The 144,179-nt window shown below is 42.1% G+C and overlaps 1 protein-coding gene across 2 annotated transcripts; it reads left to right on the top strand.

Moving 5' to 3' along the window:
• Positions 1-26,505: 26,505 nt before the first annotated feature.
• Positions 26,506-85,525, top strand: LOC148029476 (uncharacterized). 2 transcript variants are annotated; one of them, XM_087688317.1, is made up of 5 exons: positions 26,506-26,643; positions 55,651-55,763; positions 55,851-55,952; positions 84,643-84,803; positions 85,129-85,525. In XM_087688317.1, the coding sequence occupies exons 2-5, from the start codon at positions 55,667-55,669 to the stop codon at positions 85,231-85,233; spliced, it is 465 nt and encodes a 154-aa protein (XP_087544443.1). In that variant the 5' UTR covers positions 26,506-26,643; positions 55,651-55,666; the 3' UTR covers positions 85,234-85,525. The 2 variants fall into 2 exon arrangements, with proteins under 2 accessions (XP_087544443.1, XP_087544441.1); XM_087688315.1 differs by having other exon boundaries at positions 26,625-26,761.
• The last annotated feature ends 58,654 nt before the right edge of the window (positions 85,526-144,179 follow it).

Genomic DNA, 144,179 nt, shown 5'->3' with positions numbered 1-144,179 from the left:
CTGATTGCAAGCCTATGGATACACCTTTGGAGCAGAATGTCAAGCTGCAGATTGATGTTGGGACAGAGATTGAGAATATTACTATGTACAGACAGATGGTAGGCAGCTTGATCTATCTCACAATCACTAGACCTGACTTGAGTTATGCTGTGGGGCTGATTAGTCAGTTCATGCAGAAGCCTCGCAAACCACACTTGGATGCAGTCAGGAGAATTCTGAGATATGTAAAGAGTACCACAGATCATGGGCTGTTTTATGCATATGGGAAACCCCTTGACTTGATGGGGTACACTGATGTTGGCTGGGCTGGTTGCACGTATGATAGGAGGTCAACTAGTGGCTATGCATTTGGATTGGGTAGTAACATGATCAGTTGGCAGAGTGAGAAGCAGCCTACAGTTGCATTGTCTAGTACGAAAGCAGAGTATCGTGGTGCGGCCTTAGCTGCATGTGAAGCTAAGTGGTTACAGAAGTTACTGAATGACTTGGGAGTACACTTGGACAGCAAAGTCAAGCTATACTGTGACAATTTGAGCAATGTTATGTTAGCAAGCAATCCTGTTTATCATGCCAGATCAAAACATATTGAGGTTCACTACCATTTCATCAGGGAAATGGTTTTAGCATATCAGATTGACTTGGAGCATGTGAAGACTGAAGACCAGGTAGCAGACATATTTACCAAATCACTTGGTAAAGATAAGTTCATTCACTTTAGACAGCTACTTGGAGTGATGCAAATGATTTGAGTTTTGTTTTGAGCTTGAGGGGGAGTGTTAGAAATCAAGCTCACCGTCAGTGTGTCTTTATCTATGACCGACATCTATGACAGCTAGAGTGTGCAGCTGTCTACATGTGACTACATTAAATAAGTCGGGTTAGTAGTCAGTTAGTGACCTGACTAGAGTTAGTCTGTCTAGTCTACACTTACACTAGATCACTTTATATTTGTATTGTGTGTGCTTTTCAGTTTAGAGCGTGGAACATGAAGGAATGACCTTGAGAGCCTGAAGGCTCAAGAAAATGGAGTTTTGTTGTCTCTCTCTTTCTCAACTTTGAACAAGACACACTCTCACAAACCACTCCATTAAGATTTCTCCCATTCTGGCACTTAGACATTGAAACAGTATTAACATGTGACTCGATAATCACATGATTAAGACCATTGCAACCACCCACCGATGGCAAAGCATTCATCAAATCCACACCAATTTGTCGTCGAACTTGAAGTCCCCTAATGGTTCTATCCACTAATGGCAAAACATTAAGCAAGTCTATACCGAACTGTGGTTGGCATAGTTCATGATGACCATTTAGAATCTCTCGATGAAGAGGCAAGTTTTCAATATCCCTAGGAATGGGTCTACCATGATCTAAAATCCCTTTCCGAGGCCTGAGCCTAGTAAGTTGCCGTCGCTCATACCTTGTGGATGTAAGCACATCCCTATGAACATGCAACACATAGTCTCTGCCAGTTGCTCAATGCGAACACCCCATATTGATTGGATGGCCACAAAATCTGTTATCAACTAATTCCATCAAAAACATTGACTAGTATATACGTACAGACACATTTATTATTCAAATATTTAAATGTTTAAATATTAAGGTTAAATATCAAGACACAATACCAAGACAATTTGTTTGAGTCAATGCCAACAACCCTGTCAATGTATCTGTCTACAAAGACGTTGCACCCGCCCATGAGAGAGAGAGAGAGAGAGAGAGAGAGAGAGAGAGAGAGAGAGAGAGAGAGAGAGAGAGAGAGAGCCTTGTTGCTAAGATAGAGAATTTAGATATAAACACATGCATAATTGATCCATTTCAATTAACTAATAAAATAAAGTAAACATGCAACCACAGAAACGTTATCAGCACACTTTATCAAATACATGATTTGATTTCAAAACTAAATGTATTGCGTACATTCGATGTATGCAATACATCGAATGTAAATCTAAACTAACCATCATTGGACTACCAAAACTGCTCCAGGTAAACCTCAAGAAAGAGACATCATGTTATACACACTCAATACATTTTACTCAAATACGCTTTGTTATATTAAAAGTGTTACACATCTTAGCACATTCCGCATAGGCCTTACAAAAAGGAAGCATATATTATCATAAAAAGTGCTAGCCCAAGCACTTTAAAATATGCAAGACAATCCGAACCTATAGGTCCCATCTCAAGCATTTTTTTCTCCTTAGATGCGACTATTCATCTGACGGCTCAATTGTTGTAGCAAAGCATTAAACCTACTAACATTCATTTGAAACTGCAAGAACGACAACTGACAACCCCTCTAGCAAATCATAGTTTCGTGGTCATCTCCAAGCCCCTAGGCTGAAGCCCACATATCATTCACCAGTAGATTCATTAATCTACTTGTCTCAGAAATAATTGTTGAAAGTGCCCTTACTTCACCACCCAGATCATTCAACACTTGCTAGAGAACACCTTGTGTGTGCTTTGTCTCACACACAACACCATACAGACCTTTAGCTTGTTCATGTAACTCCATTGAGTACATAACACGCGCACATAAACTCATCTGCATTTCCATCAACTCATTCATCCTGACCTCAAGTTTTTGAAAGTCCAAAGCACTTGAAGTAGCCCTCATGTTTCTCTGAATCTTTGTAGCTCTTATACATTTAGCAACATGCGTCTCTTGTCCCCTTGCCACCTCTTTCATTTTTTGCACATTCGTTCTATTAGAGCCCATGCGTTGGCTGCAATGAAATATATAAACAATCATCTCCAAAAATATATATAGTAGCACTTTGATACAAGCATAATTAAAGCAATTATCTTCCATACCTATGCAAATGGCTCCAAGTTGGCAAGCGTCGAAGAGATGATGTTGTTGCCATTTTGTTTAATTCAATTGAATCCACTACATTCAATGGAATTGAAAGCACTACATCGGGAATATCTCTCATGGCTTCTCTTTGTTCCATGGCTACACCAAACTTTAAAGAGAACATAAGAGTCCACACAACAAATAAATCTCAAAGCTATTCCAGACATAACCTACTAACTAACTAACCTAACCTAACTAAGCTACTAATACACACACTCACTCACTCACTCTCCCAAAACACACACACACAAACACACACACACACACACACACACACACACACACACTCTCTCTCTCTCTCTCTCTCTCTCTCTCTCTCTCTCTCTCTCTCTCTCTCTCTCTCTCTCTCTCTCTCTCTCTCTCTCTCTCTCTCTCTCTCTCGGGACAGAGGTACATCACTCTCCCGTGCTCTCTCACCCCCTCCTCCTCCTCCAAATGAGGCAGTCAATGGTGGCACAAAGGTACAATGCTCTCTAGATGAGGGGCGTCGGCCTCGATTCCTCCCTCTCACGCACTTTCTTAGCCACCAGTCCATCGCCTTGCTCGACTAGGGATCGCTCCCAGCTAGTCCACCAGCCTATCCTTGGCCGTCGAGCAGGGCCCCGTACTAACTCTCACATGCACACACACACACACTCTCTCTCTCTCTCACTCTCCCTGCAAGGCCCCCACGAACTATGACAAAGAGATAGACAGAGAGAGACTGCTTGATGGAGGACAAACCACCGACCTCCTCGCGGGACACTCTACCACATGGCACACATATAGACACACACACACTCTCTCTCTCTCTCTCTCCCTTTGCGATAATGCCGCTGGAGACTTCTACGATGCCTTGCCATTGATCACGGTCACCTATGCCACCTGAGAGTCACCTGTGCCATTGCGAGAGACTGCCAACAAGGCTTCAATTGGGGAGAGAGAGAGAGAGAGAGAGAGAGACTGCGTGAGAGAGTGTGTGTGTGTCGATCTGTGAGAGATAGAAAGGACTAAACAAAAATACGTTGGAGGGGAGCTACGGAGCTCTACCCTGAGCCCTACGGACGGCTTATTCATCAAGTGTTTCAAGCCGAGCGGCCATGGCTACCTCTCACATAGCTGACGCGCAATGCCTACCTTACGGGTGTAGTGAGCTATCCTCCGTGCCGATCGAGTTACCTCCTCTCCCACACACTCCAATAGCTCCATGATCCAAGTGCAAGCTTCAAGCAAGCTCCATCCTCAGGCTCCGCACTCCAAGCTCCATCGCCGCGAGGAAGACAAGAGAAGAGAAGAGAAGAGAAGAAGACAGGAGAAGATGGAGAGCTTCTCCTCCTTGGTCCCTCACCCTTACACACTCACTCCCTCACACTCTCACACTCCCTCTCTCAAGCACAAGCTCAAGCAAGCAAGCAAGAAGAAGAAGAAGAAGAAGAAGAAGGGAGGAGGAGGAGACCCACTCTCACACTCCCTCTATCAAGCACAAGCTCAAGCAAGCAAGCAAGAAGAAGAAGAAGAAGAAGAAGAAGAGGAGACCCACTTTTGGCCACAGACAAGAATGAGCTTCTCATTCACTTTTGAACTTTATATACATGTCCTACTTTTTGGGCAGTCATCCCCACTTTTTACATGGCTTGCCATTAGCCTAGGCCCTCTTTTCCTATTTCCCGTTGTTCTAACTTATCCCATTCTCACTAATGCATACAATTTGCACAAGAGTGAGCCCGGTGCTCTTTTTACAAGGATTCGGGAGCGTCTTCATATTTAATGGCACGCTTTTACTCTTTTCTTTTCTTGAGGCGACACTGAAGCCTTCTGGAGAGGTCGTCATTCAAATTTTCAGGGTCTGACCTCCATCCGGGGTGCATTTTCCTTCCTTTGTCCTACACCTTTTTGGCTATCTCCTTCTTTCATTTTTCTTGCACTTCTGCTCCGTTTTCCGATCCTCTGTGCTACGATAAACATTACCCCCCTCCTAGCGGAGTGCCAGTCCCATGGCACTGGGGTGGGGAGCACCAGGGTATTTGCGGTTGCTGCTAAGTGGAATTGGTGGTAGATGACCACAATAAAAAATGTGCTGCTATGAATGAGAGATGATGGAGTGTTGATTCCTGATGATTGGGAGAGATTTCGTCGTGCTTTGATCTTCATGAAGATGCTCGGCATTTGTCACATAGTTGTAATTTCCCTTCTGCGACGACTGTTAAAACCGGGGCTCTATAATCAGTTGAAGAACACATGGTTCCAAGATCTATGCAAAGGGTGGGTCCATCACTGAGTTACGATCATAGCCTGCAAGAGAAAGTTGTGCACTCCCTAAGGGTGTGTCTGTCTCACAGTGTGGTGTAAGTGCATGTGCAGTGGAACTAGGAGATGGGTCTAACCTTGGGTAGGCCCTCGGTAATGTCCCACACTTGAGAACCCAGTTCATGTGTTGTTGGAGGTGCACTGTAGAACTTAGGGTGACATGTCTAGAAGTCCTACCCTTGATGTGCCCTAAGCATGAAGTGGGGGGAGGGGCTAGGGGTGAACCCTAGGTGTAGTGAGCAAAGTGAGCCCTCGTGTCCCCTTCTTTTTTTTTTTTTGAGAATTGCATACAAAGAAGGCGTTCTAGCTAATGCCTATCACCTTCAGCCGAAGCACGGGGTGGTCACACAGGCATTGAGAAAGAAATGCACGGCTTTGTAGGTATTCTTTAATAGCAGCCCGGGACCTTCAGAGGTGTGGATGACAAGAAGGGATGATTACACCTCATGAAGTGGGTATCATTCATATTCTCTAAGATTTTTAGGCAAAAGAAGGGAAGCAGGGTTGCCCTCATCATTAATCTAGTCATAGCCCTACTATCTATCCCTAGGTTGATGTCAAAAAAGAGGGGGGAAGGTAGGCTTCCTCGGCTATAGGCCTCTGCATTAATAGGAATTTGATAAGCCTAAGATAATTACAGGTGGTTAGGAAGGCTAGATTCGGGCAAGAAGAAAAATCCACGAGGAAGCGGTTGATGGATGGAAGGAGATCCTCTACTCTAAAAACTAGGCATTCCTCGGGATTTCAGGCATTTACATTATATATTCTAGGAAAGTCAAAATCCCCATGAATAGTGTGGTCATAATCAACTCCATGCCTACGAGGGTAGGGCATGTAGATGGGGTCGTTACGTTCTTCAAGAAGTGAGCTGCTAAAGGTGGTCCATGTGTCAAAATTGGTATCTCAAATCCTCCTCCGCCACTTCGGTTGTGCCTCGTAGCCTTGGAAGGTTTTGGGAACCCTGTTCACCTTGTCCTGCTAGTAATTTGCAGGTTCTTGCCTCCACCTAGTTATTATACAGCTCCTCTCTTCGATCCATCTGTTCGCCAGATCATTGGCCAGGTCCTTGATCTTGGATAGAACGCCTAGAGGCAACGCACGGTCTAGCGAGCGAGGATAGTCAAATGAAAGCTCAAATGGTCTCGTCTGGAACTCCTGATCACACCATATGATCAATTCCTGAGGCCAATCGATAGGGTTGGGATCCCCTCGTAGTGGCATCGACTCTTCGGGGAATTGCTTGGGTAGTGACCATGCTCTGCATTGTGCTTCCTCTACTAGTTCATGCCTTCTTCTTTTGGCTGCCACAATGCGCTCAAGCATGTGGGCATCTTCGAGCTCTTCAGGCGGGAGGTCTGGTAGAGGCAGATTGGGCATTCTTTGTTGTTCTTCTTCATCATCTTGCTCCAAGTCCGGACCCTCTTTGGTATTTTGCTTGGCCACTGCTGGGGCCACTTGTGGTAGTGGTGTCAGCTGCTCCTGTTCTTTGAACCCTAGTTCCTTAAGCTCAATAGTGGAGAGGCCGGCACGGCGCAGGTAGTGGAATTGCCGCTTTTTCGTGATTCCTGTGCTGGTGGGAAGCTCCCATTCTTGAAGGCCATATCTTAGTGCTTGGGTAGTCAACTCTAGCTTCCTTCTTACCCTCTCCACTAAATCATTGCCCTCTACTTGGGTGACATGTAGCACTGTGCTGAGAAAGGCTTGCCTTTGTGCATTGGCACATACATCGGCTGCTTCTGCCCTGGATTTGGCAAGCACTCTCTCGCACTCAGCTATACCACCAAGCGTTCCTCTAACTCTTTCAAAGTTGTTCTTTTCCCACTCGTTGGCTCTTTCGTCCATCTTCCTCCTTCCCTCTTCTAGCTCACTTACCAATGTGGTTACCAATTGCTGTTGTTCATTTGTCAAGACCTAGAGTTGATGCCACTCCCTGGATTTCCTAGCCAGCTGTTCTTCAGCAATTTCTTTCGCTTTGATTTGCAATGTTGCACCTCTGTTCTGCCTCAACGATTATTTCTGACTTTTCTTGCGCTAGTTGCTCATGGCTCTGGATCTCCGCAAGGTGCAATCTTCGTTGGGTGAAGGCCATGGCCATGAGGGCCTCTGTGTCTTCCTTGGCAACCTCCAACGCACCTTGGAGTCGTTGTGCCTCCTGTTGCCACCCTTGTGCTTCTGCTACAAGGGTTGCCGGTCTTTCCCATGCTAGGAACTCTATCTCTCTCTCCAGCATGTCTTGTTCCTCGAGTTCATACCATAGCTTTGCTATGGTATCCTCCTGCCGCTTGCTCGGCTCGCCTTCTTGAGTTGCCAACTGTCCATACCCTTCTAGTCTAGCTATTCTCTGTTCCAGGTCAGCATATTGCTGCACTAGCAACTTTAAGTTTCACTACTCTGCCACCAGGTTTTGCTCTTCGTCCTCCAGCCTTTATCTTAGGCGGCTCTCATTGTCCTGGGCTTCTTTCATTTTTGCCTCTAGTTGATCTTGCAGCACTTTCACCTCCCTTTTCCGGTTGGCTCCTTGCCTTGAAACTTCGAGCCTCAAGGCAACCGAAGTTTCCCTTTCGTTCTCCAGCTCCACCAGGGCCACCTTCTTTTCTTCCTTTGCTTTATCCAACTGTGCCAGGAGTTCAGCCATGTAAGCATCATAGTCCGCACCAGGTGGCATGGGAGTAGGGGCTATGGTGGTTGATGCCTCTGGCTTTTGCCATTTCAGATCTTTCCTGGACTCAACATTTGCAATGGCGGGTCTTTTCATTCTGGTCTCTGGTACAATCTCAGCCACTTTATTGACAAGCATCTGCATCATGCTCATCAGCTAGGCCATGTCTAGAGAGGGCATGGGTTGAGGGGCGGTTGTGGTGTTGGTTGGCACCGGCACGAAGGAGGAAGGCACGGGGTGCAACAATGACTTGCCCTTGCCGACAGTCACTGGGCCTGCTTCCGCGCTGCCACTTGCTTCGGCCTCATGGTGGGGACTCAAGGGGCTGATCTCTCCTCTTCCATGGGTTTCCTCAACAGATCTGCAAGTAGCCTCTACCAACTCAGCCAATTCTTTCATCCTTAGCTCATTGGCTTCCTCCTTTGCCCTTCTTTGCCTCTCCTCTTCTACCCTTTTTGACTCTTCTCTAACTCTTTTGAGTTCTTCCTCTTCCTTCTTCCTTCGTTGCTCCTCCACCCTCCTTGACTCTCTTTGAGCCCTCTTCACCTCTGCCTGCTCCTCTTTGCTCAGTCTCTTCTCCTTCTTTATCTGGCTCTTGTCGGTCTTTATTTGCTTTTGTGGCTTGGCCGTTTGAGTGGATGGTATTTCCGACTCTCCTTCATCGCTTGCCGTCTTTTCGCTCGAGCCTTCTTTCTCGTGGTGAGGTGAGCTTTGGTGCCTAGCTTGCTCTTCCTCCACACTGGCATCCTTGATAGCCTCGTCAATGATTGCTGTGAGGACACCTCCATATCTGATTGTAGAGGCTTTTGTGGCAGGTTTTTTTCTTGTGGATCATGCGGTAGAGGCTGGAGATTCCCCACCAGCCGGTGCTGCGGCTAGAGCCAAAAGGGCGGCTGATCTCCTGATAGTTTTTTGGGCAAAGCTGTTCCAATCCACCTCCTCTAGAACTCTTGCTGCAATGCTTTCCAACAGTGGCACACTGATTCTATTCATTAGTGCATTGTACTTGTGGCCCGAGAAAAGAGCGTGGATCATCTTAGCTTGCATCCTCGTTGTAGGGTCTGGAATGCCAGCCAGACTGATTCCATCGACCGTGTGCACATCCTCTTTTCTGACTCCCATCATGGCATACACATCTCTTTTTGGGCACCTCTCTTTCTTGGGCACAAGCCCCAAGGCTCTCTCGACTATGTCTGCATTAAGGGGCACTTGCACCCTTCTTTCCTGGTCACCCGCCCGCACTATGACAGTGCCACAGCTCCTTCCTTCATTGAAGCTCCTTAAGAAATCCGCGCACATGCTGTAGCCTACAGCATGTCCAACCTTCTCCACATACTTTTGGAGGTTACATTTGGTCCACTAGCTCCCTCACAGCGACTCTTCCAGGATGGCTTCATCTAGATTCATGGTATGCTTGAACGTGAATTGGCTAAATCCACACGTCTCGACGCTAATTCCATACCTTGTCAACTCTGCTTTCATGAATGGGAGTTTACCCTATCCTGCCATGGTAGATGCCTGTCATCACACCAAGTCAACATTAGCATTATAACTTGATTCATTACTAGCAAAACCCAAGAAAGAATGCATATGACAGTTTTCCATGCTAATTTAGAGGAATAAAACTTAGAAACAATTCACAACCAAAATCTATTTCCTCCTTGCATTCTTTCCTATTTGAATTCGGCTAATCATTTTCATCCTCACTTGGTTCGTCACTTGCCTCTCATCACTTGGCTCTCAGTTGCTCCCCCCCCCCCCTTTTCCTCAAATGTTAAGGAAATCCTTCCTAGGATTAGCAAGGGGAGGAGGAAGGCTCACATGGGCTATGTGGGGCGAGTTACTTGGCCAACAACCAAGTATAAAGGTTAGGGTTGTATTCAAGCTGGGCATGACGATCAAGTTCGCATGGTCGTATGGAAGCTTGAGTGATGTAGGTCAAGACATCATGAAAGATGTCCCCAGATTTGAGGCGACTAGCAACGTCCAACTCCTCTTCCATGAGGAACTGGTCAATGTAAGGGTGGGCCAATACCTGATCATCTAAGTGTATGTTGTGTGTAATGGCCAAAACTCTAAAGGAAAGAGGTGCCACATAAGTAGGGTCGTGTTCACTTATTTTGATTGCTCTCCTTTGCTCAGCATTGGTCATGATAGACAGACCGTTCTCTAGCACTTGAACTACATCATCGGCCCAATATGGCATCAAATCAGCCTTAAACAAGTCTCCTTCACTAGACAGGCCAAAGAGATGAGCGTCCGGTAAGTCGCTAGGTATGCTTTGTTCAGCAGCTTCTCCTGTGGGTATGCGGGACATGTGATCCACCATGTAGTGCTGCTTTCCCTTACGTACAACCACAGAGAAATCAAACTCCAACAAGAGAAGTAACCATCTCGCTATGCAACCTGTAGCGCAGGGCTTGTTCACAAGATACAACAAGGCTTGATGGTCAATGAAAAAGACGAAGGGTGCGGCCAATAGATAATGCCTAAATTTCTTTATAGCAAACACCATGGCTAACCCTTCCCTTTTTGTAATGGAATAGTTCATCTCCGTTTCGGTGAGCTGCGTGCTGGCAAAGCTCACAGGGTAATCAAGGTTATATTCACTAGGCTGGCATAGAACAGCTCCAATAGCAAACTTAGAGGCATCTGTGTGTGCGTGGAATGTTATACTCCAGTCTGGGGCTTGTAAGATTGGTGCAGTGGTGAGAGCCTTCTTCAATTGTTCATACGCACACTGGCATTGCTCAATCCACTCGAATACGATCAGCAGCTTGTACAATGGTCTAGCAATCAACACGTAGTTCAGTACAAAGCGTCGGTAGTATCCCGTATGGCCTAAGAAACACTGAACGCCCCTGTAGTTAATGGGTGGTGGTAGGTCAACAATGACCCTGACTTTTGAGAAGTCGGTGGCAATGCCATTCCTTGACACTACGTGCCCTAGGATGCATCCGTGCTTCACCCAGAATTGGCACTTCAAGGGATTCAACGAGAGGTTGTATAACCGACACTATTCAAAGACAGCTCTCAACCTTTCTAAGTGTTCGGCCCAACTAGAGTGTATGCATAAGTCATCTACGAATACCTCTAACTTGTGTCTCAGCATATCCTTGAAGATGGTGCACATTAATCGCTGGAAGATTGCAGGCGCATTCATTAGCCCAAAGGGCATAATGATGTAGGTAAATACACCCCACTCTGTGGTGAAGGCAGTCTTGTGCCTGCCGTCAGGGTGCACTTGCACTTGATTATAGCCAGAGAAACCATCCAAGTGAAAGGTGAGAAGGATCGAAGCTTGCACGCGAGCTATGGCGAGAGAGCAAGAGCAAGAAAGAGAGAGACAAGAAATGGGAACTCCAACAGTCACAATGTGTGACCGGGCCTTCCTTTATTCAAACTGTCACTAAAAGAATAAAGAATAAAGTGACGTGACGGGCGCCCGCCACCTGTAGTGTGCAGTGGCGGGTACTGTCAGTGTAGTAATACACGGGGCGGCACGGCGGAGGCGCCTTTACCCCCAACAACCTCCCACTTAAAGGCGAATCTGCCCTAGTGAGAGAGAAAAGAAAAAAAGAAAAGACAATACAAATGTACATAGGTACAAGGGATGAGGAAAGGCAACATCTCATCCAATGCCCATCAATCTCCTGAGGAAAGCAAAGCGCTCAGTAATGAGGCTTTTCGTGAGCAGATCTGCAGGATTCTCGTCATGGAGATCTTGACAAGGTCAACAGACTTGTCCTCCACAACACCACGTATGAAGTGATACCTCACCTCAATGTGTTTTGTCTTCGCATGGAAGACCGGATTCTTAGCCAACTGAATGGCACTCATAGAATCCGAATGCAGTGTAGGTATAGCATCAATCCCAAGGTCAGCAACTAGACGGCCTAGCCATATGGCCTCCTTGTAAGCCTCAGTGGCTGCAACATACTCGGCCTCAGTGGTAGACAAAGATGTACACTTCTGAACCCTGGACATCCAAGAGACAGCCCCTCCAGCATAAGTGAATACATAGCCAGAAGTGGACTTCCTACTATCTGCATGTCCTGCATAATCGGAGTCAGTGTACCCCACGACCCCTGTATCCTGGCTGCCATAGCAAATACACATATCTGCCGTGCCCTTCACGTACCTCATGATACCCTTCACGGCATCCCAATGTCTGCTGCCAGGTGTAGCCATATAGCGTGCCACAACACCAACTGCATGCGCAATATCTGGACGAGTGGCTATCATGGCATACATCAAACTGCCCACGACTGAAGCATAAGGGATCTTGGCCATCTCGGCCCTTTGCTCATCTGTCTGCGGACAATCGGCCTGTGATACCTTCACATAAGAAGGTAATGGACAGCCAATAGGCTTTACGTCCTGCATGTGGAAGCGCTCAAGGACTTTATGAATATACTCCCGCTGTGAGAGATACAAAAGCCCCTGATGCCTATCGCACTTAATGCGCATCCCAAGTATATGTGAGGCCTGTCCCAAATCCTTCATCTCAAAGCTCTTCTTCAGCTGAGATTTAAGAGCATCTAGCTCATCATGAGCTTTCCCTGCTATCAGCATGTCATCAACATAGAGTACCAAGATAAGCAAACTGCCATCACGGGCTTTCTTCGGGTAAAGACACGGATCCATAGCACTCCTGCTGTAGCCCTGTGACTGCATAAAGGCATCAAACTTATGATACCATTTCCTAGGTGCCTGCTTCAAGCCATACAAGCTCTTCTTCAACTTGCACACTAGGTGCTCCCTGCCAGGTTCTGCAAAGCCCTTAGGCTGATCCATATAGATCTCATCATGCAAGTCCCCATGTAGAAAAGCCGTCTTGACATCCATCTAATATAGATCTAAGTCAAGCTGTGCAACCAAAGCCAAGACTAAGCGCAGGGTGGTCATCTTAACCACAGGAGAGAAGACCTCATCAAAGTCCACACCATGTTCCTGCTTAAAACCCTTTGCTACCAATCTAGCCTTGTATGCTGGCTTGGGGTGTCCAGGGGTACTTTTCAGCTTGTACACGCACTTGCATGGCAAAGCCTTCTTGCCCTTAGGCAAGGCAACCAAATCCCAAGTCTCATTCTTATACAGGGAGTCTATCTCAGACTGCATAGCCCTCTCCCAGGAGTGACTGTCACCCCTGGGCATTGCCTCATCATAAGTGAAAGGCACTCCTGCATCTGTAACCAAAACATAATGCATAGAGGGCTGAAATCTGTCAGATGGACGTCTGTCTCTAGGAGACCATCTCACCGCAGGCTCTGCTGCCTGTCTAACTGCCTGTCCAACACCCTAGCCCTGTGGAGGAACTGCTGCAGGCTGTACTACTGGCTGTGCTAGAGCTCTAGGCTCCTCCTGAAAGATCACTCTGCGGATCTCAACCACCTTCTCAGGCTGCCTATGCATCTTGTCTTCATGGAAGACGACATCATGGCTACGTACTATTTTCCGCGCCTGCGGATCCCATAGGCGATAGCCCATCTCTCCTGACTCACCATAGCCAAGGAATATGCATTTAATGCTCTTTGGATCCAATTTACTCCTCTTGTCCTTGGGCACATGGCAGAATGCCTCACATCCAAAGACACGGAGATGCGCATAAGAGGGTGGCTTACCAGCCCAAACTTCCTCTGCAACCTGGAAATCCAATCCACTGGAAGGCGATCGGTTTATGACATGCACTACCGTACTAATTGCCTCAGCCCAAAAACTCTGGGGTAGGCCTGCATGGCTAAGCATAGAGAGCACACACTCCTGAATAGTCCTGTTGATACGCTCAGCCAAACCATTCTGGGGTGGGGTGTAAGGGGCGATCAACTGACGCTTAATACCCCGGTCATCACAAAACTGCTCAAAAGCACGTGAGACATATTCTCCCCCATTGTCAGTCCTAAGGCATTTCAGCCTATACCCAGTCTGGTTCTCAACAAGAGCAAGCCAACGCTGAAAGACTGCCAAGACATCGGACTTTTGCTTTATGGGATAAGCCCACACTTTCCTAGAAAAAATCATCAATGAAGGTAACAAAGTACTTCGCGCCACCCATAGACATGCAAGGCATCGGCCCACAAACATCGGAATGCACCAATGCCAAGGGCTCACTCATGCATGGCCTACCCGCTTTCTTATGCGTAGACCTATTCTGCTTACCATAAAGACAATGATCACATGAGTCAAAACATGCATAATCCAAAGGCGGAAGATACTGCAAACCAGATAACATTTTCATTCCCTTCAAAGACATGTGCCCTAAACGAGCATGCTAAAGTGATACATGTGGGATAGAACCCACTGCCAAAACATGGTAAACTGAGGACCCAAATACAACAAGAGGATAGAGGCTGCCAGCCTTGGCGCCTCTAGCAAGCACAAGTCTGCCATGAGTAATCTTCCAGGCAGAATCCCCAAAACATACATGAAATCCTGCATCATCTAGCTGTCCTGCAGACATAAGACTGCGCGTAAGCGCAAGTACATGACGTACATCCCTAAGCAAAAATGAACTGCCAGTGGAAAACTGCAACTGAATATCACCCATGCCCACAATGTCAAGAGACCTGTCGTCTCCAAGTCTGACTGAACCAGACATAGTGCAGTAAGAGTGGAACCACTCACGGTAAGGCGTCACATGGAAGGATGCTCCGGAATCCAATAACCAGCATTGTGCATACATACTAGATGTCTCAGTCAAGTGTGAAGCATCAGAAGAACTAGCTGCAAGTATAAACTCATCACCACCATCGGATTCCTCAGTCTGCGTGACATTAATTTCCTCAATCTTGACGCTGGACTTCGCAGGTACTATGCTGCGATTAGAGGACTTCTCCTACACTTTATCTTTCCCCTTATCCTTGCGCTTCTCATTGCGCAACTCATGACACTGTGGTCTAATATGGCCCTTTTTCCCACAATGATGACAAGTGACATTTGCATTGCGCCCACGCGACTTGCCACGAGATTTAGACTGACCCTTCTGCGAGTCACGGCCACGGTTATTACCATGATCATTCCTGTCATTCCTGCCTCTAACTGTCAAAGCATGACTACCACGAGAGACATCCAAGTTTTTGTGATTCACCTCTTCCTGAAGAAGAGCACTCTCAACATCTGCCAATTTTAGAGTAGCACTAGAGGCACAAAGAGCAGTGTGGAATACATCCCATGACTCATTCAGAGTCCCAAGCAAGAAAAGAGGAGTTACTTCCTCTCCAAAGGTGATATCCTGCGAAGTCAGGTTCTTCAGTATAGCATGGAATTGGCTCAAGTGAGCAGAAATAGTCGCATTATCCTTCATGCGCAGATCCATAAGTTGCTTCAACCAGTACATCTGACTCGCCGGACTTTTCTTATCATAAAGATTCTTGATCTTATTACATAGATCCCATGCACTCTGTGCTTTCTCAAATACATTATAATTACATGTTCAGTGAGAGACAATACAATCGTGGACTTGCATAGCTCATCAAGTTCAAGCCAGTCGTCATTGTCCATAGTTTCAGGCTGCTCCCCACTCAATCGAAGTGGCTTAATCTGAGATTTCTACACCAAGACCTGCCAAATTTGACTCTTCCAATAAGAGTAGTTGGTACCATCCAACTTTGTAATGTTAAATATGGCACTATCATGCAAAGATGACGCCATTATGCAGGCTAGAAATGCCCAAACAGTCCAAAACTGCTTGTTGTTTAACTGCAGAAACTGCCCAAAAATGACCAAAACGGGGTCCAAAGGGGGAGCAAAGTGTGCCAAAAGTTGTTGCCCACTTAGTATTAGGTGCGGTACACCAAATCAGGATATTTCAACATGAAAAGTACACCTCAGTCCACCAATAACTGCTTACTGTAATAAATTGCAGGTATGCAGTCTAGAGAGCAAACTGTCCCAAAATAGGATCCAATGTCAAGCAAACAATGCTAGGTCCAAAGCCGGCATGATACGGACATAAGCAAGGCCAATGACAGTGAAAAGAACATGAGCTCAACACCGAAGCATGTCAAAATAACATCTGCCAGTGAAAGGCACACCCCCAGACACTCTAGGCAAAGTGTTCCTGTAACTGCCAAAACCTGACACAAATAGGTATCTGCTCAAAGAGAAAGATCCAAATATGAGACTCAGCTCATAAGCATCATGTGAACCAAGAGTACATCAATGCATATCCATAAAGATCGGAGTATGATCCCAAAGTCTCAATGCGTATGTAGCTACTCAAGACATAAATTGCTCCAAATACATGTAAGTGCTCCAATAGCATGCAACTGTCAAAGGTCAAGCAAGCATGTAAAATGCTCCCACTAGCACAAAAGGCTTACAAAGCCAGCTCAGAAGCTCAAAAAACCCAAGAGAAAGCACCAGTGATAAGTGACCCTGTCAATGCATCAAGCGCATCCAAGAGAGCATGACATACATGAAGCACCAGTCGTATTAACTATGAAGCAATACATAAGCCCAAATAAGCTCTCGATCAACTCAATGACATCCAAATAGCAACCAAGATCAGTGATCAAGTAAGCCGGGAATGCTCAAATACATCCAAATCCAAGCTCCAAATGTCGGTATGGCATACACGAACTAAATAGCATATGTCACGAACCAAAGCATGTAATGCAAAAGCCTAACTGTCAAGCAGAGACATGAGGCATAGGCGGTCCACGAGCATGCCAAGTCGGTCCAAATGCCAGTGAAGACGGAGCTAATGCGAAGCTCAAAAGCATCTCATAATCTCATACATATGCTCCAAGTCGTTCCCAAATGTCAGAGACATCATGCCAAAGCTCAAAGCATACATCCGGTATCGGTAGGTAAGTGACAAAGCACGTAAAGTACCTTCAGCCCACTGTTATTCCAGCATGTATTTACTGTTCTAAATAGTAGATTTCAGCCCCGTATTCAAGCCAAAATCGCTCCAAGTCGTCCCTAAATGTCAGAGACATCATGCCAAAGCTCAAAGCATACATCCGGTATCGGTAGGTAAGTGCCAAAGCATGTAAAGTACCTTCAGCCCACTGTTATTCCAGCATGTATTTACTGTTCTAAACAGTAGATTTCAGCCCCGAATTCAAGCCAAAATCATGGTCAAACCAAATGCATACATCCCCAATACATCCGGGTAGGAAGTAGACCGCATACGGGCATCAAATAGCTCCAATGGAATGAGGCATAAGCAACAAATGTCAGTGTCAGGGGTGCTGCCCTATTTCCAGCACTGTTATATAGTGAATGACAGTTTCAAAACTGAGAATGATCAGCTCCCAACCTCAATGTCAAGCCAAAGCATCAAAATGACATCCAAAAATGGCTCAAATGCCCTCCAAATAGGCCAATGATGAGTGCTCCATGAGCAACAAAGCATTCAGCTGTAAAACATGGAGGTCAAAGTCTGAAAATGGGCACCATATTCAGCGTGTTGAGGCGTGGAGTGCTGCTACCAATCACGTGGAGTTAGGATGGTTGGGGGGGGCTCAATGATGGCCCAAGGTAGGCAATTACCAAGCCATGAAAGCCCAATGCAAAGGGGAGGGAAGATATGAGCTATGGAGCTCAAGAAGAGTGGCTGCCTTTGTTCCTGCCCTGTTTCAAACTGAGAATACACTCAAATGCCTGCAAATGCTGAAGCAATACCTCAAGGGCAAGGCCCTGATGAAGCTCAAGAAGGCCGGGATGGAGCTCGGGAAGCCGGGGAGAGTCGGGAGCTCGAGAGGTCGGCTATGGCTGCCGGGATGGAGACCTAATGCGTAAAGTGAGTCGATGCGAAGGTCGGGAAGCACCGAGTCGAGCTCGAGCAAGAGAATACCAAGCTCTGGTACCAGTTGAAAGGTGAGAAGGATCGAAGCTTGCACGCGAGCTATGGCGAGAGAGCAAGAGCAAGAAAGAGAGAGACAAGAAATGGGAACTCCAACAGTCACAATGTGTGACCGGGCCTTCCTTTATTCAAACTGTCACTAAAAGAATAAAGAATAAAGTGACATGACGGGCGCCCGTCACTTGCAGTGTGCAGTGGCGGGTACTGTCAGTGTAGTAATACACGGGGCGGCACGGCGAAGGCGCCTTTACCCCCAACACCAAGAAGCTGTAAGCTTCTTTGCATGCCACCCTCTCCAGCATGTGCTCGGTATACGGTAAGGGGTAGTTATCCCTCTTCATAGCAGCATTAACTTTCTTGTAATTCACGTACACCTGAATTTTACCATTCTTTTTCATAACGATCACTATGGGCGATACCCAATCCATGTGCTCAATCTCATATATAAATCCCGCCTTCATGAGCTTATCGATTTCTTCCTTCACTGCATGGGCGTGTTTGGGATTCATAGGGTAAGGTCGCTGCTTTGTTGGCACCGCACCTAGAACCATTGGAATATTATGGGTCACAACCCTAGGATCGACTCCTCTAAGTTCCTCCAAGGACCAGGCAAACACATCAACATACTCTCGTAGGAAAGCAACAAGTCTAGCCTCCTCATCCTTGGTTAGGTCGTCAACAATGAACATAGGTCGAGGCTTCTCACCTTCCCCTGCCAGGTCGACTTCCTTGACCCTGGCGGGTCCCTCAATTGGTTCACTAGCTTGCCCTTGTCTCTTTGCTCCTAGCAAAATCACCACTCTATCACCCTTCTTAAACTCTGCGGCTTCTTTTGCCTCTCTGCTTCTGAGTCTTTAGTTTGCTTCCTGGCCTCCTCCCTTAACCATCTGTGCCTTAGGTGGACTGGTAAGTCCCCTTTGGTGCATCTGACATTAGAGGGTTGGGGTATTTCAGGATTACTCTCTGTACTAACTTCAGACTCCAAGTTAAACTCACATCCCTCGCTTGAGGAAGGAGTTTCACCAGGGGGCCGTAATTCAGTAGGTGAATCCGTCTTTAGTACTAGAGCTACCAGTGGTTGTGCCACCCCTACCTGCTCGTAATCCATGGCTCCCATGTGCTCCAACCAGGACCTATCGCACTCTATCGGCATGACTCCTTTTTCATTCCAGCCTGCCCTCTCCCTTCTAGGCCTAGAGTCTGCCTTGATCTGTTTGATTGCTCTCCCTTCAGTGTCATATTCTATCGTGTCTAACTCTTCTTCACTCTCGTCCCCCACAAAGCGACAATCCTCACACCCCACAACATCGGAATCTTGCCCCTCTGACTGCTCGTCATCCCCCAGGTTCTACTCTCCAATCTCCTCTTCTTTAGTGACTAAAGCCTAATTGTATAACAGGTTAAGATCGTGAATTTTGGTCCATTTCCACTCAGGCCTAGCCAGGAGACCACTTAGGGGTTTTAGATTAGCAGCCATGTTGCCCTTCAGTTTATCGGTCAGGCACTCTAGGATTTCTGAAAGCTCGAGCTTGTTGGTGGGGATATGGAACGAGACTGGTTTCCTTGGGTCACATGAGCTTCTTGCCATCATGTAGAGTGGTACGATGGGCTCCTTTGCTAGCATGCTTGGTGATTTAGCGGCTTGCCTATACAACTCTTCCTCATCTGAGAACGGTAGGTCAACGGTTGCCAAGACATGCATCCAATCCTGCTCGTCCTCAGGGCAAGGGATATACTAGTCAATGACCCATAGGGTTTGCTTGCCTGTGCATCACCTTTTAGTATGGTTGAGATAGCATCGAGGTCGGTTGGCGTAGTCTTCCAAGTGTCCATCTCAACCCTCGCCACTTCAGTTCTATTCCCCAATAAGATGAGATTGCTTCCCCAATCCTCAATAACTTGTGCGTTCCTCATCCAGGGTCGGCCTAGTAGTATGTCGTAGTCCACTCCCTTCATGACAATGAAGTTCACAAAAAACTGCACTCCTGTGACCTTCACTGGCCAGCTCTTTAGGATCGTGAATGGTCTGACCTTCATTCCGTTGGCCAATGTAACATTGAACCTAGCCACTTCCACAGGTGGGTTTTCCCAGGCCTGTAGAACTGTGTGGCTTAAGACACTGACCCCGATGCCTGTGTCTACGATTCCTTTTCGTGTTGCGTCCCCCAAGGCTAATATAGGTAGCACTGCATGCATCTCCATGCCTTCCCAGAAAGCGTTGACATGCAGTGACCTTGGAGCCGAGTGTAGCGTTAGGCTTGGAATTTGCGTAACTGCGTCTTGCTCTTGCAAGTCAGCGGCAATATGCTTCCCTTTTCCCTTCACCCAGTGCCTTAATTCTTGACATAAGGGAGGGTGCTGCCGAAGCAAATCTCCCGGGCTTACAGTTATTGGCGTGGTTACTAAAGTGGTGAGGAGGTTGATGGGTGGTTGGCTTCCTCCTTGGTCAACATTCTTTGGCCATATGTCCCGGTTAGCTTGTTGACAAGCCTCTCCTTGGTCTTGCCTCTGTGGCATCTCTCGTGGTGTGGGCGCATTCCCCGATTGAGGTCGCAATGGTGAAATGGGTGTACTCACACTAGAGAGGTCTTCCATTCGGTCTTCCAGTATGGATTTTACATCTTTAAGGTGTTCCTTGGCATCCTTGACCCACTCCTTAACTTTGGCTATAGCCTCGAATTGCCGTTTGGGATGGGGGTACTCCCCTACCTTGGCACTCCCTAGTTCTGCTGTCTTAGGAGCTAAGGTCTCTGCCTCTGCATCAGTGACCCCCTTTCCTGCCACTAGAGTTGTAGCTTCCTCAGTCTTAAGGGTAATCTTTGCATCTGTTCTCTTTCTCCTTCTCCTTTGGCTTTTCTTTCCCAACAAGGCTACATCCAGGTTACTTGGCCCAGGCAATGAGAAGCATGTTTGTTTTGTCTGCGCTCGCGTCATGACATGCAGTGGGATGGGTGTATCCTCACTACCAAAGGTATCCACACCGAATAGCCCCAAGGGTACAGAGGGTACATTGGCAGAACTAGCTGATGGCTTCCGTCTAGGACAATCAGGGAATAGGTGTGTGATTCCACACTTGGTGCATCGAAGGTCAGCCTTGTCCTTGCTTGCATGTTTGCTTTCCGGGCAGCGTGATGAAATATGGCCTGGATGATCACAAGTCCAGCATGAGATTGGATCTTGACTTGGCCCTCCAAAGCCTCTGCCTCTTCCTCTGCCCAGCGCCATTACTCGTACTGGTCGATAGTCCATCAGGACTAGATTGCCTTCCTCGTCATTGGAGATGTATGGGTTCACATAGGTTTCCTCTTCACTAGGTTCTTCCACATAGTGAATAGGAGCGTCACTCGGTGGTTGGGTTACATAGGGCCCTGGTGGTCTGGGTATGCCTGTTGGGTTCATCTCTAGCCTAGGAATGGCCAGTCTTGCATCATTTGGTGCTAGAAGCGCCAACTGGGCTCCCCTTCCAAAGAGGTTAGGTGGCCTGTTGCCTAAGTATGGAGGGTTGTATTGCTGCGAATATGGGAATCTCCTTGGCAATCTGCAATGCAATGCATCATGACCGAACCTACTACAATTTGAGCACGGCCTGGATCTAGGATCTTGACACTCGATTAGGAGGTGCTTTCCGCCACAGTGTATACACTGCACATGCGACCGCATAGGCTTCCTCATCTGTTCTTGCAACCGTGCAAGCTCCATTTTCACTTCAGCCAGCTCCTGGCCTTGGTCAACACCTTTTCCCTTATCCCATATGCTAGAGTTCTCCCTCTCTCTCCCAAAGCTATCATCCACTCTGGAGCTCTTTGGCTTGTACTGTCCCGGCTGGCGTTCCTCATGCTTCGCTCCCTAAGTTGATCGTCCACCCTTATTGCCTCTTCAAAAACTCTAGCTAACACGTCTCTGTGTAGAGTGGAGTTACTAGCCAAGGCCTTGTAGAGCTTCTTGCTTTGAATTCCATTTATAAACACGGTAGACACAGCCTTCTCGTTATAGGTCGCTCATTGGCCGGGATCCTCTTGAAGAGGCTACGCACATGAGTGATGTAGTCTCTTACGTCTTCCTTTTCCCTCTGACTGACATTCATCAACCGGACGATGAGATTGTCAGAGTACCCTGCCTCAGAGAATCTCTTGATAAAATGGTCTTTAAGACGGGCAAAGTTCGTACGCTCAGCTGCATCTAGACAAGTGTACCAAATTCTCCTCTTATCACCTAAACATAGCCTGAAAGCTTGGGAGCGTTGTGCAAGGTCCGTGAGACCGTTTGCTTCGCAAACTTGTTTGAATTGCTCCACAAAGCTATATGGGTCATTGCTAGGTTCATACTTGTCTAGCTGCTTTGCTACAACAGGGATCCTAGATTGCCCCTTTGCCCCTTGTTTGACCCCTAATCCCAAGAGTAATGTTGTGACTAAGGTTGTTGCGCTCTGCTCAGCAGACGTGTTGTCCATGAGCCACCTGGCTACAAGTTCACTCAATGATAAGTTAGTCTCTATTGCCCGCTCTCTCTTTGCGTTTGGTCCTGCTTTGGTTGCACCAGCCAGGGCTAGCATGGGCCTTGTACATGTCTACATCTTGTTGGAGTTTCCTAGCCTTTTGCTCATGGTTATAGGCAATTATGCTCTCTAGCGCCTTTCTGGTCGCCTTTCTTTTCTCTTCTAGGTTTGCTACCACTTCCTCTACTGGCTTGCCCTGAACTACTATCCTAGTCAACAATTCATACTCATTGACTAACTCTTGCACTATGACTAGGAATTCTCCCAAGTCCAGTCGGTCCTCTCCTTGTCCGCCTTGTGATCCTGACATTGCTCCGACTTCCAGCTCCACAAAGATTGTCAATCAATTTGAGAATCTCCGACAGCATCCGATCCTCTATGTTGTCGCCTTCCGAATCTTCCTGTCCTCTTAGGGTCCTACTGATGGGGCTCTCAGGTAGCCAACTATTCTTTGGGATCTTCTCCTAGTAGTGGGTTCCTTGATGTTATTATGTCTCCTGATGAGCTCCTTGTTATTAGAAGTAGTCGTCAATCTTATTCACAAGTTGTGCTTTGTGCTTTCTAGTGCTTAGTGCGAAAACATGCTTTTCCTTTTCTTGTAGTGCACCTTAGGTGATGAAATCAAAAGGTGAGGTGCAGATGCATGAAATGCTCAATGCATACTCCACTCTACCCCTCACGTTCGTAGCCTGATGTGGCTCTAAGCGCAGGTTCTGGCTGATCTAAAGTTTTACTAAAAGACCCTGCTATATTCTCTATTCTGCTTCAAGGTTGGTTGGTTGGCTAGTCGCTGAACGTCAAATCAAATTCTAAATTTGATCTGCTCAGTGTCTAGCTGTTCGAGGTGAATCCTCGGTCATCCTGTCTGGCCTTTGGCTTCTAAGACTAAACTGGGTTCCCTGGGGGATCAGAGATGTGACCAAGGTGGCCAGGATTGTGGGACAAGTTTAAAAACCTTCTATTAAAGTTCTGGTGAATTGGTCCAATTCTGGGAATCAGATGGGCTGGTCCAAGTTTCACACTAGGAATGGTGGTCAAATTCTACTTTGGTCCGATTTCCCTAGTCGGATAGGGGAGGTCCGACTACTACAATGGGTCAAGTGGTCCAAGTCCGGAACTAGGATACATGGTCCGACTTTGACATCGGATCCGATTATAACAATCGAACGGCTGGTCCAACTTTAAAGATCGGATCGGATAAGTGGTCTGATTTTCGGGCTAGTCCAACTCTGGAGATCTTATCGGATAAGTGGTCCGATTTTCGAAGTCAGGCGGTCCGACTCCAGAAATCGGAGAGTCCTATTCTAGGACTCAAACAAACTGGTCCGACGGTGCGGACCACGGTCCGCGGGTTGCGCGCGATGCCTCAGGGTCAACGCCTACTCCACGGAATCTTGCCGTGCCCTCCAAATAAGTGCAAAGCAATAAAGGAAACTGCCTGGCATACCTTGAAGCGATGTGGCGCTTGAATCGATCAGCACTTCACGATCTCCCCCTGGCTCTCGAGCTCACTCTCTTCTCAAAAGGCAGAATGTCAAATGTGTTGTTCTTGGTTCCCTGGCCTCTTATTGCCCCATCCCAGCCTGCTGTAAACTCAGAAATTAATCCCGCACACTCTTCCAGCCAGAAGTCTGAATCTGTGCCCCTATTTTCCTATCTCCAACAGCAGCAAACCCTTTTGTTTTCCTTCTTTTTCCTATCCTAAACTTAACCTAATGCAACAAAAATAAAAACAGAGATGGAGATGGATGGTCCTACTCTAATATTCAACAACAAATCAAAATACTTACTTGCTCCAAGGATCAAAACCTCCTAAATCTCCTAACTATCTCAAGCACCAGTTCGGGCTGCAAACCCTACTTCTATGCTCGATTCGATGCGCGCGGCGCTCAAGGCTCGATTCCTCGGTCTCGGCAACAACGGAACCAAAATGGAGGGGGGCTACGGAGCTCTACCCCGAGACCTACGGACCGCTTATTGGTCAAGCGTTTCAAGCTGAGTGACCATGGCTACCTCTCACATAGCCGACGCACAATGCCTACCTTACGGGTGTAATGAGCTATCCTCCGTGCCGATCGAGTTACCTCCTCTCCCGCGCACTCCGGTAGCTCCACGATCCAAGTGCAAGCTTCAAGCAATCTCCATCCTCAAGCTCCACGCTCCAAGCTCCATCTCCGCGAGCAAGACAAGAGAAGAGAAGAGAAGAAGAGAGGAGAAGATGGAGAGCTTCTCCTCCTTGGTCCCTCACCCTCACACACTCACTCCCTCACACTCTCACACCCCCTCTCTCAAGCACAAGCTCAAGCAAGAAGAAGAAGAAGAAGAAGAAAAGGAGACCCACTTTTGGCCACACATAAGAATGAGCTTCTCATTCACTTTTGAACTTTATATACGTGCCCTACTTTTTGGGCGGTCATCCCCACTTTTTACATGGGTGGCCATTAGCCTAGGCCCTCTTTTCCTATTTTCCACCGTTCTAACTTATCCCATTCTCACTAATGCATACAATTTGCATAGGAGTGAGCTCGGCGCTCTTTTTACAAGGATTTGGGAGCGCCTTCATATTTAATGGCACGCTTTTACTCTTTTCTTTTCTTGAGGTGACACTGAAGCCTTATGAAGAGGTTGTCATTCAAATTTTCAGGGTCTAATCTCCATCCGGGGCGCTTTTTCCTTCCTTTGTCCTGTACCTTTTTGGTTATCTCCTTCTTCCATTTTTCCCATACTTCTGCTCAAATTTTCGATCCTTTGTGCTACGGTAAACATACATCTTGAGAGAGAGAGAGAGAGAGAGAGAGAGAGAGAGAGAGAGAGAGAGAGAGAGAGAGAGAGAGAGAGAGAGGATTACCTGATTGACCCTCTGCACGCTGCTGATATTCATGCTACCTGCTCTTGTTTGATGCTCATGAGTGAGAGTGAGAGGAGGAGGTGGTGGAAAGAGACCACGTTTCTCCCTGCCACCAATCATGCACGTTTTACAATTACCTAAACTAACCTAACCTAACCACTAACCTAACCTACCTAACCACTAACTAACTAAGCTAACTAAACTAACCTAACCTACCTAACCACTAACCTACTAAGCTACTAACAACTAAGTAATTAAAAATTAACCTAACCTAACTAAGCTATTAACTAAGCTAACTAACTAGCCTAACCTAACTAAGATATTAACTAAGCTAACTAACTAACCTAACCTAACTAATATATTAACTAAGCTAACTAACTAACCTAACCTAACTAAGATACCAACTAAGCTAACTAACTAACCTAACCTAACTAAGCTACTAACTAACTAATCTAACCTACCTAAGCTACTATAACAACTAACTAACTAACTAACCTAACCTAACCTAACTTAGCTAACTAACTAACCTAACCTAACTAATCTACACACACACACACACACACACACACACACACACACACACACACACACTCTCTCTCTCTCTCTCTCTCTACGCGCGGGAACAGTCTCTCTCTCTCTCTCTGCCCGCGGGAACAGGCTCTCTCTCTCTCTCTCTCTCTCTCTCCCGCAAGACAGAGGTACCGCGCTCTCTCATCCCCTCCTCGTCCTCTAGATGAGGCAGCTGATGGCGACACAGAGGTACAACACTCTCCAAATGAGGGGCATTGGCCTCGATTCCTCTCTCTTGCGCGCCCGCTCAGCTGCCAGTCCATTGCCTTGCTCGGCTAGGGATCGTTGCTAGCCAGTCCACCAGCCAATCCTGCACTTGATCGTCCAGTAGGGCCCCGTACTAACTCACTCACTCACTCTCTCTCTCTCTCCCCGCAGGGCCCCCATGAACTATGAGAGAGAGAGAGAGAGAGAGAGAGAGAGAGAGAGAGAGATTGCTTGATGGAGGACAGACCATCGACCTCCCCGCGAGACAGTTCACCACATGGCACACACACTCTCTCTCCCTTCGCGATGATGTCGTTGGAGACCTTTGCGATGCCTTGTCGTTGATCACGGTCACCTGTGCCACCTGAGAGTCACTTGTGCCACTGCCAGAGATTGCTAGAGAGGCTTCGATTGGGGAGAGAGAGAGACTGCGTGAGAGAGAGTGTGTGTCGACCCGTGAGAGATAGAAAGGACTAAACAAAAATACGTTGTGAGTGAGAGAGAGAGAGGATTGACCTGCTTGACCCTCTGCATGCTGCTGATAGTCCTACTACCTACTTCTGTTTGATGCTCATGAGTGAGAGTGAGAGTGAGAGGAGGAGGTGGTGGAAAGAGACCACGTTTCTCCCTACCATCAATCATGTGAGAGATTAACCCAATAATGTGAGAGATTAATGACTACGTTCTCTACCCCTAATCATGATGTGAGCAATTAATGGCACCTTGGTTTCGTTTGGGCGCTAGGTTCGAGAACTCCGTGGTGCTTTGACACCCCCCCAACCTGGAGCTCAAATAATAATGTAGTAGTATAGAAATATATAGATAAAGCCACGAAGTCATCGACTCTGCGGCACGTTTTTCTTGCTTTGACGGGGCTTTTCTGTCGTTCTCTTCTAAGGTGTATGATACGACTTCCCTGATATCTTTGATTGTTTCCCTCTGCAATGCCTTTTGCAGGTTTTCTGTTCCGAAAATCTCAGTTTTTAGATTGTGGACAGAGCAATCTGAGATAAATAGTAGGTTACCATTTGATCAATGTAATTTAGTTTGTTCTTTCTGTTAGTCTCAATTTTCAGCTCGTGGACGCTGCAATCTAGATATATGCAACAAGGTTGCCTGTTGATTAATGCTATGATTTCTGGTGATGGTGTGATCTCTATGGCTATGATAACAAACAGACCAACCGGCCCGAAATTGTGTGTTGGTCAGCCCTTGGAGGGGCTTAACAAACCAGTGATTTCCTTGGATTTCTTGTCTCGCTCCAGAAATTCGTATGGTTTGGTCTTCAGAGAATCGTCATCATATCGAGGGAGGGACGAAACACGGTCAACATGAATGCTTTACACGATTCATAGTTCTGTAGTTGTTGACCTCGGTTGTTATTACACGAGTATGATTCACTATTGATATGTGAGAGAGACCTGTTTGAGTAGGAGTTCTGCAGCCCTTGCCAGATTATGCATCCTATTCTGTAGCTTTCCCAGTTTTCAGTGGCTGCTCAAGCTGCTAGTGCTCAAGAGGGCTGCCTTAAACATTAAGGACAAGGTTGAAAAAAGTAATTACACATTTCTGTCTGTTAGGCTTCTCAATTCTTTTCTTTTTTGTATTTGCGAATTGTAGTTTCTAAGTAGTGTTATGTAGGCAGTAAAGTTTCTCAACTCTTTTCTTTTTGGTATTTATGAATTCTAGTTTCTAAGTAGCTTTATATAGGCAGCAAAGTAAGCCTGCCAAAATCTTACCTACATCATTATGCATGTTTAGTTTGGGCTACTTTATTTTGGCCATGGCCTGTTGTGAAGATATGCTAGGGTTTGCACTAAGAAAACATAGAATGTGTGGACACAATTAAAAGAAATGCCATGAATATGGTGGATCCAGAGTCGACCACTCCAAAAGATCGAAAATGGATAAATGCGCACAGATGTATGTGTAGATGAATATAATGCCAATGCATGGGGTAATGCAAAGGGTGATGCAAGGTGTCATGCCCACACAAGATACAATGCAATGGTGCCACGCTATTTCTTTGCCCTTAGAGGGGGTATCTACTTCTTCTTCGACTTCAGCGGGGGCCCCTCCACCTCCCATCTCAGAGGGGCAACCTACTCCACATGTTCTTCACCCATCCTCTACTTTCTTGGGGTGGTTGTCTTCGACTAGTCATCTCTTCTACTGATACCCAGGATCTTCAAGTACCACCTAGATCGGGATCTCGGAGGTTCAGCAGCGACTTGGTGACGAGGTCTTCGTATTCCTTCCAACATGGATGCACGGAGCTAGTGGCTTTTTTCTCAAGGTTGAGTTTGGGTTCTCTAATTTACTATGTCTATTGGTCTTTACTGCAGGTTTCCTTTCCGGTGGAAATCTTGGATCTTAGGGATCCTCTATATCTTCTTCCTCCTCTTCTTTTTTTGCCTTGGTCACTTGGCTAGCATGGAGCCACCTCCCGACATTGAGTACGGGCATATCCTTATGGTTCTCGGCACCACACAAAGTCGGACATTCCTCCTATGCATTGCATGTTTTCATTATCTTTGTACTAGGGCGCTTGGGCAAGTGAACAATTTCTCCACGAGGGACACCGTCCAAGTGGCATCTGCTACATGAGCATTCTTCAGCATGTAGCATTGCATCTCCACCTCACTTTTCTCTTGTTCCCCTTTTTGGGCCTGAGAGGGGGTGTTGAGAAATCCTTCACTCTTCACCCGCAGTTTGCGTTTTTGCGTTTTGCGTTTAGGGTTTGTAGCCCCAAAAAGGGGCGCCATCCTAGATTGACTGTGCCTATTTATAGGCCACTCTCTCATTCATTCCTTACGGTTGATTCATTCAGTATGTCACCTTTTCTCTCTAGCCTCTCCACTACCCTCACATCCCTTCAGGAGGACATTGCGGTTCGTGGTTCGTGGCTGTCTTCATCATCTTTCTTGTACTATGACACCCTTGTTCCCTTGTATTATATTCACTCCATGATTCAGGTCTTTATCATTCCATTCATTAGAGTTTCTTCTCTCTTCTCTTCTTTTTTCCATGTTTGCCAAGTTCACTTTGTGTTCCTCCCCGCCAATCCTACTGTCTCGCTGATACGTCATCTTTTGACAGCCTCCGGATGTCGAACACTAGCAAACGTAGCAGTGAGAAGCTGGATCTGATGCAAACAGCAGTGAGGAAAGAGAAAGACAAAAAACGCAGGCAGGACACCTTGCAAGAGAGAGAGTAAAAATATAGGCAAGACAGCCTGCAAGTACCAAATGTAGGTTGGACAGCTTAGCCACAGTCTGTAGAAGGTGGGCAACAGCTGGAGGAGAGAGAAACTGCCAAATGCAGGCTGTAGATGATGTGGCAGGCAGTACGGTAGCAGGTTTGTGCAGGAACAATGGTCGCCTGGCTGGGATCAGCTCCAAACTACGAGAATAGGGCTGGAAATCAAGCGCCAACTGATGTAAACGGCAATGGACAGCTTCAATTGAGATGTCCTCCGCGAACGGGGTGTGGGCAGCAAGTTGTAACACTTGAAATCTGCAAAAACGAGATTGTGGAGTGAATGGAGGGAAACATACATATTTATAGAAAGTTTAGGTTCTTCCAAGTGGGTTTGTACTTATGGGACATAGAAACCCACTAGGATCATGTTTCTTTTAAATAAACAAGACTTCTTCATTAATTAAGCAAGTTTTGGGATTGTTTAAGTAAAGCTAATGCATTTTTAGCTCAACACTCGCATATACCTTGAGGTGTTTCACCTCAAAGAAACCAGGGCATTAGTCAATGGGTGCATGTTGATTGTCCAAGAATCTACCAAGACTTTAGATGTGATAGCTATCTTACCTTGCGAGTCCAAAGAGCCACCCTAGAGAGGCCAAGACATTGGATAAACGGTGCTTATATACATACTTTTTCACTTGCTCATGAAGAGAAATTGGATGATAAGAAGTTAGTGATAGCAAGGCATCCCAAAACTTCTTATGTAAAAATCCTTGATTTCCTTAAGTAGCCCATATACATACTTTTTTCAATTGCTTATGAAGAGGAACTAGATGATAAAAAGTTATTGGCAGTAAGATATCTCAAAACTTCTTATTATACTATTTCAAGTTTTTGCATTGCATTGTATCAAGCTTGTTTTAAGTTGTCATGGTGTCCACCTCAAATATACTAGTCAACCAATTCAATGCAAACATTTGCTTGAATTGTATTCATCTTGATGTGGTCTATGTTGGATTAAAAGTATGGATCACCACTACAATGCGTTTTTCTTCCAAAAAGTGATTATCTTTTGAATCTTAAGAGGGTTTGGTGAAGTTTCTCTTTGAAAGGTTGCATCAAATTGTTGAGTAAAAGTTGGCGCTTGCCAAGAAAGTAGGAAAAATGATATATATAACTGCCAGGTGGAAAATGGCTATAAATAGCCAAATATTTCAAAAATTGGCCGACTTGGAATCAAGGGTGAAAAATATGACCGATCAACATTTAATGCTAGTAGAAATGTCAAAAATGCTAAAAAAGAATCTCAAAAAACATGTTTGGTAGATAAGGTAGGTTGAAGAATGCATAAATTGGCTTGGGAAATACACACAAAATCCCGACGAGAGGAGAAAATACACTAAAATGCAATTAATTGAGTGCTTTAGAATGAGCTACCTTCTTCGTTGTAACAAGTGATAGATAGGTCAAAGCTCTTAAAGTCCTCGTATGACTCAGAGTGAAGCTCACACAGGAAGTAGATGACAAGGCATAATAAACACGATTACTAATAGTTGTTATGCTAATATTCAATGCTAGTATTTCTTTTAATCTTAGCATTAAAATTAAATGCTAGGTTAACACTGATTCTAAATGTTGGGCATTGGGGAGAGATAAAGACTATGATTGTATAGAAAGAAAACAATTTTTAGTTGTGGAGTGAGAAGAATTTTGTGATTGTGGAGAGAATGATTGGAAAATAGTTGTGGAGAGAGAAAGAAAAGAGAATTTTTTGTTGGGTAGAATCATTCTTTGCAATCGATTAGAGAGAGAGAGAGAGAGAGAGAGAGAGAGAGAGAGAGAGAGATCATTGCTTGGCGGAGGGGGGCCATTAGTTGTGGATAGAGGACCATGGTAATTGGGTCAGTCAAACGGATTATGATGGTGTCGGATAGATTGTCCATGAGTCTGTGTATATGCGTGGCAATTTCGGTCTTTTCTGATCGTTTGATGTGGTAGCTTTTAGGTTAACGTGGTGCTTGGGGAGGGGGTTGGTCGAACCTTTCCATTGATAGGCTAGTGTGACACGTGGAGTGTTCGATATCCTCTTTAATTCTTTTAATTATTGTTTGAACTTGCCCACTAAAACGTTGTCCTTTGATGATTTTTTTTGTGAAAGGTCTCAAACTTGCTTCCTTGCCTCCTTAAAAAAAAAAGGGATCTAGTTTTGCCCCTCCAAAATCTTCTTAACGATATATCTTGGCGCAAAGTATCTTCCTTTGATGCACTTGCTTTTACTAAACTTCAACACATGAAGGATGCTTGTTTGGGTTCTCCTGAAACCAAACATATATATAAGTAGTATTTTGAAGCCTCTTGTTCTTTCAAATCCGAAGGAGATTCCTCCATTGTAGTGATCTTCTAGGCTCAAGCAAAAGAAATGTAGCATTAGTTAGCCGAGTTGTACACTCCCCATTTTCTGTTTGTGTTTGTAGCCATGAGGATGTTACCTCTTCAAATTCAACTTGATTCTTTTAAAGGGGAGAAAAAGGAATGTGATGAGACGAACATCGATTCATAGTTGGCCAAATAGATGGCCTATTTTAATTTGTATTAGTTCGATGGCGCCCAACGTATCGAGTGGATACAAATCATGTTATAGGGGAAGGCGTACACTTGGTGAATAGGGTTATGCCCTAAGCTAGTGATTGATTTTCATTTTGTTTTTCGGAAACATTTTGTGACCAATGATGGGATTGAAAATTTTTAATAATGATTTAACCTTTATATGGGGAAGAATAGCTTGGATGTATACTTGTAGGAATTTAAAGATTTATTGGATAAAACAAAGGTATTGGATGATCCTTAAGCGTTGCGTTACATTTGATACCTTTTTGTATTACCGTCGGACTACCAGAATGAGATGCTTCGCAATCCTCTTCACTTGCTCAAGGATGCTTACAAGTATGTAAATTTTTTTGATAATACTTCGGCTACAAGTAAGGGTAGCCAGTTGACTGGGGTTCTCTATTGAGCTGCCTCAATCTTTAAGAAAGAAGTCTATCGCCGCAACAACTCGTCAACGGACTTTGGAGTTACATAAGAAAAAAGACGTCAAGTGTAAGGCCACTTGTAACAAGGATCGCTCAGAGGGTGGTTGTTTCGCTTGCCATCAGACGGTGGTCGAGTCATTTTCACAATGATTGTGAGTGTACCCAGAACAAAAATGCGAAGAATACTTTCAAGACTTAGATAAATACACGAGGCTCGTGGTATTGCTCTTGAAATTTTATTCGAAGAATGTTTAATTAATGCTAGTAATAGCAATAATAGTTTTCATGTGCTTTTTTTTTGAGCTTCATAATCGTTTTCATGTGATCAAGGGTTGTTTATCTGTCGAGATCATAGAAAAATTAAAATAATGTATACATGATTTCAACAATAAAGTTTACTCAATGTTTTTTCGATTCAACTATTACTATCTGTATTTGTTTTGTTGAAAAGTTCAATAATTTAATCATCAATGTAATATATTTAAAAAATAAATAAATAATCTTAATGTAATTAAAATATAAGATCTAATATTACATGAATATTCTGATGTCTTCTCGTTCAAGCTACTTCATAAACTTTCTTTGTCTTATGGAACCTTGGACCATAGGATTGAAACCTTGCCTAATAGCCATTCCATCTCTTGGCAACCTCATATGTTTAGACCGAAAGAGGAGGATGAGATAATTAGGCAACTTCAAGACTATTTGGCTAAGGGTTATATAAATGGAGTAAATTCCCATGGAGTGTGCTTGTCCTTCTCGCAAAAAAAAAAGATGACATGATGCGCTTGTGTCGATTACAAAGGTCTCAATAAGGTGACTATTAAGAATAAATATCTGTCATCGAGGTTGGATGACCTTATAGATCGGCTTTGTGATGTACACTATTTCACTAAAGTCGATTTAAGGTTCGGATACCACTAGATATGGATAGCTTTGTAGGATGTCTTGAAAATTGCATTTCGAATGCGATATAGATACTATCAAATTTTGATCCTACCTTTTGGATTGACCAATACTTCTGTAATTTTTCAATAGATAATAAATGATTTATTTCGTCCATGTTTGGAAAAGTGGATAGTTGTTTTTCTCGATGATATTTTTATTTATAGTAAGTCATTAGAGGAGCATGCCAAACACATATATATCATCTTATGTCTCTTAAGACGAGCAATTGTTTGCCAAACTATCCAAGTGTGAATTCTTTTGCATGAAATTATTATACCTTGGCCGTGTCATCTTGATTGATGTCATTTGGATTGATTCCGAAAAGATACGAGTAGTACTCGATTGGCCTTTTGTGGAGACTATAAGGCAAGTAAAATCTTTTCTAGGTTTTGTTGTTTTTTTTCGAAAAATCATTAATAATTGATTCTATTGTTGAACCCTTGACACATTTGCGTAAGGGTATCCAAAGCAAGAAGAAGTACGCTAGTCCACCCGTTGTTTGGATCAACAAGCTTAATCAATGTTTTCAAACATTGAAACAACTTGTTACCATTACACCGATGTTGTAGATTATTGATCCAAATAAACCGTTTGAGGTTTGTACGGATGCAAGTGATAATGTGGTGCTACCTTGTATCAGGATAGTTGACCTATTGCATTTGAGAGCTATAAATTCACCAATGCCCAAACACGTTGTACTACTCAAGAGAAGAAGTTATTGACAGTCATCCGTGCAAGTATGGCGTTATTATTTCTATGACACCCGATTTATTATTTGGACGGATCACCATTCATTGAAATACCTATGTGATAAGTTCGATCTCCGTGGCATAAAGCGAATTAGTTGGAGCTTATATAAGAGTTTGACTTTGAAATTTGCTATAGGAAGGATGTAACTAACTTGGTTGCCGATGCTCTTAGCAATTCCTAAAGTCAATACCTTGTGATTTTTCAAAATTTCGACTGATTTCTATCTTACTCTCAAAGGGCGTTTTGCCAAAATGATCTTCACTTTGGTAAGATTTGGCAACTAGTTTAAGAGGGACTTAGTAGCCTAGCAAGCTTAAGAGATCTAGATGCTTGAAGGTTGGCTTTCCATTCGTAGTAGACTACTTTTTAAACAAGGCAAAGTGTATGTGCTCGATGATAAGGATATATACAGAAAAAGTTTATACGAATGTCACGATGTGCATTACACTAGACATCTTGGCATACATCGAACTTTGGCCTTGGTTACCCACTACTTTTATTGGCCACATATTAAGAATATTGTTAAGACTTATGTGTATGAGTGTCTGTAGTGTGAGCTTAATAAGACTTGGTGACGAGACCTTCGTATTCCTTCTAGCATGGATGCACGGAGCAAGTGGCTTCTCTCTCGAGGTTGAGTTTCAGGTTCTTTAGTTCACTTTGTCTACTGTTCTTTACTGCAAGTTTCCTTTGAGGTGGAAATCTTGGATCTTAGGGATTCTCTACATCTTCTTCCTCCCTCTCTTCTTGCCTTCGTCCCTTGGTCAGTATGGAGCCACCTCTCGAGATCGAGTACGGGCATATCCTTATGGTTCTTGACACCACACAAAGTCCGACATTTCTTCTATGCATTGCATGGTTTCATCATCTTTGTACTAGGGTGCTTGGGCAAGTGAACAATTTTTCGACGAGGGACATTGTCCAAGTGGCACTTGCTACATGAGCATTCTTCAGCATGTAATATTGCATCTCCACCTCACTTTTTTCTTGTTTCCCTTTTTGGGCCTAAGAGGAGGTGTTGAGAAACCCTTCATCCTTCATCCGCAATTTGCATTTTTGCATTTTGCGTTTAGGGTTTGCAGCCCCAAAAAGGGGTGCCATCCTAGACTAACTATGCCTATTTATAGGCCACTCTCACTCATTCTTTACGGTTGATTCATTTAGTCTGCTACCTCTTCTCTCCAACCTCTCCACTATCCTCACACTCCTTCAGGAGAACATTGCGGTTTGTGGTTTGTGGCTGTTTTCATCATCTTCCTTATGCCATGGCACCATTGTTTCCTTGTATCGCATTCACTCCATGATTCAGAATTTTATCATTCCATTCATCAAAGTTTCTTCTCTCTTCTCTTCTCTTCTCTATGTTTGCCGAGTTAACTCTGTGTTCCTTTCCGCAAATCCTACTATCTCACTGGTACGTCATCTTTTGACAAGAGTTTCTAAAGGCTCTTGCTTTTATGTGCAATGTTTTGAATGAGAGTTGGTGGGTTGAGGCAAAGGTGTTGATAAAAAGTCTCACTCCTATTTACACTGTATTGTGCATCAATGATATGGAGGGAAGTACTTTGGGTCTTCTATACGAGTATATGAATCAAATTGGTGAGGCTTTACTTGGCAATAGCTTTTTCAATTGTGCTACTACTTTGGTATGTAACTTGTGACTTTTATGTTTTGAATCTTGATTATCTAACGCATTATGTAATCTAGGTAAGAGGTTTTATGATTTATTGTCTACTCAAGTGTTGATTTTGTAAGTAACAGGTTCAATGATTTGTTGCCTATCTAAATGTTGATTTTTGTGCTTGCCTATTAGCAATTATCAAACCTTAATCTTTTAAATTTAAATAGAAACACATTGCTATTCATGTCCTCTCACAAGATTATAGTTTAGTGCTTACTAAGAGAAACTAGAGTATATGGATTTTCTTCCATATCAAAAAGAGAAACAAGCTCATAGCTACCTAGTTGAAGCGCTTAGTATTTTGCCATTGCAGTCTTAAGCTTCTTGAGAGGATTGCTTTGTCCCTTCAGCCTTCACAGGTAAAATGATAATGAATAGTATTATATATAACTAACTTTTTAATCTTGATACTTATGACTACTCGAAAGTTGGATTGTAAATTGTGATATTCATGAACATTGAATATGTTGAAATTTCTTTTATATCTTTATCTCATTCATCTTTACAGGTGAATGTCGATAAGATTGATATAGAGAAGGTGTGTGACATCTCGAAGATACCACATAAGGAGCAGGATAACTACTTCATGCTCTATGAGGAGCTATCGACACCGTTGCACGAGACTCTTGCATAAAGAAGAGCTAGTAAAACCAACCTTCCTTCTTGGATAGGGTGGCAAACAACCTGATTTAGCACTAATTATAGAAAGTATAAAATTCACATAAATTGAAAATGTACACGTTATCACTTTAATCTTGAACATTGGATACCTTGTTGGCCCCAAAATTGGTGCCACTTGTGGTATTTCTTTATCTTATATTGCAAATGGAAAGAGTACAACTGAGATCCTTTGATCTCGTCCGCTAATCCAAGTGTGTCTTGCTGTTAAAACAATCCAATAAATCACCGAATCAATTTATGTCACAACTCTATAGAAACATAATTTGTATTCTTTTTCATTAATTTGTCTATATAATGATTTATTAAATTTGTTTACTTTGCACTAATTAGATATAAAAAAAAGTGCATTGGAGCTGGCCATTGATGAGTGGTCACAGGTTATGGTGGACCCACGCGGTGGGTTAGAGAAAAGATAGTTCACACTTCCACCTATATGGCCCGATTGGGCGCCTGTGACCAAAACTCACGCATATCAGGGTTAGACTCGCACACAGAAAGGATTGATGCCTTGAAGTATGGGCTAGATCCGCGAGAATAGACAGTTACAATCAACAAGATGGTATAATCATGAAATGCTTATACAATGTGCATGTGTGGGCTGAAAGCTTGAAATGCACATTTCTTTGCATAGGAAAAGTCACATGAAGATTCTGATACCGTTTTTGCGATGTACACGGAAAAAGCTTTCATATGACACCCATATTGGGGGGGTCTCTAAATTTTAGGAGGTCCCTTAATTTTAGGAGCCTCGAATTAGCCTAAAAATGCTAGTCCTAAAAAATAGGGATGTTATTCTAAAAATAGTAAATTCTGTACTCTGACTGTGCTTACTAAATTTGGTTGTTTCTATTCTTGACAGTATTCAGCCCAAAAAGGAAGGCTAGAGAGAAGAGACAAGTGTCAAGACACTTGTCACACAAGTTTCCAAGTGTCCCACCACTTGTCACATCTCATGACATGTGGTTGGACACTTGTCTTGTGCTACTCCACTTTCCCCTTTTGTACTACCTCTTCTCTCTCCTATAAATAAGAGCTCGTTTTTCTTTATTCAGCATCATTTTTCTTTGCTGTAAACTCATGTACAACACCCACAGATACCCAGAAAGTGGTCCATCCATCCCCGTCATCATCCCCCACTTCTCCATTATCAAATTCCCCATATTCCCTCTTCTATCACTGTTGTTTTACAGGACAGCAAGCCTGCAAATTCATTACAGCACCTCCTTCTCGAGCTCTTTCTTTCATTTTAGCAACAAGAAGCAAGCCCTATCCATGTACTGCTGATCAACGATGGAGAAAGGCTGATTTTCCCTCTTTCTTCTCTCATACTGTAAAGAAATCAGTTCTTATCATTGCATAATAGATAATGCATGTGTGTTTGTACATCTTTGCATGATCTTGTGAGAGTGAGAATTACTTCTAGTCACTCTCAGGTTGATTGTAACTGAGCTCTTCCCTAAGGGACTTGGGTTGAGTAGAAATACATTCCTTCCGGGGGGGGGTTTGACCATCTTCAACCCTCAATCTTGTCTCCATTACTTTTACATTTTCATGGCTGTAATTTTGTGAGTAATTTTCATTTTCAGCTTTAAGTGTTCATTCTCTTTTATATTAAATCTTGAAAACAAGCGAATATCATAATTGTTAAGCATACTACGTTGTTCGGGGCGTTTACAGTGGTATCAGAGCTTTGGCTCGGTCCTCACCCCAACAATGGTAGTGCTTACAATTATAAGTTTGTTTGTTTTCAGCCCTTGCATTTGTTAGCCTGCTCTATTTTCATTCTTAGTTTGTCATCTCCTGGTTGTGAGCTCCTGTCAGAGTCTGGCAGGAGACAGAGAAGCTCTGTCAGTTTTGTGTTTGCTGATTTAGTCTGCATTCCCTTCTCGGGTGGCACTTAGCCCAAAATGGGCTTTTTTGTGTGCAGTCGGCCCATATTTGGCCAGGTCGGCCAGTTTGTGTGCGGTCGGCCAGTTTGTGGGCAGGTCGGCCAGTTTCAGCCAGGTCGGCCAGTTTTGGCTGGTTTGGGGCTATATATAGCAGCCCCCCCAGTCATTCTCTTACACATTCTTCTGCAGATTCAGCACACACTCCCTCCTCTCCCACTCCGGCATTGGTGCTGCCATTGCTTCCAGTCTATTTTGGTGCCCTCACTGACGCTCCGGGCTGCATGCAGGGACTGATCAGTCCACAGTTTTGTATTCAGCATTCATTACAGTTAGTGCAGATTTTCTTCCTTCATTTTTTGCTTTCTCTCTCTCCTCCTCTGTGTTCGTGTTTCTTCTTCTGTTGCGCACTCTCACATGGTATCATCGCTTGACTGAGAGCACGGAGGACCTAACCTTGTGGAGAGATACCTCACCCCTTTTGTTGCTGTCGCCTTATCTCCAACCTGCCCAGGCGGCCCCTTCAGGTGGCCATTCTTTTTGCCTTTGCTGCATACGACTTCTCCAGAGGGTGCCACGTCATCAAACGACCCCTCCTGCTTGCGTTTACCATCAGGCGGCCTCTCCTTCAGCTGGGCGACACATCATCAGGCTGCGTTTTCCTGATCTGGTGGTCGTTTCCACTCCTAGCGGCTCATCTCCTGCTGCGACCCACACCCAGGCTCTGTTTTGGTGCTGGTAGCTTCTATTCTAGTGATCTTCATTAGCTACCTTTGCGTTTTGCAGCTCCAGGTGTTTGTAGGCTATCACAGCCTGCGTTTTGGTGGTTGGTGACCATACTGCTGGTCATACTTCGGCTTTGGCACAGTTTTCTTTGGTGTTTGGTATTTTGCAGATTGGATGATGTCTTATCAGTTTTCAGGCTTGACGACTCAGAGGATGAGCTCCTTTCTCATCATTCCTCTGAGCGGAGGCGGGATTATCAGGAGTTTCGACGTTGGGAGGAGACTCCTCGCACTCGTCCCTCTTCAGTCCATGCATCTCAGAGAGTCCTATCTACCGTGAAGGTGCCTTCCTTGAAGACTGCTTCAGATGTGTGGATGCCTTCCTTGATTCCCTCTATTCAAGTGCCGATTCTCCCTTCCTTTCCGAAGGAAGATAAGTTGGATGGTTTCAACTACTCCCTCTGGTCGTGCAAGGTGGAGTGCATCCTCGATACATTCGACCTATGGGAGCTTGTTTCTTCGCCCATCGATTGTCCCTCCGTGGATTCATCCGATGGCACCTCTATGGACCGTGCAGCCTTGTGGAATAGGCTCAACTCTCGAGCCCGTTCCTTTCTTTCTATGAGTTTACATGATTCCGTTCTTGTACATGTTCACAGGTTACAGACCGCGGCGGAAGTGTGGAAGAAGCTTGCGTCTTTGTATCAGCACAAGATGTTTGCCCACAAGATTTCCTTGGAGAAGAAGTTGCGGATGCTCAGTCTTGATGACTCTTCTTCCATGAAGGAGCACATCACGAAGATGGAGGACATGCGAGGCGAGCTAGCCTCTCTTGGTCGTGTGATATCGTTCGAGGATATGGCGACGATTCTGTTGACTCAGCTGCTATCACCCCGCTATGATGTCTTCTATACCAGCCTCATCACCTCGAGGACGCGCGAGAAACTCCTATGGGAGGAACTTTCCCCACTTATCTTGGAGCATGACGAGCGACTCAAAGAGGTGGGTGCCAGTGGCTCCACCAAGGCTTTTACCGCAGGTACAGGTGGCGGCAAGAAGAAGAAGCAATAGAAGGAGAAGGCCAAGGACAAGAAGGAGGAGGACAAGAAGGATGCGAAGGAGAAGAAGCCCAAGTGCCCCCACTGTGGGAAGGGTACTCATCCCGAGGAGAAGTGTTGGCAGAAGTACCCCCATTTGAAGCCCAAGGAGAAGGACTCGAAGGCGGCCCCTGCCACGACAGAGTCTGCGTTTGTGCATGTCTTTGTTGAGAAGGATACAACCCTAGCTTCTACCACTCAGGAGAAGCCTTGGCTTGTGGACAGTGGAGCATCTTCACATATGACCTTCAAATAGGATTGGCTTCAGGATCTTCATTCCAGAGGGGGCATTGTCACCATTGGTGACAATTCTACAGTTCCTGTTCGAGACGTGGTGACTCTACCTATGTTTTCTGACAGGCGGTCTTTTTCCGCCAAAGTTCTCTATGTACCTGATTTGTGTTTTAACCTATTGTATGTGCATGGTCTTACTCAGCTAGGTACCCGAGTCATTTTTACACAGGATGCAGTCACAGTGGAGGATGCTTCTACAGGTGATGCTCTTTGGACAGGTACATAGGATGGTGGGCTTTATAAGCTCACAGCCTTGGTTGCGAGGGCTTCCCACGAACTTGGGCTACTTTGGCATGCTCGGTATGGTCATTTGAACCTCGATTCTATTCGGCGGGCTTCTCGGAGGAAGATGGTGGAGGGACTTCCAAATTTCCCTCCTCTTCACACTTTGTGTCCTAGCTGCTTGAGGGGCAAGCAGCATAGGCAGCCTCACCCTCAGGTTGCCTCTAGGAGGGCTACTTCTCCGCTTGAGTTGGTTCACACCGACCTTTGCGGACCTATGGGCACGGCCTCCCTTGGGAAGGCCAAGTATTTGATACTGATTGTGGACGACTTCAGTCGTTATGTGTGGCCTTATTTCTTGGAGTACAAGAGCGAGGCGTACTCCCGTTTCTGCGAGTGGAAGGTGTTTGTGGAGACACAAACAACTTCCAAAGTTGGGGGGTTGAGCTGATCACGGTGGCGAGTTCACTTCTCACCTTTTCTCTCAGTTTTGCAGGGATCACGGCATTCGGGTGGAGTATTCCCATCCGAACACACCATCAGAAAATGGTGTGGTGGAGGGTGCGAATCGGACCATGGTGGAGATGGCCCAATCTATGTTGGAGCATAGGATTCTTCCTCGTTTCCTTTGGGGTGAGGCGGTGGCTACAGCGGTGCATATTCGCAACCACTCTTCGACTTCAGCTTTACAGGACATGACTCCCTATGAGGCTTTCTTTGGGAAGAAGCCTTCCGTGTCCCACTTTCGCATCTTTGGGTGGATGCTTTTGTCCATGTGGACAAGAAGAAGAGGAAGACAAAGCTCGACTCTAAGTCGAGAAAGCTTATCTTCGTGGGCTATAGCACGACCACGAAGGGATATCGGCTCTACGATCCGACGACACGGAAGATTGAGGTGAGCAGGGATGTGATCTTTGATGAGGTTTCGGCCTTTGAGGATCCGATTGATGGTTCTATTACAGGTGCTTCTTCGACATCGACGGACCACCCCCCACCTTCTCTACCTTCTCTTCCTTCCAAGGATACCCCTTAGCACCCCTCCTTCGTCATCGCCCCCTCCCCCTCCCATTCCTCCGTGTACTACGGCTTCCCCTCCCCCTTTGGCGGATGTGACTTCTTCTTCTACGAGTTCTTCCACCCCTTCAGACTCCCCTCCGAAGTCTTCTCGGGATACACAGCCATAAGATGGGGAGCCTTCTTCAGATGAGAAGGATCTACCTTCACTTGGTGAGGGGGAGCCCCTCGCAGACACAGGTGCTTTGCAGGTTCCGAAGACTACTCGGTCTCCCTCGCAGCAGGAGGAGTCTCTTAGGATTCCCTTATGGTATCACCGGCTCATGCAGGATTCAGGTGTTACTCACTTTCCTGCTTCTTCTACAGGTCCACGCAGATCAGCCCGCTTACAGGCCCAGCGGGATAGTTCACTACTATGTGTGAACTATGCTCTTATGTCTCAGATTCTTCAGGCTTCCGAGCCTTCCACTGTGGAGGAGGCTCTTGCACAGGATATTTGGAGACAGGCTATGCAGGCAGAGCTCGATTCCATCGAGCGGAACTATACTTGGGAGCTTGTACCGCGTCCCAAGAAACGGAAGGTGATAGGTGTGAAATGGGTCTTTAAGACCAAGTATCTTGCCGATGGCTCCTTGGACAAGCATAAGGCTCGGCTTGTTGCCAAGGGTTTTGCACAGCGAGCAGGATTGGACTACTTCGAGACTTTTGCTCCTACAGCTCGGATGTCTACCATTCGAGTTAGTTTGGCTCTTGCAGCTCACCACCGTTGGCTTGTTTATCAGATGGACGTCAAGTCAGCCTTTCTGAATGGCGTCCTTGAGGAGGAGATCTATGTTTCATAGCCTCCTGGTTTTCTTGTGCAGGGGAAGGCGGATCATGTCTATAGGCTGTGGAAGGCCCTTTATGGCCTGAAGCAGGCTCCTCGTGCTTGGTACCAAAGGATTGACCGCTTCTTTCCACAGAGTGGTTTTCAGCGCTCCGATCATGATCCCAACCTCTACTTTCGGGTTGTGGGTTCTCTTTGTGTTTTCCTTATTTTGTATGTCGATGATCTTATGATTATAGGGAGCGACACTCTGCAGGTGGAGCATACTCGGTCCATTCTTCAGCAGGAGTTTGACATGAGGGATCTAGGGATCCTTCACTTCTTTCTAGGACTGGAGATCTATCAGATAGCACAGGGCATCTTTATCTCGCAGCACAGGTACATCTCCGAGCTTCTTTCGGAGTTTGGTGTGGCCGAGTGTCCGCCTATTTCTTGCCCCATGGACCCTGAGTCCAAGCTTTTGGCAGATGGGGTCCCCCTTACAGATGCCACTCGTTACAGGTGCCTTGTAGGCTCTCTCATCTGGCTGATTCACACTCGGTCGGATATCTCTTTTGTGGTGGCTTTGTTGTCTTCTTTTATGAAGACTCCTACATAGGATCACTGGAGGGCAGCCTTGCGTGTTCTTCGGTATTTACAGGGGACTCGATCCTACGGGATCATGTATGGAGATGGGATCACCCTTTCTGGATGGAGTGATTCTGATTGACAGGTGATGTGGATTCAAGGCGATCCACTACAGGTTATGCTTTCACCCTTGGATCCGGTGCTGTCTCTTGGAGCAGCAAGAAGCAGTCTACTGTGGCACTTTCTTCTACAGAGGCTGAGTATCGGGCCCTATGTTTGACCGCTATGGAGGCAGTTTGGCTCCGTCGCTTGCTGGTGGAGATTGGCTTTTCCCAGACAAGACCTACGGAGCTGCGCGTGGACAACCAGAGTGCCCTTGCTCTGGCAAAGAACCCGGTGTTTCATGCTCGCACGAAGCACATTGAGGTTCAGTATCACTATGTTCGAGAGCGGATTGTGGATTCGGAGCTGGTGGTGGCCTATTGTCCCACGGCGGCCAATGCGGCTGATCTCTTCACGAAGCCTTTGCCTCAGGCTTCTTCGCTCCATCACATGCGGTTGTTGGGTCTTCAGACCCTCCCAGGATTTGAGAGGGGGTGTTAGCCTGCTCTCTTTTCATTCTCAGTCTGTCATCTCCTGGTTGTGAGCTCCTGTCAGAGTCTGGCAGGAGACAGAGGAGCTCTGTCAGTTTTGTGTTTGCTAATTTAGTCTGCATTCCCTTCTCGGGTGGCACTCAGCCCAAAATGGGCTTTTTTTGTGTGCAGTCGGCCCATATTTGGCCAGGTCGGCCAGTTTGTGTGCAGTCAGCCAGTTTGTGGGCAAGTCGGCCAGTTTCAACCAGGTCAGCCAGTTTTGGCTGGTTTGGGGCTATATATAGCAGCCCCCCAGTCATTCTCTTACACATTCTTCTGCAGATTCAGCACACACTCCCTCCTCTCCCACTCCGGCATTGGTGCTGCCATTGCTTCCAGTCTGTTCTGGTGCCATCACTGACGCTCCGGGCTCCGTGCAGGGACTGATCAGTCCACAGTTTTGTATTCAGCATTCATTACAGTTAGTGCAGATTTTCTTCCTTCATTTTCTGCTTTCGCTCTCTCCTCCTCTGTGTTCGTGTTTCTTCTTCCGTTGCGCACTCTCACAGCATTGAGTGCTTGAGCATATTTTTAGAGTCTCAATGGATCAGTCGAGTGCTATCCTTCAAGCCATTCAAAGTCTTAGAGAGGAGAATCAGCAAATTCGTGACCAACTTCTCAAACTAGAAAAAGTTGAGAATCCCAAAGAATTCAAGGAAGAAAGCCCATCTGCCTCAAGGAGACAAAGCCATACCAATGAAAGGAGCCGATTAAGAAGTCCAACTACTTCTAAGAGGTAGTCCTATTCTACTTCAAGACAAAGAAAGAGATTGCGTCGAAGCTCATCCTCTTCTTCAAAGCCATCTGGCGCCTACTCTAATGGACCCTCTTCTAGTAACGAAGAGTCACACGCTTCTCATGGAAGACCTCATCATCGTCAAAGGCGTCGACATTCTTCACCCTCGTCTCCATCTTCATCCCCATCAAGCACTTCATCATCTTCAACCTCAAGATCCGGGCATGGACGAAGGCATAAGAAGAAGAAGAAGGCTAAGTCACTATCTCAACTTGAAAAGAAGATCAAGTTCAGTATGTATGATGGTTCCCGAAATCCTGATCTTCTTCTGAAGTTTATTCGTCAATTTCAAAATTTGTATGGTCGTGACAAGTATAAAGAAAAAGAAAAGATTAAGTTTGCAGCTTTACATTTGACCGACTTAGCCCATACTTGGTGGATGGGGTTGGAATATGATCATGCTGCTCCAAAATCATGGCGGTCCTTTGTTCGCATGATACAAAGCCAATTTCTTCCTATTCATTTCAAAAGAGATGTAAAAATGGAATGGGATCGGCTTTGGCAAAGGAAAAATGAGTCACTTGGTGACTATACCAAGAGATTTTGGGAGCTACTTTTGAAGGTCCAACATTTCAAGAAGATCAGCAGTTTGGAAAAGCTTAGGAAGTTTCAAGGAGGTTTGCATTTTAAACTTCGTACTGCTCTTAATCATTATCATTGTTTTAGTCTCAGGGAACTCATTGACCATGCTGAGACATGGGAAATGGAGCACAATGGCAACAAATCATTCCAAAAGAATGATAAGAAGAGAGTAGCTGATGATGAGGAGTATTCATTCCCAAATGAAGGACAAAAACAACGGCAAAAGCAGCCATCAAATCAAAAGAAGATGAAGTCCTATGCATCTCCTAATGCTCCTCAATTTCGCTCCAATCTATACCCACAAGCAAAGCAACTTTCCGAAGAAGAAAAGCAGCGCTTTATGAAAAAAGGAAAGTGCTTTAAATGTGGACAAACAGGCCACATAGAGAAGCAATGTCCAAACAAAGGACAAAGCAAGGTTTCTGACAACAAGCCTAAGTCGCCAGTGAAAATCAATGCTATCAGTGATGTAGTTGCAAACACAACTCACACTCCAGAGATACGCAAATTATTAAAAGCTTGGGGACAGTTGCAAGGTAAGCAAGCACTATTCTTGATAGATCTTGGGGCGAATGAAAATGTAATTTCCTTGCAATTAGCTAAAGAGCTTGGATTAAAGAATGAAGAGATGGACACTCCGGCAGAAGTTTGCCAAGCTTTAAATGTCGATGAAGGTGACACAGTGAAGACTGTGACAAAAACATTGGTAAATTCAAGGCTACAGTGACGAAGATACCTTCTGTACCGAAGACCTTGATGGTTGCGATGTGATTCTTGGCATGCCCTGGAATCATAGAGTAGATTCAACCATCTTCTCTCAGAAAAAGAAGGTAGAACTCACCAAAAAAGGCAAGAAGTACGAGATCCAAGCTGGAGTTTCTGGAGACACCATACCTATGGTAAGCCATATGCAAGTCTCTAGAGCAATTAAGGATTGTGTTCAATGTTGTTTGCTTTATGTCACTGATGTAAAAGATAATATGAATGCTGAAAACCAAGAGCAACTTCAGCTCTTGGAAAAATATAAAGATTGTTTTTCGGAAGATCTTCCTTATCAGCTTCCCCCAGAAAGGCCAGAAGACCATCATATTGATATTATTCCGGGCAGTTCTCCTCCTAATATAGCACCATACCGTGTGAGCCGTCCTCAACAAGAAGAAATCAGAAAGCAAGTCGAAGACCTACTCAACCGTGGGCTAATTAGGCGAAGTAGCTCACCATTTTGTTCACCGGTTCTTCTTGTTCAAAAGAAAGATGGCACATTCAGGATATGCATTGATTATCGAGCCCTCAACAAAATCACTGTAAAGAATCGGTTTCCTATTCCCAGAATTGACGACATTTTGGATCGTCTAGGAGGCTCAAAGGTTCTCAGCCGCATTGATCTAAAGAGTGGTTATCATCAAATTAGGGTAATACCACAAGATGTACACAAAACTGCTTTCCGCACTTCATACGGTCTTTATGAATTCTTGGTGGTTCCTTTCGGATTAACCAATGCACGAGCCACCTTTAATCGAATGATGGAGCGCATCTTTAGAGAGCATCGACAATATGTCGATACTTTCTTTGATGATATTATTGTCTTTAGCAAGAATGAAGAGGAGCATCATCAGCACTTGGAGATTGTTCTACAATTACTTCAACAAAATCAACTCTTGGTAAATGGTAAAAAGAGTGAATTTTTCATGCATAAAATAAATTACCTTGGGCATGTCATCTCTTCTGAAGGGATTCAGATGGATCCTGAAAAGATCAAGATAATCCAAGAATGGCCTCATCTTCATGATGTACATGAGGTGCGATCGTTTCTTGGCTTATGCTCTTATTACCGCCGCTTCATCAAGCATTTTGCACATATGGCTTCTCCACTTCATGACCTTACAAAGAAGAAGACCTCTTTCCAATGGAAGGAAAAAGAGAAGGCAGCCTTCACAAGGCTGAAAACAGCTCTTACTTCTGGACCTGTTCTTATCATTCTAGATTTGGTAAAACCATTTGTGGTGGAAGCAGATGCTTGTGGTGATTGTATTCGTGCAGTGCTAAATCAAGAAGGCCATGTCGTAGCCTTTGAAAGCTGCCGTCTAAATGATGTGGAGAAAAGGTATGACATTTATGAAAAGGAGCTCTTAGCAGTGGTTTATGCTTTGAAGATATAGAAACATTATCTTTTAGGCAATGAATTCCTTATTAAAACTGATCATCAGAGCTTGAAGTATTTCAAGACTCAAAAGCATTTGTAGGAGAAATATGCAAGATGGGAAAATTTTTTGTCTATGTTTCATTTTCAAATTATGTACACTCCAGGGAAACAAAATGTAGTTGCTGATGCACTTTCTAGAGTGCCTCGCATTGCAACTATTACAGTGGCTCATCATGAAGATTTTCAAACGATGAAAAATACTTATGATGAATATACTGATTTTGCAGCAATTTGGTCAAATTTACAGCAAGGAGATTCTCATCCAGATTATTCCATCAAAGACGGTTACCTTCTCATGAACAATCGCCTTTGTGTCACTCTTCCTGTTCGACAAAAGGTGCTTAAAGAAAGTCATGAACCCCCTTATGCAGGGCATAGAGGGAGGGCAGCCACTCTAAGTGCAATTGAGCGCTACTTTTATTGGCTAACATTATGAAGAGATACACATAACTTCATTGAGGCTTGTCTAGTATGCCAAAAATCCAAGTATGATAGGCAGAAGACTCCAGGATTGTTGCAACCTCTTCCAGTGCCCAAAGATCCATGGGAATCTATCACAATGGATTTCATCTCAGGTATTCCAAGAACACCTCAAGGTCATGATATGATTTGGGTCATAATTGATCGATTCAACAAGCAATCACATCTTATTCCATGTCATAAAACATTGAAATCCGCACAAGCTGTAAGAATTTTCATTCAACATATCTTCAGATTACATGGTATGCCTTCTGAGATCATTTCAGATAGAGACTCCAAATTCACAAGTAACTTTTGGCGTGCTTTATTTGAGAATTTGGGAACCACTTTAAAGTTCTCCTCAGCTTTTCATCCTCAAACTGACGGCCAAACAGAGGTGATGAATCTCACTCTTTTGGATATGTTGAAAGCTTATGTTAGTGAACATAAGTCACAATGGGAGAAATATCTTCCATTATTGGAGTTTGCTTACAACAATACAGTGCACTCATCCACAGGGAAAGCTCCAAATGAAATAGTACAGGGTAAAGTGATTCCTCCTCCAATTGTTCGCACTAAAGATAATATTTTTGTTGCTGATGAGCTTGCTTCAGATTTAAAAACAGCAATGGATTAAGTTCGAGCCACTATCAAAGTTGCCCAAGAGCGACAAAAGAAGCAAGCAGATAAACGAAGAAGACCTTTGGCTTTTGAAAAAGGTCAATATGTCTTGCTAAAGTTTAATAAAAGCAGGCTCAAACAAGGTTTCAGTCAAAATTCATCTTTTCCAAAGCTCTCCAGTAGATACTTTGGACCCTTCAAAGTGATTGAGAAAATAAATGAAGTTTCTTATCGATTTGAGCTTCCTGCTCATTGGAAAATACACAATGCTTTTCATGTAAGTTTGCTAAAACCTTACATAGGACCAAAACCAAAGGAACCCATTACTGAAGATCCCCCAGAAGTTGAAGAAATAGAGCAACTCTTGGAACCTGAACAGATTTTGTTTCACAAGGATCGAACCACGAGAGGTGGCCTTGTGACACGAAAATTCTTACTAAAATTCAAGAATCTACCCACAACAGATGCACAGTGGGTAGATGAAAAATTCATGAAGGATTACCCAGACATTCTTCGGCCATATCAAGAAGCTTTTCAGCTGAGGACAGCTGAATAAAAGCCAGAGGGCTGTCACAACTCTATAGAAACAAATTTGTATCCTTTTTCATTAATTTGTCTATATAATGATTCCTTAAATTTGTTTCCTTTGCACTAATTAGATATAAAGAAAAGTGCATTGGAGCTGGCCACTGATGAGTGGTCACAGGTTATGGTGGACTCACGCGGTGGGTTAGAGAAAAGATAGTTCACACTTTCACCTATATGGCCCGATTGGGCGCCTGTGACCAAAACTTACGTATATCAGGGTTAGACTCGCACATAGAAAGGATTGATGCCTTGAAGTGTGGGCTAGATCCGCCAAAACAGACAGTTACAATCAACAAGATGGCATGATCATGAAATGCTTATATAATGTGCATGTGTGGGCTGAAAGCTTGAAATGCACATTTCTTTGCATAGGAAAGTCACATGAAGATTCTGATACTGTTTTTGCGATGTATACATAAAAAGCTTTCATATATCACCCATATTGGGGGGGTCCCTAAATTTTAGGAGGTCCCTAAATTTTAGGAGCCTCAGATTAGCCTAAAAATGCTAGCCCTAAAAAATAGGGATGTCATTCTAAAAATAGTAAATTCTGTACTTTGACTGTGCTTACTAAATTTGGTTGTTTCTATTCTTAACAGTATTTAGCCCAAAAAGGAAAGCCATAGAGAAGAGACAAGTATCAAGACACTTGTCACACAAGTTTCCAAGTGTCCCACCACTTGTCACATCTCATGACATGTGGCTAGACACTTGTATTGTGCTACTCCACTTTTCCCTTTTGTACTAGCTTTTCCCTCTCCTATAAATAAGAGCTCGTTTTTCTTTATTCAGCATCATTTTTCTTTGCTGTAAACTCATGTACAACACCCACAGATACCCAGAAAGTGGTCCATCCATCCCCGTCATCATCCCCCACTTCTCCATTATCAAATTCTCCATATTCCCTCTTCTATCACTGCTGTTTTACAGGATAGCAAGCCTGCAAATTCATTACAGCACCTCCTTCTCGAGCTCTTTCTTCCATTTTAGCAACAAGAAGCAAGCCCTATCCATGTACTGCTGATCAACGATGGAGAAAGGCTGATTTTCCCTCTTTCTTCTCTCATACTGTAAAGAAATCAGTTCTTATCATTGCATAATAGATAATGCATGTGTGTTTGTACATCTTTGCATGATCTTGTGAGAGCGAGAATTACTTCTCCTCACTCTCAGGTTGATTGTAACCGAGCTCTTCCCTAAGGGACTTGGGTTGAGTAGAAATACATTCCTTCCGGGGGGGGGGGGGGGGGGGGGTTTTGCCCATCTTCAACCCTCAATCTTGTCTCCATTACTTTTACATTTTCATGGCTGTAATTTTGTGAGTAATTTTCATTTTCAGCTTTAAGTGTTCATTCTCTTTTATATTAAATCTTGAAAACAAGCGAATATCATAATTGTTAAGCATACTACGTTGTTCGGGGCGTTAACAATTTACGTCTTGATTTGCTTAAGGATTAGCCTTTATCCTATTCCTTAAAAGACAAATGTAGTTCCAAATTTGATATTGGCTGGTTGGTCTCTTGAATCTCCATGAAATTTCTTAATTTCAGATATTGAAACTCTAGTCCTAGGCCCTCAATTTTGAGCAGATATCTCGTGGTATCTATCAAAACCCTAATTTCTACTGCAAATTAGGGTTTACAGTGGAGATTGACTAAAATTTCTTTCTTTGGTGGCTCAAACTATTGGAAAATGTTGAGATAACTTGAGAAATGGCTGGGGGATGAGAGAGAATGCCATAGAGAGAGAAATCTCAAAGTTTCATCATAAGAAACGTTGAAAAATTGTTGCTGCCTTACTCAAATGGCATGGAAGTTGTTATCTACAGCTTTAGATAATGAGAAAGACTACTGCTTAAGATAATGAGAAAGACTGCTTGCCCATTCTATATATTGTCATCTATATCAGGACCTTGGGTTGGTGTCACTTGCTCTTGGAGGGCTTCAAATTGTTGTCACATGTTGTAGGATTGATTCTTGGTGGCTGCGAATCACGTTAGTAGCCTCTTCTTGCTTTATAATTTGTTTTGTTGTCTTAAGTCTTGAAAAATGAGTCTTAATTGTGTGAAGTTATCTTAGGCTTTAACCATTGAGTCTTGACTCTTTACTCATGAGTTATGACAGGTGTAGTGAATCATGATTTTAATCATATGACATGAAGACTCAAAGTTTTGTATGAAATTTGGGTATATATTGTTGTAGGCATTGATATATTTACCTATCCTTGTAATGTTATTTTTATTTTTGTATAGAATTTGAAATGCCATTTTTCTGTTTTTAAAATTTGGTTGAAACTCCAAAACTTGGGTTTTTTGCAGTTTTGTTTCCTTGTTTTCGAAACCCCTCTGTACTATGGTTTGTGCAAAAGTGATTATGGTACATTTTTTGTGAAGCTATTCTTTTTTTTAAGTGACTTTTTTCACTTTTTGAAAATTTTGATGAGGAATCTATGAATAAGTTGTGCTTGTATGAGATACGAATGATGCACATGCCTATTTTTCTATTCTTTGATGCATTTCTAAAAAAGTTCTCTTGGCGATTACCTCACGTAGGACTTCTTCCGAAGTATGGTTGAAGCTTTAGATGTTCTACAAGGCATCTTCCACCATGTGTGTAGTGGCCCTTTATGGACAGCTTTAGTAGATAAAGTTTGAGTCTAAGGATACGATTCAGTCATTTTTGCTCCATGTTACATAGGTATAGGACCAGCTTTGACACACGCAGTTTGCCCTTCTAGAGGCACATCTCGTGGGAATGGTACTTTAGAAGCTTCCCCCAAAGTTCAATAGAGTGGCCAATGCTTTGAGGGCGCAAACATCATCTACACCTATGAGCTTCACACACATGTACTCGATGTTGCTTGAGTATGAGGCATCTTTGCGTTTACAAGGGAGGCTTTCGTCTCATTATGGAGGATCGTGCGAGGCTTTTGTAGCTTTAGATAAGGGTGACAGGAAGAAGTCGAAGGCCTAGTGTTATCAATGTGGCAAGAAGGGCTATTTGTGAAGGACTGCAAGGAGTTATCAAACTTAAGAAAGAAGAAGAAGAAAAAGAAGTGGGATGTAGACTCCTTTGCCGAGTCATCCTCTTCCTTAAACTCTGACTCCGATCCTTTCTTCATGGTGACGTCCAAGGCATAGAATGGATCCGCTTCTTCAAATTAAGGGAAGGGCTTGGTTGCCTCTTGCTTTGTTGCTTTCTAGCCTAGGTGATGCAGTCATTCCTCACAGCTCTTTGGTGCCAAAGAGGGAGAGCATGGTGAGATGGAGTGAGTAAACCTCATCTATACATGTATATAGTTGCAGAGGTTCTAGAGAGGGACGTCCCTAATGCACCAAATTGAAGTCTGGTAGGTTCAAACCGTGGAGCTAGAATTGGCATCTAGATTCATGATGAGCTAGTTCTATAACAGAGAGCAGGCTTGGCTATTAGTCTTTTGCTTACGTGAGGGGACACTTTGGTGGTTTGGCTAAAGGCAATGGGGGAGAATCCATGGTCACATTGTTCAGAGGCATTTTTGATAGGATAGTCTTGTATGCTATTGCACAACATTGATGATGGACACAGAGACATACCATGGTTCTTGTCTATGTTTTGGAGCTAGTATGATTGACATTGCCATCATATTCTCTTCGAGGCACCTTGTGGTGGCTTGATCATCCACTGCTTGGGTGTCCATGGTTCTACTCTAGTGGTTCTATGTTGTATAGATTATGATGAGTCATTATCATTGTATCATCGTATTGTATCAGATCACCCATGATCTAAGAGAGGGTATTAGGAGGATTGTTAGCTCATGTGTGAGTCTGTGTATGCTTGTCAGGGCTGGGTATATATTTTTTTATTTTATGAATTATTGTTGTGATTTATTTGTGGCATTTTAGGCATGTTATGCGAGTCGGCTAGCATTTAATTTTGGCTGACCAGGTGCTGTATTTGGCATATTTATTGCCTATTTATAGTGGGGCTCCTCCTCCTTCTCCTCCTGAGACATCATCATCATTCACCAGGTGGACTTCCCTTTGGATAGAGGAGCCAGTGCCAGTCCTGATGTAGCTAGTGACTAATCATTGTACGCAATTGTCTTGTGTTTGATATATAGATTCCATTTCCTCAGCACATCTCTGAGTCTCTTCTTTCGCAGTGTTCTTTTGTTTTCTTTCTCTTTTGTCTTGTGCTTAGCAGTTTATTTCACACTTGTTTATGCTTCCATTCCTGTACCACATTTTTTTTTCCAATAGCTCCAAATGCAAAAACAAGATTTGCTTCTCCCTTAAGCCCCAATTTAACTTTTCCAAACTTGCATGGGCAAGTTTGGCCAAGTGGCAGTATTCTAAATTGAAATTTCAGCATTATTCAGTCCATTAAATTAATTTTTAGAATATAAAATTAAAAAAGTAATTTAATAATTATTTCTATGCCCAAAAGAATAATCCAACCAGCCAACAATTAAATTGCATAGTCCAATTTATCATCCAAGTGATCTTGAGCACTCATTAGCTTGGAATTGACATTAATTAATTAATAGTAATTCTCTAGTGTCACCATTGACACTAATGGCTAATCAAATGTTCTAGACTAACTTGTGACACGTGATACTACCTAGTACTTGTTAGGCGTAACTTATTACAACATTTGCCTTTGGTACTAGCTAACATGTCGGGGTCTTGGATTCCACACTATGAAATAATTGATGTGCACCTCACATGTGCAGATCACATTTGTACATTTGATTTGATTTTAATAAAATGCTAAGCAAAGCAATAAATTTTATGTCCTCATGACACCAATTTAGTAATTGGCTGGTTAAATTATTTTTTTGTGTACATAAATGATTCTTAATTAACTTTCAAAATTTATATTCTGAAAATTAATTTAATGGGCTGCATAATGCTGAAAGTTTAGTTTAGAAGGTTGCCACTTGGAAAAACTTACCCATGCAAGTTTGGGAAAGTTGAGTTAGGTCTAAAGGGAGAAGGTAAACTCGTTTTTGCATTTTCGGAGCTGTTGAGAGAAGAGGTGTTAGATTACTGCTACCTGTTGTTGGGGCCATTTTCCAGCCATTGGAGACTATTTTGGTGAAGGCGATTGCATGTTCTTGACTAGGGGATGTTGGCGATTGTAGGGAATGCATTTCTCTTGAAGATTACAGTCTCTGATACTCCCTTTGCTATTGATGAATCCATTTGGGGCTGGAAAACTGGGTCAACAACTCATTTTCACCAAGTTCTTGCAACAAATCTCTGAATTTTCTCTCTCTACAACATTCTCTCTCATTTCCCAATGGATTTCCAACTTTGATCCGGTTCCCTAATTTATAATAAAAAATTGGGGTTTGATAGCCACCTTGAGAAGCATGCCTAGATTTAAAAGCTTTGGACTTGAATTTTCAGAGCTGAAATAAGTGTATTTCAGGAGGATTCAAGAGGCCAGCTAGCATTGAATTTGGGGCTAATTTATCTTCCAAGAAGCATTAGTGAAGGCCAATCCCCTAGCAAATCAAGGGGCGAATTGATTTGAAGGCTTATTGGTAATTTATGATAGCAAGGAATACTTGGATTAGTGGAGGGATTAGAGAATCTTAGTTGTACTCCATCCATTTGCAATTGAAGATAAAAAAATACTGCAAGGAGTGCTGGTTTTGGGGCCAATTGGTTATCCATTGTCAAATATTAAAGTGGTAAAGTGTGCATTCTAGTTGATGTGATTTATTTACTTGCTGTAATTATCGTTAAATTAGGTTACTACCACCCTCTCTGAGGCGGAAGGCTGGTTTCACATAAGCCCTATACCTAGCTAAGAAGGTGAAGAAGAAGATGATGCATTGTCCTCCTTGTTGAGGCCATAATGTCTCCTCAAGACCTCCAATGATAGAAGAACCAGAGAAGGCATTGTAGCTTCTTAAGAGGAAGATGTCTTAGTCATTCTGAGTTGATTATGTGTCATTCGTGTATCTCACACAAACCAAGCCTCCACGATAGCTGCATGATACTCTTTAGAAGAGCACTGATGTTGATACCATGTGAATATATGCTAGGTTTTGCATTGAGGAAATACAAAATGTACGAACACAACTAAAACCCAAGAAGTTAGGAATTGCAAATAGACAAGAAAGATAACTCTGAAGTAAATGAATGAATGTGTGTACAAGATGCTTAAAGGGAAAGCTGTCCAATAGCTGATGACTCTCATGGGTGTGGGCTGAAGCAGTAGTCAAAGTGTGATGTCCATTGGAGACAGATCCCGAGTGTTGTGACCACCACCACCAATTGAAGCAGGTGGGTAGCAAAATGCGGCCTGTAGGAGTGTGTGTCAGGCTGACAAAGACCTGTAGGAGCAGGATGGCAGCAGTATGACCTGGTTGGACCAAAAATGCAGCTGTCCAGCACCAAATCTGATCAGGGCAGCAGCAAGGAAGGCTAGAACAAGGCCTGCAACTGTTGTGTACTCTGTCTGTAGTGTGGAGAGTGAAGAGCAGCCTTGCACCTGACTGTAGGAGAAGAAAGTGTGCAGGCTGGACAGGTCATAATGATGGGGCAGATGCTTGCATCAGCTGGTTTGGTCAAAGCACAGCAGTCAGCGTATTCTTGAGCTGGGCAACAGCTGTCTACAGGTCGCCAGGGGCCAGAGGTGGCCGCAGTCAGAGGAGAGTTGGCAGACACGGGATGAAGAGGGCTGATGGCTGGAATGAACGAGATGCAAAGTGATTGAACACACCATCTATTTATAGATGAGGCATAAACCAAACTTGTGAGAGCTTGCTTATGGGACAGGAAAGCTTTTAGCATTGAAGTTTGAGTTTTGGGGCTGTTCAATGAGCTAATTAAGGTTTAATGTGAAATGCTCCTTTCTGGATGTTCGAAGTGGCCTTCAAATTGTTTTTGGGCTCTGATGTTGTATCTAGCACTTCAATAGATGATTGGCTTTGCTCAAGCTTCGCATGATTTTTTGTATCATGATGTTTCAGCTGTGAGGACTTTTTGTAACAAAGTTTCTATATTTTAATGTCTCAATGTCTATAAAAAATCTGTGGCAGGTCATACTTTTCCTGATATTTACTATGTAATAGAATTTTAATATAGAAGTCATCTGTTTGGGCAGGTTCTCGATTTGAGAAATGGCACATGATGGCTTGCCGACCTTTTTAATACTTCTCCTGGCATGCAGCCCATTCTTTGGTATTGCTAGAGCAAATAGCTCCTGGAAGCCTTGCAGTGAGTGCTGTTGTGCAATGTTTGGTTGATTTTATATTATACTGATTCTGGTGCAAGCTTAAATCTTTTCTTGTCTTTTGATTTCAGGTCTGTTAGAGGACTACAAGGTGACCATTAGAGATGTCAAGATTAGTCCTGATCCTGCAGTGAGAGGCGGGGATACTACTTTTGAAATTCCTGCCACTACAAGTACGTAGTAATACACTGTTTAATATTTGATCTGCCATTCGATATATATTTTTTGCCAGTTGATGTAGTGTCTTAGACACAGACTTCGTGCAATTTGGAGACGAGCGGTGCTATTGCCTTGTTTACATTATTCCCTGGTACATCAGTGGCATTGGAGATGGAGTATCAGTGGTCACTGTTGGGCAGGTGCTGAAGTAACCAATAGTCTTTAGAGTGGGTATGTGCCATGAATGGATACTGTAATAAACTCAGGGATTGGTGACATTCATGTTTATGTGTCAGATCGAGGGCAAGAGTTTGCAGAGCTCAGTTCAGGGATTTTAATATTCGCACTATTTGGAGATGAGTGATGCTGTTGCCTACATTATTCCTTGGTACATGAGTGGCATTGGAGATGGAGTATCAGTGGTCACTGGTGGGCAGGTGCTGAAGTAACCAATAGTCTCTTTAGATCGGGCATGTGCCATGAATGGATACTGTAATAATCTTAGGGATTGGTGAGATTCATGTTTATGTGTCAGATTGAGGGCAAGAGTATGCAGAGGTCAGTTAAGGAATTTTAACTCCATTTTTCATGAATGTATTGTGAGTACAAATTGTCTATCACATCTAACCTGTTCAACATCTAACAAGAATGAGAAAGATGTCATGCCAATAAGACTTAAATAGCACTTTTGCAACACTATGGCTACTTATAGAGTGGCATGTTTGCATCTTGCTATCTAGATGTATGAAGCAATAATGCTAGCAATTAGCTCTCTGCTATGACAATATCTTATAGTCAATGTCTCCATCCCTCCAATGCGCAGGAATCTGGGGTTACAATCTATAAACCATTTGTCATATTGGGCTATTACACCAATCCTTCAATGAGAATTATCTCTATACTCTGATGTAACAACTTGTATACTTTGTTGGAACATGTGTACTTTCACGAATCTAGCTCATGAGATTGACATCCTTCTCCATAGTAAAGGTGAGGTTTTCTTAATGTTGGTCATAATATCCAAAGGAGAATGCCTCCAAATCCAAACAAGCAAACCACTTCCCTCAAGGTAAGAACATGGTTTCCTTGCCCCAAGGTGTGGCCAAACTTTTATTTAAAACTAAGCATTGAAGAAGAGTATTTAATTTAACTTTTGGGTGAGGCTAGCAGGTGAAGGCTTGTTCTCCAAGGGAAAATTTTATTTCAATGGTAGATAAGAGTCAAAAGCCTCTCTTTATAGATCTTTGGCTTTGATTTGTTGGGAAATTCAATTGATGCTATGTTGTCATATTTGTACAAGCACATGTGATGCATCATCCTCTAATCTCCATACCAAGAGTTTCTTCAAAGGTTTCTAGCTTGAAAGAAGACTTTTGACAATGAGCTTCAAGAATGAAGCCATGCTTGAGTAATTATCCCCAATCTTTAGTGGTTGAATAATGATATCCCAAGCTACTTTCGTCCTTGTGAAAGATTCCATCTCCTCTTGATTAGATAAAGTTCTTGATGTGATGCTTCACTTGGCCAATGCATGGCCTCGTGAAGGCCCATGATATATTGCATGCTCTCTAGTGGTGCTTAGTAGCCATCATGACTCTCCTTGTCATAGGGGTGTGTATAAAATTGGCATTACTAAGATGTGCACATGTGAAGTTTCAAGTGCATGTCAGTTAAGTCACTATGACAGCTTAAGTAACCTAAGTGAGTGGTGGGTGACATTAGCTAAAGTTGTGTAACATTATGTTGGATAGGTACTTGTGGGTGCCTGGTGTTAGTTTGGGACTAGGCCGTTAATTGGGCCATTAAAATGTTAGGTGGTGACATTGGAACTAGGCATTAATTAATTAATTAATGCAAGTTCTAGGCCAATTAATTTTGGAACAATCAAGTATTCCATAGGGGTTAGCACATTAAATGAGATTGGGCACTAGCCAATCCTTGGGCAGGGTCAACTTGATTATTAATTAGCTTTCTGAAATTTAATTATGTAAATTAATGAATTAATACTGAAAATTGCTTTTGAAAGGATTCTACTTGGAAAACTTGCCTAGCCCATGTAATTTGAGAGAAGGTTGTTTGGGGTTGGCTGAGTGTGGAGTTAGCCATTCAAATGCCGAGGGAGGAACTCAGTAGTTAGGTACGATTTGTTTGATCTGTCCAGTCCATGGACTTAGTATGGTGCTGAACCTACATAAAAAAATATTGATAAAATCAGGTGTTTCGTACGGTCTTAAAAAAATACATAGGAAATTAAGGGTTAGTCTAGGAAATATTACTTGTTTTAACATGGGAGTGGCTACCCATGAGTTGGAGTGCCACAAGGCATTATCCATTCAATACTATTACGGTTTACAAACCACAAATATCTTTGCTTCAATTTTCAGTAATGAGTTATGAACATAATGAGAGGTTGAGACAAAATGTAAATCCAAGGCTCTAGTCACAAGTAATTTCCAAGATCAAATTTCATTTATAAGATTGAAGACATGTACAATGGATTAAAAAAAAGAGCTAGTTGCAATGATGGATTTGTGAAGATATATTAGGATTTGCTCATAGAAAACACATAATGTATGAACATGGTTGATACACAATAATTCAGACATCTAATGTTGTGCACGCAAAATGCAAAACGCAAAACACAAAAACACAAGCACAAACAAGGAAGAAAGAGAACTTTGAAGTGATTGAATCAATACTGTAATTAAATGAGAGTGTATAGAATGCTCAAGCACAGAGCTGTCCAATAGTTGATGGCTCTCATGGGAGTGCGTTGAGGGAGGGGTCAATGTGTATTGTCCACTAGAGATGGATCCTGAGTGTAGTGACCACCAGTCAGACCAGAGGCTGATGAAGAAGAGTGTTGAAAACATAAAGATGACCTATTGTAGATGCAAACACAAATTAGGCTGATGCTGGAAATGGAAGGGCAGTAGGATGGAAATTAGAACGCAACAGTCTCTAGGGTTGGAATTGGCAAACACAACAATATAACCGCCTAAAGATGATGGCAATTGATGACTAGTAGCAATGGAAGGTTGGGCAACAATTGTAGACCATGTAGAAGCAGTTGGTACGGGTTGCACAACTAGTGGAAGAGGGCTGATGGCTGAAACCTGCAAGACAAGGATGGATTGAATAGTGAACAATATGTCTACCACTTTTCCTCAAGTTAATGTATAGCTTGCTCTTGGTACTGGCATCATTCCAACACATCGCAGAGGTTAGTCGCAATTCTTTAACTTGATTGTCCATTGACTTGTTGAGCAAGTGCATGCCCCCAATAATCCCCTTATTCATGTTGTGCAACTCCTTTGATAGTTGTTGGTATCCATTAGAGCCTTGAGACACATAAAACACGGCATTCTCAGGATGACTATGTTGAGCATTAATTGCGCTTATATTAGCATCATCTTCTTGGTGTTGATTTAGTCTAAGATTAGATCCATTAGGCTCAGATTGGTAGGTCATGACATCCTCATTCATTCTTAGGTCATAGGAAAAACCTTGACAAATTGTCATAGAAAGTCAAAAAATTTCTAGTAGCTAAGACCTTTCCAAATCCACAAGGAAGGAGCTTGAATAAATAGGCAAAGAAGATTGCAAATAATGCATCAGGTTGGCTAGCAATAAATGCCAAAATAGTCATCATAATGACCACTGAAAAATGCCTAAATATCTTAATAATATCAGGCATAGCCCAAACTTACACATAAGCTAACTAGATTGCTAACACCTTCTCTTAGATGATGGGTAATTTGATACAATACAAGGATACAATGAGGACGGCTCATCACAGTCCATACGAAAAAGACCACCAGAATAGGACCATGGATTCCCAAGCAAGGGGTGATCAAGCCACTAGCAAGGTGCCTTGAAAAGAAGCAAAGTATTGACGTTGTGCATACCAGAACTTGAACATAGAGAAGAATCATAGTACCGCTTTGTGTTTGTTATCAATGCCTTATAGTAGCATACATGATCATCTTGTCAAAAATGTCTCTGAGCATATGTGAACATGGATTCCTTGCCTTTGGCCAAGATCGCCAAAGTGTCCCCTCATGTGTGCTCGAACAAGGAGCAAATTCTGCTCTCTGTCAAGTAATAGCCCATCATAAACCTGAAAGTTAATCCCAACTCTAGGATTTCAAAACTTTTCAGATTGTAGTTGGTGTGTTAGGGAAGTCCCTCTCTTGAATCTGTGCACTTGTATACCTGTATAGCTGAGGCTTACTTGCCCCATCGTACCATTGTGTCACACTCCCTCTTTGGCATTGGAGAGTTATGAGGGATGAGTGCATCACCTGCACTGGAAAGCACGAGGGGATGCCATGCTCTTTCCTTGTTGTGAAGAAGAAGATTCTTTCCATGCCTTGGTTTTGGCTTGGGCTAGAGGATTTGAGTTAGAGCCGGAGGAGGCGGATGACTCGGTGGAGGAGTTCATATCCTACTGTTGCTGCTTCTCCTTCTTCTTTCTCGAAGCCGCTAATTGTTTGCAATCCTTGCATAAATGTCCCTTTTTACCATAGTGATAGCATTGGGCCCTCGATTTCTTGAAGCCACCATATTGCGATGGGAGCTGCCCTTGTAATCATTAAGATGCATCATGCTCAAGTAGCATCGAGGACGTATGGGTAAAGCTCATTGGCATTGATGATGTCTTAGCCGGCAAAGCCACTCCATCATACTGCGGAGGGAGCTTGTAAAGCACAGTCCCCACAAGATGAGTCTCTAGAAGGCCAGACTGCATGTGTCGAAGTTGATTGTGTACTTGTGTAATATGAAGCAAGGATGATTAGATAGTATCCTTTGGCTCAAACTTCATTTGTTGGAGTTGATTGTAAGGGGTAATTGCAAGCATCGTCAAGGGAGTAGGGACTCTTGTACAACATTTGTCGCCCATATTGTAGAAGAGGTCTTGCAGGAGGTAATCGTTGGAAGAACTTCCTTCAATATGCAATGAAGAAGAGCAGAACATGCATGGGCATCATCAAGGTCCCATGTGAGCACACTTTCTTCATAGCTGCCCTTATCGAAATCAGTTGGAAGAGGAGCAACATGCTCAGGACGCTCAAAAGCTCTAGAAACAACATACCATAACCGCTTTTGCACAAACCATGCTTCCATAAGAGCAGTCCATGTTAGATAATTAGGGCTTATGTAATTTGTCATTAGTAGAATAGCAGGGGGGAGCAATCTGGAGAGGAGAAGAGGAGAAAATAAAGGAAAGAGAAGGGGGAGAGAGAGAGGACAGCCAAACCACAGCACAAATTGCACTGATAGGAGTTCATGTGCAATGTAAGACAAGCTGATCACAAAATAAGTGCCGCAAAAGGACAAAATTTAATCAAAAGCTCCAGAAACAACGTACCATAACTGCTTCTGCACAAACCATGCATCCGTAAGAGCAGTCCATGTTAGATAATTAGGGCTATGTAATTTATCATCAGTAGAATAGCAGGGGGGAGTAATTTGGAGAGGATAAGAAGAGAAAATAAAGGAAAGAAGAGGGGGAGAGAAAGAGGAGAGCCAAAGCACAGCACAAATTGCATTGACAGGAGTTCATGCGCAATGTAGGACAAGCTGATCACAAAATAACTGCCACAAAAGGATAAAATGCAGACTACTGGAGTCAAAATGCAGGTAGTAGAAGAAATTAATGCAGTAAACGTAGACTGCAGAGGCTGGAAACAAGGTGAGTTACAGCAGATTGGTGTCAATAGACTGTAAGGAGGTGGCAACAGTGAGGGGAAATCAGTGATCAGCAGTAGAAGACCTGTAACCAGTAGAAAATAACAACAAGAGTGTAGATCCTAAAATTTGATACCATGTTAGAAGTGGATGCAGCAATGGAAATGTGAAAGAACACTGAAATAGATTGTTGAACACAAGACAAAAACGGAGAGAAAAAAGAAAACACAAGAACACTGCAAAGGAGAACTCATAGATGTGCTTGGGAAATGGAATCCATATACCAAACACGAGACAATCGCGTACAACAGTGAGTCATTGGCTGCATGGGCACTAGCACCGGGCTCCCTCTCTCAACAGGGCATGCACTGGATCTGCAAGTGATGAATGATTGAATGTGGAGGAGGAGCTTGGCTAAATAGGCAAAAAGACTGCAAATAATGCATTAGGTCATACTGACTGGCCAGCAATAAATGCCAAAATAGTCATCATAATGACCATTGAAAAATGCCTAAATATCTCAATAATACCAGGCATAGCACAGACGTATGGATGAGTTGGCTAGATTGCTAATAGGTATGACAGGGAAGGGATGTTGATGTTGAAGACAAATGGCGAAACTTGTAGAATACCATGAAAGGGTAGGAATCTCCTCTCAACCATGGATATTGATATTGAAGGAGGAAGAGAACGATGATATTGGTCTTTGTGTGGTACCGAGAACCATGATGAATTTGATGATGAAGGTAGACTTGACACCCATTAGCTAGAATAGCCAAAGAAGAATCGGCCATTTGGATATGCAAAACATTTCATACTCAATCTCGAGAGAGGGCTCCAATGCTGATCAAGTGGCATAGGCAAGCCCGAATCTCAACCTTGAGAGATGGCTCGATGCTAGTTGAAAATACATCAGGATAGCACTCCACTATGCAAATAGATGGAATGGATGGAGAAAGACGTGACCCTCCCTAACTGGAAGAGTGAGGAAAAGTCAACCACCAAGGTAGTGCAGATGGGCATGTACTTGATCTTGGCAGAGGGCTCCAATGTTGATTAAGTATTGTAGACATGCTCGAAACTCGACCTTGGGACATGACTCCCATGCCAACCAAGAGTACAAAGGCACAACCGCAAAGTAGCGGTCCTCTTGTCATGAAAAGTAAACTAGAAGTGTAGATAACAATGGTTAAACGGTAAAAATACATCAATTGAAAGGAAAGAAAGTTTATAGTCAAGAGAAGAAGGATGCCCAAGATTGGATCTCAAGAGGGAAGATACTATCTCCATCTCCATGTTGATGGAGGCAATAGTTGCCAAGGCATAAATAAAAATAAAACAAACCTTTAGCCCATGTAGGACTTGCAATGTTAGCCCTAAAGGAAAATATGAAACCTAGCATGAAAGGATCAAGAAGGATACAACATACTAGATGTTTTATATCGAGATGCTTTGGATGTTGTGCTAAAAGAAAGCTTGAGTGAGTGTAGAATGCAATGGAAGTCTTGAAAAAATATGTCTAAGCTTTCATGAAGAAAATGTGGCCTAACTAGTCTAAGGTGCTTAAGGATAATCTAGGACTCCTAAGAGACTAGCTTAGGGGAAGGTAAGGACCAAATTAGTTAGAGATATTACGAGGCATTGGCTGAGGGGAAGATGAGGGACCCATTGCATCAATGGCTAGCCATTGATGACCATGAATACTAGGGGGTGGAGAAACTGTGCTACGTCCTTGGGGAAGACCCTCTCTCAACCTAATAGGAGTGGCATTACCATTGCCGGAAGGGAGGAATGGGGGATTGGATTCAGCTTTGGTGTGGGTAGAAGAATATTAAGCTTGGGATGAGGTGATTTTGGGTGTGAGTCTAAGACCCTTGGCCTTCGAATGCCATTGTCATCTATATGGACTCGTTTTTGGCAAATGTTAAAAACCTATTCTTTTTAGGCAAGAAGTGCTAGGAGGTTTTTGTGAGGGTGTGAGAGTACCTCTTGCTTTTTCTTCAAAGGAGGAGATTGACCATCGGCATTTGAATGTGGTCCATGTTTAGGGTCAATTGAGAAATGCGGAATGAGTCTAAATATGTAGGTGATTCCTTTCCACTTCTTGATTCCTTCAAAGAAGGAGATGATTTATCAATACAAGATAGGTATTCATGTGTTTAAGCAACTGAGGAGGGCGTTACGGTGTGCAGAAGGGGGATTCCCCACACGAGGACCATAGGAGCGTTTTGCATTTAGGGTTGGCTCTTATTGTGTTACTATCTGAGTTATTGTCGGAGTGCACAACGGAAGAAGAAACACGAACACAGAGGAAGAGAGAGAAAGCAGAAAATGAAGGAAGAAAATCTGCACTGACTGAGATGAATGCTGAATACAAAGGCGTGGACTGATCAGTCCCTGCACGCAGCCCGAAGCGTTAGTGAGGGCACCAGATCAGGCTGGAAACAATGGCAGCACCAATGCCGGAATGGGAGAGGAGGGATAGTGTGCTGAAATCTGCATAACAGTGTGTGGGACTGATGGGGGGGCCTGCTATATATGGCTCCCCAGCCTCCAAACTGACCGACCTGGCCCAAAACTGGCCGACTGCACCAAAAAAGAGACCTAAAATGGTCGACTGCCAATCGAGAAGGAAATGCACAACAAAAACAGTAACACACAAACTGACAGAGCTCCTTTGTCTCCTGCTAGACTTTGACAGGAGCTCACAACCAGGAGATGATAGACTGACAATCAAATAGAGCAGGCTAACACCCCCTCTCAGATCCTGGGAGGGTCTGAAGACCTAACATTGGCATGTGATGAAGCAAAGAAGCCTGAGGCAAAGACTTCGTGAAGAGATCAGCCGCATTGTCCGCTGTGGGACAGTAGGCCACCGCTAGCTTCGAATCCACGATCCGCTCTCGAACATAGTGGTACTGAACCTCAATGTGCTTCGTGCGAGCATGAAACACCAGGTTCTTTGCCAGAGCAAGGGCACTCTAGTTGTTCACGCGCAGCTCCGTAGGTCCTGTTTGGGAAAAGCCAATCTCCGCCATCATACGATGGAGCTAAACTACCTTCATAGTGGTCGAATATAAGGCTCGATACTCAGCCTTTGTAGAAGAAAGTGCCACAGTAGGCTGCTTCTTGTTGCTCCAAGAGACAGCACTGGATCTAAGGGTGAAAGCATAACCTGTAGTGGATCGTCGTGAATCCACATCACCTGCCTAATCAGAATCACTCCAGCCAGAGAGAGTGGTCCCATCTCCATACATGATCCCATAGGATTGAGTTCCCTGCAAATACGGAAGGACACGCAAGGCTGCCCTCCAGTGATCCTATGTAGGAGTCTTCATGAAAGAAGACAACAAAGCCACCACAAAAGAGATATCCGGCCGAGTGTGAATAAGCCAGATAAGTGAGCCAACAAGGCACCTGTAATGGGTGGGATCAATAAGGGGAACTCCAGCTGCCAAAAGCTTGGACTCAGGGTCCATGGGGCATGAAATAGGCCGACACTCGGCTATACCAAATTTCGAAAGAAGCTCGGAAATATACCCGTGCTGCGAGATAAAGATGCCCTGTGCCATTTGATAGATCTCTAGACCAAGAAAGAAGTGAAGGATTCCTAGATCCGTCATGTCAAACTCCTGCCGTAGAGTAGACTGAGTGTGCTCCACTTGCTGAGTGTCACTCTCTGTAATAATAAGATCATCCACATACAAGATCAACAAAACACAAAGGTCACCCACAGCCCTAAAGTAGAGGTTGGAGTCATGATCGGAGCGCTGAAAACCACTATGTAGAAAGAAGCGGTCAATCCTCTGGTACCAAGCACGAGGAGCCTGCTTTAGGCCATAAAGGGCCTTCCGCAGCAGGTAGACATGATCCTCCTTTCCTTGCACAAGAAAACTTGGAGGCTTTGAAACATAGATCTCCTCCTCAAGGACGCTATTCAAAAAGGCTGACTTGACGTCCATCTGGTAAACAGGCCAACGGTGGTGAGCTGCAAGAGCCAAAAGAACTCGAATGGTGGACATCCGAGCTGTAGGAGCAAAAGTCTTAAAGTAATCCAAACCTGCCCGCTGTGCAAAACCCTTGGCAACAAGCCTAGCTTTGTGCTTGTCCGAGGAGCCATTTGCAAGATACTTGGTCTTAAAGACCCATTTCACACCTACCACCTTCCGTTTCTTAGGACGCGATACAAGGTGCCAAGTTTGATTTCGCTCGATGGAATCAAGCTCTGCCTGCATAGCGTGTCTCCAAATATCTTGTGCAAGAGCCTCCTCAACAGTAGAAGGCTCGGAATCCTGAAGAATTTGTGACATAAGAGCATAGTTCACATAGAGTGAACTATCCCGCGGGGCCCGTAATCAGGCTGATCTGTGTGGACCTGTAGAAGTAGGAATTTAGTAACATCGAAATCCTACATAAGATGGCGATACCACAAAGGAAGCCTGAGAGACTCCTTTTGCTGCGAGGGAGACCGAGTAGCCTCCGGAACTTGCAAAGCACCTGTCGGAGAAAGGGACTCCCCCTCACCAAGGGAAGGGAGATCCTCCTCATCTGAAGAAGGCTTCCCATCGGATGGCGGTGTATCCCTAGAAGACTCTGGGGGGGAGGTGGAAGGGTGGAAGTACTCGAAGAAGAAGGAGTCACATCCGCCAAAGGAGGAGGGAAAGCCGAAGTAGAGGGTATAGAAGAAGGAGGAATAGGAGGGGGAGGAGCTGAAGAAGAAGGAGGGCTGCTAAGAGGCATCATGGAAGGAAGAGTGGGGAAAGGTGGGGGAGGGTCCGTCGATGACGAAGAAGCACCGGTAAGAGAATCATCAATTGGATCCTTGGGGGCTGAAGCCTCATTGAAGATCACATCCCTGCTCACCTCAATCTTCCGTGTCGTTGGGTCATAGAGCCGATATCCCTTCGTGGTTGTGCTATAGCCCACGAAGATAAGCTGTCTCGACTTAGAGTCGAGTTTCGTCTGCCTCTTCTTCTTGTCCACATGGACAAAAGCATCACATCCAAAGATGTGAAATTGGGACACGGAAGGCTTCCTCCCAAAGAAAGCCTCGTCAGGAGTCATGTCTTGCAATGCTGAAGTCGGAGAGCGGTTGCGAATATGCTCTGCTGTAGCCACTGCCTCACCCCAAAGGGAATGAGGTAGACTCCTATGCTCTAGCGTGGATCGGGCCATCTCCACCATGGTTTGATTAGCACGCTCCACCACACCACTCTCTGATGGTGTGTTTGGATGGGAATACTCTACCCAAATACCGCGATCCCTGCAAAACTGATAGAAAAGATGAGAAGTGAACTTGCCACCGTGATCAGCTCGAATGCCACGAACTTTGGAGGTAGTTTGTGTCTTCACAAACACCTTTCACTCGCAGAAACGGGAGTACGCCTCGCTCTTGTACTCCAAGAAATCAGGCCACACATAACGACTCAAGTTGTTCACAATCAGCATCAGATACTTGGCCTTCCCAAGGGAGGCCGTGCCCATAGGTCCGCAAAGGTTGGTGTGAACCAACTCGAGCGGTAAAGAAGCCCTCCTGGAAGCAACTTGTGGGTGAGGTTGCCTATGCTGCTTGCCCCTCAAGCAACTGGGGCATAAAGTGTGAAGAGGAGGGAAATCGGGAAGTCTCTCCACCATCTTCCTCATGGAAGCCCGTCGTATCGCATCAAGGTTCAGATGCCTGTAACGAGCATGCCAAAGCAGCCCAAGCTCATGGGAAGCCCTCGCAGCCAAGGTTGTGAACTTATAAAGCCCATGCTCTTGTGTACCTATCCAAAGAGTATCACCGGTAGAAGCATCCTCCATTGTGACTACATCTTGGGTAAAAATGACTCGGGTACCTAGCTAAGTAAGACCATGCACAGACAATAGGTTAAAGCCCAAATCAGGTACATAAAGAACTTTGGTGGAATAAGACCGCCTATATGGAAACATAGGTAAAGTCCCCACGCCTCGAACAAGAACTGTAGAGTTGTTACCAATGGTGACAGTATCCCCTCTCGAATGAATATCCTGAAGCCAATCCTATCGAAAGGTCATGTGAGAAGATGCTCCACTGTCCACTAGCCAAGGCTTCTCCTGAGTGGTAGAAGCTAGGGCTATATCCTCCTCAACAAAGACATGACAAAAGCAGACTCTGTGTGGCTAGGGTCGCCTTCGAGTCCTCCTTGGGCTTTAGATGGGGGTACTTCTGCCAACACTTCTCCTCGGGATGAGTGCCCTTTCCATAGTGTGGGCACTTGGGCTTCTTCTCCTTCGCATCCTTCTTGTCCTCCTCCTTCATGTCCTTACCTTCCCCTTCGGCTGCTTCTTTTTCTTGTCGCCACCAGTACTTGCACCCACCTCTCTGAGACGCTTGTCATGCTCCAAGACAAGCGGGGAAAGTTTCTCCCATAGGAGTTTCTCGCGGGTCCTTGAGGTGGTGAGGCTGGTATAGAAGACATCATACCGGGGTGATGGCAGTTGAGTCAAGAGAATCATCGCCGTATCCTCGGACGAAATCACCTGACCAAGAGAGGCTAACTCACCTTGCATATCCTCCATCTTCGTGATGTGTTCCTTTATGGAAGAAGAATCTTCAAGACTGAGCATCCACAATTTCTTCTCTAAAGAAATCTTGTGGGCAAACGTCTTATGCTGATACAAAGACGCAAGCTTCTTCCACACTTCTGCCGCGGTTTGAAACCTGTGAACATGAAAAAGAACAGAGTCGTGAAGACTCATAAGGAGAAAGGAACATGCTCGAGAGTTGAGCCTATCCCACAAGGCTGCACGGTCCATAGAGGCCCCATCTGACTGATCCACCGGGGGACGGTCGAAGAAACAAGCTCCCATAGGTCGAATGTGTCTAGGATGCACTCCACCTTGCACGACTAGAGGGAGTAGTTGGAGCCATCCAACTTGTCTTCCTTTGGAAAGGAAGGGAGAATGGGCACTTGTATCGAGGGAATCAAGGAAGGCATACGGACATCTGAAGTAGTCTTTGCCGATGGAACCTTCACGGTAGATGGAACCCTCTGAGATACATGGACTGAAGAAGGATGAGTGTGAGGAGACTCCTCTCGTCGTCGATCACGAAACTCTTAATAATCCAGTCTCCACTCAGAGGAATGAGGAGAAAGGAGCTCATCCTCTGAGTCATCGAAGCCTGAAAACTGGTAAGACATCTTCCAAATCTGCAAACACCAAACACACCAGTTTTTTGATGCCGAGTGATAACCACTAGAAGGGTCACCAATCACCGATCAGACTAGCTGTAAACACAACTAGAGATGATGCAAACGCTGATGCAAAAGCCGTCAGACACCAAAACGCAGCCTGGGGTGGAGTCGCCTGCAAGAATAGGGTGGCCACATGAGGAGAAAACTGCCTGAAGAACAAAATGCCACCAGGAGGAGTGTCGCCCAACTGATAGAAGGCCGCCTTGCAGCAAAACGGAACCATGAGGTAGATGGTGATGTGGCAGCCACTGGAGAAGGCGACTGCAGCAAACGCAAGGGTAGCTGCCTAGCTGATGGGGAAGAACTGGCAGCAGCAGACGAAGGGGATGGTGTCTCTTTGTTGATGGAAGCTCCTCTGTGCTCTCAATTAGGTTTTGATACCATGTCGGAGTGCGCAACAGAAGAAGAAACACGAACACAGAGGAAGAGAGAGAAAGCAGAAAATGAAGGAAGAAAATTTGCACTGACTGAGATGAATGCTGAATACAAAGGCATGGACTGATCAGTCCCTGCACGCAGCCCGGAGTGTCAGTGAGGGCACCAGATCAGGTTGGAAACAATGGCAGCACCAATGCTGGAATGGGAGAGGAGGGAGAGTGTGCTGAAATCTGCATAGTAGTGTGTGGGACTGATGGGGGGGGGCTGCTATATATAGCCCCCTAGCCTTCAAATTGACCGACCTGGCCCAAAACTGGCCGACCTGGCCTAAACTGGCCGATTGTACCAAAAAAGATACATAAAATGGCCGACTGCCACCCGAGAAGGAAATGCACAACAAAAACAGCAATACACAAACTGACAGAGCTCCTCTGTCTCCTGCCAAACTTTGACAGGAGCTCACAACCAGGAGATGACAGATTGACAATGAAATAGAGCAGGCTAACAGTTATTGCGTTTCAACAATGTTCATACATTTTGTGTCTTCTCTGTGCAAATCCTAGCATATCTTCACATGGTATCAAAGCGGGCGTTCTTCTAAAGAGTATCTTGTGGCTATTGTGCAGAGCTTGGTTTTATGCAAGATATACAAACACACATAATTGATTTATGATGGCTCCAACAACTCCATTTTCGGATCCTCTGAAGCTTTCTCAAGCTACTTCTTCAATGGAGGTCTTGAGGAGGCTATATGGTCTTGAATTGGAGGATAATGCTCCGTCTACTTGTTAGAGCTGGACAGCTGGACATTCCCTAGACAGGTAGAAGCAGTAGGAGGTGACATGTGGCACGTGGCTGTTGACGTGTTAGGCGCCAGCAGTTTTCAGGTCTGCCGGCTGGTCGAACAGTACTGCTGTTAGTGGATTGCATTTAATGCAGCTGACCTTGTACTTTTTAGCATTTTTAGTGGCCTATTTATTGGCCCTGGTTTTTGCAGACTTGCTTAGTTGTGCTCCTAATTTTGAGGTTGCAGACCGTGGAGATTGCCCTCGGGATTGATGGAGATTGAGATCTTCGAGGTGGAGACATATACAGACATTCTCTCTGCACCGGTGTATATTTCTGCATCCTTATAGAGTATTCTTCATTGCATATTTTTTGCGTTTCATTGTCTCTTTTTCTCTCTCTCTCTCTCTCCCTCCTCTTTCTGTTCACTCTTTGTCTTAGTCATTCGCTTTTGCATTGCTTCACTTTGATATGGTATCAGAGCATTGAAGGACGACCCATCTAAAGAGGAGATTTCAGCATGACACAAGGCTGCGTTTTCAGCGTTCTAGGATGAGCAGGAGGATTGTGCATCAAAACAAGGTTGAGGCAAGCGTAGACGTGTGAGAAAGGAGAAGATTTGCTGAAGTTGCTGCTGGTTTTTGTTGTTAGAGAAGGAAAAAGGCTGCATTTTGGGCTTTCAAGTGCAGATTTTACCTTTTCATCAATTCCGGCGAGTGAAGAAGGAACAGGACGAGTGATCAAGAGCCCTAGAAGGCTGTATTCTCATAGTCATCAGAGGGGGCTGCTTTTTGTGTTTTGTGCAAGCATTGTAGGTGAAGATATATTCTAAGGCCGAGACAGAGTTTCAAGCGATCATGGACCAGGTGCCCGTCTTACTAGCTTTTCCATCATATCAAAAGCTCAATGGTAAGAATTTTCGCATCTGGTGGGTCATGATGCTTGCCATTTTGGAGTCCTATGAATTAGCGGAGCTTGTTGCTAAGGCTATTCATTGTCCTTCATGAGACAAGTCCAAACTCTCTTCCAGTGATAGGGTGGAGTTGGCAAAGGCTCAGGCGCATTGGGATAAACTCAATACTCACATTCACTCCTTTTTTATTTCTCTCATGTATTATAGTTGTTATCTCTCATGTTGAGTATTTGACGGCGATGGCGCGGTGCCAACAATTGTTTCTCTAGAGCAAGTGCCCCTTGAGGACGCTTCTTCGGATGAGGAGCTTAGTTTTGATCCCCTAGATTCACCCCTTCCTCCCTTGCCATTGGTGGATCTTCCAGAGACTTCAACAAATGGAGAGTGACGAGGCGAGATCCGGCCGCCTCCTTGCTGGGTTTGTGACACTCTTTGTGATGCAAGGATTGAGGAGGGAGTGGCAGCCCATAGAAACAAGGGACGGGGGACGGGAAGGGGGTCGGCCAAAACCAGGGAACGGAGACCCGGGGGGGGGGGGGGGAACGGCATATTAAAAAAATGCATTTTCACACATAAAACAATTTTCAGCTCATCACATTGGACTCTATGCAATGAAATATATAAACAAGCACAGTTTGAGCTTTAAAAACATAAATTTTCAGTGAATTTTATCAACATATCGCATAACGAACATGAGATGAGAAAATGACAAATACAAGCCGTATGGATAAACTTTAACAATCAATGTATTATAAAAGAGCATGCGTCCGAACTCCATTGTGATCTGTCATTGTTAATGTGACATGAAAGTTTAAGAGTTCAAACTTCAAACTTCAAAGATAGGAACTAAAAAAAAATGTTCAAGGAGAAAAAGAGTCAACATTGAGTAGTAAAAGACGAAAGACTAAAGTAGCTTTATCATTCATGACATCATGTGGTCCCTAGGGCATAGGAAACAGCTAGCTGGCTGCTAGGTTGTAATCAGCCATAAAGTAATATACAAAATGAACTTTAGCATTGAATTAGTCCAAATCTAAAGGAAATTATCATCGTCTGCAACCAAATGAGCATCTACAAGCTTGCCACGTGGCAATAGGTCATGATATCATATAGGTAATTGGCAAGTGGATACCAAGCTATAACCAACCATAAACCTGGAACCAACATACAAAATGAACTGTAGCAAGGAATAAGGCCAAATCTAGAGGGAATCATCATCATCTGCAGTAAAATGCGCATCTGTGGCTCTTGAAGTGCTAGCCTCATGATCATGGGTGCCATGCATAGTCTCTATAAAACGAGTATGCTTCTCCTCCTTCTCCATCTCCCGTTGGGTAAATGGATCAGCCTGTGATGTAACACTTTTGCAAAGCATTCTCAAGTTGGCACTAACAAAGACCAAATCATTTGCTTTTTCTACTTCAAGGTGATTCCTCTTCTTTGAAGCAATATGAGTGTAGGTGCTCCATAATTGCTCCAAGCAAGAGGAGCTCACTGCTTGACTTAAGATACGAATAGCCAACTTCTGCAACTTTGGCCCATCTAATCCAAAATCCTCCCACCACAAAGGTGCCTCAACCCTGCATCGGTCATGTAGACCATCCGCACATTCATAAGAGTTTTTTGCTCTCCTATAGAGATCAAGCTAATCTCTAATTTTGCGCCTAGTGTCAACATTAGACACTATGTGCTTAAGAATTTGCCTCCAATGGAGATTGACCTCAGCATCATTTTCTTGATCCTTACCTTGAAACTCAGGGTCCAAAACAAATGCAGCTAAATGTAGAGGTGAGCTATAGGCATTCCACCTCTCAATACACAAATCATGTATCTCCTCATATTGGTCAACATTAGGCACTAAATCTTTTAACTTTTCAATCATCCTATCCATTGCCTCGTACACTTTGCCAATACATGGCTGCATACCATCAATGAGTCTCAACAACTGTACAAAAGGCATAACCATTGCATCAAATTTTTTTACATTATCCCAAAATTCATTGCTCTTTGCATTTTCTTTGCATGTTATGTCCGCAGGAGTGACTGCTAATGAAGAAGTACTAAACTCATCATTGACAAACAATTGTCTCATTGCACCCATGCATTCAGTGAGGCATCCCAACATAAAAAAGTTGTAGGCAAACCGTGTGTCTAAATACTTCAACAACATCTTTTTTGACCTTTTTGTAAACTCATAGCGAAGGTATTGATGATTTAAAATAAAAGTAACCATTTGATTTGCATCATGTATCACAGGATGGACCCATGATAACTCACCAATATCCTTCAAAAGGTCATTCAAGCAATGTGGCATGCGATAAGAAAATGTGATATGCTCATATACTCCCTGAACAATAGCATCTGTTGCCCTATTTGTGGGCTCACCATCAGCCACAAAACCAACTACCAAATGTGGCCCAATAATCTCAATAACAGAGATCCACTCTATTGCAAGTTGATTTGCGGACTTTCCAGTCCTTGAAGCATCATGGGATGACATAAAATACATCTCCCCTGGAGAATAAGCTACAATGCCATGGATAGACCTCTTTCTCGTGTTACTCCACCCATCAACGATAAGTGTGACACCATTTTTCTTTCAATCTCTCTTTATGTTTGCTGGAGCTTGCTCCATAACACGCTTTTCCTTATCAAGCAAGGTAGTGCATAAAGTCTCAGAAGAGGGGGGTATATAGTTAGGCCCATACTCTCCAACCTTCTTCAACATGGCTCTAAAGTACTTTGAACTAGGGACATAAAATAATAAACACAATAATTATCATGATGAAATGATTTAAAATAAATTAGAAGTTTATATTATATAAGTTATAAATTTAAAAATTATATTATTTAAGGAAAAAAGATGTAAATAGTAAAGGTTTGAGTATATCAATTTGTCAAGACTCAAAACTTGGTTATATGAAATGCAATATGGTCGTGGTAGAAGAAACAAGCCATTGCTAAATCTGTCTCCTCTTTTTTGATTGGGTCCCATTCTTCTTGGAGAGTAGTCTGGCGTCTAATGGTCGAGGACAAAGGCACTAATGGTGAATATGGACTGAATCCAACGACTCCATGTGGTGTGGATGTCACACTTGCTACTGTAGGTAAAGCTCTGGGCTTGTTAGTTGCTGCCGCAAGTGTAGCTGGATCAACTGCCACTCGTGTACGCCTTGATGCAAATAGAGCCTCTTGTCCAGCCATACGATTTAGAAGCTTCCTTGTCTTCTCTGGTGTAACATTGGGACCACAAAATTGCACTTCCAATCTTGGCTCATGCAATAAATGGGCACTTATTTTATTTGCGCCACTCGTACGTTGGTATGGACACAGCTTGCATGACCAAGGGCATGATCCGCCTCCACTTGATTGGCGTTTAGCATTTACCTCATCCCACCACGACCATGTGTCGGAGCGTCTGCCTCTCCCTCCGACCCAACGAGCCGGTCGTGAAGAAGCCATGTTGGTTGCTTAGTTGCTTACTTCGGGACCCGGGTGCCCGATGTAGGGAGGCTAGGAGCCCAAGCTGCAAGGAGCAAGAAGGAAGAGAAGAAGAAGATGATGATAATGAAGAAGAGGAGATGAGAGAAAGAAGAAGAAGAAGAAGAAGAAGAAGAAGGGTTGCGGGCCGGGCTGCAGGGCGAGGAGTAAGGTACGTTGTAGGGCGGGCAGTAAGGTGGGTTGCGGGGGGAGTAGGAGTTGGAAGCTGGAGTAGGTGTCGGAGGAGCCGCGAGTTAGGTGAGAGATGCACGAGGCGGCTGGGCAGGAGTTGCGCCAGAGGGAAGACATGCTATAGCCCAAAAGCGGGGGATGGTGATTGTTCGTCTCTCGACAATCCCGTCCCTAACAGGCAACATGTCTTGGGGACGGGGGGACGGCCATCCCCTTGTGACACTTCTAAACGGGGACGTCCCCCGTTCCACCTCCACGTCCCGCACATGTCTGTCTCGGGACGGTGTTCCGACATCTCGAGGGCCCAGGATGGGCATCCCTTGTTACTATGTGACAGCTGCAAGATGGTTTGTGGCGTTCTCGAAGGAACCAAGCACACCACATTGAGCTTGTTTACACTAATTACTGTTTGATGACTCGTGTTATGCAAAATCGAGAGCCCATCTCCATGAAGGAGGCTTTATAGCATGATCATTGGCGGAAAGTGATGGAGCATGAGCTAGAGTCGATTTAGAGGAACGGTACCTGGTATCTTATGTTGAAACCTCCTCATAAGAAGATCATTGGAGTCAAATGGGTCTTTAAGACCAAGTATCGCAGTGATAGCACGTTGAACAAGTACAAGGCCTGCCTTGGTGCTAAAAGTTTTGTATGGCGCCTAGGCATTGATTTCCATAATACTTTTGCACCTACAGCTTTGATGGCTACTATTTGTGTAGTTCTTGCATTGGCTAGCCATAGAAGATGACCGGTCTATCAGCTAGATGTGAAGTCTGCCTTCTTGAATGGGGAGTTGAAGGAGAAGATCTATGTTGAGCAGCCTCTTGGCTTTGGTTCTTCTAGGTAAGGTGTATAATTTGAGGAAGGCTCTCTATGGCCTTAAGCAGGCTCCCTGTGCTTGGAATGAGACGACTGAATTGTTTCTTCAGAAGAAATTGGGGCACAATGTTTCAAAGTTGATTCCCGATTGTATGTACACATTGTAGGTGGGGATCGTGTGTTGTTTGTCCTTTATGTGGCCGGCTTGGTTGTGACAAGTGAGCTCAAATGGTTGAGTAGATGAAGGCATTACTTCATGAGAAGTTTGAGATGAAGATGTGGCACTTCTTCACTTCTTTCTAGGTCATGAGATTTATCAGACTCCGAGGGGGATCTTTATTTTCCAATAGTGGTATGTACAAAAACTCTTGACTATGCGTGAGATGGAGGGCTGGAAGTCTCTTATAATTCCTATGGACGCGAATTGGAAGGCTACAACTCATTCCGATTCTCCTTTGGTGGATGCTATCCATTATAGGCAGTTAGTTTGCTCCTTGGTCTAGCTTCTTAATACTCTTGTTGACCTATGTTATGCTGTAGGTGTACTGGTTGGGTTCTTGTTGACTTATGTTATATTGTAGATGTGCTAGCTGGGTTTATGAGTGCACCCAAGATGGTGCATTGACAGGCTGCTCAGAGGATTTTGCGATTCCCATGGAAAACTTGTGATTTTGGGATCTATTATTCCGCTTGTACACGTGTCACAGATTGTGTACTTACAGGATGGAGTGATTGAGATTGGGCTGGTGATGTGGATCATCGGCGGTTTATGATAGGTTATTGCTTTACCTTGGGTGTTGGTGCTATTTCATGGAGTAGCAAGAAGCAACCCACAACCCACAGTTGCCCTTGCCCTATCTTTTGACTGAGGCGGAGTATCAGGTGGCGTCTTCTACTACATGCGAGACAGTGTGGCTTCATAGGCTCTTGGAGGAGCTTGGTTGCTGGTAGATATGTCTTATTGTTCTATAGTGCGACAATGAGAGTCGCATTGCCTTGGCCAGGAATCTGGTGTTTCATGCTTGGACAAAGCATATTGAGATCTAGTACCATTTCATTCTGGAGAAGATTCTCGATGAGACCATTTCCGTGATCTATTGCAAGACAGAGGACAATCTTGTATTCTTGTTTACCAAGGCGCTTCCCCAGGCTTTACTTTGACAGCACTCTAGATCGCTTAGCCTTCTACCATGTCTAGGATTTGAGAGGAGGTGTTTGAGTTGGGCAGTTGGACATTCCCTGGATAGGCAGGAGCAAGTGACACATGGCATGTGGCAGCTAGCGTGTCAGGTGCCAGTAGTTTTCAAGTCAGACAATACTGTTGCCAGTCGACTGCATTTAATGTAGCTGACCTAGTATTTTTTTAGCATTTTTTGTTGGCCGTGAATGAATCAATGTTGTAAATAAATGAGAGAATGTACAGACTGCCCAAGGATAAAGCTATCCAATAGCCGATAGGTCTCATGGGAGTGGGCTGAGATAACTCCTTGCATGTGTTTTAATCCACCTAAAATTCTCATTAAGTTATTAGTACTTAATAATGGGTATTTAGACTATTTTGGAGACTAGTTTTGAACTAGGAAATCTTGTAAAAATCACAAGTAGCTATCCCATAAGCATACATTTGGAATATTTCTATGGATATGTTTTTCTTATTTTTCCTTCATTAAACATGTAACCACATGATAGCACATGGGGCTGATGATCTCTATCAGTTTGTTGAGCAAAGAACAGAGGTTCTACTTGGGTCAAAAGCACACAAAGGCTTTGAAGAATTTGAAGAGATTATTGAAGTTATCACCTACATTGAGGAAGGCTAACTACTCAATCAATGCTGAAAATGGAAGAGTAGTAGGCTAGAAACTAGATCACATTAGTCTCTCGGTCTTGAATCGGTAAACACAGCAATGTAATTGCGTGAAGATGATGATAGCTGATCATTGGTAGCAATGGGATGTTGGGCGACAGGCTGTAGACCACGTAGAAGTAGTCACTAGGGGCTAGACAGCTAGTGAAATAGGGATGCTTATGGTGGGCAGCCTACCTATCCATAGATGTAGAAGGATCCTCCCAAATTAGGGTTTTGCTTATGGGACACAAAAACTCTCTAGGACCGGACATTGTTAAATGAAAATTTGGTAGTTTACATGTTTTGGGGCTGCTTTAAAGAGCTAATAAGTTTGTATTGCATTTTTAGCTCAATAGGATCATGATTCATGGATCATGATATGGTAAATCACAAGTTCCAAGTGGCAAGTATAAAAACTAGTAGATACAAAAAGAACCTAAAGTTTAAGACTCAATGTGAGTTGTGTGTAATGCAAAGGCTTCATGAAGAGGCTTAGGCATTGTGATAGGGGTAAAGAATGTAGAGATATAAGTAGAGGTAGGGGAAGGGAAACAAGAGGAGGTAAAGGAAGAGGAAATAAAAATAGATCTATACATAGGGGATGAGATGTAAGAGGACAAGGAGGATGTAGAGGTAGAGAGGTAGATGGAGAGAAGAGATTAGATGAGCTTGTCAGACACACACACACACACACACACACAGAGAGAGAGAGAGAGAGAGAGAGAGAGAGAGAGAGAGAGAGAGAGAGAAGGAGGTGGTAAGGCATAGATAGAGGTTGACGAGGATAAAGAGGAAAAGATTAATGCAAAAAACCACTTTTCTTTTAACACCAACATTTAAAAAAAAGGGGGATGAAAATTGTAGTATGGATCGTACATTTCTGATTGGACTAGATAGATCGTACTATATGGATCCATTTGTGGATGGAATGCAACCGTGGGGAGGAAGGAGCCTTTGGATTAGCTTTGAGATAGGCAATAGCTGATTGTGCAACATGATAGGTTAGGGGGCAGGAGTTTTCTTCTTTGTCTCAATGAGAGGTAGTGACTAAAGATGAGGGTTCGTCGGTTGCATTGGGGTTTTACCCCCTTTTCAAAGTTGTCGGTGCCAGTTAGAATTGCCATCAAAGCTATTGTTCAAAAGATACTCCTTTCAGTCCTAGGCCATTTACTGTTGGAACAATTAAATGTTCCATGGGAGTCAGCACATTAGATTGGACACTAGCGAGTTCTTGGGGAAGGTCAAAGGGATAGTTGATTCTTAATTTAAAAAAATGAAATTCTGAAAATAAATCAAGTAATGCTGAAAATTTCTTTTGGAAGGTTGCCACTTAGCAAACTTGCCCATGCAAGCTAAGAGAAGGCTGTTTGGGGTTTGGTTGAGTATAAAGGCAGCTGTTCAAAGGCTGACGAGGAAGGAGGAGCCACCAGATTAGCTTGCCTACTACCTTGGAAAAGAGTGCTACTAGTATAAATCCAACGAGCCCAAGAAAGTCAGCAACTCTCAAGTCAAGCTCAACCTATCCAAAACCTCCAGCTTAGTTTGAAACCTAACTTGCAAGACTGAGAAGATTATGGACATTGCAATAGAAATTGCCCATGATGAAAATCAACTAGTGACTATGTGTCTTTATAATTGCATGATAAAATTATGTTCCTTGTTCATGTTTATGCCCAGTCTAATGTTAGAATCCTCCCTAAGGAATTCAAGGATTACTTAACATGGCCACTATCTTGGGAAGAGCAATAATATCTCAGCAAGCAATATAGTGATCAACTAGATAACCTTTTGTGTCATTCCAGAGAAGCAAGCAGAGGAACACCATTTGGTCCCAACACTTCACAATCCATTATGCCCCCCAACCATCAAGGAATTAAAAGCACTATAACATGTGATAGCTGATCATGTAGCGTGATAGGATAGCATAGTTGTTAGGTATGAAAGGTATGATATGGTACGGTACAATAAAATACGGTACTAAATGGTACCTTAAGATTTAATAAGGTATGGTATGATATGAATACGAAAAAAAAATTTAACTTGATTATTTTGGACTAAAGATAATAGAATAGATGTTTCAAGTCTAAATAGCAATGCTATTAGAGTATATATGATGAATACTCAAGGGTAACATGCCAAACCTCATGCTACATGTGCAACATTTGCTACTACTATATACAACTTACAACTACATAGATGGGAGTGGATACATCATACATGAATGATCATACAAATAAGAGAAGTATGGGCTTGAGAGAGAAGGTTGAGAGAGAGGGAGAGGCTAGAAAGAAAGAAAGAAAGGGTATATTGAAGTGTCAAAGTGTGGTGTGGACACCTCAATGTGTCTTAGGACGTAAATGTGGTGATGCTAGGCTCTAGAGTTAGTTAATTCAATTGTAGTTAGGGTGTGGAAGGTTAGGTAGGTTAACCTTAGACCTTAGTTGTACTTTCATTGTGTACTTTTGATTTTGCCACAAGATCTCACAACCTTGCTGCCATTTGTTCTTTGTCCTTGAGGAGCTGAAAGGGAGGAATGCTAGTGCCTCCAGCCTGGTCTGCGAGCCACCCAAGTGCGCCAGCTGCCCAAGTTGTCCCATGTTCAGCAGCACCAGCCATTTTGCGCTGCCCTGCCTGAATTTTGCACCATTGCCAGCTCCTTGTGCCAGCAGACTACATGCAACCACCCTGTGCGCAGTCTTGTCCTGTTTGCTGCTGCCTCAGCCAGCGCCGCCCCTGCTCCCGTGTAGCCACCCTGTTTTCTTGCTGTGCAGCTTTTTCTGCTCCATTGTCAGCTGCCTGCAGTGGCGCTGCCTTGTGCAGCCCGACATCTTACTGCATTGCCCTACCAGGCTTCCACTTGCTCAGCCTACGTGCTGCTGCCTTTGTTGTGTTGCCACCTGCACCACTTGCCTTAATTGCCGCTTGAGACATTCCCACTTGCAGTGTGTGTGTGCAACATTTCCACGAGAAATTTGGGGGTTTTGTGATTTTTAGGTCAAGCACGAGTCTTGAGGTGCAATGAAGTTGCTGGTTCCAGTCAATCTGCATCCCGAGGTGACAATTTCATCGAATTGTAAGGCTATAAGTATAAAATTTATTCAATTTCTCAGATTTCCTTCAAGCAATTTTGGAGCTTTTGTGTTCCACACATCCCAAGGAAGGAAGCAGGTTCAGGTATGGAATTTATTTACTGATTGGTACATTTTGGGCACAGGAATTTGTGCAAATTTGGGGATTTACAGCATTAAATTGCTGAAATTCAGTTTTTGGCATGCATTCCAAAGTACAACAGTGCATTGCTGTTCTGTGTAGATTTGGTACGCTTTATATGCATTTCAGGTAGAATTTGTTTTGTGACAATTTTGAGATTTCATTCTCTGTCCTGTGTTGGGGTTCTAGTGCTCATGGGAGTACGTTTTGCACTTCAGATCGGAAGTGTTTGGTTGCAGATTTTGTGCATTTTATTGCAGCAATGGCATAACAAGATGGCAGCAATTATTCTTCGTGGAGTTTCATGGTGCACAATTTGTTGGTTGTGAAAGGTCTTTGGGATTATGTGACCGGTGATTTGGCCAGACTAGAGGGGATTGCTCCACAAATGCCTCAAAGAGGTGCTAGAGGACAGCCAGCTACCCCTGCTGTTGCCCCCATTCCTCCTATAGCTGATCAAAGGAGATGGGACTCCAGAGATGCACAAGCCTTGTCTTCAATTGCTTTATCAGTCAAAAGAGCAATAATACCTCTTATTCGGTCTTGTACGACCTCCAAGGCAGCATGGGATGTTCCTGAATGTATGTTTGCAGCTAGGAATGAGGCTAGAGTCTCTTACTTGAGAAGAGAGTTGGAAAATGCATACATAGATGAGGGTGATGGCATGACAAATCACCTTATTTATAGATGGGATTTAGAGAGCAGCTGTTGAATATTGATGAGGTGATATCTGATGAAGAGATGGCCAACATCACACTTAACTCTTCCAGATTCTTATCTTGGTTTCCATACTTCATTGAATTTGTCCTTGAGGGGGGCACAATAGTTCGTCACATTTATGGAGTTAACTAACCTCTTGTTGCTAGAGGAATAGACTTGCTAGAATATGGCACAACAACTCCTCGCATTTATGGAATTAACTGACCTCTTGTTGCAAGAGGAATAGACTAGCAAGAATATGGCAATGAGATCAGGTGATATAGTTATGCTTTCAAGGTTACAGGCAAAGGCAAAGGCAAATACAAGCAACAAATGAAAAATCAGCCCAAGGTTGATGTGGAACAGCCATCTAGCAAGGCTGCCCAAGATTTAGACAAAGCAAAAAAGAAGAATAAATGCTCTACTATTGCAAGAATCCCAGCCACCAGATAGATGAATGTAGAAAGAGGGTAGCAAAGGAGAAAAAGGACTCTATCTTGGCTATCCATGCAACATCAGCCACGGTCTTCGGATGGTGACGCTACAACCAACTTGGTCAAGGAGAATTACGCATTTCTCATTTGCAGTTATGATACATCTATGGCTGTTTCAACATTTAATGTTGTTGAAATGCAACATACATGGAAGTTTGATAGTGGGGCATCCAAGCACATCACTTCTCAGAAGTATTCACATCCATGCAATCAGCCCTGTGGGGAAGAGAGTTTCTTATGCAAATAGTTCTAGTTATGATGTTTGTGGTATTAATATAGTTGTAATTACTACTATAGATGGATCAGATTTTCAGATGATGGAAACGACACATGACTTAAGTGCCCCAAATATGCCCTGTATGACCAGGTTGCCCCAAAGAATGTCACTCTAATTGCCCCAATACCCCTCAATGCTCCAAATTGATCAGAATGTCCCAAAATTGACTCGATTACCCCCATAGCTTCAAATTGCTCTGAATTGCCCCAATTATTCTAGTTTCCCTTGAAATTAGACAATATAAATGGATGATTACCTTGGAATTGAGAATAGGCTGAAATTTGATTGTGATTTGCAAGAGTTCATAATGCATCAAATTTGAACTTTGCATGGACTCTTGATTGGCTTGTGGGTTGTCTTGACACTTTGAATATTCAATGAGAGAGAGAGAGAGAGAGAGAGAGAGAGAGAGAGAGAGAGAGATTAGTGTGTGCACATTAGGCAGTGGAGATGGGTGAACATGTGGTAGGAGTGTAATACAAGCAAAAAGAAAAAACGTGAAAAAATGTAAATTTTTGGTCGACAGACCTGGAACGGCCATTCCAAACAGGGAATGGCAAGGAACGGTAGGGAATGTGCTTGGGAATGTTCCCTGGCTGTTTCACCTCCTCCAAGGTTCTGGAAGGCGTGAAACCGTTTCTATAGGCCATAACGGCCATTCCCTGTTTCTATGGTGCATACTTAGAAATGCAGTGCGTGCTATTCGGAAAATGTAGCTAACACACATCGATATGTGTGGTCCTATGTGGACAAGAGCTCTTAATGGTCATTGTATTTTGTCACTTAATGGCATATAGGCAAAGTCTAATGTATTTATGCACTTCAAACATGTGGTTGCAAAATTGGAAGTAGAAATAGGTTTGAAGGTGTAAACAATACGTACGAATAGAGGGGGGGGGGGGGGGGGGGGGAGTATATGTCTTGTGCATCAGAGACATTTTTGCTTGAGCATAGGATTACACATTGTGAGGATGACACCTCAATAGAATGGAGTGACTAGAAGAAAAAATCACACTCATGGAAATGACCAGATGTATGTTGAAAAGCAAAGGGCAGCCACACAAGTCTTGGCTTGAGGGCCTTCAATGTGCAAACCATGTACTCAATTGGGCTCTAACTAAGATAGTCAAGACGATCACTTCTTATGAGGCATGGCATGATGGTAAGCTGAAGGTTGATTACTTTCGTCTGTTTGGATGTATAGCATTTGATCATGTGCCTAAAGAGCTTTGTGGGAAGCTAGATGATAAAGCACTTAAATGTATTTTTGTTGGATATAGTTTGGAGAGCAAAGGCTACTGTTTGTATGATCCTTGCACTCCAAATATTTTTGTCAACAGAGATGTCATTTTTCTTGAAAATGCAGCCTTTTCTCAGGATCAGTTTGAGATGCCAACCATATATGAGATTGATGATGCCTTTGAGGGTCTTTTGCCACTTGCATTGGGATCTGTGCCTGCTGTAAATGCAGAAACATATGTATTATACCAAGCTATCGCTGTTCCACCCGCTCTAGATCAGCCCTTGGTTGATCATGTTTTGCCCTTGGTAGTGGACCAAGCAGTTGAGCAAGAAAGGGTTGCTGTAAATGCAGCAAAAATAGTCCGAAGATGGCTGTTGCAAACTCTCTAGGAGAGTAAGATTGATGCTCCATTTGATGATGCATAGCAGGATGTACATTGGTTGCAGGCCATGGAAGAGGAGTTGGACTCCATTGCTACCGATGGTACTTGGGATCTTATTGAGTTGCAACTTGGCAAGAAGGCTATTGGGACTAAATGGGTTTAAACTCAAACGCAAGGCTGATGGTTCAATTGACTCGTACAAGCCTTCAGGCATGTTCACAATGTTATAGCCTACTACAAATATCCATCATTAGGAAAGGCTGCTTTCTTGTCCAGTAGAGAACTAAGAAACTAGTTGGCAAAATATTATTGTGAGTCATAAGGGATAAAAGTTGGTTGAAACAACAGGGAACCGAAGTCTCTTGGTTTATTTTCTTCTCAAAGGAGTGTTTACGGTTAAACGCATTTTGTGACACAGCAATTTGTACATTGGTTGCTTGGCAGAAGGTGACCAGTAGTTATATATACAAAGTGTTTACAGTAACTATTGAAAGGCTTATGACAAATCTGCTTCTGCTATGGCTACAGTCATTAGTGAAAATACTATTTGTTGAAAAGTACATGTGTCATGATGTTGGCTCCCAAAAGACCACTCATTGTGGTGATATTGTAGAGTATTGTGAAAGGTCCCTATCTCTCCTTCAGGTTGAAGAAAATGGAATTAAGATGCTGATTTTCCAACCCATTTATATGAGAATCAGTTACTCTATTTAAGGGATGTGGATAGGGCCTATTAAGTCATGTTGCAATCTTTATCATTCACAACTTGTGAGCTCTAAGCATGATCCTCCGGACCTCCAAACTCGGAATCTGCTTCAGTTATTCACTTCCAAGTTCCAACATTGAACTGATGCAATCTTTTGTTTACTGAAACTGAAGGATATGAATGAGGACAGTCAGTAAGAAATGTCTGGTCCCTTTGAAACCAAGGTTGGTAGTGGTTATTCAGTCCAACTGAGTTTCTATGTAAACTTCAACATTGATTTGAAGTCTTTGATGATGGTTGACCTGCTTTTAATGATTCACACCTTTCTGGTTTTTGAGACGCTATGTTGTGAACTTATTTTTGAGCAGGTCAAACAATTCTTGGTGGTACTGTCACTGTTCAAGTGTATTATATGGGAGTTCCTGTGCACTCGGAGAAGGATGATTTGTGTCTAAGAACAAGTTGTCCTATATCTCCTGGGGATTTTGCCCTTATTAACTCAGAGGGGTTACCAGATTTTACACCAACAGTAAGCTGTGTTTTCCTCACATTTTGAGCTGTATTGTTTTGCTCTCTGATCCTTGTGGTCTGTATTAAGGTTACAAGATTTTTTAAATATTTGATTACTCTTTCAAATTTCTATAATAAGGAGCTGGTTCCAACAACCTGTGTAGTTGTGATTTCTGCACATTCATATTTCATTTGAGGCTTTTGTACAGCATATAATACCTTTTAGATATACAGGATAAAATACCTATTTAGATATGTGAGGAATTAATATATAATATATTGATCTTGTAACAAGCAGATTTTGAAGTCTGTCATCACCAAGTGACTTTATAATTTGGTTTCAGGGTGCTTATAGGCTGGACATGCATATTGAAGATCGGGATGGAGATCTTCTAACGTGCTTGAAGGTCAATTTTAGAATTGCTGCAGCTAGTCTTCAGTTGGAATAATTGTACAAAGGGTATGGAAATATTGCTGTGAATATGTAGTGCTTGATTCTATCAGTTCTCAGAAGAATAATCCTGGGCAATTGTGCGTGCGTGTGTGTGTATATGCATTTCCATTTGAGATGCTAAGGTTTGTTGTTCTACGTACATATATAGGTTTCCATTTGAGATGATAAGGTTCGTTGTTCTAAGGGTGTTCTGATATTGGTTGGAAATGAATGATTTATGAAAGATACAAGTTGTGGGTGATGTATCTCGACTCTCAGTTAATCTGAAGTATGATTCTTTGTATGTTCCAATGTCTTAATCAGCAGTGAACTTGTTCTAAATTCTTGAGTGTGGAAGCTGCTAAAGGAATTGGCTGAACTGATAATAATAAATAGGCTTTTCTCATGACCTGTAATTGATTGGGACATTGCTGGATGGTACTTTAAGAGATTATATTATTCTGGGCTAGGTTCCTTTTAGAATTTACAAGGTTGTACAGATGGGATAATTGTGATGATCACTATGTTTCGTTCAACTCTTTTGGTTATTTGGTTATTCCAAAATGCACTTTGTCAAAAAGGAGTACATACGGTAGAGGAAATTTGCTTGCCTACATGAAAGCAAGAGGCTAGAAAACTACTTCATGTTATAATGCCCTAGGTGTACACGCTAATATAAAGCTCCAAGGAAGCAAACTAGGGTAGCCGTAAGGATTAAAAAGTCGGTAAGCATCAAAAAGAGAATGGAGCTCATCTCTCAATTAAGTCGTCCATTTGCACGCAAAGCATTGCATTTTTTTCTCGTTTGGATGGATGCGATACAGGTTACCACCAATGCGTAACTTACCCTATTGACATTTTACGCTAAGAGGCAAATAGCTATTTTAGTGTTTCTGTAGGCATAATATTCGTGTATGATAAAAACCTTCTTAGTTAGTTTGATAATTTGTATGTGAAGATAATATTGTACCTTCTTTTACATGCCTTCAGCATCTCGAAGGCATCTATAAAGTCCTTGCCACCAACTACATTGTGAGATGCTGACATGGCTAACCCAACAAGCTAGTTATTTTTGTGGAATTCCTATTCCATTCAAACTCGTGATTTTTGGTTCCCTTGCCCACTCCAAACACAGTTTTTAGTGTCACTTCTTAAGACTTGCAACCTTGTAGGTGTTTCATGGACGCCAAACCATGTTGAGCTTGTTGAACTTTTTTGGGCATGATGGGTGAGTGACCAAGTTTTAAGAAATAACTCGTGGACATTGATGCAACTTAAATAGCATGTTGTGGTGTTTACCAATGAGCCTAAAGGTTGCATGTTTTGAAGGTGTGTTTGCAGAACTCTTAAAGGTGCATGTTTTGAAGGCGTGTTTGCATAGCTCTCATGCTTATTGAAAGTGTGCATAGCTCAATAGCATATGTGCATGATTAAGAAGCTCCAACATGACCATGGCTTTTAAACTGACCTTATCAGATTGGGTCCAATTAGAAGTCACTTGTGGTAAGGTGGCTTATAAAAGCATGCATAAATATGTGCTATGAAAGCATTAATATTACTTTCAAATGTAAAAGTCTCTCCCAAACAAGTATTCTTGAAAGTAATGTGGTGCCATCTCTCAGTGTATGCAGAATTGGTTTCTAAAAGCGGAGCACATTTTTTTTGTTGCCATCTCATTTAGACTTGCACTTTGATATTTTCATGTGGCCAAAGTAAATGGGATAGTTGTTAATCACCTTATCTTTGTTGGATCAATCTCTAAGATTAATAGAAAATCTCTAGTTTCACCATTGCTAAATTGTGGAGTCATATCGACACAATGGGCAAAACAAGCATGAGGGTTTGCAATAAACAATCTCATTGTCAACAAGAATGAGGAAAAAAGCAATACCTATGGTAGATCATAAACTGAGGAATGATAAGAATTGATAAAATAAAACTTCAACAAATGAACTAGAAATGAAACTTAGAAGTGTTTGCTTTATAGATTGAGTTGCAATGCTTAATGTTGATGAGATGAGTCCAATGAGAGTATCAAGTCACCATTATCATACATCTAACCATCATCACACCTCAAAACATACATTTACACCTAATCTAACAACCATTGTTAGCCCTATTTTAAGCTTTTCCTTTCACATTGAAGTGCGGCCTTTAAAACTTGAATTAAGGTATCTTTGACATGTTGCAACTTGAAACTTGACATTTCGCAAGGATTATATATCTAGATTGGGGAATAACATCCACTTAAAGGATGATTCATCCATTGAGGAAATAGAATTTCTCTTAAGATATGTTGGTTTTAGGGTTGTAGGATTGTTAGTGCATAGTTAGGAGAGTTAGAGAGTACAACTTAGAGTGTGTTGAGATGTGTCAATAGAGGATTTGCAAGATTAAGTATGCCTTAAAAGTGAATAGGCATATATGCAAGGCCAATGAAAGAAACTCTTAAAGAGGAAAACAAGTGTCATGATAGCTCTGTGTTCAGTACTAAAATATGGTAATAAATCCCGTGAGAGTGATGCGGTGAACAAGAGTTAGCACTCATGTATAAGGAAATACCATGCCCAGTGGATTAAACCAATCCACAAAGAGGAAGCCCAAAGTTTTACTCAAAGCTTGAGAAGTTTGAAATTTCTCACGAAACAAAACCTTTGTGAAAAGATTTATAAGTTCTCGGGTTGGTACATAGGTAAGCTTATCTCTCTTGCAAAGAGTCTCTTCTTGATATAATGGTTGTGCACCTCAATGTGATGGAATATTGGATTAAATGCAACTTTTAACGTGCTCTGATTGTCAATGAAGATGGTGGTGGTAGATGTTTGTCCAACACCCAAATCAATCAAGAGGCGTTTGAGCCAAATACACTCGTAGTTGTAAAAGTTGCCATGTATTTAGCTTCACAGCTAAAAGTGGCCACAATGAGGTGCTTCTTGCTCAATCACAATATTCATGAGTTGCTAAGGATGAATAAAAAACTAATTGTGGATATATAGGTGTCATAACAAGCAACCCAATCAAAATTCAAAAAAGCATGTAAATTTGGCGGTAATGAGTTACCTATTGGGATAAGGCAATCAAAGGTGTTGAGTGCCACTCGAGTATTGAAAGATCCATTTCATTGCTTGCTATTGCAATGCTTGAGCTATATATAAACTTGCTCATCTATGAGATTGCAAACTAAATGTTAGGTCTCATAATGCATACTAAATCAAGCATCCAATGGCTTGCAAATTAAGAAAGATGTCAAAGCAATCTCTAGCATCATCAATACTCAACTATAAACCTATCTCCATAGGAGTAGCAATAAGCTTGTAGTTATGAAGATCAAATATCCACAATAGTGTCTCCACATACTTTGTTTGACACAAAGCAATACTTCCATCACATTGGTTGGATTGAATACCTAAATAATGATGCAATACGTCAAAATCTAATACTTTAGAAGTTGAATTCAACTTATTATCACGTAATGCATGTACTAGCCACTTTGACATAGTCGTGGATTGCTCAATCTCTACTCTCATCAAGGAGTGCGTCATTTACATTTGCATAAGAAATATGATGATCTATGTTATTATGAGAAACTTGCATATGTTGAAAATTTGCCTTGTTTAGTATTGCATGTGATTGTATACCACTAAAAAGAGAAAATAAAGTGTTAAATATCTTGTGAGTATACATCTATCACTTTTAGACATGAAAGTAAATGTTGAATAACATCTTTCATAAAAGCAATATCATGGCGGACTAAGATACACTTATTTTATGGATGATATGACTTATAACCTTTACTTTCATTACTGTATCCAACAAAAATGCATTTCATAGCCTTGTCATCCAACTACTTACATTGTTGTCCTAGCACCAAAGTATAAGCCAAGCAACCAAAAATATAGAAGTGACTTGTAGATATCTTTTTGCTATGTCAAGTCTCATACAAGGTAATAGATTGCAAAGCCTTAGTAGGACACCTATTAAGTTATAGGCTGTATATCAAATAACTTCAAGTTGGAAACTATGTGGCAATGCTTCACTCTTAATCATGCATCGTGTCATCTCCATAAGTGAGTTGTTTTTCCTCTCAACTACACCATTTTGTTATGGTGTATATAGCATTGTATATTGGTGTTTTATTCCATGTTCAGTTAGATATGCATTAGCTTCCTTAGGTATATGCTCCCTCTATTGATTTGAACAAAGAGTGTCTACTTTATATCTCAATAAATTTTCAACCATTTTAATAAACTGTTTGAAGTACAAAAATATTTTTGACTTAGCTTGTAAACTATACATGCATGCATGCCTCGAATAGTCATAAATGAAAGCCACAAAGTGTAAGTAGTTTCCAAAAGATGTTATTCACATTGGATCATAAACAATACTATGTACAAGCTGTAGTTTTGCAAATAGCTCTCACTAAACCATCTTTTGAAAATGAAGCATACTGCATTTTATCCAATATGTAGCCTTCAAAAATGTGTTTTTCATATGCCTCAAGAGTGGATAATGAAGACACCATATCAGACCTTTGTAGCCACAACAAACTAGTAAAATTCAAATGACTAAAATGTATGTACCAAAGTTTTGCATCTGAAATAGCCTGTGAAGTTGTAATTGCGCGTGCCACATCTTCCACACATTTTCCATCATGATTAAGCTTGTAGAGTCTACAACAGTGTGAACTAGATGCAATAATTGTATTACCATAAGACAAATCATGGACTATACATATGTCATTAACAAACTTTACAATCAAGTGAATCTTTCCAAAGTGCAACAATTGACAATACATTTTAAAAAATCTCTAGTCTATTTAAATCATCCATAAGTGTGAAAGTACTACCATTAACAATAGTTAGCACAAAATGTTAACTCCTTTGACACGATAAGAGGAGTTGTTGGTACATATCACAATATTGCCCTTAGGGGTAGACTCGAGTGAAGTGAATAGATTGTGTAGAGAAGTAATATGCTTCGTGGTACTACTATTAAAGTATCATATATTTGAATCCATAATAGACATACAAGAATCATGTAAAGAAGATTTAGGACTGCATTACCATGGTTAAAGTACCATCCATAGGAATCCATAGTAGACATATAAGAATCATGTAAAAAACTTTCATAACTACATTGAGTACTAAATGCCCATTCTGTATCTTGCACAACAATCACAAAATTTGACTTAGAAGGAGGGACATGTGCAATAGCCATACTAGCCTCTTTTTTCTTAATATCTTTTATAGCCAAATTAGGAAAGTTTTTATGACATGATCTTTTGCCTTACAATACATGCAAACATATGACTCTCTTTTTGCTTATCATCCTTATCAACCTTCTTTGTTTGAGCAATATTTGTAGATTTTTGCTTATAAGCAAAAAATAAAGCTTTTTCTTTACATTTTCAACTAGCCATAAAAGCTTGGTCTAAAATACACACAATGGATCTATTTTGTCTAGATTATTATTTTTACAACAAAACATAACTCAACTCATCAAATGACAAAGCATTTGAAATTCCTTTCATCATCAAACAAAGAGTAGATACAAAACTCTTATAAGAATCAAGAAGACCATTGACAACAATTTGCACAAGTGAATTGTTTGGTAAAATCTTATTTGTAGCAATCAATCGCTCCTTAAGATCTTTGATCTTTGTCAAAAAAATGTTCATGGAGTCACCCTCATCCATCTTACGCAAGCAAGCAATGTGAGCTTCATTTCTTCCTTGATGCTAATGTGCAAGAGTATCCCAAGCATCTTAGCTGTTTTATTTGATCAAATATGTGGGATCATGGTACGTTTACCATACAATGCAATAAAAGCATGAGCCTATGAAACTTTTCCATCCCAATGAATCTACTTAGAAATAGGGGGTGGCAGTGATCCATCATTGGTTAGAGTAAGGCCCAAACCTATAACAGCCTCAACATCACCTATTTATATTGCTCCTGATGCACTTGTAGCTTTTGAAATACAACTAGGATGTCTTTTGATTCACTGTACAATGTTCTAAAGCCTCATTTCAACCAATATATAATATATTATCTAAGCCCACAATAGATAATTAGTTCCATTTAACATGTCCTCAATATCTAGTCAACATATGGAATAGATCATTATTTCTAATGTTTGTCGTTGATTATATTTGTTGCAAAAGTCATATCTATAAAAGAAAATTATGCACAAAACCAACTTTTGCTATATATCACAATATAAAGGAGATTGTAAATTTTTTTTACACAAAAGGACAAAATAACATGTGCCGTATTGACAATAATACAAATAGAGGCCAAAATTAACCCAAATAAAAAATCTGATGACTTAAAGCCCTTTGTTATAATATTTGAGATACATGCTCAACTTTCTTATATACTTAAAATATATATAGTGAACATTATGCTGGTGTAGAGAGACAACAGATGAGAGAGAGAGAGAGAGAGAGAGAGAGAGAGAGAGAGAGAGAGAGAGAGAGAGAGAGAGAGAGAGAGAGAGAGAGAGAGAGAGAGAGAGAGAGAGAGAGAGAGAGAGAGAGAGAGAGAGAGAGAGAGAGAGAGAGAGAGATTGAAAACACACTAGGGACTGGAAGATGGGCCAGTCCCCCCCTTGTGGAGTTATATTATTGACAAGGAGCAAGCTCCTCCGTTACACACAAACCAGCTCTTACTTGTAGATCTTGGAAACAAGATCATGGTTCCTTGCACGGTATACAATAGACTAACACTTGCACAACTTGAAAGTTGGCATCTTTTGATCCTTCTTGAGTCTCCTTCTCTCCTACACAATATGTGTAGGGCTCTCCTCTTGGCGATTGATTTCAGTAGAGCTTCCGCAACACTTGCACTTTCTCTTCTCCTCTTGGAACTTGATTTCAACAGAGCTTTCGTAACACTTGATTTCAGCAAAGCTTTTGCAGCACTTGCACCTTCTCTTCTTCTCTTGGATGCATGCAAAGTGATGCTTTCTTCACCTCCCTCACACCCAAGGAGAGCCTCCTCTTTTATAGGCTTTCAAGAGCTTCTATTCTTGGAGAGAGACTTGAGTTGATCTTTGTGTAAGATGTGGCTATTTGAGGACCTACTTTGCAGTACCAATTTCGAGATATCTCTTTATGTGTTGCTTGGATGAAAAAACATCAAACACGAAAGTTGTAGATAACGTTGTTTTCGATAACCCCATCAGGCCATTGTTAGAGAGATCATCTTTCTATCGCGAGATATTTTAAAAATGGATTCAGCATGTCTTAAAAAAAAAAAAAGATTCTCAAACTGTAGTCTTAACTTGTGGTCCACGTAACCACCTTAAGGAGAGTTCATTAAATTGCATTGGGCCTCACCCTTAAGATTGACATTTTAGACCTTAAAAAGAGAAAATCACTTCTCTCCTCATTTCCAGAGGATCATGTCACTCATCTTTCTTAGTGAGAGAATTAGCTCTCTCATCTTTTTTAATGAAACAAAAGACCTTAAACCTTGACTTGTAAGGGAGAGGATGACCCCAAATGAATGCATTGAGTAAACATCCCTAGGCGTCCTCCTCAGATGCACATATAAATACATATACACAATGCTAATGCACTTCCTCTTCTTAGAACTTAATCCATCTTCATTTATGTGCAACTCCTTGGTTCTTGTGTACACTCTTACACTTGGTAGACACTTCTTTCCCCTTTCATAACTTATACTACATGTACTAGATATCCTCGTCACAGTGCTCAGATCACCCCATTAAGTGATGCACTAGGAATACTGGTCTCAAAATGGTCTCATGGCCATGCTAGATCATTATCAACACTTAAAGGAAAGTGAGTCATTAATTTATTGACATAATTTTATTAAATAGAGAATAAGCAATCAATTTAGTGACATCCCTTTGGCTTCTAAATAGTTGACCTCAATTGTAGAGGGGATACATAATCCTTAAGAAAATCTGGAAAGTCTTGTAGTTCTCTTTCAGTCATAAACTGAGTGTCCAATGGGGGATAATTCTTAAACTTAACCAGATACTTCCGTAATACCTTACCTGACCTTAGAGTATTGTTCTAATGGTGTAAAATTCTTTCAGGCACAAGGAACTCTTCTGTTTCTTCTATGTCGGGTAAATCTTCCTTTATTGGTTCCATTGGAGGTTTTCCAATACAGGGACGTAGCAGACCTATATGGAAAGCATTATGAATGTTCCAATGACTTGGTAGATCCAAACAAAAAGTCACATGATTTATCTTATCTGTGATCTTGAAAGGGCCATAATAGAGATTAGAAAGCTTAATCACTTTACCCTTTTGACCTTTCTGCTTCTTCAAGAGAGCCTTCTCAAACTTAAGAGGAACATATTGTCCCAACTTGAGATCTAACTTATCACGATGCTTATCAGCTTTGCATTTATGCTTCTCTTGTTTCCTTTGGATAGTAGCTTTTACTTGAGTGAAAGCTGTATCAATGTCTCTAACAAATTCATCTGTTGCAAATATCTTATGCTTCATAAGAAGAATGGGTGGTAAATGAGGCTTACCATAGATGATCTGAAAGGGTGCCTTACTAGTACTAGAGTGCACCGTATAATTGTATGCAAACTCTACTAAAGGCAAATACTTTTCCCATTCTCTTTGATTATCAGAGACATAGGATTTCAAAAGGTCCAGAATAGTAAAATTAGCTCTTTTACTCTGCCCATCTGTTTGAGGATGATAAGAGGATGAAAATTTTAACTTTGTCTCGAGGTTCTCGAAGAGAGCTTGCCAAAAGAGATTGGTCATGCGGGGATCTCGATCACTTATAATGGACTTAGGGATGCCATGATGCTTGAAAATATGAGCAATGAATAGGTTAGTCATATGATCGTCTTTGATTGTCTTTTGCATAGGTATAAAGTGAGCTTGCTTACTGAATCTATCAATGATAGTCCAGATTGCATCATTGCCTGCTTGTGTGCGACGAAGCTCCATGATAAAGTCCATGGCTATACTTTCCCAAGGCTCATTGGGAATAGGTAATGGCTTTAGTAGACCAGGTGGTTTATGCCTATCATACTTTACTTTTTGGCGTATCTTGCACTCGCGGATATATCTTTCAATGTCAGCTCTAAGAGTGGGCCAAAAGAAATATATTTCCAATGCTTGAGTAGTGGATAGAATACCCCTACATCCAGCATATGGGGATGCATGTGCTTCATCCATTACCTTGTGTCGCAATGGTAATGCTACACAAATTTCTTGATGATGATACAAATAACCATCTCGAAGTGAGTAAGGTGTAATCGACTAACTTGAGTTAAGCTGATCCCATATGGTTGAGAAGTCGGAATCAGTTGTATACATTTTGGGTAGATCCATGAACTTGTTATGGTAAACAGTTGTGATTGCATTCACTCGAGGTCGTTGTGACAGAGCATCTACTACCACATTCTTAGTTCCTGATATGTGAAGGATTTGAAAGTGAAACATAGACAAAAATTTACCCAACGTATCTGTTTCTTTAAGAGATTCTTATGAGTGAGGAAGTATCTTAGACTTTGGTGATATGTTTTAATAACAAAATCTACACCAAGTAAATAGTGTTTCCATACTTGAAAAGCATGTACACTTGCCATAAGATCTTTCTCATATAATGGAGCATATAGCTCTTGATGCTTGAGGTGTCGACTCTCAAATGCTACTACATGATGCTCTTGGTTTTAAGTACAGCTCCAATGAAATCCCCAGAACCATCGTAGTGAACTTCAAAAGGTTTTTGAAGATCCAGAACAATGAGAACTGGTTCTTGAGTCACAAGAAACTTAATTCTTTCAAAGGCTTGTAGTTGCCTTGATCCCTAGTGAAAAGGCATTTGCTTCTTAGTAAGGTAATGTAGAGGAGATGCAACATACACAAAACCTCGTATGAATCTCCTGTAGTATGAACATAGGCCAAAGAAACTTCTAACTTCATGTACAGAAGTAAGTGTAGACCATTCAACAATGGCTCGAATCTTCTCAAGATTCATTCTCACGAGATTGTGAGAAACAATATGGCCCGAGTAATGAATTTCCAAAAAGAAAAATTCACTCTTCTTAGCATTGGCCTGTAGTCTATGCTTACAAAGCTCTTGAAAAACAATAGAGAGATGTTTTCTATGCTCTTTTTCAGACTGTGAAAATATTAGAATGTCATCAAAGAAGACACATGTGAACTTTGAGTGAGGTTTGAAAATTCTCTCCATCATTCAATTCAAACCAAATGGCATGACTAAGAACTCGTATAGTCCAAATGTTGTACAAAAAGCTGTCTTATGAACATCTTCAGGTTCTATCTGTATCTGATGATAGCCGCTTTGAGATCAATGCGACTAAAGATACTAGCCCCCTTGCAACTTATCCAAGATATCATCTATCCTTGGGATAGGAAAACGATTCTTGATTGTGATCTTGTTCAAAGATTTGTAGTCTATGCACATATGAAAAGAACCGTCTTTCTTTTGAACAAGTAAGAAAGGAGAGTAGTATGGAGAAGATCTAGGTTGAACTAACCCTTTTTCCAACAGTTCATTTACTTGTTTTAGGATCTCCTGTTTGCTGATGCACTTACTCGGTAAGGCGGTTGATTAGGTGGTGAACTGCCTAGGTTAAGATCAATTGTGGGATCTTTCGGGTGCTTAGGAGGTAACTCTCCTGAGAGTGAATCACTAAAGCAATCTTCATATTGTTTAACAAAATCTTGTCTGGCTTGATCAATTGAAGAGAGGGGTTCTTTTAAAGTTTGAGACTTAAAAGCATTAGTTGGTATTATGTGTTGATTAGAGGCATCAAGTGCCCTTGAATCATTACCTTCTTTTGACTCTCTCACAAAAATCATATACACAAAAATAGATTTATTCATTTGTGTAGAAATGCTAACATGACTAACCGTTGGCATAGGCCAATCTTCAACATTAGCAATGCATACTATGTTCCGACCCTTGAATTGAAATGCAAGGGTCTTCTTAACAAAATCGGGAAGAGGTCAAATCTTGTAATGCCAAGGCATACCTAAGATAGCATCACAGTTACCAATGGGTGCAAGTAGAAAAGATTCACAGTAATCCCCAATTCTAAGATTCGACTTTTCCTGGATGATAGGAGTAGAGTTGGTTGTAAGTCCTTCAAATGGTGAACCTGATCCAATTGGTGTTCCCAATCGATCTGGTGAAATTTGTAGTCTTTCCGCAGTATTGTTGATACAAAATTATATGTGGACCATGGATCAAAGAGTATCAAAACTTGTTGATTGTTGAGTGTCCTCCAACCCTTTAAGAGTTGTCTTCTCTTCTCATTTGAATGAGTGTTAGCTTGCATATTCGAAATAGAATTTGAGGATGGAGGAGGAGGATCTTTAACCACATTTTCCTTCTCTCTTTTGTGAGGAAAATCAGGCTTCATATGCCCTAACTTACGACAAAGAAAGAACCTTCCTTCCTCTTTGTACTTTTGTCCTCAGAGGGTGAGAGATACTTGCGCTTCTTCTAGTTACCCTTTGGCTTTGAATATTGGTCATGGGTAAAGGTAGGTCTTCTTTGATTAGTCCTTCTCTTGGTTGATCATAGAGCTGCTCTTGTCTAGGTCTATAAGAACTCATCTCCAACTTTCGAGATGTACCAGTTGTATGTAAACTTTTAGCTATGATGGCAAACGCCATCTTGCGAGATAAGGTTTCATGTGGATACACCTTCATGGTTTTTTGTAAATGAGGGAGTAGGCTAGCTTCAAACTTTATTTTCTTCTCTTCATCACTGATCTCCATCAAAGGAGTAACCTTGAGAAGAATAGACCAAAACTTGTCCACATACCTAGTGACCTTCTCATGCTCTTTTTGGCCTAGCCAATCCACTCCTTCTTGACATCATTCTCAAAATTTGGAGGCAAGAACTGAGCATAAAACTTCTTCTTGAACTTTTTCCAAGTTGTAGGTTTCCTTCCCTCCAAAATGAGAGTCAACCACCAATTGCTAGCGGTGTCTTTCAAGTGCATGCCTACATGCTTGAGCTTGAACTTTTCTGAGAAATTACCATAAGAAAAAGAAACTTCAAATTTCCTGACAAAGGATAATGCCTTAGCAGGATCTCTTTTACCAAGAGTAAGAATCAAACTTTATGTCCTTATCCCAGACTTGAAAGTCTTAATCTTCTGAAGCTTGCTCCTCTTATGTTCCCTCTTTTTCCGTTTGTGGATTGCACGAGACTTAGAACCAAGAGAGTAGAAACTAGAAGACGATGAGGAGGAGGAGGAACTTGAGTAATGAGGGGAGTAGCTGGTTGCTGAGGGAGATGACTCCCTCCTTATCCGCCTCACTCGAGGTGAGGTCTTTTTACTCTTCTTGACCCGAGAGTCCTTCTTCCTTCTAAGAAGCTTCTCAGCAATTAGATGCTTTGCACCTTCACCATCAATTGTTGCAATCGTGTTTCCTCTAGTATCACCATATTTTGGAGGATTCGGTCCTTCATAAGTAGCTTCTTCCCTTGCTCTTAAGCTGTCAATCAATTGATGTACTTGGAGAATTTCCAACAAGCTACGGTACTCTGTCAATTGAGCTTGTAATTGCTCACTTGTAGGTGCTTCATCAGTTGCCATCTTAAACTTCTTTTTCCAAGGATCTTCTTTACTTTGAGAAAGCAAAGAGATCTATTCTGATACCACTGTTATAATATTTGAGATTTACGCTCAAATTTCTCATATACTTAAAATATATATAGTGAATATTATGTTGGTGCGGAAAGAGAAAAGAAAGATGGAGAGAGAGAGAGAGAGAGAGAGAGAGAGAGAGAGAGAGAGAGAGAGAGAGAGAGAGAGAGAGAGAGAGAGAGAGAGAGAGAGAGAGAGAGAGAGAGAGAGAGATGGAGAGATTGACAACACACTAGGGTCTAGAAGACGGGCTAGTCCCCCCTCCCCTTGTGGAATTATAATATTGACAAGGAGCAAGCTCCTCCATTACACATAAACTAGTTCTTACTTGTAGATCTTGGAAACAATATCATGGTTGCTTGCACAATATACAACCGGCTAACACTTTCGGAACTTGGAAGTTGGCACCTTTTGATCCTTCTTGAGTCTCCTTCTCTCCTACACAATATGTGTAGGGCGCTCCTCTTGGAGCTTGATTTCAGCAGAGCTTTCGTAACACTTGTACCTTCTCTTCTCCTCTTGGAACTTGATTTTAGTAGAGCTTCTGCAGCACTTGCACCTTCTCTTCTCCTCTTGGAACTTGATTTCAACAGAGCTTCCGTAGCACTTGATTTCAGCAGAGCTTCCACAGCACTTGCACCTTCTCTTCTCCTCTTGGATGCATGCAAAGTGATGCTTCCTTTACCTCTCTCATACCCAAGGAGAGCCTCCTCTTTTATAGGCTTTCAAGGGTTGCTCTTCTTGGAGAGAGACTTGAGTTGTTCTTTGTGAAAGATGTGGCTATACGAGGCCTACTCTGCAGCACCAATTTCGAGATATCTCTTTGTGTGTTGCTTGGATGAAAAAACATCCAACACAAAAGTTGTAGATCCTGTTGTTTTCGATAACCCCATCGAGCCATTGTTAGAGATTGTCTTTCTATCATGAGATATTTTTTAAAAATGGATTCACAATATCTTTAAAAAGTAAAATAGCTTCTCAAACTACTCTCTTAACTTGTGGTCCATGCAACCACCTTAAGGAGAGTTCATTAAATTGCCTTGGGCCTCAACCTTAAGATTGACTTCCACACAAAAGCTTGTGTCATTTTAGACCTTAAAAAGAGAAAATCACTTCTCTCCTCACTTCTAGAGGATCATGTCACTCATCTTTCTTAGTGAGAGAATTAGCTCTCTCATCTTTTTCAATGAAACAAAAGACCTTAAAACTTGACTTGTAAGGGAGAGGATGACCCCAAATGAATGCAATGCTCATTACACACAAGTAAACGTCCCTAGGCGTCCTCTTCGGATGCACACATAAATACATATACACAATGCTAATGCACTTTCTCTTCTTAGAACTTAATCCATCTTCATTTATGTGAAACTCCTTGGTTCTTGTGTACACTCTTACACTTGGTAGACACTTATTTCCCCCTTCATAACTTATACTACATGTACTAGATATCCTTGTCACAGTGCTCAGATCACCCCATTAAGTAATGCACTAGGAATACTGGTCTCAAAATGGTCTCATGGCCATGCTAGATCATTATCAACACTTAAAGGAAAGCGAGTCATTAATTTATTGACATAAATTTATTAAATAGAGAATAAGCAATCAATTTAATGATACGCTTACAGGATTACCCTAGCATTTGTTAACTTGCAAATGCTTGTTAATGACTCTATCCAAGTTATAAGATTGAGTATGCTGGTGGTGTGACAGTGGCTGATCCTGCTCCTCTTCTGAAGCAGCCACCACCTCGTGTTCCATCCCCTCCACCATTATAGGCAAACTCAGATTCAGAGGATGTGCCCCCTCCAAGATTTTCCCGAATTAAGCACCGACGTATTAAAGGGCCACCTAGTCCCTCTGCAGTATCGACTAGATCCTCTAGTCAAGGATACTACTCCTCCTGTTTCTAGTAGTTCCCTTCCTGTGTTCCTCTCATGTCCTAACCTATTTGCAGCTCAAAGGGATGGAAAGCTAGATCAGTAGATTCCTGCTTTTTTATAGACATTGATAGCTGAACCATTGCTCTCTCAGATAGTTTTTGGTATCCAGTCTATGGAGACCTCCCTTAGATCATGTCTTTAGTTTATTCACACACGAGTGTATACTTCCTTGCAAGAGAAGGTGGATTCATTGACCAGCCAGTTGAGTAAAGCCTTGGAGGATTTGGCATCAGAAAAAGCTACCTTGAGTGACATTGATAAGCAGATGACTGAGGTGACTGTTTTGATGGATAAGAAAAAAAAAAAGAGGAGTTGGAAGCTAAAGTAGCTACATTAGAAGCTGAGAATCTATCCTTATTAACAGCTAATAAAAACGCAACTCTTGAGGAGATATTAGAAACAACTTGTCAACTGGGGACTTGTGAAGGTCAATTGCAGCATTCCCAAGAAATTGTTGAGGCTCAAAAGAAGCTTATTCAGGAGCTTAATCAGAAAGTTGCCACTCTTTTTATTCCTCCTCCAACCCTTGTAGTTTCTTCACTCGTATCTTCTAGGGAGGACCTTGACCAATTGCAGCAAAAGGCTAAGCTATGTGATGGATTTGCTGCTAAAGTAGAATGCCTCCAACAACATGAATTGTGTGCAGGAAGATTTTATTCGCTATACTGACTTGGTATCACCACCTCCTTTCTATTGGATTGAATATAATCAGCATAGATTTTCCTCATACATATCCTTAAGCAATGTGGATTTGGAACCTCCAAAGGATGGATGGTCAAATCTTTGGTTTGTAGATTTGTTGAGAGCTATTTTTGATAGATTCATGGATGAACTAGTTTCTCTTGAAGTTTAATTATTATCTTTTATGTATCTTACAGGCCATTTATAGATCCTTGATGAGGAATATCTAAATATTTATGTGGGGGATATGATCTTGCAAGCTGTTATGTATGTGCACTCGGTGGAGATTTTGCTAGCAGAAAGTTTGAAGACTTATCATTAGTAGACATCTTGGTGTAAAGTACATGCCTGACATCCACCTTTGGAGATTGCTGCTTTGGAACCTCATCGTCTCAATAGTGTATTTCATAAATCTGATATCCAGCCTTTACAATCTCAGTTATTGAGCTATCTTGCTGATCATCCATTATTTACTGATTTCTTTTTCCAAGATCTTCATTTTTGTTGTTTTTTCTATCCATTGGATCTTGTAGATATTTTATCTTATTCCCTCATATCTTATTGTTTTCCTTTATATGTTTCTCTTCTTTCATCTAAACATGATACCATTCCTCTTTTATCTTTAACTCCTTTTGGGTCGCCTCACATTTCTATGTTTACCATTTGTCCTTTTATTACTGTTCCCATGATATCTCCTACCTCTTCTAAACCTCTTCCTACCATTCATATTCCTTCTGTTTTTTGGTAGATTCCCTTCAAACCTTTTTGATGCATTCTCTATCTTTTCCACCTTCCTTATCACTTCATTTACCCTCATTCTATGACTTATCTTATCCTCCGTTACAATCTTCTCCTCATTCCATTGCCCTCTCCATCTGATTACATTAGCCTTCCTCCCCAGACAGTGTTGGATACACTTGGCTATGATCATGCCATTCTTCGTCGACGACAATGGACACTGCATGATTCTGTGATATGACTAGTGTTTAACTTGCCTTTTATTCCAAAGTCTTGGGATACATCTGTGGCATGTTTGAATTCTTATCTTTATTTTTCCAGAGTACGTGTTACTTCTGAGGATACCACTGTTCGTCTTGCAGCTCATTTTTTATGGTATCTTGCCTTCATGAATCATCAATCTCATTCGAATACTCGGAAGAGTATCCCCCCAACTGATCATAGATCCAAATGTGGATATGCCTACTGCTTAAATGGATGTAATATATTACTTTGCACAGGCCTTCCCCACCAAGTTTATCATCTTACTGGAAAGGACGTGTTGTGTCTAGTTCCTCCAAAATGTACCTTAGTACTTTGTAGATGAGAACAAAGCCTTGGAATGTCTTAAATTGAGTATGTAATTTAAGAAGAAATATCTATATCTTGTTTAGCAAAAGAGAGTTTTCATGATTGTATCATTTTTTTCTTAATGAAAATATTTTCATTTGCTCTTTGTTTTTGGGAGCATATGCCATTCAAACTACCTAGTTTTGTGTTAAGTGTATGTGTATATGTATGTATTATTTTTCTCTCAAGTGGAGTTGAAGATGAAGATGGACCTGATCGTGAAGATGATTGATGAATGGATGGACGACAGACGAAAGTTCTTATATCCTTTACCATTTTTTTGGGTTGATTTTAAGAAGTGTTAATGGATAAAGGGTTTTCCTTTCGTTGTATTATTTATCAGAGATCCAGGCTATAAGTTGGGGTTGTGGTTGGATGGAGTTTTTGTGAAGATTGATATTGAAGATTAACGATATGAGCTCTTTAATGAACTTGTATTTACTTTTTCTTAGGTTGCAAGGACTCTTCCCTTTTTAAGTATGAGGATATGTTGAATGTGGAAATGACTTGATTTTTTGGTTAATTTTTGTTATTTTTGAGGCCTCAATGGTTGATTTTTGATGGATTTTGAATGATTTTTAGTTGTTTTGGAAGTGTTTGAAAGTGTTTTGGATGATATTGATTATGTTTTGGAAGCTCATGATGATTCTTAGTAGAAATATGAGGCTTTGTGATATTCTGATAGGTTCTGTTTTAGCTTCTGTTTTGTTTTGATTCTCTTTCGTATGAAGCATGGATTGATGATTGATGGAACTTGAGAATGTTTGAAAGCTCATTGAATGGTTTTTGATAGCTTGGAACAGCTTTAGTATGAGTTATGTGGTTTTGTTAACCTTCTATAAAACCTTATGTGAAATTTTCTGTTGATCTTGTGTAAGCTTCTATAAACCTTATGTAGATCTTCTATATGTGTTCTATGGAATGTATGTGTGATTTTGGAAAAGTTTTTTAGCCTTGGAAAGAGGTGAATACAAGTTCAAAGGAGCTCAAGGAAGTGAAAGAAGTAGCTGCTGAAGACTCAAGAGAAGACTGGAGTGAAGTGACAATAGTGAGCTATGAAGAGTCACTGCAGTGGCTCTAGTGAGCTTTCATATCAGACACACCTTTTGGAAGGGCCATCCACGACCAAAGAAAGATTATTATGAGTGATTATTAAGTATTCTAGTGAGGATATGATGTACTATTGATTGAGAGAGAAAGAGAGAGTCAGAGATAGTCAATTCTATGCCAAACAATATATCTTTCTATGACCGATTGTGAGAGAAAACTAAGAAGACAATGAAGATGAATACTATGTGATATTTTTCCATTCAAAGTGATGTTTCTTTTGTGTTATCTTTGTTGGTTGATGAATTCTATGAAGAATATGAAGAGAATGATGAAGTTTGTTGAAGATAAAACCATGGGAGATTGTTTCTATGATTCTGCGTGAAGATTTCTTGCTAGTGGTGTTCTTTTACTTATTGTGGTTCTCTAAAGAATGAAACAAAAGCCTGTTGATGTTACAAGATAGATTTTCTTGCAGTAGAAGCCCCTTTTCCCTTGGTGTCTCTCTTGTGGCTCCATCTAGAAAAATACTAGAAGAAATGGAAGAGCAGACCAAAGAGATCCGTGAAGACATTAAGGTTGCTCAAGACAGGCAAAAGGCTTATGTACACACCAAGAGAACTTCTCACACTTTCAAGGAGGGCGAGATGGTCTTCTTAAGGGTTCAACCTAAGAAAAGTTATCTAATTCTTGGAAAATTCAAGAAGCTAAGCCCTAGATATTGCGGCCCCTAAAAAATTATCAAATGTCTTGGTAGGGATGTCTACAAATTAGAACTTCCCCCTCATCTCAAAGTTCATAATGTTTTCCATGTAAATCTTCTAAAACAGTATGTTCCAAGTCCTGATCATGTCTTAGATGATGGATAGATTGTAATGCCAACTCAAGGAATCCTAGAAGTCCAACCTAAGAGAATTCCAGAGGTTAGAGAGAAGCCTCTCAAAAATCGTACTCTTCATGAGTACCTTGTACAATGGAAGGACTTCCCTGAAGAAGATGCCACCTAGATCGAGGAGTCCATTCTCCGGAGAGACCACCCAGAGTTTCTCTCGAGATGAGGACATCTTGATTTCTCTAAGGGGAAGAGGATGTAACAAACCACCCTGACAACACAAAATGTACACACAAAAAAATTTAGAAATCTCCCATGGCAATTTTCTTCATTGTATACACGAGCAAAATCATTGATCCTTGCATGAACCCCCCCCCCCCCCCTCCCACTAGCCAAAGGACTTAAGCCTTAAAAGTACCAAATTGGTGGGGATAAGTTATCCATGTTAACTCCTCCTCAGGCATATGTGCACATGTATACATGTAAACATGTGTATGCACATTTCATAAATAAAGATATAATTTGCGCTTGTGAACTCACTCTTGATGTACAGTTGTGCATTTACTTAAAAGTACGTGAACACGTGCAAAAAGAATAGTTTTTGTAAACATGTGCTTATTATTTTCAAATGTGCGTTATTCCTTATCATGAAAAATCCACCTTAGTCATCGACAAAACACGTAAGAAATTATGCATGCATGAAAATGAAAAATGGAAAGAAAAGAAAAATCATCCAGTTAGTCTAATTCTAACTAAAAGCCAAAGAGTAGTTAACTAAAAGAGAGAAATAGTTCAATTGTAAGTAGGATTTTACAACAAAATGACACATGGTGAGAGAGAGATAAGCAATGATTAGACAAAGTGTGTACTTTTCCTTCTGTCTCTTGCCACATAAGTACTCATTCCCCTATTTTTCTAACTATCATATACTTTTTTAAAAGAAAAATCCTAGTACTTTTTAACCTCCACAAGATATCTCATTTCTCATATCTTAATTTTTCATGAAAAATTCAAAAATGAGATTCTTTTTTATTGATTGAAAATTTCTAAGTTGTCACATCAGTACTCCTAAAAATTGGATATTTTTAGCCACTTCAGACCTCATCAGGACACCTCATGTCCTCTTTCTAATTTTCTCTTAAAATCAAAAAACAAGATTTTTCTGAAAAATCTCAAACGGTCACCTCACTAGAAATATTCTACATATGGTATTTTCATGTTAAAAAGAATTTAGAAAATTTTAACAAGCTGACACTTAGTTAATCAACCCATCACCCATCATTTTCATGGTGCCACCATGTGACACCTTAGATGCCGCTTATGCAGGTAATATCCCACATCCCCCTCTCCTCTCCTATAAATAAGACCCCTTCCCTCCATTGTAAAAGCATAGAATGTGGAGCTAAACAGACTATGCTATGAAGAAGGGCGATCAAAGAAGCGAGGATGATACCTTTACGCTGCCAAAATCTTCTCTTAATTTTCTTCTTTCTCTAAAATCCAAAAATATCCTAATCATATCGCCAAGAAGACAAGGTGTTGCATCACCCCCAAATGTGGCTACGCCACCAACATTGTCACTAAATGCGAGGTCGGCCTACGAATAATCCTAGCCAAAACTAGGTTCTAAAATAAATTTTAAAAATACCATTTTATTTTTTAAAAATAATAAAAGTCATTTTATTCTTCAAAACATGAATTATATTATTGCTTTAAAGTAGAAAAGCTTAATAAATTAATGATTAAAATTGATTTTTTAATGCTAGTATTTGGTGATTTTTTTCTTTATCGAATGATAATTTTTTTAAGAAATAAAGAATTAGTGATAATTATAGTTAAAGCTAGATTAGATTCTAGTCATTGAAAATAATTAGAAAATTATTTGTATATATATATGGGATAATAAAGTCAATATTAAAAAAAGAATGATTGTTATGCTCTAGAAAAATCCTAACATAGAATGTTATACTAAAGAATAAACAAGTATGCTTGAAAATTTTCTATCTTAGAATGTTATGCTAACTATTATGCTTTAAGAAACTTTACATAAAATGTTAAGTAAAAAATATTTTTAAGCATCATATTTAGTTTAAGGCTTATCCAACGTAATCTATTAGAAAACTAACATTATTAGAATATTAGAATTAGTATTAAAAAAACGTATATAGAATATTAGAATTCTTTCCATGATTGAGCTAGCCATAAATTTTAGTATCACACTTATAAGAATGACATTAGTAAAATCCCTAGAAATATTAAATATTAACTAAGGATAAATTAGTTAAGTCCATCTCAAAAAGTTAAGTATAGTTATAATAGTGATAGTAATAACGATTTAGATGCATAATTGAATTTTGAGTTATTCTCTTGACTAAAAATTAACGATTTCTATGAACCATTAAATATATAGGATTTATTTCTATGATAATGATAATTGTTAATAGACTTGAGGACTCCTTTAAGTAAGAATAGTGTCTATCGATTTGGCTATAAAAAGACTTTTGTAATCATAAACTATCCTAGACGACATATGAAATATAGATTATTACATAGAAATGGATTTCCTAACTCTTGGGTGACAAAACATATAAATATAGAAGTATAAGAAATGGTTGATTTAGTAAACTTAGAAAAAAATGTCATAGGGAAAGAAGGTAATCAAAGAAAGAAAAGAATGGGTTGCCATAATTTTGAAAAAATAGCAAATTGGCAAAACAAATCTTATCGTAGAAAATTCAATAGTCGCAAAAAGGAAGAAGCAGGGAATGGAAATCCTTAGAAATTATTGGTTGTCAAAATCAAAGTCATTGAAAAATATTTTTGATAAAGTTATAACCACCTTTATAAATTATTGTTTTTAGTAGCATTAATTACTCAAGAAATATTGACTGCAAAGAACTGGATGGTTGACGGTTTTTTATTTTTGAAACTTGGATATGATTGTGATTTCTTCACCAATGGAAGGAAACATTCTTTCCCAGATTAAGGGCGAGTTTAGTGGTTGACTTTCCCTTGGGGTCAACTGTTGGAGCTTGAATGAGCTTGATATATTTTTTGATCTGTCTAGAGTGTTTGACCAACGCCTAGGATGGACGTTCCAGTATAGAAGGTTCCCTCCTATGGCGACTCATAACCATGAGGGGCTCTGGTCGAAACTTATTCCTAGAATATGTAGCTAGTCCAGAGAAGAAATCCGTACTGTTATCAATGCAGTTTTGCATTGGAGCTTGGAGATGCAGGCTGGAAACACTTTTCTAGTTTTTGAGAGCGGATGCACCTCTTGTTTTGAGGGCGGAACTAAAAATATATAAATATTCTTTTATCCAATGTTTTGAAAGGACTTGCTCACTGTTTTCGTGTCATGAATTAACGAAGAAACGAACCATGTACTAAAAGGGTAATTAATGAATCTATTTTTATGTGTTCAACATTGTGGTAGTATGCTCTATTTAGATAACTAAAGATAAGGGGAAATAAAATAATGAGGATAAAATACCAACTACACTAGCCAATATAAAAGGTGTAAGGGATTGGATTTTTGACCATCAGATTATAATAATACAAGTCTCCTTTATCTTCTCCCTCTCTCCAGCTTTCATGGTTGTCTTCTCTCTCTTCCTGTCTTTCTCTCTCCATTTCTAGTCTTTCTCTCTCCTTGTCACTCTCTTTCTCTCTCTTCTGCTCGTGCCTCTGCCCACTTCGTTAGATAATCGGTTGCCACTATGATGTAGTGAGCTTGGGAATATTGCGCCAAAGGACTGATAGGTCCAATAAAATCGATGCCCCATTTTTCAAAGGGTTGTCGGGCTATGACAGGGGTCAACTCCATCTTGTCTTTCCGCATAGGCACTTTGGTCCTTTGGCACTCATCGCAGTGCTTTATGAATTTAGCTGTATCGCGGAAAAGGGTGGGCCACCATAGTTGGGATTGTAGCACCTTTCGGGCTATTGTGTCCCCGCTAAAGTGTCCTCCAGCGATTCCGCCATGTGCTTCTCTCAATGCATCGTGCATCTCGTGCTCACATACGCATTTGCGCAATAAACCGTCTTGTCCCAACCTGTACAATTGGCCGGCTATTAGTTGGTATGGCTGAATTTTCAGGATAAGTCTTCTCAACCTGGCCTTCTCAATGGGTCTCTCAGGTAGTTTGCTCTCTAGCACTTGCACTATGTCATCAGCCCAGTACGGTGTCAGATCAGCTTTAAACAATTCTCTCTTGCTAGACAAGTTAAAGAGATGAGCATCCGGTAAATCGTCAGGTATGCCTTGTCCAGCGGCTTCTCCTGTGAGTATGCGGGACATGTGGTCAGCCATGTAATGCTACTTTCCTTTGCGTACAACCACAGAGAAGTCAAACTCCAGTAGAAGGAGTAACCATCTAGCTATGCGTCCTGTAGCGCAAGGCTTGTTCACAAGATATAGCAAGGCTTGATGGTCAACAAAAAAGACAAAGGGAGTGGCCAACAGGTAATGCCTAAATTTCTTTACCGCAAATACCATGGCCAAACCCTCCCTTTCTGTCATGGAATAGTTAATCTCGGTCTCTGTGAGCTGCCTACTGGCAAAACTCATCAGGTAATCTAAGTTATGTTCACCAGGCTGGCATAGCACGGCTCCAATAGCGAACTTGTACCTAAGATGCATTCGTGTTTCACCCAGAACTGGCACTTTAAGGGGTTCAATGAGAGGTGGTACAACCTACACCTTTCAAAGACAGCTCTCAATTTCTCTAAGTGTTTGGCCCAACTAGAGTGTACGCATAAGTCGTCTACAAACACTTCCGGTTCGCGCCTAAGCATGTCCTTAAAGACAGTGTACATTAGGCATTGAAAAGTCACAGGTGCGTTCATCAGCCCAAAAGGCATGACAATGTAGGCAAATACACCCTATTCCGTGGCAAAGGCAGTCTTGTGCCTGTCGTCGGGGTGCACTTACACTTGATTATAGCCCGAGAAACCATCCAGAAAACTGTAGGCTTCTTTACCTGCTACCCTCTCAAGCGTGTGCTCGGTGTAAGGTAAAGGATAGTTATCCCTCTTTGTAGCGGCATTCACTTTCTTGTAGTTCACGCACACTCGGATTTTTCCATTTTTCTTCATGACAATCACGATAGGTGATACCCAGTCCGTGTGCTCGATCTCATATATGAATCTTGCCCTCATGAGTTTATCAATCTCCTCTTTTACTACATGGGCGTGTTTGGGATTCATGGGGTAAGGTCGTTGTTTCGTTGGCACTGCATCAGGGACCATTGGGATATTATGAGTCACAACCCTAGGGTTCACTCCCTTAAGTTCATCCAATGTCTAGGCAAATACGTCAATGTACTCTTGCAAGAGTGCAACAAGTTTGGTCTCCTCATCCTCCGTCAAGTCATCTGTAATGAATACCGGCCTTGGCTTTTCACCTTCCCCAGCCAAGTTAACTTCCTTGACTTTGGCGGGTCCCTCGATCGGTTCACTAGTTTGGCCTTGTCTTTTTGCACCTAGTAGAATCACCACTCTGTCACCCTTTTTAAATTTTGTAAACCGTTTGGGTAGATCCTGTGGTTTCTTTTGCCTTTCTGCTTCTGAGTCCTTTGCTTGCTTCCTGGCCTCCTCCTTTAGCCTCCTGCGCCTTAGGTGGATTGGCAAGTCTCTCTTGGTGTGTTTGAGTTTAGAAGGTTGTGGTATCTCGGGATCACTCTTAGTGCTGACTTCCGACTCTGAGTTAAACTCGCATCCCTCACTTGAGGAAGGTGTTTCCCTAGGGGGTCGTAGTTCAGTAGGTGCATCCATCTTGAGCACTGGGATTACCCATGGTTGTGCCACTTCGGCTTGCTTGTAATCCATGGCTCCTATGTGTTCTAGCCAGGATCTGTCACACTCCATTCTCATGACTCCTTTTTCATTCTGACTGGTCCTTCCTCTCCTAGGCCTCAAGTCTGCCTTGATTTGTTCTATCTCTTTTCCTTCCGTGTCGTACTCTATTGTATCTATCTCTTCTTCACTCTCCTCTCCCGTAGAGCGACAGTCCTCATACTCCTCGTCATCAGAGTCCTGTCCTTTTGACCGCTCATCATCACCTAAGCTTTCCTCTCCAGTCTCCTTGTCATCAGTAACTAAAGCCCAGTTATATAAAAAATTCAGGTCGTGGACCTTGGTCCATTTCCATTCTGGCTTAGGTAATAGATCACGTAGAGGTTTTAAGTTAGCAGCCAAGTTGCCTTCCAGTTTATGAAGCTCTAGTTTGTTGTTGGGGATATGGAATGAGGTTGGTTTGCCTGGGTTGAGTGAGCTTCCTGCCATCATATAGAGTGGCACAATTGGCTCCTCAATTGGCATGGTTACGGCTTTAGCAGCCTACCGATATAGTTCTTCCTCATCCGAGAATGGTAGGTCAATGGTTTCCAAAACGTGCATCCAATCCCTCTCATCCTCAGGGCAAGGAATACATTTAGTGAGTGATCCATAGGGTTTGGTCATTTGAGTATCGTCTTTTAGCATAGTTGAGATGGCATCTAGGTCAACAGGGGTCATCTTCCAAGTGTCCATCTCTACCCTTACTGCACTAGTTCTGTTCCCTAGGAAAATCAAACCATTGCCCCAGTCCTCAATGGCACGCGCATTCCTCATCCAAGGTCAGCCTAATAGTATGTCATAATCCACTCCCTTCATGACAATGAAGTTTACAAAAAACTGCACACCGGCAATCTTTACTGGCCAATTCTTTAAGACCCCGAATGGTCTTACTTTCATTCCATTTGCTAACGTGACGTGAAACCTGGCAATCTCTACAGGAGGGTTTCCCCATGCCTCTAAGACTGCATGGCTTAGTACACTAACACTTGCGCCTGTGTCTACAATTCCTTTTCGCGTCATATCTCCTAAGGCTAGGATGGGTAAAACTGCATGCATTTCAGTGCCTTCCCAAAAAGCATTGATGTGCAAAGACTTAGGAGTGAGTGTAGAGTTAGACTTGGGATCTGTGTAACCGCATCATGATCTTGCGGATCAACACCCGCAAGTCCTGTGTGTCCCTCCATCAAGTCTTTTAACTCCTGCCATAAGGAATGATTCTGCCTAAGTAGGTCTTCCAAGCTTAGAGTTACTGGAGTAGACAACAAGGTTGTGAGGAGGCTACTAGGCTCTTGTCTTCCCCTAAGGCTAGTATTTCTAGGCCATGCATTCTGTCTGCCCTGGCAAGTTTCCCCTTGGCCTTGTTGCTGAGTTGCCCCCAGTGGTGCAGGTATCCTCGCAGCTTGTGGTTTTGAAGGTGAGACTGGTGTGCTCACGCTGGAGAAATCGTCAATAGGATCTTCTAATATGGGTTCAGCATCCTTGAGGTGCTTTTGGGCGTCCTTGACCTTAGCTATAGCCTCAAGCTGCCATTTGGGATGGGGATATTCCCCTACCTTGGCACTCCCTAGCTTGGCTATCTTAGGAGCTGAGGTCCCCGCCTCTGTGTCAGTGACCCTATTTCCCGTTACTAACATAGTCGCTTCCTCGGTTTTAAGAGTTATCTTTGCATTGGTTCTCTTTTTTCATCTCCTCCTTCTTTTCTTTCCTATTGAGGTTGCGTCAAGGTTACTTGGCCCTGGCAAAGAGATGCATGCCTGTTTTGTTTGAGCTCGCCTCACTGTCAAAGGTTTCCACTCCAAAAAGCCCCAAAGGCACCGATGGCATGTTGGCAGAGCTGGTTGATGGCTTCCGCCTAGGACAGTCAGGACATAGATGTGTGATTCCACACTTTGTGCATCGGAGATCCGCTTTGTCCTTGTTAGCTTGTTCTCGTTCTGGGTAGTGTGATGAAATGTGGCATGGGTGGCTGCAAGTCCAGCATGTGACTGGATCTTGGCTTGGCCCTCCAAAGCCTTTGCCTCTTCCTCTTCCTAAAGCCATCACCGGCACCGGTCGATAGTCCATCAGGACTGGGTTGCCCTCCTTGTCATAGGATATGTACGGGTTGACATATGTTTCTTCCTCATTAGGCTCCTCCATAAAGTGAATAGGAGCATTGCTAGATGGGTGAGTTACAAAAGGCCCTGGTGGTCTAGGTATACCAGTTGGGTTCATCTCCAGCCTAGGTACGGCAGGGCAGGTCTTGAGTCAGTCGGTGCTGGGAGAGCTAACTGGGCTCCCCTCCCAAAGAAATTGAGTGGCCTATTACCTAAGTATGGAGGGTTGTATTGCTGCGCGTATGGGAATCTCCTCGGCATTATGCAATGCACTGCATCATGCCCGAATCTACCGCAATTTGAGCATGACCGAGATCTAGGATCTTGGCACTCAACTAGGAGGTGATTGCCACTGCAGTATATACATTGTACATGCGATCTCACAGGCTTCCTTACTAGCTCTTGCAACCGTGCAATCTCCATTCTCATTTCTGCCATCCCCTGGTCGTGGTCTACACTCTTTCCCTTATCCTGCACACTAGCAGTTGCTTTCCCCCCTGAAGTAGTTGATCTCTCAGGGTCCCTGTGGCTTGCACTCTCTCAGTTGGTATTCCTCATGCTGGGTTCCCTGAGTTGATCATCTACGCATATTGCCTCCTTGAAAACTCTAGCTAGCACGTCTTGTTGCAAGGTGGAGTTACTAGTCAAAGCCTTGTAGAGCTCCTCACTCCGAATTCGGTTCATGAACACTGTAGACATTGCCCTCTTGGTAGGTCGCTCATTGGCAGGGATTCTCTTGTAGAGGCTACGCACCTGAGTGACGTAATCCCTAACGTCTTCCTTCTCCCTTTGACTGATATTCATCAACCTAACGATGAGGTTATCCGAATACCCTGCCTCTAAAAACCTCTTGATGAAGAGGCCCTTAAGGCAAACAAAGTTTGTACATTCTGTGTCATCTAGACTAGAATACCAGGTTCTCCCTTATCGCCTAAGCACATGCCGAAAGCTTGAGCTCACTACGCAGGGTCAGTAAGACCGTTTGCCTCACATACTTGCTCGAACTGCTCCATGAAGCTGTACAGGTCACTGCTAGGTTCGTATCTAGCTAGTTGTTTTGCTACGATGGGGATTCTAGCCTGCCCTTTAGCCCCTTGCGTGACTCCCAATCCCGATAGTAGCGTGGTGGCTAGGGCAGTAGCGCTCTATTCAACGGACGTATTGTCCAAGAGTCGCTTTGCTACTAGTTCGCTCAATGTCATGTTAGCCTCTGTTGCCCGTTTCCTCTCTATATTCGGTCCAGATTTGGCTGCTCCAGCTAGGTCTAGCACTCGTCTAGCCTCGTACATATCTACATCTTGCTGTAGCCTTCTAGCCCTTTGCTCATGGTTGTAAGAAATTATGCCTTCTAGCGCTCTCTTGATTGCTCTTCTCTCTTCTTCCAGGTTTGCTACCACTTCCTCTATAGGTCTACCCTAGATCACGGTCCTAGTGAGTAGATCGTAGTTGTGCACCAGTTCCTGGACTGAGGTTGGAAATTCTCCTAAGTCTAATTGGTCCTCTCCTCGTTCGCCTCTTGATCCCGACATTGTTTCTGCTTCCAGCTCCACAAGGTTGTCAATAAATCCAAGCAACTCCGGCAGCATCCAATCCTCTATATTGTTGCTTTCCGTGTCTTCGTGTCTTCTCCAGGTCCTACTAGTAGGGTACTCAGGCACCTGTCTAAGTCTTGGGGTCTTCTCCTACTAGTGGGTTCCTTAATGTTAATAGATATCCTGAGGTGTTCCTTGTTATTTGAAAGCAGCTGCAATCCTTATTCACATGTTAGGCTTAGTGCTTTCGTGGTACTTGGTGCGAAAACATGCTTTTTTCTTTTCTTGCAGTGCAAACTTAGTGGAACACAAGAGTGAAGTACTGATACAGAAAGCGTTTAATGCGAACTTCACTCTGTTTCTCTCCACATTCTTAGCTTGATTTGAGTTCTAAGCTCGGTTCCCAGCTATTCTATGGTCTTTCTGAAGGTCTGTGCTGCGTTTTCTATTCTGCTCTAAGTTCAATTGGTCTCTGAGGTTCTAATGGTCAAATTGGGTCTTGGGGGTGTTCAGGGTTGTGTCCTGGGGGTCAGAGGTCTGTGGCAGGGTCAACTAAAGATCCATATTTTTCCTTCTGGCAAGATGGTCTGATTCCCTCAATTTTGGGAATCGGACAGGGCTGGTCCGACTCTAGTAGTCGGACAGTCCGATTCTTGCAGTTGGACACAGTGGTCCGAGTCCAGCAGTAGGACAGGTCAGGTCCAATTCCTAAAGTCTGATGGTCCGATTATGATGGGCGGTTTGAGTGCCACATGGCACATCCGATCGGACTGTCCGATTCTGGGAATCGGACAGGGCTGGTTCGACTCTAGTAGTCGGACGGTCCGATTCTTGGAATCAGATGGTCTGACTCCAGGATTCGGGTGGTCTAATTCTAGGAATCGAACCACTGAGACATGGTCCGACTGCGTCTGGCGGTGGGCGCGATTTCGACGCTTTTTGAACTAGTAAAATGAGGTTTGTCCTGGCCTCCCAAGCCTCTTAAGGTCCTTTCCTAGCACTGCAAAACCTTAAAGCTAGTTGCCTTTTCCCTGTTTTACCCAGAAATTTGAATTTGGTCCCATGTTTCCCTGTTTCCAACGGCAGCCAAAACCTTCTGTTTTCTCTTTTCTTAACCTAATCTAACCTTAATCTAGTGCAGCCAAAATGCAAAACAGAGATGCAGAATGGTAGTCCTACACTAATGCTTCCAACAAACCAAAACACTTACTTGTTTCACGGATTAAAACCTCCTAAATATCCTAGCTATCTCAAGCACCGGTTCAGGCTGCAAACCCTACTTCTATGCTCGATTTGATGCGCGCGGCGCTCAAGGCTCGATTCTGTCGGTCTCGGTATCAGAACCAAAATGAAGGGGAGCTATAAGCTCTACCTCGAGACCTAGGGACCACTTATTTCTCAAGTGTTTCTAACCGAGCGGCCATGGCTACCTCAAGAGAAGAGAAGAGAGGAGGGGAAGATGAAGAGAGAAGATGGAGAGCTTCTTCTCCAAGATCCCTCACTCTCACACAATCACTCCCTCACTCCCTCACACTCTCTCAATCCCTCTCTCAAGCACAAGCAAGAAGGCAAGAAATAAGAGAAGAAGAAGAAGAAGAAGCTTTGGCCACACACAAGAATGATCTTCTCATTCACTTTTTGAACTTTATATACATGCCCTACTTTTCATGGGTGGTCATCCCCTTTTTTACATGGCCGGCCATTAGCCTAGGCCCATTTCTCATTTCCCATCGTTCTAATCTATCCTATTCCCAACTAATGCATACAATTTGCACAAGAGTGAGCCTGGCGCTCTTTTACAAGGATTCGGGAGCGCTTTTACACTTAATGGTGTGCTTTTTACTCTTTTACTTTCCTTGGGTGACTCTAAGACTTCATGAGGGTTGTGCCCGTGCTTTTAATTTTTTCAGGGTTTGGTTACCAGTTAAGGCACCTTTTTCTTCCTTTTGTCTTGTGCCTTTTGCTATTTCCTTTTTTCCATTTCCCGCTCCTCTGTGCTGCTGTAAATAGGGGTTGTCCAAGATCTATTTGACTATAGTACAAGGAGACCTAAGATAATGATAATTGGGGTCGGTAGGGTATAAACCCTAACCCAAGAAAAAAGGGTAAACAAGCAACCTAGCTTGCCAAGCCCTTGGAATCTCGCCAAGTCATGAACAATCCAGGATTGAATGTTGGGAGTATTTGGGAAGAAGGAATCACACCTTGGCAATTGGTCGTACTACGAACGACCACAGAAAAGATCATGATTGTACACTTAGGTACATTGTTTGAACTTCTTTGCTCAAGGAACTAATTCAAGGCCAAAGACTTAATGCTTTAGGTTAATAGCCTAAAGCGAGAGGCAGGTTCACTTACCTCCAACTACCTGCCTGGCCCTATCCAAGGGGGTTGTTAGCCACGCCGGGTACATGGATCGAACCCAACCGTGAGAGGTCTCTCTGTGGGTGTTGCTTGGAGCGGGAGGACGCTTGGGTGCCACGGGAGGCTTTGGCTATAAATTCCTTGCCTTCGGATCCCGCATAAGAGGCCGACGTGACTCGAGATGGGATCTCGAGGCCCATGTACTAGTCTACGGGCAAAACTTGGAGTAGCAATCCTGATGATTTTGGGATAGCCTTCGGGCAAGATACTTGATGTATTCCAAGACTATGATAAATAAAGATCAAATATTTGAAAAAGGAACTTGCTTGACATTGTTTTTTAATGTCAGTGTGCCTAAGCTACGTGAAGGAACCTGTGTTTAAATTGGTTAATTAAGGAAACTACTTTTGCATATCAAACGTAATGTGGTAGGTAATTAGATAACTAAGCAACCCGAGGAAAGTGCGGTAGACATGACTTGGGTTTCTTCTACAGAAGGGTGGTGCCAGTTAGCTGGGAACGTTTCTCAAAAGACGTGATAGCGAAACTGTGAAGACCTAGAGTTAGTAGAGTTAGAATCCCGATTTATGCTATTTTAGGGGGAGCGGAATGGGACTATGCCTTATTTCGCATCCCTCTCGTTTCCCATTCTCCATGAACCAAGTGTAGCATAAATCTGCTTTGACTATGTTGTTCCTACGTAAAGTGGTTCATCTAGAGCTCGACGCTAGCTACTTCTTAGAGACTTGGCTGACAGGAAAAAAACCTTGACTTCAGGTCGTCCTAAGTGGGAACGGTAGGATACTTCCGCTTCAGGGCAGACTCGAGAAGACCTAGATCACAAACCCTGTGACATTCCTTGCGAGTGCCAGGTGGTACTTTCTAGACTCTCTTCCTGATGGGCTGCTAAGACGTGTCCCACGAGTGGACAAGCGGACACGTTACAGTTGGTATCAGAGCAAACCAATCAGATCTAAAGATTATAGAGGAACTTAATGGAGAAAAAAAAAAAGGAAATAAGGGGATAAACAGGGGAGGGTGAGTAGAATAGAGCAGTGCTTTCTATTGAAAAGATTTCTTTACTCACTTATGGATGTTGGGTTGCAAAATCACGAAGCATGGAGCAAGTTCTTAGTGTTCCAGGTCATGTTCATGACTGCAATGCATGCTTCGAATTATCGTCAGAGGCTTGGCATGATGAATATTTTGGATCGCATCTATAATCCTTCGCCCTTGTATGAGGAGCGGAGATGTACGGAAGACTCAGAAATATACTACATAGTAGCCCACTGACTCGCGTACCTTCAGACCAACTTGAAGAGAATCAAGTGGATGGAGGATTTAAAGATTGTGAAGCTGTTCATCTTTGTCGAAGCTCGCGTAAATGCAACTTTGCGTGTTAGCGGTCGGCAAGTCAAGCAGAACAAGTATGTCTATGAAGAAGTTACCCAGGTGATCTCTGCTGAAAGAATCAAAGTGTTAGGGTGCTATGAGAAGAACGGGTATCAAATGAAGGGATACCCCAAGCTTCCTATGACTTACCGTTTCTTGAAAATCCATGACCCCACTCCATATTATTATTTCTTCCCTGTAGCCGATTGTAACACAATCCTATTTTTCCCAAACTGATGTATCAATCAGCATGTCCTACTTATCCAAAATAAATGTACTCAAAGGGTTATGTCTTCATGAATAAATAAGACTTTTTACAATTATCTATCTTGATCACAAATGTTAACTAAGGTGTTAAGTGATTAAATCACTTAGCTAAAAAGCTGTGCTAGTCATATTAACGTAATATGAGAACGTATGATAAGTTGTTAATGTAAAGAATCTTATTGTTCAAACGCAACCCCAAGCACAGGTTCCAAATCAGACTCTTGCACTAAGTCTAGCTGCGGCTCAAGATAAGAAATTCCTTCTTAAACAAATTAAGCCACCCGAGTTTGATGGCAAGGGAAGGATTTTTCAAGCCAATGCCGAGATCTGGATTGAGTCCATGGAGGACTATTTTGAGGTAGCAGGAACTGCACCGGCTAACCAAGCCATGCTCGCAAAACTTAAGCTAACAAGCAAAGCGAGACTCTGGTGTAAACAGTGGTGTAGAGACCAAGCGATCTCAGAGGGGATAGTCACTTGGGATAAGCTTAAGGAAGCTATGCGAGGGAGGTATCTGCCACCTGCCTACCGCAAACAAAAGATGAATGAATTCTATGACTTGAAGTAGCTAGGATTATCCCTTGAAGCATATTATTCAAAGTTCTTTTCACTCCTAAAGTATGCACCTCCAATGGATACGACACAGTAGGTGTCAAAATTCTGTATTGGATTGAATCCACCTATAAACACTCGATTGGAATTAATGCACCCAACAGACCTACAAGATGCACTCATTCAAGATGCTCCAATAATACAGGAGGTGCAGACCAAACCAAGGAACAATAGGATTTGGCCTTGCAAGGATCAAAATAAGGGCATGTTTAAGGCTCAGACTAAGAGAGCATAGGGTCAGAATTAGGGCCAAAGAAAGAAAGCTAGGGTCAATGTTGTCAACAACTTTGTTTCAACACAAAGCAATGATCGCAACCCACGTTGCTTCCATTGCAACGAGCCCAGACACTTCAAGAGGGAGTGTCCCAAGCTTGGCAGAGGGCATCGCTAGGGGCAATTCCAAGGTCAAAACAGAGCTGCTCATGGCCAAGGAACCACCATTGTGGCCAAAGGGAGAACCTCCAATGTTTCCACCAAGGAGCTGGACAATGAAAAAGATCCATCCATGGATGCTGAGATTGAGAGGGCAACGGTTCACGCCACTCTTCATAAGAAGGGTCCGAATCACCAATTCTCGGTGATTCAAACTCCATCAGAATATTAAGGTAAAAGCTTCAAAACCTTGATTGACTGTGGCAGTACACATTCCTTCATTTCACCAATCTGTGCAAAAAGATTAGGGATAGCCGTAATAGATGCACCTATCTTACTTGTGAAATTAGCAAATCGTCGTGAGGTCACTTGTACTAGGCAAACTGCTAAGGTGAAATTCCTACTGGGTGGGAAGCCAACTTTTGTGGGATTCAGGGTAATGAACCTAGGTGTCCACAAATGTTTACTCGGAATGGATTGGCTAATACCCAATGATGCACACATCCATTGTGGGAAGGGCCAAGTCTCCTTCTGCAATTCTGAAGGGGAACTAGTCATGACTCAAGGTGAGGCTGGTAAGCCAAAAATACAGTTGGCAAAAGCAACATAGATAATAAAAGGTGTTCAAAAATGTCTACCTATCTATCTGATTAAACTAAATAAGCTAGATCAGCATCAGGAATCCAAAGAAGAACCTTCATGGTTAAAGGAATACACAGACATATTCCCTAAAGATTTGACGGAACTTCCTCCCCAAAGGGAAGTCGACCATGAAATCAAACTTGTGCCAAGAGCTGCACCGGTCGCAAAGAGGCCATATAAGATGTCCATCCCAAAAGCTATCAAACTAAAAAAACAACTCAAGCAACTATTAGATCAAGGCTATATCCATCCTAGCAGTTCACCATGGGGAGCTCCAGTGTTGTTTCAAAAGAAGAAAGATGGAACACTTCGCCTATGCATTGACTACAGAGGGTTGAATCAAGCAACTATAAAAAATAAATACCCCATTCCAAGAATAGATGAATTACTTGATCATCTTCAAGGGATGAAGATCTTCTCAAAGATAGATCTCATATCTAGATATTATCAGATAAAGATCAAAGAAGAAGATATCCCAAAGACTGCATTTAGTACAAGGTATGAACACTTCGAATTCCTAGTGATGTCATTCGGGCTGACGAATGCTCCTGCTACCTTCAACAAGTTAATGCACGATATCTTTAGGCCCTATCTTGATGACTTTGTACTTGTTTTTTTTAACGATACCCTAGTCTACTCAAAACAGGAAAAGGATCATGAACCCCAGCTGCGCATTGTTCTTGAAATAATGAGAGCACACAAGCATTATGCCAAGAAGAAGAAGTGCACATTTTTCAAGCGACAGATTGAATATCTAGGATTCATTGTATCAGCAGAAGGAATTTCAGTAGATCCAGCCAAGGTCAGAGACATTCTAGAATGGCCAACTCCAACTTCTATCAAAGAAATACGTAGTTTTCTTGGGTTGATAGGCTGGTACAGAATTTTCATCAAAGATTATGCTTTGATTGTAGCACCTTTGACTGATCTACTAAAGAAGCAAGTAGCAATTGTTTGGTCACCTGCTGAACAGACCAGCTTTGACAAACTAAAGCAAAGCTTGGTATCAGCACCCATCCTGAAACTTCCTGATCTTAGTAAGGAGTTTGAAGTGGTAACTGATGCTAGTGCACTTGCTCTAGGATGTGTACTTATGCAAGAAGGTCATCCCGTAGCATATTCTTCAAGAAAATTGAAAAGCCATGAAAGGAATTATGCTACTCACAACCTCGAGCTGTTGGCTGTCATCCATGCTCTCAAAATTTGGAGACATTACTTGCTAGGTAACAAATTTTCCTTAGTAACGGACCACAAGAGTCTTAAATGGATTTTCACCAAGAATGAGCTCAATATGAGGCAACATCGATGGATCGAAGTGCTGGAAGAATATGATTTTGAAATCAAATATAGGCCTGGAAAAGAGAATGTAGTTGCCGATGCACTCAATCGCAAGGCATTTCTAAATTCTCTCATTTTGCAAGATCCATCAATAGCAAGGTCTCTAGCCACAAAGGTATCAATGCCAAACAACTTGATTCTTGAGCTAGCAAAAGAAGGGGCATATCATGACCTAGTCTATCAGAAAATGCTAAGGGAGATCCCCATCAAGGATCAAGACCCGAAGCTAAAGACGAAGTATCAAGAATTCTCCATCAGTAGTGGACTTGTCTACTTTAGGACAAGATTATGTATCCCTGCAAGCCAAACTCTCAAGCAGAAGATACTTTGGGAAGCCCATGACTCCCCTTTCTCAGAGCATCCTGGTTATGCCAAGACACTTAATACGGTCAGAAAGAGCTATTATTGGAAAGGCTCAAGGGAGACGTACTCAAATATGTCATGGAATGTTTGTCTTGTCAACGCATTAAGGCAGAACATGTTAAAATGCCTGGAAAATTGCAACCACTTGACATTCCACAAATGAAATGGGAGTTCATTAGTATGGACTTTATTGTTGGCCTAGCCCAAGTTCAGGGAGGATATAACTCTATTTTGGTTGTAGTAGTTATGCTCACCAAGGTCGCACATCTCATCCCTATCAAGACGAACTATAAAGCTTTAGACATCGCAAGATTATTCATCAAGGAAATATTCAAACTTCATGGGTTACCCAGAAGAACCATTAGTGCTCTCTTTTCACATCACACTTCTGGAAGGCTATCTTCGAGGCTATTGGAACTCAACTCTGTTTCGGCACAGCTTAGCATCCCCAAACTAATGGTCAAACAGAATGAGTCAATCAAGTCATTGAGGATATGCTTAGGGCATACTGCTGTCGCGAACTCAAAAAGTGGATTCAATACTTACCAGTGGTTGAGTTTGCTTACAATGCTTCTTACCAACAGAGTATTTAGATGACCCCTTTCCAAGCATTGTATGGGCATGATTGTTGTACTCCTTTGAACTTCTTGGATCCAACTTTGAGGGTAGAAGCTTCAAGACAGATGCTGGAAGACATGGATGATCAAATCAAATCAATAAGACAAGACATTCAAGCTGCCAAGGATAGACAGAAGGCCTACATTGACTTGAAATGACAAGACAGATCCTTCGTCGAAGGTGATATGGTCTTCATCCGTGTACACCCTAAAAAGAGTTCACTATCCTTGGGAGAGTACAAGAAGCTAAGTCCGAGGTATTGTGGACCTTATAAGATCATCAAGTGCCTAGGGCCTAATGCTTACAGACTACAGCTACCTGCAACTCTAAAGATTCATAATGTATTCCATGTTAGCCTATTGAAAAAGTATCTACCTAATCTGAATCATGTACTTGATGTGATCAGCAAATTGTAATGCCTAGCCAAGGAGTCCTTGAGCTACAGCCTGATAGAATCCTAGATGTTAGGGAGAGGCATTTGAGATCAAGGACCTTGAGAGAATACCTCACCCAGTGGAAAGATTATCCCGAAGAGGATGCCACCTGGATGGATGAAAATACTCTCAACCAACAATACCCCCAGATCTTCTCGAGATGAGGACATCTCAATTCCTCTAAGGGGGAGAGGATGTAACATTTCTCGTGCCATAAGAACCCCCCTTTCAAAAATTTTAAAAATTATTTCAAATTTTTTTACCTCTTTCTCTCCCCTTTCCGATAGCATGTTGGAGAGAGAGAGAGAGAGAGAGAGAGAGAGAGAGAGAGAGAGAGAGAGAGAGAGAGAGAGAGGAGTAAGAGTGGGAGAGGGGGCATGCACCCCCCAGGTGTGGGGTGGAGGCCGCCAAATGGCCGTCTCCCCCACCCATGAACCACCCCCCACTATATAAGGGGAGCCCCCCCTAGATTGGGTCTTCAGCACCGCCCCCCTGCTTTGCCTAACACGCAATGCCACGCCTTGCTCCGCCAACACACTGCTAGGCTACCAAACACCGCCACATACCCTCATCACCATCATTTTCACCATCATATTGTGATTGAGGAGGAGGTGTGTTGTCAGGCCCGACTAATAGAAAGGAAGAAGCTTCTTAAGAAGCTTCCACTAAAAGCTTCTTAAGGGTGCTTCTACTGATCGTATGAAGGGCACAATTTGTTGCGAAGGGAATTCTCTTGCAGGAAGAAAGGACTGCAAACTTGCTGAAAATTTCAGTACACCCTCTACTTGCCCGCCGACTTATTCCCAAATCCCAATTGCGATGGCCCCAAAGCACCACACAAGAGGAGCATGCGCGGGAGCAAGAGGAGCATGTGCAGGAGTCCCCACCCGAAGCACAAGAATCAATAATACCCCTCCTACGGATGTTCAGGTTATTGCATTTTTGAATATATGGTTCATGTGTTAAAAGATGCACTTATGCAATAATGTCCTAGTTGCATCTCGCATATAGGTTAAATATATATTGCGATGCTCTTGTGCATTGGAAGGTTTGCATTGGGTAATTTACGTTGGAAAGAATGAATTATGTTGTATACAATGCATTTGTGCAATAAAAATCCCTTGTGATGACCGTAAATAGGTTAATTCATAGAAGGATGTTTAATTAAAGAATAGATAGTTGCTATGGAGAGGAATAAAAGAGTTATATTTTATTTAGAATTCACATAAGCAAATGCATTCTTATTCACGTGACTTGCATGGAAAAAGAAAAGATTATGTTTTTATAGCATTGTAAATTTGCATAGCATAACTTGCATGCATAAGTAAATGTATGAAAAGAAAAAGGGTTGTATTTTATTTGATGAGAAGCATATAGGATGCAATACGCATGAAATGATAGTTACATTCAATATGAGAAGATAGGTTAAGATAAGTTAAAAATGTTGCTTAGTATTGCGGTTGCAGAGTTAATCCAACGTTACTAGTAATATCAACAAACAAAGGATGTTAAGCGACCAAGCGGGTTGCTTGCAAACTGTCGTTACGACCTTAGACTACGGAACAAGGACGTTTCCCTAGTCCAAGATAAATCGATAGGTTAAACTCTAGGTTGGATTATCGATCAAGGCCTACGCCTTGGATATTTGGAGAGGATAATTTCAGACAATCATCGGATATATGACGAGAGATGTAATTCCTCAAGATAAGTAATGCTACCTATCTCGTGCAACAAGTCTGCAAGGTCATATGCTGTTGCAACTAAATCATGAGATGCTACTACTGCATCTTAGGCCAAGGAAGGTGAGTTCTAAAATCGTTAAGAGTCGAGTGGTCGCCCTACTACAACTTTCTCTCTTAGGGACTGATTTGTCAAACTTAGGGAAATTGTAAATTGCTAAAAAGCAAATTGACCAACCAAGGATGACGAGGTTGTCCAAGATTTATTTGACTATAGTACAAGGAGACCTAAGGTAATGATAATTGGGGTCGGTAGGGTATAAACTCTAACCCAAGGAAAAAGGCTAAACAAGCAACCTAGCTTGCCAAGCCCTTGGAATCTCGCTAAGTCATGAACAATCCACGATCGAATGCTAGGAGTATTCAGGAAGAAGGAATCACACCTTAGCAGTTGGTCGTACAAACGACCACAGAAAATATCGTGATTGTACACTTAGGTATATTGTTTGAGCTTCTTTGCTCAAGGAACTAATTCAAGGCCAAACACTTAATGCTTCAGGTTAATAGCCTAGAGGGAGAGACAGGTTCAGTTACCTTCGACTGCTTACCTGGAGCTATCCAAGGGGGTGCTGCTTGGAGCGGGAGGACGCTTGGGTGCCAGGGGAGGCTCTGGCTGTAAATTCCTTACCTCCAGATCTCGAGGCCCATGTACTAGTCTACATGCAAAACTTGGAGCAGCAATCCTGATGATTGCTGGGATAGCCTTCGGGCAAGATACTTGATGTAATCCAAGACTATGATAAATAAAGATCAAATATTTGAAAAAGGAACTTGCTTGACATTGTTTTTTTATGTCAGTATCTAAGCTATTTGAAGGAATATGTGTTTAAATTGGTTAATTAAGGAAATTGCTTTTACATGTCAAACATAATGTGGTAGGTAATTAGATAACTAAGCAACCTGAGGAAAGTGCGGTGGATGTGACTTGGGTCCGTCCTACAGAAGGGTGGTCCCGGTTAGCTGGGAACTTTTCTCAAAAGACGTGATAGCGAAACTGTGAAGACCTAGAGTCAGTAGAGTTAGAATCCCGATTTATGCTGTTTTAGGGGGAGCGAAATGGGACTATGCCTTATGGGCAGAAAGATTGAGCTTCGCATCCCTCTCGTTTCCCATTCTCCATGAACCAAGTGCAGCATAAATCTGCTTTGACTCTATTGTTCCTATGCAAAGTGGTTCATCTGGAGGCTCGACGCTAGCCACTTCCTAGAGACTTGGCTGATAGGAAAAAACCCTGACTTCAGGTCGGTCCTAAGTGGAAACGGCCGCATACTTTCGCTTTGGGGCAGACTCGAGAAGACCTAGATCACAAACCCTGTGACATTCCTTGCGAGTGCTAGGTGTCGCTTTCTAGACTCTTTTCCTGATGGGCTACTAAGACATGTCCCACAAGTGGACAAGTGGACACATTACAAAATGGCACCTCTAAAAAAATAGAATATATAATTATAGATTAGCAAGAATATATCAACAACCAATGGGGTGTATCATGCTTAAAAGCTTGATGGTTTCTAAATTGGTCTATGGAGAGGGATGCATCCACAAATATATTGGGAGGATTTTGAAAGAATTAGAAATGGCATATTGTTTCCATAAGTACAAGATATCTACTAAGAAGACAAAAGAGCATAGAAATACAAAATATCGAACTGATGGGGATCAATATCCACATTAGCATTAAGGCACAATTTAGGTACTAGCTTCTGATCATTATGACAATGACGTTGCATGTATACTAAGTACTAAGGAAAATGAGTAGTCAATCTAACTAAAGGATCAATAGACTGAGAATGTATTTGGGCAAACTATAAATAACTCTAATAAGCTTATGTGAGAGTCTTCCATTCCCTTGGAATGATAGGCATTAATTTGGGGACCCATCAATGAACCTATCTGACTCCATCCTCTACGTCTAGGTGTCTACAAATCAAAACTAAATGGCTACTAACCAATTGAGGTGGTTCAGGAATGAAAGATGTGGAAGAAATAAGAGGAACAAGCATTAAAGGGTGAAGTAATGGATATGCAAAATCATAAAAAGAAGAAAGGATTAAAGATGGAGATTTAGACAATTTAATAGAATCTGATAAGAAAGTAGAAAGGAGTGTTATAGATGGTGGAGGAAAAGGAGGTGAAAAAAAATGATATACGATGAAAGAGCAATTAGTTAAAATAGAAATTTGGGGATCTAAAAAGAAGAGGAGAAATAATATGGGGAATTGATTGAAGTATGGATAAATAAAAATCAAATCTATGGGCCATTTGTTGATAATAAAAGAGTGAAAGTATTGATGAACCTAAAATAGATCGACAATTGTAAGAGTCAAAAAAGGATGTATCAAAATGAGATTATGTAAGAATATGTGCTAAAATATCCTTCCACAGTTGGTTAGCATTTTGTAGAAGTGTAGAGGCTTTTAATTGTTGAGAATTCAAAGCAATAGAATCTATCATTGGATGCCAAGAAACTTCTAGGCAATCAGTCACTTTGGATGAATAAACTTGAAAAATTTCATCTACCCTTATCTCTAGATGTTGAACACAATGGATAGCTTACAAAATAATATTCCCCACATACCATGACAAATTCTCATCCTCAAAAATCACAAGAATATATATGTAAGACATTAGCATGGTATCAAGTATAATAGAAGCTTCAAAGACCATCCTAACCACTTTCACAACAAGGAGAGTAGAGGACCAAGTACCACTCCATCTATCCTTAAGAGGACACAAATCCATAGTAGACAACTTCATATAAAAGGCTAGCTTTTTTTGTTGATAATGCACAAAAAAATAATGATTTGGCAAATTATATTCCATAATTTGCTCAAAGTAGGTCCACAAAAGTTCCATTCTAGATTGTAGCCTCTCCACCTTAGCTTGAAATAGTAGACATAGCATCATACTATGTTGGAGAGCAGCCAAATCCATATCTGACAAAGAAGGCATTAGGGGTACACTAGGACTTGGCGGAACAAAGTGCAATTGAGCCAACTATTCTTTTAACTCCATGTTCTGGGTATTTTGACTATCAATTGTTGTGAAATTTGCTAACTGTAACTCCATTGTTTATGTAGCAATTAAGGCTTTAAACGCTTGGTTTTCATAAGAAAGAGGATTTCTTTCCTCGATAATAGTAGCTACATGAGATTTTTCTTTAGTTGATTGGGGTTGCAAAGAGGATATCTTCACTTTCTAGGCTTCTAACAATGTAATATGTCACTCTATTTATTTGAATAAATTAGAAAGGGTTTCTTTAGTAGAAGCAAGCTCTATGGTGACCTTGCAAAACTCCTCCCTAGATTGCCACCTCTCCTCATTAAAAAAAGATAATAACTACTGAATACAAGCAATAACTCATATCTTTATGGAGCTTTGAATATCCTTACAAAAGAAAGGAATGCAATCTCCTCCTACCAGGTGGTGTAGAGAAGGAACTGATATGCCTATTTTATCATCTTTGTGTGCCCTAAACAAATTTGTAGATGTAAAGCATGTAAGAAGAGCACTTCCTAATGTAGTAGGGAGGACTGACACTAGATGTAGAGGCGAACTGCCAAGACCCACGGACCGCTTATTCTTTCAAGCATTTCAAATCGAGCACTGATGGTTGTCTCTCACATAACCGATGTGCTATCTCTCTATATGAGTATAGCGAGCTTACCTCCATACCTGATCGAGTTGCCTCCTCTCCCAAGCACTCCGGTAGCTCCACGATCCAAGTGCAAGCTTCAAGCGAGCTCGATCCTCAAGCTCCACACTCCAAGCTCCATTGCCGTGAACAAGAGAAGAGAAGAGAAGAGAAGAGAAGAAAAGAAGAGAGGAGAAGATGGTGAGCTTCTCCACCATGGTCCCTCACCCTCACACACTCATTCTCCCACTCCCTCACACTCTCACACTTTCTCTCTCAAGCACAAGCTCAATCAACTAAATAAGAATAATAATAATAATAATAAGAGGAGGAGGAGGAGGAGGAGGAGGAGGAGGAGGAGGAGGAGGAGGAGGAGGAGGAGGAGGAGGAGGAGGAGGAGGAGGAGGAGGAGGAGGAGGAGAGCTACTTTTGGCCACACATAAGAATGAGCTCCCATTCACTTTTCAACTTTATATACAAAACCCTAAATCCCTTTTGGGTAGTCATCCCTTTATCCCCTTTTTTCCATGACCAATCATGGCCTAGGCCCTTTTTCTCATCTTCCTAGCTTCCTTCCTATCACCCATCTACTTTTACAATTTGCACGGGTGAGAGCTCGGTACTCTTTTACAAAATAAATCATGGTGTGCCTTGTGCTCAAATACAAAAGCATTAAATTGCACTTTTTCTTGTGCACCTCTCTCCTTGATATAGAACTTTTCTGTACTTATTGCGTTTCCAAATTTTTCTTGGTGCACCTGCATCTTCCATTCCACTTTTGCCTTGGCCTTGTCTTCTGCTTTAGATCTTCTGGATTTTCCACCTTATTTGTCTGAGGGTTAACATTACCCACCTCCCTAGATGAGTGCTAGTTCCATGACACTCTTTGTCATAAGTAACAGGCTTTGGCATGCACCAAAGACATGGTTAGAAGAGATTGCATGGTTTGTCGTGGAGGAGTTTTGGTGGTGATGCGGATGAAGGTCGTTTGGGGCACATTGTTGGCCTAATTGGCTGGTGATAGGGTTGTTGAAGTTGGTGATAGGACTCATTTTGTTGGGAGTTGCACTCATGGCTAGCACAGGTGTTGATGTTCGGGGGATTCTACAGGCGGCGATTCTTTGATGGGCTTGCAGGATGATAAATGATAAGAATTAAGAGTTGATTGTTGATGAAGAGCTGACAGTACTTTCGTTGGAGTCTTGAATACTTGAAATTGAAACCCTCTCATATATGGTCTCTCCCTAGGGGTAGTGCTAGTCTCTTCTTATCATGCACAAGACGTAATTTGATTAGTTTGGGAGACAGGTCGACGAACTCTAAGCAAGCTAAGAGTATTGTCTTGCACTCGAGGATCCAAACTGTGTATATATTATGGAGCTGATATTATATGTGAGTGCACGTGCATACATAGATAGTACACAGTTAGAAGATTGCTGGCTAGGTTTCTCGTAGCAGTGTGTGGATGAAGCAAGGTTTAATAGGGTGGAAAAATTTGTCAATGTTGAGGAGAAGTACACTTAAATGCTTCTTGAGACATCATTTGTGATTTTGATGACATGGCATAGCATACTTGAGCTCATTGATGCCTTAGCTTTTTGTAGTTGGTGGCTACTTGTAGTGGTTGAAGAGTACACTGTACTTACTCTTCATGGTCTTCCATGCCTTGCTTACCACTGTTGATTGCAGTGGCACTGAGATGGAGTGCTAAAAAGAATTGTGCAAATGGTTCAGGGTGATAGGTCTAACCATAGGCGAGTCGAGCTCCCTAGGTATGTCTTACCCTTGATGTGCCTTGAACAATTGTGGGGGATGTGTAAAGGGCTAGGGGACTAGGGACGGGGCCAGCCAACCAAGCTCACTAGATGTACCTAATTTGAGGACCCCTAGGTGTTGTGATGTGATCGTGAGTGTCCCCTTTAAAAAAAATAAAAATAAGATGAATACAGCCAATGCAATACATTGAGGCTATCAGCCTTTCATTTGGACTAAGAAATGTCGAGATCCAAAGGCTGTGAAAAATGGATATTACAAGGATGATTGTGTTACTAGCCTCGATGCTAGAGGAATAGCTCTTGAGATGGAGAGATACACTTGAGATTTTGCAAACCTCTTTGTAACATGTGAGACATCGATACAATTGAGGTAGCAACTGCAGTGAGCCAGATGTAGAGTTTGGCCAAGAAATAGAGAGTAGCCAATGATTATGCTTTGGGCCATGCTCAAATGCAATGTGTGCTTTTTCTACAGTGGTGATTTTCTCTTCTAGCAATGGGATTTCTATCATGGCTCTTTGTTCTTGGTATTTCTGTTGCTTTTTTTGTAATGTCTCTTTGTGGGGTTGGTGGTCTTGTGGTGACTTGGACATTGAATGCTTTCGTACAGAGACCTGTGTTGTCTTGTATATCCACTTGATAACTCGTGAGAGTACATGCAAGTCATATGCATCAATCATAATGAACATGTTTAGCTAAAAAAGACATCACTTATCTAAATCCCATAGTGTTGACTTTGATGCATATCACTTGTGCTTGATTACCATTGCTTGTGTGTGTGCTAGCTTAGTCACAAAACACATTGTTTATTTATGTACACATTTATGAATCCATGTCACTTCGTGATGATAAAAACCAATTGTAGAACTCAGGATTGTACTGGAATGTGACACATACATCTAGTAATCGTGGCAACCTACTCAATAACAACAGATATTTTGCAACATCGGTTAGCATGGTACCTTGTCCAAGTCTGCTCACAACATGTAGCTCCTCCTTAGTGAGAATTTTATCAGCAGAGAGTTCTCTTGGCTAGTTCCAGCTAAGTCCATACCTCAAATGACAGTTAGCACTCAAAAGGAAGTTGGCACCACATAGGTTGGGTCTCTTTGAGACCACCATTTGGCCAATCGCTCCTCCGAGACTGTCATAATCTAGGCTCCAAGTTTGGCCATTGTAGCAAGGTTTTCAAACCAATGTTTTTCAAATTGACTTCAACCCTCTAATTGTCTCTTTAGGTTCTCTATCTCTAAGAGATTTGGTTGTTTGGCAAAGCACTTCATTGAATGTCACAGTTAAGCATAGTTAGTCAGCTTCCTCGTCAGAGATGAGTTGCATGCATTCATGTAGAAACTTATCATAGTGCTTGTTAAGGTATTCTTGCTCTTCCCAGGATATTGGATATGACACATATTCCTCAAGTTGCTCCCTAGGGAATGTGCCCATGTTTGCAACAAGGATGTAGGCATGTGTAAATAATTGAGTTTAGCATCCAACTCAGTCAAGCACTCTGTGACACTTTTATGTTCAATGAGGGCTTGCTTGGTTGCTATCTCATGCAAGGTTCTGGGAGTTTTCCTAGGCTTTAGCATAGCTAGGGACTTAGGCCTAGATGAGCAAGATTGGTCACTGCTAGGATTGCTCTTGTTTTTGGGTTTTTCATGTTTCTCCTAAGGCTTTGCTGCTATTGTGTCATGGTTCTCCTCAGATGTGATTGGTATAGTTTTGTCAACTTGTTGTGATAGTGTTGTATCCACTCTTGATTGGTCAATGTAAGTTCTGTTGTTGATGGATTGAGTGTTGCAAGCAACCGTTGATGGTAATGGTTGCTTTGATTTTTTAGGACACACGGATGTGTCTGAGGTTTCTACATTGTTAGGAGAGATGGAAATGGGTTCATTGGTGGGTGGACTCGATGCTTTATTCCTCGGTTCTTTAGTGCTCTTGGTCTCAATCTTCTTGGTGTCTAGAATGACTTGTAACTCTCGTTGTTTTTGTTGTTTTCTCCACTTTTTTTTTGTCAATTGAGGTGTGTCCTTTAAAGATTCAGGACCCTAAACTAGGTCAGCCGAGCCGTTGATGTGCTTGGTTGGGCCTCAACATTCTCTTTCTCTAGTGTGTCCTCAAGGGACATAGGTGTAGTTTGTTGAACAACCTCACTGGATTGTGAGGGTACAACTACCTCTCTTTATGGAGAGTCTAGCTCTTTAGCAAATTCTCTTTTGTTTAGCCCCTCATCTAATTGTATTGGCAGTTGCTCTTGGTCGGGGGGCATTTGCTATCATAAAAGAAAATACATTGATATTTTTGTATTTTGGAATCATGCTAATTCCATATCTTGCAATTTCCAGCCCTTGTAAATTCAGCCCTTGCCTATGTAAATGTACCCTTAACTTTGGAGATGAGGAGTTAGGATAAATAAGGTAAGAGGCTAAGGGAAGACATCTTTTGGCTCATTCACTAAATTGGCTATTCATTTTTTCTTGTTGTTAGCTTCCTTCTTACTAGATGAAGCATCAGCCATGGTTGTCATGTATTTCTGGAACTCTCATCATTAATACATGGCAAGATGTCTTGGAGCAATAGTTCTTTTGTTATTTTATGTCAATTTCAATTTTAGTTAGATTTCTTTTCTTGGTTGAATGCTTCATTACATTGGTATCAGAGCATTAGTTTACATCCTATCAAAAGTCATTTTCATTTAGTTGCAGTGACTAGGGAGTGAAAACCACAGTTAAAATTCAGTCTCACAGGAGTTAGTTCTTCCATAACCGTGGTCTGACAAGAAAATCTCTCAAAAACCATGACTAAGATGGAGGTTCTTGGCATGAACCGGTGGATAATGGCGGGCTCCAACCAATTTGGCAACTCGTGACCAAGTTTTGCACCAAAAATTGGGGTAAGTTGGACAAAACGAAGGTTACAAGACTTAGTTTGGTTCAAACTTGAGTTACTTTTCAAGATAGGGGTTTCTTCCCTTTCCCTTCAAGCTTCCCTCAAGAATCCATGGCCAAAGGTTGAGCAAGATCTCTTGCCTGTGACTTCCATCATGCAAAAGAAATCCATAGCCTTCTTCTCCATCTCATGAGCTTCAAGTAGAATGGTTACTTGGCTTCATTAGCCTTCTTCTTTTTCTCTTCAACACGTGGATAGTAGTATCGTAAATTGCGCCAGCAACCTCTTGCCTATTTCGTCCAAATGATGAGCTATGGAGCTCAAATCATTCATGAATAATGCTCAAGTACCAATGGCAAGTGGTCTCCTTCAAGCTATGCAAGCTTATTTTCTCAGATTTCTTATCAAGATCATGGGGCTTTTGGTCAATTTCACTTCCTGCAGCCTCTACACAAAAGATAATGCAAACATTGCATGGATTTTCCATCATTGTGGAAGAATGGAGTGGATCCTTGAAGGTTTCATGAGAGGGGCAGCCAATGTCAACTGAAGGAAGGGAATTATTGGATTCTCTTTCAAATTTTGAAGTTTCTTTGAAGCCTACTTCATACAATGAAGAGTACTCAACATCTTCAACTCAAGTGGCATCTCTATTGAAATCTTCTTCATAAAATTTTGGGACCAATGGATCATGGGAGCACTCTTCATGAAGATTCTTGATCAAGAAGCTGGATATTAGCATTGGAAAGCTAAATGGGGATTTATTGGATTAATAGAAGCTGAAGTCAAGCTCTATTTGTTGAAGCCAAGTTCTATTAGTGAGAGATTCCTTCATCAACAACAACACTCTTCTCCTACAAGCTTAAGAGAGGGTATTTTCAGCTTTGGCAGATAGCATTTACACGTTGCAGGAATTGCCAGAGAGCTACAATAAACTATTTACAAAATTTTATGTACTCAACTACTTTTAACTCTTGATAATTCGTTAGAAAGGGGATTTCTCAAGCTTCAAGCGAAGCTAAAGAGATTGTTATTCAAAGCACCAGAACTTAAGATATTTGAGTTTTTCTTCTGCTGTATATACATGACATGAAGTTACTCATGGCAAGGAATAAAAAAAGGATCCTATTTTGGAGACCATCAATGAAGAGTTGAGAGAATACCAACATGAACATGAACATGAAACCCCTCAAGAAGCTATATGCCATAGGCATTATGAGAATGAAGAGGTTGATGTAAGTTCCACTCGTTCTCCTATCAATCAACCAATGAATGGAGTTGAGATGTCCCATGCTTCCATGAGCTCTAAGAGCCTGCAACAACTCTCAAATAATGTTAAAGAGAAGAAACCAGGCTTTGATGGTATGAGGATGGGTATTGACAAGTTAGTGGCTATCTTTAGTGAAAAGATGTTGCCTATATCTAGTCCCAATGTTCCAAACCCTCCTTTGGTTGAAGAGAAATCCAAACCCTCTACTCCAAAGGTGGTATAAAATCCATTTTATAAACAATTCTATCCTCAACTAAATATTGGTGGGCATGAACAAGGGCATGTGAATTCAGCCCCAAACTCCTATGTACAACAACAACACAATCCTCATACTCAAGTTTCGCCTAATAAGCCAAGCCCTTTATCCAAACATGGTTGGCCTCAACAAAACAATGGGCAGCGACCACCATTTAATACTCCTATGCATGGACAACATTAAGGGTACCATGGACAACCTTCCAATATGGGTAACACTCATTTTCAGCCTCAAGGACATTATTTCCAGCCACAAGGTTATGGTATGCACTATGAACAACAAACCCCATATGCACAAGGAACTTGGAATAATGAATTCCCTAGGCAAGGCTCATTTGGTAACTCTTTTGGACAACAACACCATAATGGACAACAGCGCTACAATGGGCAGCCACCTCAATATGAGAGAGAGTATAAAGAGAAAATTGCCATCTCGAATTTCAAAGGAGAGAATCCTTCACCCACGGAGTTGGGCAGTGGTTTGACAAATTGGAGATGTACTTTTCCCTTTATCCAAGGCCCGAAAATGCCATAGTGAAGTTTGCAGCCCTTCATTTAGAAGGCTATGCATATACTTGGTGGAGATATATGACAAGAATTGGGCATGACTTCTTATCTTGGGAAGCACTAAATAATGCTATGATTGAAGTCTTTGTCTCTCCCATTGAAAAAGAGTGCTTGGAAAAGAAATGATACATCCTTGAGCAACGTAGTCTCTCAGTTAGAGAGCATTCAAATCAGTTTTTAAACCTCTCAATGTATGTTCATGGAGTCTCCGATAGTGCCAAATTGAACAAGTATATATTTGGTTTGGAGTCTACTTTATCATCCAAAGTTGGAGCCATGAAGCCTACATCTTGGCAAGCTGCCATTCAACTGGCTGAGCATTATGGATAGAAATACAAGAGTTTCCAGCCAAAAACATGGCATTTATTTCAGCCTACACAGTTCCCAAAGACATTAGACCATTATGGGCATGTAAGGACTAATTTTCAGCATGGTAGGAAGCCAATAAATGTTCACTGCAATACCTACAGCAACATACCAACTTTTCCCACTATTTATGGAACAAAGCAGGGTAGCAATTTCAAATCTAATGCTGAAAATAAGTTTGATGGAAAAAGGATTGATATTAGTACCAAAACTTTAGCCCCTATCCAAGGCAAGCATGTGTCTAATGACAAGCTCAAAGAAATGTATGCCAAAGGACTATGTTTCAAGTGTGGGGAGAAATGGTCACCCGACCATAAGTCCAAGTGTAAGGCTAAGAATTTGAAGGTCAGTATGATTTTTGAAGATCATTCTGATGCTAAACCTATTGAGGGAAGTCTAGCACAGCTTGAAGGCTCTACTACTCAAGAAGAGATGCATGAAAATGAAGAGAGTATCCATGACGAGTTTTATGACCCAGTGGATGGCTTTCCTTTTGATCCGGGCAGTCATTACATGGATGATTCTTGGACTGATTTACATTCCTCGCTATGTTCTATATCAAATGACTCATGGAGTGGTTCAAGAGGGGACAATACCTTACGCCTTAAAGGTCAATCAATGGAAGGACTGCTCACATACTCATTGATATGGACATCACACATAGCTTTATTAATTCCAAATCACTCAATGGGTTGAGATTGAGCACACGTGATATGCCTTCTTCCCTCAAAATCCAAGTGGAAAATGGAGACTTTGAAAATAGTAATCAATGCTGCCCAAATGTTCCTATTACTCTATCTCCATTGTGCAGTACATCAGTGAGTTTGATCGCATTAGAAATGAGTCCCTTTGACATTATACTTGGCTGCAATTGGCTGAAATCTTTGGGCAGATTTACTATGGATCTTAACAAGTTGGAAATGGGATTTCAATGGTGTGAACAACAAGTAATTCTACATGGTGTTGAGAAGAAGAAAATAGAGGTGATCAGCTCCAAGAAGATTAAAAAAGAGATAAATGCAAAGGCATGTATGTTCACTATTTTTCTTTCGAAGATTGATGAGGATCAGCCCTCTCCTCCTACCAATGACATAGATCCATGTCTTTGCAAGTTGCTGAAGGATTATGATGACATTTTTCAGCCATCTACTTCTTTTCCTCCCAAAAGAGAAGTGGATCATCCTATAGACTTGCTGCCCAACACCAAGTCTATTAACAAACCACCATATCGCCTTTCCAAGGTGGAAAGGGAAGAGGTAGAGCGCCAAGTGAAAGAGCTATTAGAAATGGCTCTCATCAAGGCAAGCTAATCGGCTTTTGCCTCTTCGGTCCTTCTTGTAAAGAAGAAAGATGGCTCTTTTCGCATGTGTATTGACTACCGCGATCTTAACAAGGTCACTATCAAGAAGATAATTTTACATACATTAACTTATTTAAAATTAATTAATATTAGAGTACATTCAATTAGTTAAATCATTAGTTATTCTAAGTAGTAGTTGTTAGATAATCAATTAGATTCTTTGATTAATTAATTTTGAACTAATCAATGAACAATTATTTTTTGTACTTAGAAACTTAATATAAATATATGTACGTTTAAAAATACTTTTAGTAGTTATATTATTATTATTTTCTAGCATCAAACTAATAATTTTTTAAATTAGAATTAATGTAGTTTGCTCATTTGCTTCTATCTAGTCATTGTTGGCTTCAATTTAGCAAAGTCAACTACAATCATCATATACTAGCACTCCATGCTTGTGTGAATAGTTAGGATCCTAGTGCAAAGGACCTATGCAAGCACGTGTCTCTTCTTAGGCATATCACACATAGGCTCAAATCAGCCTTCCTTGGCTTAAACCAACAATCCCTACTCTCAAGGAGATTCCACAACTATCATGGCTACCATGGTTGCATGTATGATTGCAAAGGATGTTGCTTGGATGGTTCACAAGGGTGCAATTATAGACTAAATGATAAAGCTCCTAGACCCTCACAAAAATAATTAATGAAAGGGGAGGTGAGTTTAGGAGATCTGTATTGCTCCACCAAATATGAATTTTGCAAAATACATGCAATACAAAATCCCAATGAAAATAGTTGATAACGATGAGATCTTTGTTGCTCCACCAAAGATGAATTTTGCAAAATACATGCAATACAAAATCCCGATGAAAATAGTTGATAATGATGAGAGAGAGAGAGAGAGAGAGAGAGAGAGAGAGAGAGAGAACCTATTTTGGCATTTAATGTGAGTAGCAATCGTGGATGTTGATCAATGTCAACAATTTGGAAGAGTTGAGGGATTCCTTAGAGGCAAAAATAAGAAATAAATCCCTACAAGATAAAATCTCGATGAAAGAAGTCTTCCAAGATAAAATACCAATGAAAATAATTGATCAAGGGGTGGGTGTGTGTGTGTGTGTGTGTGTGTGTGTGTGTGTGTGTGTGTGTGTGTGTGTGTGTGTGTGTGTGTGTGTGTGTGTGTGTGTGTGTGTGTGTGTGTGTGTGTGTGTGTGTGTGTGTGTGTGTGTGTGTGTGTGTGTGTGTGTGTGTGTGTGTGTGTGTGTGTGTGTGTGTGTGTGTGTGTGTGTGTGTGTGTGTGTGTGTGTGTGTGTGTGTGTGTGTGTGTGTGTGTGAGGAAACCTGTTTTGGCATTCAATGATGTGAGTAGTAGTCCTGGTTCAATGGAGGCAAAATGGATTGAAAGAGCTAAGGGACTCCTTGGAAGCACTGAGGTATATAAAGTAGAGGGAGCATGTGCCTTCAACTCATTTGACACAATGTTGTTGAGCCCTTGGGTCAAAGCCATGCACTTGAAGACAATGTGCTCAATTGATGGGTAAAGAAGTCAAGGGATAAAATGGACCATCAAATGCAAAGAAAATGATCAAACCCTTAGGGGGACCAAGGCCTACTCTTCATGCAACCCACCCATTATGTAGATAGAGAGAGAGAGAGAGAGAGAGAGAGAGAGAGAGAGAGAGAGAGAGAGGCTGGCTTATAGGCCCAATGTGTCCCATGGGGAGTGCACAGCTTCTTGACTCTCTTGCAAGTTGCATTCCAAGTTGCATGTTGTATAGCTTAGCATATGGTGTATTTTCTAAAATAAAATATTCTTTTCTCCTTGGATTCTTATAATATGGCAAAATAAAATCATATTTTCCCTTGAGGATTATTTAGATAAGGGCCACATAGGATTCTGTTAGGTTTGATAATAGGTATGGGAAATTAAAAAATGAGAGATAGTATAGATTCCTAGCACTCCACTCTAGTTCTTGCACAAGCGTAGGTCATATAGATCCTAGCAATTTGTGCTAGAACGTGTGCAAGCATGGGTATTTAGGGAGGAGCCTATAATACAATGTTATCTTAACTCCTCTACTGCATGGGTCCTAGCATGGAGATCCCCTCGCTCTCTCCCTCCTTCCCTTCTCTCTCTAAACACATTTCCTTTAATTATACCCTAAAGCAAGAACAAACTTCTTGCAATGTGTGTGTGTGTATCCATAAATGCTCTCAAACTTTGTGGATGCATCACATAGGATTGGCATGCTCTTGCCATTTTGGGATCACCTTTAATTGATAAAGATATGACCCTTGACATGCATTGATAGGTCAAATGGAATCAGAGTGTGTTCACTAAATTTTATTTACCTTAGATCTACTCAAGCATGGGTGTCAAGGTCCCTTCAAGCTTGGATGTGCAATGCTCTCACACACACACACACACACTCTCTCTCTCTCTCTCTCTCTCTCTCTCTCTCTCTCTCTCTCTCTCTCTCTCTCTCTCTCTCTCTCTCTCTCTCTCTCTCTCTCTCTCTCTCTCTCTCTCTCTCTCTCTCTCTCTCTCTCTCTCTCTCTCTCTCTCTCTCTCTCTCTCTCTCTCTCTCTCATAAAAACTAATAGTTACCATTATTTTGGTAATGTTGCTTTCATGAAATAAAATATAACTTGATATCCTAAATATAAATAGTATAGATAGCAAAACATTTCTTATGGGTGCATGTTTGGTGTGCTCTCAGTAGTTTGATGATCAACTTCCATTTTCCTATTTTAAATTAGAGCCTTGAACCCCATCATTGGGTCAAATTGAATCGTGGTTGCAACGGCACTAATTATATATTCTCAATTGCAACCATTTCAATGTAGAATATTGGTTGCTTGCTTACTCACTAAATTATTTATAAGACCAATCTTTGTATTAATCATTTAGATGTTCCTCCTTTCAACCACACAATACTTGCTAAATTTTAGCATTTGAAAATGTAATCTTTTGACCATGTAATAATATAGAATATTGAGGTGGATATGTTGCTTGAGAAAATGACAATACATAGAAAATCGAGCACACAACATGCAAACATGCGTGCACGCGCGCGCACACACACACACACACTCTCTCTCTCTCTCTCTCTCCAAAATATAGAGCTTATACTTGGGCAAGTCACTTGTGTAAATGTCCACACACATGTGCATGCACATGTGCACACATGCATAACATACATTGATGCACACATCCACATTTGCAGGGGTGGGACCCACATGCCTTACTATGTCATTCAATTGAGCTAATGAAGGCATTCAATTAAATACCACTATCATACTATTTTTAGGGGAATCTTGAAAAGGTGCTCACTTATTGAAAAGTATGGTTGTTCATAAAGAACTCTTCATTTCTTGCTTGGGTAACATTTGTGATAGAATCAAAACCTAAACATAGATTTCTTTTTGCATGGTCTCAATCATCTTTCCCTTCTTTTGAGCTTATTATGCCATTGAACTACAAAAGCATTTTGACTTGGATGTCCTCTATGCTATGACAAAAGTTGGCTCCTCCCTCTCCAACCTCCATAGAACACTCTTTCCTGCTCTTCTTAGGCATATCACACATAGGCCCAAATCAGGCTTCCTTGGCTTAAAATGACATGGCTGCATGTATGATCACAAATGATGATGCTATTGCATGATAAAGCTCCAAGGCCCTCACAAATATAGTAAATGAAAGGGGAGGACAGGTGTAGGACATTTGTGTTGCTCCTCCAAATATAAATTTTGTGAAATCCTTGCAATAAAAAATCATGATGAAAATAGTTGATAACAATGTGTGTGTGTGTGTGTGTGTGTGTGTGTGTGTGTGTGTGTGTGTGTGTGTGTGTGTGTGTGTGTGTGTGTGTGTGTGTGTGTGTGTGTGTGTGTGTGTGTGTGTGTGTGTGTGTGTGTGTGTGTGTGTGTGTGTGTGTGTGTGTGTGTGTGTGTGTGTGTGTGTGTGTGTGTGTGTGTGTGTGTGTGTGTGTGTGTGTGTGTGTGTGTGTGTGTGTGTGTGTGTGTGTGTGTGTGTGTGTGTGTGTGTGTGTGTGTGTGTGTGTGTGTGTGTGTGTGTGTGTGTGTGTGTGTGTGTGTGTGTGTGTGTGTGTGTGTGTGTGTGTGAGCTATTTTGGCATTCAATGTGAGCAATAGTCCTAGATGCAGATCCATGTCAACAAATTGGAAGAGCTAAGAGACTGCTTAGAAGCAAAAAGCATAAATAAATTGCTACAAGATAAAATCCCAATGAAAGAAGTCTTGCCAGATAAAATCACTATGGAAAAAGGTGATCAAGTTGTGAGAAAGAGAGATATATGAAACTTGTTTCGGCATTCAATCGAGCAGCAATCCTGCTTCAATGGAGGTGGAACTGACTGAAAGAGCTAAGGGACTCCTTGGAAGCACTAAGGCATACAAAGTAGAGGGAGCATGTGCCCTCAACTCATTTGACACAATATCGTTGAGCCCTTGGGTCAAGCCATGGACATGAAGAGCTAAGGTAATCCTTGGAAGCAATGAGGCATACAAAGTAAAGGGACTATGTGCCCTCAACTCATTTGACACAATATCGTTGAGCCCTTGGGTCACAAGCCATGGAGATGAAGACAGTTCACTCAATTGATGGGTAAGGAAGTCAAGGAATAAAATGGACCATCAGACGCAAACCAAATGATCAAGCTCTTAGAGACTAGGGCCTACTCCTCATGGAACCCTCCCATTGTGCTATTTTGAGAGAGAGAGAGAGAGAGAGAGAGAGAGAGAGAGAGAGAGAGAGAGAGAGAGAGAGAGAGAGAGAGAGAGAGAGAGAGAGAGAGAGAGAGAGAGAGAGAGAGAGAGAGAGAGAGAGAGAGAGAGAGAGAGAGAGAGAGAGAGGTGTAGGCCCAACTACGTTTGAATGCATCCTATGTGGAGTGCCTAGCTTCTCAACTTTCTTACAAGTTGCATGCCAAGTTGCATGCTGTGTAGCTTAGAATATGGTGTATTTTCTAAAATAAAATCTTCTTTTCTCCTTGGATTCTTACAATATAGCAAAATAAAATTGTCTTTTCCCTGAGGATTCTTTAGATACGTGCCACATAGGATTCTATCAGGTTTGGTAACATGTATGTGAAATTCAAAAATAAGAGATAGTATAGATATAATCTTTGATAAGGTTAGATTCTACCTTTCCCCTTTTTGTTATCATCAACAGTAAAGAAAAACAAAACAAAATATACACCTTCTCAAAAGATGGGGGAATGGCACCTTCCCCTATAATTATAAAACAATGAAGAGACCTTTGCTAGCTCTTCAACATGCTACTTGTATAGCATGTTAATGTTTTCTTTTGTCTTACTACTTTGCTTTCACAAAGTTATAAGTTCATTCCCAAAGAAAACATGTCTTTAAAACAACACAACTCAGACTTTACTTAAGCATATATTTGGCTTTCCATTCTATATTTTACAAGGTGCTCTTCATCAATAGAATGTGCCAAGCTATACAAGAAGTTTCTAACCAAATCTAATTAGCTCCAAAAACTTGAAAATAATGTTCTTGTAATGCATTGTTTAAAAGAGATGATGTTTCATTTTGCTTAGACATAGTTGAAGACATTTTTGGGTTATGTGTTGTGACAACCAAGTTCCTTATGTAGAGATCCTTGTTTTGACTTTTAATCCAAATTAAGCCCCTTGAAACTAAGGTCTTGTAACTATTGTCTCAAATAATTGGGTAACATTGAAATGACAATACGGTGACTGGAGCAAGTTGATGTGATGGTAATATGGAAACAAGTCAAGCTTTTGCTAGTGCCTTTATCACAACATATCTTTCCAAACTTGAACAAGTTATGACAATCCTAAGAATGCAAGTTATTTCAATTGTGTGAGTACCAATTCTTCATGAGGAGAAAGGGATCTTGTAGGAATGAGATGTCCCTTAGGGTAAACCTTTAGGTGTTTCCAGTGCTAGCTTCTTGAGGGCTTGAATTCAAGAGTGCATGGCCTTTCCAAGTACAAAGTTTTTAGTCCTAACAAAGTGTTCTTATGGTGCTAATATGATGTCATTTTCTTGTGCAAGACCTTCAAAATGGTGTGAGGTCAAGAATACTAGGAAATGTAGGGCAAGGTACAACAATCTTCCAAGTATTTTCACAAGCAATATTTTGAGTGATTGCAAATCAAGCCATGCTGGTCTTTATCTTGGCTAGATTGAGGCTATTGCTCTAGGAAGTTAGCTAGTAATCTTCATGGTTTGGACAATTTCTCTCAAGGGATTACCCTAGAGGCTATTACTTCTTCATTGGCCCTTGTAGCACTAGTTCTAATGATAGAATTGGGGCCAAGTAATACATTACATGTGGGGTTACCAAACAAGGCATTCTTTGTGCTAGTTGCTCTACGAGTTCTCTACCAAGCTATGGGGGCCTTTGTGTCAAACTTAGAGGAATAAGTTTAGCTCTTTAGTCTCATAGTGACTATCGTGTCAAGTTAAAGGGTCTCCATACATCAAACTCAATCGAGCAACGAGACTAGAAATGTAAGTAAGAGTGCCAATTCTATTCTTGTTGTCTTGGCATTTTGAGCCCTAGAAAATCACAAAGCTCTCTCATCTTGTGAATTGATCACTAGCAATTGCAAGCTCCCAATGCCAAGTTTTCAATGAGTGTAGAAGTCAATCAAATGTGCCCCAACTCATTCTCTACTTCAACATTGTGAGGGGGCTTAAGTTATGAATCTCAATGAGAACCACGTTTCTTTGATTGTTGTATGAGCTCCTAAGCGGGGCCACTAGGGTAGTCCTCTTGTGCACCTTTACTTGGATTGAGGTTTAATTTAGCACTTCTCAATGTATGTGAATCAAGCTTCCAACCCTTTTATGGAGCTACCAAAATTTGCACAAGATGTGTAGCGAGTCTTCAGGATAGCCCAAGTGCCTTGACCCTCAAGTGGCACTAATAATTGCTAGAGATGGTCGCAAAATTAATTTCCAATTAAGATAGGTGATTTGGTTCTTCCATTCATGGAGCTAAAAATAGGAGCAATCGGATTGATAGCTCGTGTTACATGCAATGCTCTAATTTAGGTAAATATGTTGGTGTTGGCATGAGCGACTTGAGAATAGCACTCCTTCTTGATGAATACAATACTTTTTAACCCTTGGTTGGGTGGTTGCATCTATGTGTTGTCAACTCAAGGCACATCTATTTGCATCTACTAGAGGTCACCTACTGGGAACTACTCATGGTTCATTGACGCACATTTGCACAATTAGGCCTCTTGGTTGGGCCTCAACTCATGGTATTCTTATCATACTTTGGCGGGTGACCCTAAGACTAAGTGCATCACTCAACAAAGGGTTTCCCGAGCAACTTTAGGTATGTTGCATCTCACATTGGCCAAGTTTGTGACTCTCATGAGATTTTCTTGGTTTGGTGGTTAGCATTTAGATGTGCGCCCATGTTTTCATGATTGCAAGGAACTCTTGAGACCTACAATCTAAGGAGGGTTAGTCATGTAGTTCTTGAAGGCATCATGGTTAGCATTGAGATCTGTTTAGATGTGCACCCATGTTTGCATGATTTCAAGGAACTCTTGAGACCTGCAATCTAAGGAGGGTTAGTCATGTAGTTCTTGAAGCCATTGTGGATATGGCATGACAACCATCATGTATCCTTATGATGCAGGCCTTAGATAAATGAGGTAAATATCAATTAGCAAATCTCTCTAGTCATAGTTAGGGACACTTGCCACTCGTGCTAGCCAAAGCATTTGATTTCAATGATGCTTTGCATGTTCAATTAGTGAGTTGTGATGCTATGGCAGGTTATGGATCAAGGTGATGAGGATTGGGACAACTTGGCCTATTGACCATAGTTGTTATCAAAGTTGGGCCCTATGATGGCCAAGGATTAGATTAAATGGATGTTTGTGCCCTAAGTTTGGGTTGTATGATTGATGGCTAGGCCTCACCCAGTGAAGTGGAACTTGAGGAAGACTTGATGCCTATAACCAAGACAACACAGCCAATTGATCCAATGATTGGGCCACCGAAAGGTGTTTTGCAATCAATGTTCATGATATTCAAAAGGCCATCCTTTTGCAATCCTTTTGCACCACCATGGTCACTTATTAGGCAATCCCGTGGTGGCCCCCTTATTGAATACACTAGAATAAAGTACTCAATACTTGTGTCACATTATTGTTCATTTGAATATTTGTGGGCTAATGTTCAAGTTGATAAGTCCACATGGCCATCGCTCAAATATTTGTGAGCTATTGGAGGCCAATACTATGACTGTTGTTTGAGTCATGATAAGGATATCTAAATGAGTTGGGGGGGCCAACGGTGTCTGATTGCCATTTGTAAGGCCTTTTAGGGCTTTTCAACTACCATCAATGGCCGAATAAGTTGTATAAGTGCCTGAGCAACCAAATTTTCTAGAGATTGGTGACCAACTACACTGCTGGTGGCAAAATGGTGTAGGGCAAGGTAAAGTGAGAGGAGGATGAGGTGGTGTGGGTGTCAGCAAGGCAAAGGGCCTAATGGCTCAACCTTATGCAACCCATCACCTTTCTTTCTTGTTCTTGGCCGATAGTGAGGCCATGGTTATATTAACTTCCTCTCCAACTCATGGTGGTTTAGCGAAGGGGACTAGAGAGACTAGTAAGCATTTTATATATATATATATATATATATATATATATATATATATATATATATATATATATATATATATATATATATATATATATATATATGTGTGTGTGTGTGTCAAAATGAATTTTTATTTATTGGACTATCTAGCGACGGAAACCGCAACTT

This window comes from Lygodium microphyllum, chromosome 11 (assembly GCF_053477565.2).
Source record: "Lygodium microphyllum isolate KBCC chromosome 11, Lygodium_microphyllum_v1.1.10, whole genome shotgun sequence".
NCBI lineage: Eukaryota > Viridiplantae > Streptophyta > Polypodiopsida > Schizaeales > Lygodiaceae > Lygodium > Lygodium microphyllum.
The sequence above is the reverse complement of the archived record's forward strand: the minus strand, read 5'-3'. Positions and strand labels throughout refer to the sequence as shown.

Coding starts and splice junctions, on each gene's coding strand:
- LOC148029476 (XM_087688317.1), top strand. CDS start 55,667: ATGGCACATGATGGCTTGCCGACCTTTTTAATACTTCTCCTGGCATGC. Junction 55,953..84,642: donor TGAAATTCCTGCCACTACAA/GTACGTAGTAAT, acceptor ATTTTTGAGCAG/GTCAAACAATTCTTGGTGGT. Junction 84,804..85,128: donor TACCAGATTTTACACCAACA/GTAAGCTGTGTT, acceptor ATTTGGTTTCAG/GGTGCTTATAGGCTGGACAT.